At 40.1% G+C, this 144,179-nt stretch overlaps 1 protein-coding gene and 1 long non-coding RNA gene across 6 annotated transcripts; one reads left to right on the top strand and one right to left on the bottom strand.

Moving 5' to 3' along the window:
• Nucleotides 1-31,042: 31,042 nt before the first annotated feature.
• SGK1 (serum/glucocorticoid regulated kinase 1) lies at nt 31,043-141,955 on the bottom strand. Of its 4 annotated transcripts, XM_068550934.1 has the most exons (14): nt 141,465-141,955; nt 98,193-98,408; nt 61,621-61,696; nt 36,941-37,016; nt 36,132-36,207; nt 35,617-35,721; nt 35,431-35,514; nt 35,199-35,330; nt 34,817-34,929; nt 34,339-34,462; nt 33,469-33,564; nt 32,838-32,993; nt 32,644-32,733; nt 31,043-32,258 (listed from the first exon to the last, which is right to left on the bottom strand). In XM_068550934.1, the coding sequence occupies exons 1-14, from the start codon at nt 141,531-141,533 to the stop codon at nt 32,091-32,093; spliced, it is 1,581 nt and encodes a 526-aa protein (XP_068407035.1). In that variant the 5' UTR covers nt 141,534-141,955; the 3' UTR covers nt 31,043-32,090. The 4 variants fall into 4 exon arrangements, with proteins under 4 accessions (XP_068407035.1, XP_068407038.1, XP_068407036.1 ...); XM_068550937.1 differs by lacking the exons at nt 61,621-61,696; nt 98,193-98,408; nt 141,465-141,955 and adding an exon at nt 39,871-40,054; XM_068550935.1 differs by lacking the exons at nt 61,621-61,696; nt 98,193-98,408; nt 141,465-141,955 and adding an exon at nt 38,088-38,334.
• On the top strand, nt 40,329-65,048 carry LOC137769205 (uncharacterized). Of its 2 annotated transcripts, none has more exons than XR_011074929.1 (4): nt 40,329-40,597; nt 45,557-45,656; nt 46,406-46,554; nt 64,943-65,048. It is a non-coding gene; the product is annotated as an uncharacterized lncRNA (long non-coding RNA). The 2 variants fall into 2 exon arrangements; XR_011074928.1 differs by lacking the exon at nt 64,943-65,048 and adding an exon at nt 48,172-49,183.
• Nucleotides 141,956-144,179: the final 2,224 nt, after the last annotated feature.

Raw genomic sequence — 144,179 nt, 5'->3', positions numbered from 1 at the left:
TGGGGCAGGAAGCAACTGGCACCTGCTTCTGAAGGGACATGGCTGGGAGCTGCCCTGGGCTCCAGGGAGTCAGGCAGAGCCCAGGACCTCTGTCGTGGGCTTGGCGAGGGGGTCCTTCCCGGGGAGACCTGGCTGTGCTGCTGCTCTCAGGGCTTCCTGTCGCCTTCACTTCTCAACGCATCCTCACAACAAGCCCCCTGAGAACTGAGATACCCCAAATGTGCCTCTGTCTCTCGGGAACTGAGGAGTATAATTGACACCCCCTCCTAATTGCACCACCAGGAACTTCGTCTTGAGTGATGCTGGGAAGCTCTCCTGTCACCTGAGAGACTGGTGAACCTGCCTCACCTGAACAGCAGATCAGGAAAACAATGCCTGCTCCGACAGAGTCCTGTTTTTTCGACTTTCCTTTAGCAGTGGCTCTATTTGTGTAACACTGTATAGTTTCCACACATTCTCACACTCATTGTCGCGTTTGACTCTCATAATTTTTTTTTTTTTTGAGGCAGCAGAGCAATGAACGGGCTGCCCTTCTACTGCTGAGGTAGATTTGGAGACGTGCATAAGGTCAATGGCTAGTTCGAGATTACCCAAGATCAGGAAGCTGTTTATTATGGCAAACGTCGGATGACAGTGGAAAGCAGTAAGAACACTGGGCCAAACTGAATCGAAGGAGATACAAACCAAGGCAGGATGGGATGCACATACGGCACTTGAGGGTGGATGTAATCAGAGGTGTCCCAGGCCAATTCCACTCACGATCGTGACCAGCGTACATCTCAATTATCCACAGGTCTGAGGACTCCCGCAGTCCAACCTGTCTAGCATTTGTCCCATCTCCTTTCACTCTCAAAATTATCCCAATTTGAATGACAAATTATATGGTCCACTCATTATGAACCTGAAGTATTGTGAGTTTATAAATTGAGGAATATAAAAATGTACTGTTTCTGTATAAGAAGGATAGAAAAGCATATTTAGAAAAAAATATCTTTTGGAAAATTGTCAATGATTTAAGTTTCAAAATCAAAAGATTTGTTTTTTTTAAATAAATTTATTTATTTTATTTATTTTTATTTTTGGCTGCATTGTGTCTTTGTTGCTGTGCGCAGGCTTTCTCTAGTTGTGGCGAGCAGGGGCTACTCTTGGTTGTGGTGCACGGGCTTCTCACTGCAGTGGCTTCTCACTGCAGTGGCTTCTCTTGTTGCAGAGCACAGGCTCTAGGTGCGCGGGCTTCACTAGTTGTGGCTCACGGGCTTAGTTGCTCCGAGGCATGTGGGATCTTCCCAGACCAGGGTTTGAACCCGTGTCCCCTGCATTGGCAGGCGGATTCTTAACCACTGCGCCACCAAGGAAGCCCAAGATATAGTTCTTTTTTAAGTAGACTAGTGAATCAGTCAGAGCAACGACTTGAATATTTCAGTTCATGTTTCTTCAGACTGTGTCCACTGCATTTGTGGGATGGGGGTCAAAATTCTGGTCTGATTGGTCTTCGTATGAGATCGGAACTATACACATCTGCTTCTTGTTATTTGTAAAATATTTAATTGCAATGTCTCGAACACATTTTATATTCAGAAGGACAATTTTTCGGTAGGTTGAGATAAAAGTACTTAAAAGTGTGATTTCATAACAGCTTGAGTTATACTTAAAGGAGTGACTAAGATTGCCTGATTGTAGGAGCAGATGTCGATTATGGGCACCCATATTCACTTGTCCATTTTTACAGAAATACATATTTTCTTCATGTGTATGTCTCAGAATCGAAGACAATCACTTTGCCAAGGTGACTTGATTCTCCTACTTTGGAATCAAGTCAGTCCACATTTTTATCATCCTCGCTGTTAATATTTACAGCATCCCAATCATTCTTTCTGCTTCAGTCCAACCCTGAAGCCAATCCATTTTATACAACGCCGGAAGGTTAATTTTCCTAGAATACTAGTTTTATTATCACTTCTCTGCTCAAAAATATTCAGAGCTCCCCCGCCCTGTGTCATTAAAAGAAATTCCAGACTCACCCCTTTGAATGACTTTCTAAGTGTTCCATTAGTAGATCTCATCCTCTCTCTCCCAACACTCCTACGGCTCTACTATTGAGAGTTTTCGTTTTTGAATGTGATTATACACCAGCCTTATATTGCCATTTAATTTTTTTTTGGTGCTAAATCTCATTTTCTGAACAGAATTGAGAGGTCTGTGGTGACAACGTCCTGGTTTTTTTCCTTCTCAAGCACAGGCAGTTTACAACTGATCTGCTAGACTCTAAGCTTCTTGAGCACAGGAATTAATCACCTTGTCCACAGAATCTAGCAAAACATCTGATGCCAGTTTATGTTCAGTAAATTACTGAATTGAACGCGTTGGGGTAGGTACTTAGTACACAAGTTGAACAGTTCACCTTTTTGCCAGCAGATGTCGCTACACTTAAGGTGTTTAAGCCTTAGTTTAGCTATTAAACAGCTTGAACTATTTTCAAACAGTAAAGGCCTACCTTATATTATTATAGATTTCTAGAATTTCTTTTTCATTGCTTTTAGAAGTAGTTCTTTTTTTTTTTTTTTAAAGATGACCCTTATTTTTTATTTATTTATTTATTTATTTATTTATTTATGGCTGTGTTGGGTCTTCGTTTCTGTGCCAGGGCTTTCTCTAGTTGCGGCAAGCGGGGGCCACTCTTCATCGCGGTGCGCGGGCCTCTCACTATCGCGGCCTCTCTTGTTGCGGAGCACAGGGTCCAGACGCGCAGGCTCAGTAGCTGTGGCTCACGGGCCTAGTTGCTCCGCGGCATGTGGGATCCTCCCAGACCAGTGCTCGAACCCCTGTCCCCTGCATTGGCAGGCAGACTCTCAACCACTGCGCCACCAGGGATGATCTTTTTCCATGCATAGTTTTTGTTTGCTGGGCTCACAGACCATGATAATGGTCGTAACAATGCCTGGAATTTATAGAGTGCTTACTATGTGTCAGGTGCAGGGCTGAGCACTTCACTTGTATGACCTCATTAAAGACTCATGACATGTCTATGAAGTAGGAACTCTTATTACCCTCATTTTACTAAAGAGGAAACTGCAGGAGATTAAGCAGTTTAGTAAAAAATCTCATAGCTGCAAAGTGACAGAACCAGAATTCAAACCCAGGCATTTAGACAATTTAAGCTTTTCTTCTGTCATTGTATAGTTTTTGTAAACATAATTTTACTAAATTTTTAACCTGAGTGCCTATATGTTTGTTTACCACAAATAATATGTTTTAAAGCAGGGTGGGCTCATGCCCTTCAAGATTCTGATAAGCATCTCTTATGCTTATTAGATTGCTACATTTTTTAAATAACATGTATAATTCCTGTGTACAAGGGAGATACCCAGGAAAACTGACTAACTCTGCTACATTTTTTAACTAGAAAAAAAGGATGATTGCACTTTAAAGCTTTAAAACCCAAGCTTCTCTCTCAGCTCCAAACTGTACTCGAAGTCTCTGGTGATAAACACCATTATAATGATTAGCTTTGGTGAATTGAATGGGAGAAGCTCAAGGAGGCTTCAGGGGCACTGAAAACTTTGTATATCTTGATCTTGGTTATGGTTTCATGTGTGTGTGTATGTGTGTGTGTGTGTGTGTGTGTGTGCATTCACTAATCTGTACACCTATGAATTGTGCAATTCACTGCATGTAAGGACAACGGGAAATTCCCAACTAGCATCTGGCCTTAAGGAGTCTGGCCTTAAAGAGTAAATTGTGATGGTCCATTTCCCAAATAGGTGGCAAAGGAAACTGAATCACAGACACACATAACACCCCGGGACCTTTCAAACTATTTGGGGAGGTAAACCCCAAGAAAAAGCTAGATTTCTAACTAATTAAGCAGATGAGGGCTTAGAGTATCAAGATTTGCTCTAAGTGTTAATGTAAAGTGATCTCATTTGCAACAACTGGCTAAACAGAATGTCTCTGAGTCAGCTAAAATTAGAACCATGTTTGACCATAACTAGCTCAGCTATAAATCTAGCTCAGCACATTTCTGATTTTTAAAAAAGCATTACTAAAATGATTCATCAGCCAAATGCTTTCACAAGAATGAACAACTGATTAAGAGAAATAGCTTGGTTGGTTTGTGCTTCTTCAATTTACAGGTTTCTAAAAATTGCCGTTTCTGTCGAATACCTCATTTCTCTCCTTGACTTTTCTCTTTCATATGTACTTCATGTTACTGTGTGTCTGATAGTTTATTAAAGATCAAATTTAAAGCCAAGGAACCAGTCAATAACATACTACAAAGGCCTAGATGCCTAATCTCTGATATAAGGTTTCCGCATCTTCCAATAACTTACATTTGTGTTTAGAGCTGCCAGGGATTTTTTTTTTTTTTAATGTGTAGAGAGACAGAACAACTGGTCTACCCCAGGTCCCTCAGTGTAGTCATCCAAATAGTAATAATGATGATAATAATAATAACAGCAGCAGCAGCAGCATTAGCAGGAAATTCTGTAATAGCTATCATTTGAGGAGGAAAGAGTTGCTTTGGCATACAGTTGCCCCTCTGTATCAGTGGGTTCTGCATCTGTGCATCAGAAGTATTTTTTAAAAATCTCAGAAAGTTCCCAAAAGCAAAATTTGAGTCTGCCACATGCTGGCAACTATTTACATAGCATTTATATTGTATTAGGTATTTATAAGTAATCTGGAGATGATTTAAAGTATATGGTAGGATGCACATAGGTTATATGCAAATACTATGTCATTTTATATAAGGGACTTGAGCATCCATGGATTTTAGTATTCGGAGGTTGGGAGAGGTCCTGGAACCAATCCCTCACAGCTACTAAGGGGTGATGGTACCTTGTTTCTGTTTGGGAGGACAATTTCTGAACCTAAATATTTCTGAGCTCCCATCGTGGATCAGCTATGCACTTATTAGTTATATGCCCTTGGGCAAGTTATTTAATTTCCCTGAGCCTAAATTTTTTTTTTTTTATCTAAAAAATGGAGAAAACAATATCCATCAAAGTTTTTGTGAATTGGAAATGTCTTACCGCTGTAGGTGTGTCTAATATGTAGAAGGCAACACACAGCTATGTTTTCTTTCTCTTGTTCCAGGAGAAGACGGTCCTGACACCTCTTTCTATAAAGGCAACATTCTACTCTGCCCAGCCCTCACACGGTAGTGCTGCTTGCAGACTGCTGTACACTCAGCTGAGAAACAAACAGGTTTAGCTCTGCATGAGGTCCCTGCCTGCAAGCCAGTAGGTCAGTTTGGTCTCCTTGTAATGTGTATGTGCAGCAGGGTGGATACATTTCTAAAATATTTCATTGTACCAGACCTTATTATTTTACAAATTAATTGGAAAATGAAAATATGAAAGTCCAGAGATCATTTTATAAACAAAGAAGGGTAGGTCTTATAAACAATATATTTGGAACAAAGATGTAAATCCTTAGTCGTGCCAAAAGCTGTGCATCTCTAATTTTGATGAGATATTCATTGACCTATTGTAATTCATTTATAAATGAAAAGAAAATTAAATGACATTTATATGCTGAAGCTGCATCATTGTGTCTAAAGGGGAGGTATGAGTAAGATTTCTATAAAATGTTTAGGTTTCGGGGGAACAGACTTGTATGAAATTAAAAGACTGGTTATAATGATTTCACTCACCATATATTTAATTACGGAGTCAAGGGTTCTTCAGTTTCACCTTAGGTCCATTTTAAAGATAGAATCCCTCAATAAATAAATTGAAAACCTCTACTGAGAATTAAATATGTATAAAGTACCCAGCAATATTTCACAAAAGGAGGCCAACACCATTTTAGGAGCCATCTTGGTAGCAGAATATTCAACTTCAGTCTCTTGTTGCTCCTCTCCTGCAGACAGAGGCTGCATCCTTTCCTGGCTGGTAGAACAGCAACAATGTCCTAAAAGGGAAACCTAAGAAGATTTACACGAATTATGTGGACTCCTCAAAATACAAACAGCTAAATCCCCTTAACACAGTTATCACGTCATGGGAAATTTGTTTCCTACTTTGTTATTGTGATAACACTGAAAACTTGTCCAAAGAGAACGAAGAAAAGTTCTCAGAAGCAGCAAGTAGAGGGAGGACGGTGCAAACCCCACCGGTCTGTTATAGAAGGCAGCTCTGGAAATGTTAAATTGTCTCTTGAGGAATCCCATGGGGAACAGGTACTCAGGAAGCACTGGAAGAATTGAATTTAATTGAACTCCCTCTGAGGTGAAGAGGCCAATTTAAACTAAGAGTAGTGAGACTTCCCTGGTGGCACAGTGGTTAAGAATCTGCCTGCCAATGCAGGGGTCACAGGTTCGATCCCTGGTCTGGGAAGATCCCACATACCGCGGAGCAACTAAGCCCATGTGTCATAACTACTGAAGCCCGCGAAGCTAGATCCTGTGCTCAGCAACAAGAGAAGCCACTGGAATGAAAGGCCCTCGCACCGGGACGAAGAGTAGCCCCTGCTCTCTGCAACTAGAGGAAGCCCGCGCGCAGCAACAAAGACCCAACGTGGCCAAAAAATAAATAAATAAAATAAAGTAAGAGTGGTAATTTTAGCTCAAAGTCCTTGCAACCGTTCTCACATGGTGGCACAATATTATCTTCAGCATCCCCTGAGAGCCAGGCACATTTCCCACCCCATGGAGCCATTTCCTTTATCTTGCCATGGCCCCATTAGATCTTTCTTCTCTCCATTCTTCCTTCTTTCCTGGTCTAAACACAGAAATAGAGACCCTTTCCCATTCCCTCACAGAAAAAGTGGTTGCTGATCTAAATAAATGTTTCCAAGGTATCTTCTATGAAAGGTCTTCTCCCCCAAAGTGCTGTTCTTTTTTCCCAAATGACCCAGCACTCCCAGGTACCCTCCTCAGGCATATATCCTTGCCTCCTGGAGCAAATTTATCAAAGAACTGCACACCTTCCCCACATTCAGATCCAATGAGTTCACAGCTTTTGCATGTTCCAGTTATTTTCATTCAAATCCTTCTCCCTCCAAGCATTTAAAAAAAACTTATCAGCAAGTTGTTTAAAAATATTTGTGATTCTGTCCCATTTAGAGTTCCCCTGAAAAGAAAAGGATCTCCATTATGAAAGAGAAAAACATTCATTCTACTTTTGCATCAGAAACCGGCCAGCAGGGTTACCAACCCAAGAGCTCACAATTGATCATTGGCAAAACTCAAATTCATGCCAAATCCTTCCAAATGGAACATTCAGTTACTGGAGACTGGTGGTGACGTTTCCATTCTAATTTCTTTTCATACTTATGGCATAGCCTCAAATCATTTCATATTCTTGATTGGATTTTTTTTTTTTTTGGCCGTTGAAGACTATGAGGACATTATGTTGGGGGTGGAGAGCTGCCAGGCCACAGCTGTGCTCTGAGATGCATGCACCACACTGGAGAAGCCAGATGTCCTAGCACTGGGGGGGAGCTTGGGCATATCCCGGTTGGCCATAAAATGGCCTCTCTGTGAGGAGGAAAAGGGCAACCAAAATGTAACAGACTGTCTCTCTCTCTTATAAGCAGTGAGTTACTGACCTTCACCAGTGAATCATGGAAAAGAATGTCTTACATTTGTCAGACACTCCATAAACCATCAGAACTGTGCTCTCTGAAATAGGTGGCTCCACAAGAACATTTAAGTAGTGGGACACAAAAGCCGAATTCTGGAAAACAGGCTAGGGATGGTACTTAGAAATGCTTGGACAGGAATGGAGCTTGAGAAATGCTGGGAACAGAGCAGTGTGGAAGGAGATAAAGTTACCTCCATGAGAAAACAAAAATATTTATGATAAAGACATCAGGAAGCAAGATTCTGAAAAACCCACAGAGATACAAATAGAATGAACTCTGGATTGCCTGGACCACCTGGGGATATTCTTATTACTATCTTAGAAGGTCCACGTGTCCAAAAAAGATGCAAGAATTAATTAATATAATTAAGGTAATTCAAAATGCCAGAGATCATTTGGAGCTGTAATTAAACTTGAATGCAGCTTTTCTCACACAACTGAAAATGAATATATACATACATAAATAAGTAAACCAAAATTAAAATAGGCAAACCCACAATGGCACACAACTCTTATTCTTCCTTTTCTCTATTTGAGCAATTTGGTCCAAATCCATCAGATGAGGTCGAGCAAGGCAAGTGTCCACACAAGTTAGGATGACCATGTGTGAAGCGTGTCCATGTGAAGAAGTAGCATCTTGGTGTAGGTGCTGGAGCCATTGTAGAGCCAGTTGGAACCAGGGTAGACAGGTGTCACTGTAGGAGGGTAGCCCAGCTCAGGGCGTCAGAGCTTGAGAAAGGTGAGTAGGGCATCCATGCAGGGGAGGGGGCAGCAGGAGCAGCAGGATGTAGGTTACATACAGGGGAATTGATCACATGAATACGTACTTTAAGGATAAAGAGAGCAGGTTTCTCATTATTAGAGCAAGGAGTTACAATCATGGGAGGGAGAAAACCAGAATGAATTGAATTGGAATTAGAAATATTGGTGTAACTTTATTCTTTAATCTAGACAGATAAGAGAGATACAGAGCTAGAGACAGAGACAGAGAGGGAGACAGGGAGAGAGACAAGCAGAGAGTGGGGGCAAAGAGAGAGAGAGAGAGAGAGAGGGTACCTGGCTCTGTCCACTGAGAGGTCCTGGGAGCAGTGATAGCCCAGGACCAAGCAAAGCAATGAGCACACTTAGCACCCAAGATTGGTCTCTAAATACCATTTTCCACTAAAAGGAACCAGAACTTTTTTGGATAAATGGCTGATTTCAGGGCTAGAATCACATCCCTTTTGCCAAAAAGTAAAGAAATGTTCAAATCATATGGGGACATGACTAAAGTACCTTGAAACCAGATCAGAGAGGACCCCACATACCAAATTTGGGACAATGTGAGCACCAGAATAAATAATAATAACCTTAGAACCTATTAAATAAAATAAGAAATGAATGTATACTGAACTAAATGAAGGAATGAATCAATTGAAAGTTTGATGAAGAATGGTTTGTTTACACTGTCTCAACTCCCTCCTGCCACACACAGACACTCATACCAAATACTTATCAAGTATAGGGAATAAAGAGTAATTTTATAGTGGAGAAGTCTATCACACCCATCTTAACAAGTAGTCAAAGTAGTACTATGAGGACTAGTACAATTTGAAATTGTGTGTCATCTAACAGAATGCAATGAGAACCCATCATTTTCGTGATATTCCTGCCAAAGATATGTAGTTTGAATGAGATCATTAGGAAACATCAACAAACTTACATTGAGGGTCATTCTACTAAACAACTGGGCTGAAATCTAATATGTCAAGGTCATGAAAATCGAGGAAAAGATGAGGAACTGTTCCAGATTGAAGGATACTAAAGACATGTGACAACTAAATGCAAGACATGATTCTGAACTGGATCCTTTTGCTAGAAAGGACACCGGACAAATGGCAAAACTTAACTGATGTCCAAGGATACATTAGATGACAGTAATGTATCAATATTAACTTCCTGATTTTGATGGTTGATTGTGATTATGTAAGAGAATAGCTTTGTTTGTAGGAAACAGATACTAAAGTATTTGGAGATTATGGGGCAACAATTAGTTGCTTACTCTGAAGTAATTCAGGAAAAAAATTTTTGTATTGAAATTTCTCTAATTTGAGATTCTTTCAAAAATGTTAAATAAAATAATGTAGAATGATACACACAACAGCAAATACAAAGAGAATTCTCCCATCTTATAGCTTTTTAAGGACTGTCCAGAGGACAAGCAGGAAAGCTTGATTGAAATGGGTTTGAGCCGATCTCACAGATCATCTACCTAGTTTTAAAGACTGGGGGTCAGGCTCTCCAGTGAAGACTGATTTGCTCATGATCTTACTTGCCTTGGGTTCCCTTCTCTGCAAAGTTTAGAACCTGACATATTTTCACCTCCTTACCTCATTCTATATCTCACAGATGACAATGGAACAGTCTCTCTTTCTTATATTTTGCCAAGTTATGGGACCTGCTTTGCCAAGGCTAGACTGTGATCAACCATTACTGTGGAGATAACTTTCCAATCTGAAAAAAGTCTCCACACACAATTTAAGATCCGTTATCCCCCAAGTAAGTAGATTTCCACTTTTTAAATAGCAAATGGAAATGAGTTAGAAAAGAATAAAAACCAGGCTGTAATTAATAGAGTGTCTTGGATAAGAAAGAGTCCAGAGTGTAGAAGAAGACCCCTAGAGACCAAATCCTAGCTCTGTCACTCCCTAGTTATGTGACCTGGGGCCACTTATTCACTCTTGCCATGTCTTAGTACTCTCATCTGCAAAAAGGTTTAAGATGAATACTCTCCTAATCAATTTATAAAGGTAAAGCACTTTAAAAAGTAACTGGTAGATAGTAATTCCTCAATAAGTATTAACTTTTATTAGTATTATCTATTAAAATTTAAAATATTTATACCTTATCATTTAGCTTCACTTCAGAGAAACAAAGCAACACCCCTACACAAGGATGTCCACTACAGCAATGTGTGTGACAGAGAAAATGAAACTGCTTAAATATCCATAAGTCAAAGATTAGCTAAAACTTCATGACATATTCTACCATAATTTTTATACTAGAATTTAATAAGAGTAATGTCTTCATGTCATATTGTGGAGTGAAAAACCAAGTTGGTAACACAATATGATATTTAGGTGGAATATACACTAAATAATGCTATATATTTTTGTGGGTCTATGTAAATATATGTAAAGCTTAAAAAAAATTATGTGGATGCACAAGAAATTGTTAACCATTTGTTACCTTTAGGGGAAAGGAGCTAGATTAAAACTATGATCAAAGACAATTTAGCGGGCTTCCCTGGTGGCGCAGTGGTTGAGGGGACACGGGTTCGAGCCCTGGTCTGGGAAGATCCCACATGCCGCGGAGCAACTGGGCCCGTGAGCCACAACTACTGAGCCTGCGCGTCTGGAGCCTGTGCTCCACAACAAGAGAGGCCGCGATAGTGAGAGGCCCGCGCACCGCGATGAAGAATGGCCCCCACTTGCCGCAACTAGAGAAAGCCCTCGCACAGAAACGAGGGCCCAACACAGCCAAAAATAAATTAAAAAAAAAAAAAAAAAAAAAGACAATTTAGCTTTACCTGTAATCTTAATTTTCTACAAGGAGAATACGTTTGTACATTATCTACATAACTAAAGGTTGGTAGTAAAAATCATGTTACAGTATTTTTGTGTTACAGATCTGAGTCTTTTAAGCACATGATCAATTTTTGATTAGTGTCATAAAAGGAAGGAAACAAAATACTTGGATCTAAAATACAGAGTTGGAGAGGAAATTCAACATGTTTTCCTCTGGGAAGGTGATACACATTATTTGTTTGTTGGCTTTGTCTGCGGTCAATTTCCAGCTCTGTGTTTTACAGAGACTAAGAAGAAAAGTTGTCTTCACTTCCTAGATCTCTAGTCTGGCTGGGAAGGGACACTAGTCCCGGGGTAGGGGTGGGGAGGTGGGGAGGTGGGTCAGGTGTGTAAAATGTGCTGTGGAACCCCTGTAGGCTTTAGCTGAAAGGTGACAATTTCTTTCTTTGCTCTTTTTTGTTGTTGCTTCTGTTACAACCTGGAGAGCTGGACTAGTTAAAGTTTTATTCCCCCCGGGGGTGGCTCTGTTGAATGACCTTTGGAAGTGACTAGGTTTGGATTTCTCAGAGAGACTTTTCCACCTCTGTGCACTTTGTCTCTGTGAGTACTACATATTTTAGGATGGGGCGCAAACGTGTGGCAGTGAAGGATTAAAGCTCAGACCTAGTCATGTTTATAGGGAACTCCCACCAGCTGCCCTTCTGCAGGTTCTGCACCAGCAACAGAAGTTCATTTGTAGCAAGGAAGAGGGGGTAATCTTGCCGGTAAAATGGAGATGGGAGTCAGCAGCAATGGCCTCAGATCCAGGCTGGAGAGATTCTTTGTGCTTTAGCTCTAGAATATTTAACCTCTCACCTTTCCCACTTGTAAAATATGAATGATAATAGCACCAACGCATGTAACCCAATGCCCAGTTTACAAAGCACTTCTAACTCTTGGATAAAAAACCACTTAGAAAATGCCTCTGCATTACTCACTGGGATAATGGACCAGGAATACGCTTCCCTTGAAAAGTTAAACTAATAACATTTTTACTGGTTATTTGATCTCAATATTTGTGCCAAATGCAATGGATATAATACAATCTCTTATGTTGCTTACGTTTTCATTACTGAGCCACGGAAAGTTCAAAATCAAACCACTGCTATTTTTGGAGATGGAGAAAAGAACATAAAGCAAATGTTCCTATATCCATGATAAAACTAAAAGCTTTGACTTCAAAGAAAATACAATGCTTATATCCATTTAGTCAAATGCCTTAACATTAAGATTGATTTAAAGGGCATGAAGTTCAGGAGCTGGCAAAAATTGGAGACAACAAGGATGCCAGATTTTTCTGATGGGCTCCAAGGAGAAAATGGGATGGAAGAAGCCAAAAGCCAAAGGCTTCCGTGTGAATCAGACATAATCCATCCACAGTAGGTCTCAGAAAAGCCGAGCTTGAGGGACAATAGCCAGTCTCTTCAGTGGGTCTGCTAGCTCTGCCCCTCCCTGACCCTAAGGAATGATGCTAGATTCTTGGGAGTTTCTTCCTGGAAAATTAGCTCCAGGTTTGGATCTGGAAGTTGGTTCTCATCAGCTAAGGGTTACTCACAATTCATTCTAATTTTTCTATCTAGAATTTGGATGCAATTCAGTGCAATTGGTCTGTAATTTCAGGCAAGCACAAGGGCTGGCAGGAACCACCTCCAGAAAGAATGTTATGAAGTTGCCACGTACTCACATGCTGGTAAATGGGGTGGACTTGATCTCCATCTGAGTCTAGTAACTGCGCTGCATCCGCGTAAGCGCAGATTTGCATCTGGAATGACTTATTTTCTCCTAACTGGGTGATCCTCGGTTTGGGTAACTTTTACCCTAGCAACCCTGATGTAGGTGCTAGTAGTAAGTGGATTCTGGGCGATCTGGATGGCACAGAAGTGATTTTACCCTCAATGACTGCTTTAAATTTCCCCTGACAAGTGAGGATCTAATTTATTTATTGAATATTTTAACTATCACTTCTAAGGAAGGATTTTGTGTTCAGCCGTCCCCCACACTAACCCACGACCCACACTGCTGGGGAAATCTTCTGTGTGATGAGACACGTGCCCTCTCAAGTGTGAGTTTGGGTGGGGTGGGGAAAGGAGTGAGGAAGACTGGGGGAATGTCTATTTCCAGGCTGTGTCCCAGGCTGATCTGGCAGTTGCTGTGATACTGGTTTAAAATAAATGTTATGAGCCTTTTCCCAGAGAATTCTTTAACTCTAATTTCCCTGAGGATTCTTCTGTGAAACATCAGTGGCTGAAATGAACGTAACTCTTGTCAAGCCTCTAAGAGAATGGGATTTGGTCTCCTTGTTCTGGCAGGAAGTAGCCTCTCTAAGCAAGTAAACTATAGACGTGGCATCTCTATATCATTATTACTTAAAATAGTCAACTGAATGGCTTTTTCATTTTTTTGTTATAATCTGATTCTAGGACTCTTTCTTAGTTATTTCAAAGAACTGCAAGAAAACTTGTGTTTAAGTAATAAAGTTTAGGCAGAAATTTTTAATGGAAGATAAAATAATAGGTTATGTCTGTAGAGCACTCTGATACACTTCCAAATGGTTTTATTTTATTCTTAACATTCCTGAAAGACTATCTGAAGTGTGAGATATTTAGAAATAGAAGGAAATGTGGGAGTTACCTGTCCAAGTCTCTACCTGATGAAGGAATTTCCAGTACAGCTTGCCCACTGCCCCCTCCCCCAAATAGTTACAGACTTTGACGGTTAATTTTATGTGTCAGATCGTCTGGATTCAAGAATGCCCAGATAGCTGGCAAAACACAATTTCTGAAGGTGTTTTTGGAAGAGATCAGCATTTGAATTGGTAGACTGGATAAAGAAGATGGTCTTCACCATTGTGAGTGGGCATCACCCAATCTATTGAGGGTCTGAAGAGAACAAAAAGAAGGAGGAAGAGTGAATGTGCTCTATTTGCTTAAGCTGGGACATCCATCTTCTGCCTTCTGACTTTGGTGCTCCTGGACTTTGGACTCAGACTGAATTATGTCAACGGTTTTCCTGGTTGTCCAGATTGCAAATGGCAGATGGTGGGACTTCTCAGCCTCCATAATCACGTGAGCCAATTCCCACAATAAATCTACTCTTATGTATGTGTGTGTGTGTGTGTGTGTGTGTGTGTGTGTGTGTGTGTGTGTGTGTATACATCAATAGGGTATATATCTATATATATATACCCTGTTGATTCTGTTTCTCTGGGGAACCCTAATACATGGAGCCATTCCATAGTAAGTATCAGGATCTCACTGCCTCCTCAGCTTGCGTCAAAGTCAGCCTCCCTTTGATTTCCACCCAGGTCTAGTTCTGTCCTGCCACACAGCACAGCAAGATAAGGCTAATTCCTCCTCTGCACAAAATATTTGTGGATAGCTATCATGCTGTCCATCTGCATATCCCCCTTCACTCCCCTCTCAAGGCAAATACCACCCCAAACCCCTCCTTTCCCAGCTGGACAGTCGCTGTATTTGCTTCTGGAATCTGGTTTTGGTACTTTTTCCATCGTGCTCATTTCCATCTGAATGTTTTTTTTTGAAATATCTTGCCAGAAACAAAACTTTCTCCTCCTGGTATTGTTTTATTTGTAAAAAAAATGAACCGTTTTTCTTTTGGACACAATATTTCTGTTAATCAGCATAAGAGCACATTTGATTTTTGGAAGCTTCATTTGCAAGTAACATATCGAGAATGCAGTCAATTAAATAGTCAAATACTCACATGTCATTTGCAAGTAACATATCGAGAATGCAGTCAATTAAATAGTCAAATACTCACATGTACTGTCAAGTCCAACTTTTTGACTTTATAGCTGGGAAGTTGATTCTTTGGACTTTTATCTGAAACTTTATATGTATTTTTTTATCATCTTTCATCTTGTGTGATTCTTTCAATAATCTTTTTGAATTCTAACTCTGTCATGTATAATGTTATAGCTCCTTTTTCTAGTCTCAAGTTTGAATTTCGGGGTATTGACTTTTTTGGTTCATTCGTTTGTTTTTTTGTTTGTTTGTTTTGACAAATTGACCAGTTGGCATTGATTCAAGTATTATCATCCCTGCTTTTCTAACACAGAGATGTTTTTTAAATGTCTGGAAAGTATTACACAAGTGAATGACTCATTCACTCATTCAACAAACATTTACTGAGCACTTACTATGTGCCAGGCATGATGCTAGGGATTTAATAGAGATCAGATGGATAAAGTCTCTGCCCTTGGGAGCTTGCATTCTACAAAGAGACATAAATAAATAATTGCATAGCATGGTATGATTTGCACACCCTTTTTTTTTTTTTTTTGCCACGCCCCGCGGCATGTGGGATCTCAGTTCCCTGACCAGGGATCAAACCCGCGCCCCCGGAATTGGAAGGCAGAGTCTTAACCACTGGACTGTGGGGGTAGTCCCAGAGTGTGGTATGATAAAGGAAGTAAACTTGATAGGGAGACAATAATTTCTAGGCGAGCTGCTTTAGACAGAATAGAGGGAACACATCTTCACCAAAACATAGAGCAGGTGAGGCAGCCTTTCAGGAAAAGAGAAGCGCAAGTGGAAAGTCCTGAGACAGGTAAAACCTTCACCAGTATGTCCAGGGGTGAGATGCATGATCTGGTTTGGTCTCTGTCTATCTGGTTCTGACCCTGACCTTCACCCCCAGCCCAGGACTTGGTGGGTTTGCTCGTGGCTTTACATATCAGAGCACAGTGAGAAGTTGTTTCCCCGGAGCGCAGCACTGAGTGGAGAACCCCAGCTGTTCAGCAACCCTCACCTGGAAAATGTGGGATGCTTCTCTAATGGACCATTTCACGGGACATTTTCATTTGAAAGAGCACATGGAATCTGAAGTCACAGGCTGAGCAGGCACAGAAACAATGCAAAGGTGTCCCTTTTGGAAAGTCTCAGGGGCTGTTGGAGCTCAGTGTGTGTGTGTCTGTCGGTGCCAATGCTTGTGCACTGCTCTGACTGTACGGGATATGTGGGATCTAGCAGGCATAGTCCTTCCACTAAACTTCTTACCTGCTTTCAATCTTCTAATGTCACAGAGTTAAGCCAACTCAGCTGCAAAGTCATCTGGAAAATTAGTATCGTGGTCTCGTGACACCAGGCTCTTGCCCAGATTAGCTTTGGCCTCCAATTTTCCTTCTTCCCGTATCATATTCAATGATGAGAACATGGGCCAAGGAAGAACCACCCTGTGGGCCCTTCTCAAAGGTCCATGATGCAGAGGAAAAAATTACAAAAATGTGGTCAGAGCTTCAGAAAAAAAAGAAATATTAATAAAAGCTCAGTAAACATGGGTTTTTTCCAAGCAGACAATAGAAAGTAATGTGCACTTATTTTAACGGCACTATTTTGATTCTAGTAATGTTCTGAGAAGGATCTTAACCTCCCTAACCTCCCTTAACCATTTTCCTCTGTAAAAATGAAGAGACTGACATGAGCAGCTTTCAATTTCCAGATGCCACATAAAGGTCCATGATGGCTGGTTGACTGGAGAAAATATATTGAGGTCAGAGTGAAGCATGTTCTGTTTTAATCGGTCACTCTTCTGACTGGGAAGCGATGGAAATATCAGACCCTCTGGGGTCAGCAAGACCTGACTTGAATCCTGTCTTTGCTGTTCTCTAGCTCTATAGAAACATTATTTGTCCTTGCTAGCCCTAGGTCCCTTCCATAACTCAGGGATAAGTACTTACCTGATGAAATAAGATAATGTATCTACAGTGCTTAATATATAGGTAGGTTTCAACAGATGTTAACTCTTTAATCTTTCCCTCCCTTCAGAGATACTTTGAGTTGTGTCCAGGAATGTGCACGCACTCAATAGGACAGAAAACTCTCTTCTAACTGGAACAACATTTGATACATTTCCTCTGCTCAATTGTAAGACAGGGGAAGGACCTGAAAACCTGTCTGCAAGGCAAGGCTTCCAACAATGTTGAGAAGACTTTTCTGTTCATATTGTTTAGATATCCAGAAGTCCATTTTTTTTTATGGTGTCTAAAGAGACACAACCCAGAGAATTAAGAGTCATGGGTTCTAGTTCCATTTCTCCTTTTAACTAGTTATGAGACCTAAGCTAACCAAGTGTTTTGCTTCCTCCTTCATTTCACCAACTGAATTTGAACATCTGTCTTAGCCCAACTCTTGGGGCTATTAAATAAGAATTTCGAGATAGCCACTAGATGTCTTTGAATTGTGAGTAGCTTGTAACTTCATTCAAAGATAACAATGTTATATACTGCGTTCTTTAAACTACTAATTTCTGCTTGTTTTTGAGCCACATTTACTTTTTTTCTTATTGTTGTAAGCTTTATGTACTGGTTTTGGGGCCAGTGAAATATGAGTGATGCATTAAAAACGTGCGGCCTTTAATTACGTGGTACTTTAGGCAAAGTATTCATCACCTATTATGTACCATGTACTGTGATAGTCATGGTTTTCCCCTGTCAAGGTAGGTATTATTACCATTTTTATTTTACAGAAAAGAAAAAGTGAATAATCATTTGCTGAAGGTCACAAGAATAGTAAGAGACCACAAGATTTATTTGGTGTTTCTGACTCCAAATTTCACTGTTTCACATTATTATCCTATAACACGGAGGACACACTTCATCCTGCCGATTGTCAGGGCTAATTTAAACAAAAGATCTTCAAGGTCTTCCACTATAAACCCAACACCCCCCAAACACCCAGATATACATGAGGACAAGTTAGATTCTTGATGTTTAGTAAAAAAAATTAAAACCACAATGAAACAAATATTCTCATTCCCTGAGCTAAGTAAAGCAATAACATTTGTATTGTGAATGAAAAATGTTGCCTGCCATATCAGTAAACAAAGGATGTTGCAGTCATTAAGCCACTACAGCCGTCCCTCCACCCCTGTCTTCGTCCCCCCCTCCGCAGTGAGCCCTGGGGGAACTCAGGATGGAGACAAACTGGAAACAAATGGGCTGCCCACTGCCAAGCTCTCCGCCACTGCAGTCACTCCCAAAGGTGCACCCTCAGGGGACTCAGAATGGGAAAGAACAGGATACTGGCCCTAGGTAGCTAAGGTGCATATCAAAGGAGTGATTTCAATGAGCCTGGACACTTGCATCTTCCCAAACATAGAAAAGTGCTAAATTCATTAACTTGAGGTATTTTGTTTTCTTTAATTAACAGTAATCATTAGAAGTTCCGACTACCTGGTCTTTGTCATAAAAACTCCTATATATCCTGGCTTCTCCCCGATCTCTTCGGAGCAGGCCCTCAGAGCTATCTGAGAGGCTGCGTACAGGGCTTAAGTCCTCAGTTTTGTCCACCAAAGAAAACATAATTCTCAACTTTTAGGTTGTACTTTTTTTTCAGTTGATAGTGTGGTTACTTAATTACTGTGTAGCTCTCTGACTAGATTGCAAACTCCCCGAAGGCAGGGACTGCATTCCTTTTTGTTTGTCATTGTATCCATAGCACTAAGCACAGTGTCCGACACTGAAAAGAACTCAATAGATTATTTTTTTATTAAAGCAATGCTATGTGTATGAATGAGCAAACTATTAACAAGAAAAGTTTCAGGTGTGAACTCAGCAATTTTTTTTTTTTTTTAATTTATTTATGGCTGTGTTGGGTCTTCGTTTCTGTGTGAGGGCTTTCTCTAGTTGTGGCAAGCGGGGGCCACTCTTCATCGCGGTGCACGGGCCTCTCACTGTCACGGCCTCTCCCGTTGCGGAGCACAGGCTCCAGACGCGCAGGCTCAGTAGTTGTGGCTCACGGGCCTAGTTGCTCCACAGCATGTGGGATCTTCCCAGATCAGGGCTCGAACCCGTGTTCCCTGCATTGGCAGGCAGATTCTCAACCACTGCGCCACCAGGGAAGCCCGGAACTCAGCAATTTTAAGTACAACTTACGGGCAAATCAAGCAGGAAACAGATGGCTCCAATACCCCCAACTTGTCCTCCTGTGTTAAAACCCAGACTGTTTATCAGACAGACACTTGGGTTGCAATTCTGGCGAGGACAGCTATACAGGGCAAAGCATTCTGAGTAAAATGAGTTTATGACCTGAAATTTGGCTTTTTAAAAATATTGACTTATCAAAATAAAATTCACTGGCAAAATGTCATGTAAACAATTTTTATAAATAAAAAATCGGAGAGAAATATACTGTGAGCAAAATGCCTCAGTAACAGACATGTAACGAAGGTAATATTTACCCTCTGAAACAGGGAAGACACATGAAAATATCAAGCAAAGCATTATTGTGTCCACTAGGTGGCGCTGCAGACCGATGTTGATGTTATTTCACACATTGTTAAAGGGTGTCAGGAAACTTTAAAAGTTAGGATGGGACTTCCCTGGTGGCGCAGTGGTTGAGAATCTGCCTGCGAATGCAGGGAACACGGGTTCGAGCCCTGGTCCGGGAGGATCCCACATGCCGCGGAGCGGCTGGGCCCGTGAGCCACAGCTACTGAGCCTGCGCGTCTGGAGCCTGTGCTCCGCAACAGGAGAGGCCGCGATAGTGAGAGGCCCGCGCACCGCGATGAAGAGTGGCCCCCGCTCGCCGCAACTGGAGGAAGCCCTGGCACAGAAACGAAGACCCAACACAGCCAAAATAAAAATAAATAAATAAAAAAAAATTAAAAAAAAAAAAAAAAAAAAAAAAAAAAAAAAAAAAACTGTTGGCTTACAAAAATATATGTCAAAAAAAAAAAAAAAAAAAAAAAAAAAAAGTTAGGATGGTAGTTCCTCATATGTAAAAGCTCCTTCTTTCATTTGATTCTCACAACAGCTCTATGAGGAATGTAGCATATGTATTACCATCCCTTAAACACAGACTTTAGACACCATTAAACATAAGAAACCGCCTTTCAGGAGATTTGTAACACATTTTAACGGAGATTTTCACTTTAAAATGGCCCATTCACATTTGAGCTGCATATTCCAAAGTTATTTATTGGTGACCTTTGGTTCCTTTCTCCAGTTTCAAGTGTTCATCTCATAAAAAGACAATCTCTACGGAAGGAAGACCGAAATGCTGGGCTATACATTCCTGGGGGTGAGGGTTCGGCTCACCTCTCAGTAGAGATGCCAGGATGCTCACAAGACATCCTGAAGTCTCTGGTGTCAGAGCCGTGGGCGTCTATTCATTTAAACTTCTCAGAGCCTCAATTTTAACATATGTAAGAAGGGAATAGAAATATTTTACCATTTACCTTATTAGTGTAATAAGATAAATGAGTTAATATGTGATAGTGGGAAGTGTTCTGTAAATGTAAGTTACCCTTACTTTCTCTGGAAGCTTACTCCGCATTCATTAAACTTCTTCCCATCCTTTAATCCTGCTCAAACCATGATTCTCATACAGAAGACTCTCTCAGCCTCTCGAACCAAAGGTGGCAATTTGATGTGCCTGATCATTAATTAGCTCATCAATGACTTGCTATATTTTTTTGATATTTTCTTCTATTACTTTTACAGTTTTATCTTTCATATTTAGGTCTTTTTCAATCCATTTGATTTTTTTTTTTTTTGATGTTTATTTTTAAATGTCATGTGACGTAGAGATCCAACTTATTTTTCTTCAAATAATGAGCTAAATTTCCTAACATCATTTGGTAAATATTCTGGTTTCTCCATTGATTTGTGGTGTCACTAATCTCATATTCTATATACCATCTCTCTGTCCCATTTGTCCTTTTGTCTGTCCATATGCCAATAGCATGTTGTTTTAATACTGTTTCAGGTCTTTGTAATATGTTTTAAGATCTGGTAGATCTGGTTTTCCATCTCTGCTCACCATTTGCTATTATAGTGGATCAATTATTTCGTGTAAATTTTACATGAAATATTAGTGAATCTTACTCTTTCATATACATTTCACAATTAATTTTTCAATTCAGCCCAAAAAATCCTTTTAGATTTACATTGGAAATCTACTGAAACCTATAGATAAATTTTGGGAGAATCAATATCTTTGCAAAATTATGACATGCAGTCCACTAACATAACATACCTTAATTGAGCTAATTTTTTTCTCTACAAAATCCTTGTGCATTCTGTGTTGGGTTCATTAATTCCCAGGTACTTTATAAATTTTGCTGTATCTGTAAACAAAATCTTTTTTTTTTTTTTTTTTTTTCTGTTCTGTTGTCTAACTTTTTTTGCTGGGTAGTAGATACTGGATGAGGCCATCTTGATGAACTCCCAATTAGGTTTTATAGTTTGTTTATCTTTTTGGTATTTCTGTGTATATAATTACAGCATCTGCATCAATGATAATTTTGTCTTTTCATTTTAAAAAAAAAATTTTTTTTTTTAATGCTATTCTTGTCTGCTTACATTCTTTTTATTTATGTATGTATATATGTATGTATGTATGGCTGTGTTGGGTCTTCGTTTCTGTGCGAGGGATTTCTCCAGTTGCGGCAAGTGGGGGCCACTCTTCATCGCGGTGTGCGGGCCTCTCACTATCGTGGCCTCTCTTGTTGCGGAGCACAGGCTCCAGATGCGCAGGCTCAGTAATTGTGGCTCACGGGCCGAGTTGCTCCGCGCCATGTGGGATCTTCCCAGACCAGGGATCGAACCCGCGTCCCCTGCATTGGCAGGCAGATTCTCAACCACTGCACCACCAGGGAAGCCCTGTCTTTTCATTTTTGATGCTTGTATTTCTTATTTCTTTTTCTATTTTTGTTTTTGTTTGTCTGTTTTGCATGGCTGGGACCGCTAAAGCTATGTGGAATATGTTGAATAGTGACAAGGACTCATGTTATCAGAATCTCTCTTTCCCTCTCTCTCTCACCTCTCTCTTTCTCCCTCTATTTCTCTATCTCTATCTCTATTTATCTTTCTATCTCTCTCTCCATTGTGTGATTTTCATTTAAACAAAGCTTAAAGAATACTGAAGTAAAGATTTGCATATACTTTATTTAGTAATATCTTTTATACCTTATACTTTAGCTTGCTTGTTCACATATATGATGTCATCATGTTAAGGATTAGCAAGATGGAGAACAATTCTTGCTCTCTGCATTTGGGGATTTAATTCCTGCAAAAAGCTTCCTGCTTTTAAATGGGAAGAATTTTCAAAGGCAATGCAAATAAACATGTGCATTGCCATGTGTTAAAAAACTGACTTCTACTAGGTAGCAGTATTCTCAGTAGGATAATCTGTTAGAAAAATCTTGACAGACTCCTAGAGGCCTCAAGTCTTAACATTAACGACTGTGTAAATTGGTATAGTTCAAAGCATCATGTTTTCTAGGAAGCATCAGACACTATCACTTCCTGGTCAGCAAAGCCTATTCTTCTACATTGTCTCTCTTGTTGGAACTTTGCATTGGTCTGTGAGGAAAGCAGAACAGTTACCAGTATCCCCGTTTTATGGAAAAGGAGACTTACCAACATGGCAGAGGTTGAGTCTGAACCCAAATCTTCTGGTTTATATCCAGATACACTCCCAACAACCCTAGGTTTCTTTCATGGATTTGACTGTACTGCTATTAGCAATGATAAAAAAATAAAGAACAAAACTTTTGTGCCACTCACCCTTTCTCTCTTTAAAGAAAAGGTTGACATGGGGTGATGTCAGGCTATTGCAGCACTATGCCACTCTGGTTTTATTGGTGAGTAATGTAGTATAATTCTCCCTTATTTTATGGTGCATGTGTATTAAAGAAGCCTAAAATAATTTAATTTGAAGAGTTTAATAATCCTTTGGGATAATTAGAAACACCTTAAACTCCATGAAACCAGAATGTGGGAACATTTATTCAACCTACTCTTCACAGTTTGCCTGCAGCTGGAAGGGTGGGTGTGCCTGCGAATCTGAGGGCACGTGACTGTTCTCCATGCTTCCAAAGATGCACAGCAGGAGGAGCCGATGGGAAGCTATGTTTTAAGTTATGAAGCTTATGGACAGAAGGTCTGCGTGGTCCTAGCTCCTCGCTCCCCAGGCAAGTACCAACAGCACCATTATTTACTGTCTTGTTAAATTAACATACATTTTTCTTCATCCTGACACATTACCTCAGATCTTCTACAGTACAAAAGAAGTGCTTTTAGTCCCAATTTGGGAAAAAAGAAACCAAGGCTCAGAGAAACCGGGTTTCAAGAATCAGAGGTTTTCGGGACTTCCCTGGTGGAACAGTGGTTAAGAATCCACCTGCCAATGCAGGGGACATGGGTTTGAGCCCTGGTCCGGGAAGATCCCACATGCCAGAGAGCAACTAAGCCCATGCGCCACAACTACCGAGCCTGTGCTCTAGAGCCCTCGAGCCACAACTACTGAGCCCACATGCCTAGAGCCCATGCTCCACAACAAGAGAAGCCACCGCAATGAGAAGCCTGCACGCTGTGACAAAGAGTAACCCCCGCTCGCTGCAACTAGAGGAAGCCTGTGCACAGCAACAAAGACCCGATGAAGCCAAAAATAAATTAAAAAAAAAAAAAAAAAGACACATACACATGCAAAAAATGATACACACACACACAAAAGAATCAGAGGTTTTCCTAATTTATTAGGCTGCCTTTCTTAACATATCTTATCTTGGCTGCATGTTCTTTGGAACTCTGGATGGCTTGGCCAAGCTTTTTCCTTGTTCTTTTATAGAAGACAGAAAATTCTTCAGATTATTATAAACAATGTGTGAGCAAATGAGTGGTCTGCTCTAAAGGGGGCCCCTTCAATGTTCCTGGATGATACACCAGGGAGTCTGCCCACTTCCTTTCCAAAACTGGTGATGGAATTCTGACGGACATTGGGGCCACCAGGTGTGTGCATATGATTAGAAGCTGGGCACAGTCTCTGATGGATTTTGTGTCATTTAATGCCAAACCAGCGTCCCTGTAAGCCCATTCCTTCCCCACTGTTGTATAGTTGGGAGAAGCAGAGCTTTCAATCCCCAGTGTTTGGCGTTTTGTTTTTTGTTGTGTTGCTCCTAGATAATGAATTGACAAGAATGCAAAAGAGAGGGCAAGCCATTGCATTTTACATAATTGCATGTGAGATTAGACTATAACACTTGCAGATGTTTCTGACCATAGACTCATTTCACTTGGCCAACACAGTGGTTTCTGATTTTGATTTTAATTTCAATGCTTTTAAGAGAAAACGCATGGTCCATGGCTCCTATTGTCTTCATCTAATACGATTTACAGCCTTGGCTCCCGAAGGCACTGAGTTTATGACCCCTGGAGCTAGTAGTGATTCCTCCGGCCCCTGACATTTTTACGATTTTACGATACTGGAAAGGACAGGATAGTTGATAGGGAGAATGACTTAAAGGAATATAGATAGGGATGGTTGGAAGGGAAAGTATTATCCCCTAATCAGGTCACTTTTGTGAGAATATTCAGGTATGCCCTAGGCATGAAACAGCTGTTTAGTGACTGGAAAATCAAGGCGGTTCCTAGCTGTGTTAGAAAGAGTGCAGCCAGAATGAAGTTGCTGAGTTGTTAGGTTCTAAAGCCTGTGGACAAGGCAAAAATCATACATAGTTGCAAAGGGCAACCTTGAAAGTCAAGTCTCCTGTCTCTGTGAGCCTACAGCTTTGTTTGTTCTGCAACATGAAACCAGATTGGTTTGTCTTCATTTCCCGATGAAAAAGTTGACATGCAGTATAAGGGTTGTGTTACACCAAAAATTTTTAAGCACTAGACTCACACAAATGAGATTTTGAACTTTTTAAAAATGTAAACAATTAAGACAACTTAAAAAAAATCAACCAGCCAACAAGACACCTCCTGTGCTCCCTCCTTTCAAATTCTGTGTTATTAGAAACCTTTATGCTTGTATGTGCCTATCAAATTTCTAAAAGGATACACCAAAAAAGCTTACTGTTGGTTATCTCCTGCAAGGGAAAATTGGGATGGGAATAACTGAGCAGCAAGGCAATCGTGAAATTATTACTCATTTTGACCCACCATGTTTTTATTTATTTATTTAACCAAGAGCGTGTTACCCATTTATAAATAAAAGAAAAATCTAAGGAAGCACACACATTCTTTCCTCCTCCCTGATTATTTATTCTTTTATTTGCTGTAATTTTAAGAGTTGTCACATATGTTTGAAAAATTATATTTTCTCTAAACTTATCTCAAATTGTCCATTATTATTAGGTAGCATATAATTTAATTCAAGCATCAGATCATTCTGTATGTCTCTTTTTCATGATCTTTCAGAGGAAAATATAATCATTGTTTGCAATTCGGACCCCAAATCGTTTCCAGCTTAACCCTAAACTATCTAATTAAATGAACTTTAATTAATTATTGCCAAAACAAATAGATCTGTGCTGACCTTTGCTGGCAACACTGCAACACACTTGGAATCAAATGGTTTAGGTCTGGCTAGGGAAGGTGATGACTTTGGCCTCTGGAATACTAGGTCTGGAGTCTATGACTAAGCCAAAGAGGCAGTAAAATAAGGTCGAGCAGAACTGTGTTAAAATCATCCAGATGTCATGAACAAGTTGACAGTCACTCATCTGTTTTCCATACGTGTCTGTAAAGTGACACTACGTCTTTATGATCCTTGTTCTGCTGTTGACCAGAGCGATCATGCGTATATATTTTCCTTTGAACAGTCTGTACCTTCTATATTGTTGTTACAACATCGTCACCATGCCTGCTGTGGTACAGTAAGTGGAGAACAGACCACACAGAAGAGAGGAAACTAAGAACCCTGGCCATCAGAGTCCATGGTTTCCAAGCTATCCAAATACATGAACATATCTGTCTGAACATAATGTTATAGGTAAACACTAAATAAACCTCCAGAATTGCTCTGAATCTTGCTGCTAGAGTCCTTCATAGAAGAGGTGTGGAAAGCAGAGAAAACATATATATATATATTAAACACGTTCTTATAGAGCAAGTATGCAGTGGCCAAAGCAGACTAGGAAAGATCACACGTTAAGCCACAAGTGAAGTCTAAGCAATAATAATTTGTTAGTTTTGGTGAGTGGCTAACAATTTTCATGCGATGTGAAAAAGCATTTAACCGATTTCTCAAATTGAGCTTAATTAATTTGGATGAATGTGTTTTTCTTAATAGAAATGTTATGATTCACAGCAGGTTAAGTTTAACATCATTTATGCTCCCAACACAAGGCTTGAGGCATATGGAGTAGGATTTGGGGAGCTTTTTGATGGACGAGGTGAGAAATGTCTTAACAGGGTGCGGTAGAGATTGAGTACAATGTGTCACATCTCGCCTTGCCAAGTACACTGATTGGTTATCTATCAGCTGATTGTTGTGCTTTGGGGATATTGAAGAAACTCACGGGTGGCTTTTGTCCTAAATGCTATTGTTGCAGCTGTGACAAGCACTTCAGTAGGTGGAGTCAACTACATTAAAGAAATAAACTACACTGATTCATCCTTCTCTCCATTCCCAGCAACTCATGAAGCTCCACTGATTCATGAAGCGCCATCTCTATCCTTTCATCGCCACCACCAAAGGGATGATTGTCAGAAGTCTCCTAAGTGGCTTCCTTATTATTGTTATTTTTTAAATTCCAAAGCTCTCCCCACACTCACAACTCTTGCCAAGAGTCACCAGAACATGCCTTTTGATCACGCCTTTTCCTCATGGAAAACCTCCAGATGCTTCATTTTACTACCTAATGAAATCTAAACGTCTCCACGAAACTTCCAAGAACATCAGTCACAAGGTCCATCTCCTTATTCAAAATGACTTCTCACTGCTCTTTTTTTTTTAAGATATTTATTTATTTATTTTTGGCTGCGTCGGGTCTTAGTTGTGGCATGTGAGGTCTTTCGTTGCGACGCGCAGGCTTCTCTCTCTAGTTGTGGCACACGGGCTCCAGAGCACGTGGGCTCTGTAGTTGAGGCGAGCGGGCTTAGTTGCTCAGCGGCACGTGGGATCTTAGTTACCTGACCAGGAACCGAACCCACTTCCCCTGCATTGGAAGGCGGATTCCTAACCACTGGACAACCAGGGAAGTCCCTCACTGCTCTTTAATATCTTTTTTTCCCCTATAATCTGCTAAAGAGGAGGGGAAATTGAGAAAGGTAAGACAGGTAAAGAGTGGGGAAAGAAGAAATTAATTAGCATTTTTAAATTCCAGTTCCTTCTGACCTTGTCTCACATATAATTGAGAAAAAATAGACAGTGGATGCATTTCCCCCCTTAAAGAAACTGAAGTTAGGAGAGGTTTGCCCAAGTTACTACTTGCCCAATGCTAGAAAGCGGAGGGGTGGAGCTGGGATTCTGACCTAGGTCTGCCTGAGACCCTCCCTTTTTCCAATACCCCATCCATTGTGCTTAGGCAGGCTGCCCCCTCGCTCCCCACCTCTACCAGCCAGACCTGGAAGGCCCTACTTTCTGCCTCACTTTCAAGATCCAGTTCCCAAGACAGTCTACCTGAGCCCTCCAGACCTCCCTAAGCCTCTCTGTCCTAAACTGCCCGAAAACTTAGTCCCTTTCCTTGACCCCCAAATTGGATAAGAAGTCCCTCCTCTGTGTTCCCATAACATCCTGTTTCTATCATACCATGTATTTCTAAGTAAACGTTTTTACTGATATATAACAAACATATAGAAAATTCACATATCATAAGTATTTAGCTTGATGAAATATCAAAAAGCAAAATCGCATCTGAAACCACCAAGAACGAGAAATTACCAGCACCCAGAAGACCACCCCCCTCACTTGCCCTCTTGATCATTATCTCCATCCTCCCCTCCCCAAAGACAATCAGATCCTGACTTTTAAATGGCTTTGTTTTGTTGGTCTGCTTTCAAATTTTATATAAATCAAATCATACAGAGTGGTTTCTATGTTTGTGAGATTTACTCCCTGTTGTTGCATGTAGCATATAGCATTTTCATTATAGTATGGTATTCCATTATATTTACTCATTTATTCATTATATTTATGCATTTTGCTGTTGGTGGGCATTTTGAATTGTTCCCATTTTGGGGCTAATATAAATAGTCCTACTGTGAATATTATTGCAAAATTTTTATTGAATATATGTGCACTCTTTGGGGTGCATATACCATCGAGTGAAACTACGGGGTCATATGTTATAAATATGTCCATCTTTATTTAGTAGAAAATGCCAAACAGTTTTCCAAAATGGTTGTACTGATTTACACTCCCACCACTGCAATGTGTATTTCCAGCTGCATCTCATCTTCAACAACTGATAATGTCTACATTATAATTGCAAATTCTTTCTCCCTCCCCACCCCCCTTTCTCTTTCTCTCTCTTTGCCTAGCACAACACCTAGAAGGTATCTTTGTAAAGGTCTGGAGAAATAATAAGTGAATGACTAACAAGCACACAATTGTTTGCTTCTATATTCTTGTTATCACCTTTTAGGTGACAACATTTTGCAGAGTATGTAGTGGTTACAAACATAGGCTTTGGAGCCAGACTGTCACGATTTGACTTCTAACCTAACCACGTCCCAGCAAATTACCTTTTTGTGCTAGTTTCTTCATTTTTGACATCACAGGGCTATTCTGAAGATTAAATAAATTTTGTATAAAGTACTTAGAAGAACGTCTGGCATACAGTATGAGCTCTATAGTATAAACTATTATTACTGTTATCTAACCCTTAGGGTCTGCATCCCATTAGACTCCCTAGAAATGAATTGGTTGGTGAGAATCTTTGTCATCCCCTCTGTGAAGCCTGCTCTAGGTAGCCAACCCCACAGAGAGCTTCTGGACTTCTGAGGTTCCCTTTACCCTTCATTCATCAACTGCCTTATACCATGGGTAGGTACCATGTCTCCCCAAGTATATGGCAAATTCCCTAAGCATGGTACTTGACTTATATTCATGGTAGCAGTGGTTTCAAAGTCCCATTTTAACTTGTGGGAATCTTAGCCGAATGTTCCCCCAAACCCATATTTGACCAGCTCCACCACTGAAAAACTATGGAGAAGTGAATTGTCCCTTTTACCAACCATAACGCTCAAATGTAGTTTCAAATGCTGACAGGGATGTGCCCCACAGCCCTAGATAAAAGACACCTCAGCACATATGCTATTTGACCTCATAGTGTTTAGTAAATATTTGCCTTTTTTTTTTTTTCAGTTGACCCCTTTTTCTTTCTGGACTTCCCTGTTCTTGCCCTGTTCCCTTCCCACCCACTTGTGTTTGATTTAATCTCCTCCTGTTTGTGTGACACTTGGGACTCCTCTGGCTCTTAGCAACTCTCCAGCAATGCAAATCAGATCTTACATAGTGACTGACTGAAGCCATAAACCAAATTTCTACCCTTAAACAATTAAAAAGCTTTGTAATCCATGATTAACCCCTCTGAGTTATCTATAATTAGATGGGAGAGTCGCTGGCTGCAAGACTTATGTTCAGATAAAAAAAGTGATTTAAGTACTTACTGTTCAAAGAGGAACTCTTAACTGTTATTGATCATGAGAATGAGGGGGAGATATGCAGAAAGGCTTTTTGTCAGGGCTAGCATCAGTCATTACTAGGACTTTAGATTTTCTTTGTCACCAGTTGTCGATTTTGGCATTTGGGTTTGGTAAGGGGTTTACTATGCAGCTAATGTCTGTAGGGCAGAGCCGTAACTCAAATGCAGAGCTTGATCTGGGGTTCCCCTTCAGCAAGAAGTCATTGACTCAAGAGAGACAGACTAAGTGATCTCCAACACCTGTTCAACCCTTACAAGCCTTCTGGGAGAGGTGAGATATAAGAGCCATGATAAAAGGGAAAATGATCATTACTTTCCCTGGGGAAATCCCTGTGCAAACTAAGAGGTCAAGGTAGAGGGTGTGCAGTAGGCTTAGAGCAGCAGCAAGGCCAACTATTGGAGAATCCCGTGTATGCTAGGAAATTTGTGGAAGGCCTAGAAAAGTGAAAAAGTCCAAACAACTTGGACGCAAGATGATTATCTCCTAATATCAAGCCCCTTTCCTTTCTCCCACAGGAAATATTCCAATGGGATGAGCTCTAGGAAAGGCCTCTGAACATCAGTCGGGTGGGCCCATGCAGTACTGGGTGCACACCAGCTTCAGTGGCTTCTGGTACAAACCAGGGATGTGCCTCTGCAGGGTCCTTCTCTGAGCTGACACTGGACTTGTTTCGGCTCTGGTTACTCTCACGAACCAGGAGTCCTGCCAGCTCAGCATTTTGGGAACATAGCCATTTATGACAAACATCTTCACCCTCTTCAGTGGCATTCTCATATACTTAGACTGTTATCTTGATTTCCATTTCGACAAACTGCTTTATTGAAAGTCTGTCTTTCCCACCAGGATCTGTAAGGGCAGAGATTTGTCAGCTTTGCTCATTGCTTTATCCCCAGCACTCAGAATAGAGCCTGGGCACAGGGAAGGCACCAAGTATTTGTTGAAAGAATTACCTGTTACTTCAGACAAGCCAAATGTCAGACAAACAGCCAACTTCACAGGCCAGGCCATAAATATAGGGAACATTACTTCATGGCTGTCCTTGAGAGAGTTAAATTGACAAGGATTTGTTTGGATGGATTTATGGGTAATGACTGACGTCATAAAATGCTGCTGAGAAGCCCAAAAATAGAAACTGGCTTTAGAGAATCCCCTGGCGGTCCAGTGGTTAGGACTCTGTGTGCTTCCACTGCAGGGGGCATGGGTTCTCCCTGGTCTGGGAACTAAGATCCTGCAAGTCATGCAATGCAGTCTCCCACCAAGGAAAAAAGTAATAATTGGCTTTAAGGCTACCCTATTCTCTCCTAGAGTCAGAAGTTGATGCTATTGGAGGCATCAAGCCACTGAGTTGTAAATTACAGCAGCATTTCCCTGGTTTTAAATTTTAAACAGATCTACTATTGCCCCCTTCACTGAAATTTACAAAATAACACACATGACACAATTTCTGCAAATATTTTTCAAGGTTTTATTGCAAACCAAAGTTGGCTTATCACACACAAAAAAAGGTGTGTGGTAGGGAGGGGGGAAAGGACTGTACATTATTATAACCATGTTAATTACAGTACATTAAAATGGTGGTTTACATTACAAACAAGCCTGTAAGTTTAAATATACTAGTGTTATAACCCAATGTACAGACTTTCTTTATACAATACACATAATTATCAGGAATGCAAAAAAGAAACAAAAAAAACAGAAACATAAATAATGCCCATTTTACAGGTGATATTTTAAACAATGAAAACACCAGGCTCTGACTGACAACTGGGGCATTGGTCCATAAAAACCTTTTCTAAAAATAGAAATATTTGTAGCAGCAATGCTTCTTTAAGCATCTGGATACAAGTCATTGCAAGACCATTTTCGATAAATTTTAGTTATTAACTATATCTCACACACAAAAAAAACAGCCTACACATAAATTTATCTTCCAAATATGGAAGAAACAAACAATGTCCCACGTTGTAGTGTCCTGCAAGTGTCACATTGATGCTTATAACTGAGTCCTTCTGTGAGCAAGCATACCACACTCATACGGCTGATCACACAGGAAGTCCACAAGGAAAAACAGAACGGAAACACACGGCAACAGGAAGAACTTTGGAGCTAACACGATCTCATCAGAAAAGGCACGTTTCATAAGATTCGTTACATCACGGCCCGGGACAGACCTTCAGAAGCTCCTTCTCAGAACAAGCGTCCTCCTTCGAATGAGACCACTGCACCTGTCTGGGGCGGCCCTCTACTGCTCACTTCAGAGATAGCACCACATTGGAAGGAAGAATAAGGAAAACCCCACGAGCTCACCGGGGAGGATGTGCTCTTCGAAAAGCTTCCAGCGAACAGTGTGCAATAAGATTGGCAAGATGTGCAAGCTTCCAGGGATGTGCAAATTCTCTTCTAAGATGTCCTGTCAGCTGGCAGCTGCTCTGCCAAAAGGCTAACTGAAACATTTCAAAAACGCCCGTAAAAATCTTCCGCAACCAACCCTAAGACCATTCAGAGGAAGGAGTCCACGGGAGGTGCGTAGGAAAAGCCCAGGAAGGCCTCGGCCGCTTCCTTGACGCTGGCTGTGAGGAGGATGCTGTCGGGCGACCGACCGATGGAGTTGGGGACCGGCTCTTCAGTAAACTCGGGATCAAAGTGCCGCAGGTCGCTGGGCCCACTCTGACGCAGGAAGGGAAGAAAGCAGACGCCATGTCAAGAATTCACAGTGGAGGCAAGAAAGGGAAATGCTCAGGCAGGCACCATATGGCAACTTCCACCATCATCAACCATTTCCAGCACAAAACCCAAAGGCCACACGAAGTTTAAACTATGAGGATAATGTTTACTTTCTGTCTTTTGCTACTGCAATTTATAAAATGTGTTGAAAAATAATGTGAGCTTTGTTGGGACAACAGTTCTACTTTTTTCTGTGGGTAAAATAATGGCTTACGAATGCCAAGTTATTCCTTGAGGGCCCTTCTTCCCCTTCCACCACTACCAACAGCAACTCTAACTTAAAGAAATGCCCTTTGGACCTGTGCACACTCACGAGAGAGATACTCACCACATTTGGGTTAAAAGGGGGAGTAATCTTCTTATTAATGAGATCATCCCAGTTAATTAGGGAGAAGAAGATGTGATTCTTAATCTCCATCTATTGAGAAAGAAGCACGAATTTAGAAGAGTGAAATTCAAGAAGGGCAGTGAGGTCTAGTGCTCTACTCATACAGCCCAGGAGGAGAGGAAAAAATGACTCACAAAGTCATCCTTGGCACCAAGCCTCTTTGTCCTGTCCTTCTGCAGGAGGCCCTCCAGGACGTGTCTTGCAGAATTTGTAATATTTGGCTTCAGCTGGAGGGGTTTGTTCAGAATGTTGTCGTACATCTCAGCTGTGTTTCGGCTATAAAAGGGAGGCTGAAAGAAGCAGGAAGATTACTTACTACTTAATTGGAAGTTTTGGAGAGCATCCATTACCAAGAAAGACTTAAACGTAATATATGAAGCTGGTTTTGACAAAGTCTATCACTTGATAGGTTTTCTTTACCCTGGATTTTTAAGTGTCTATATTTTGCCACCCTTATCAGGGGGTAGATGTTAATAAGCCATGTTTTTCACTCTCACATAGGTTAAGTGTGGTCACACCTAGTAAAATGTGAACTTACAGAAGAAAAAATCCACCAGGTAACGGTTTACCCTAAAATACCTATAGCTTAACCAATATGCCTCTCTCATCCGCATTTGATAAGCTTATTGATAGAGGGCAAGACGTGATGATCAGGTCTGCAATGGGGCTTGTGTGCCCAGATAAGTCTTAAGTTTTACGACTACATTCTAGGGAGAAGTGTATCAACCCAGGGCAATACTCCATGATTTTCAATGGGCTACTCACCAGGCCATACAGCATCTCATATAAGACGGCCCCCAGACACCACCAGTCCACGGTCCTATCATAAGGCTGCTTATGAAGCACCTCAGGTGCAAGATACTGAAAGACAGACCGGGAAAAGAGAGTTTAGAGCCCCTGAAACTAGGCAATCCCAAGACCAGGCATGCACTTTGAAAGGGCTGAGAGACCCTGGGTCCACTTGGAGGAAGGATATATTTCTTTAAACTACTTCCTGATAAAACTGCTGGCTTGGGACTTCCCTGGTGGCGCAGTGGTTGAGAATCCACCTGCCAATGCAGGGGACACGGGTTCGAGCCCTGGTCCGGGAAGATCCCACATGCCGCGGAGCAACTAAGCCCGTGAGCCACAATCACTGAGCCTGCGCGTCTGGAGCCTGTGCTCCGCAACAAGAGAGGCCGCGATAGTGAGAGGCCCGCGCACCGCGACGAAGAGTGGCCCCCGCTCGCCGCAACTGGAGAAAGCCCTCGCACAGAAACGAAGACCCAACACAGCCAAAAATAAATAAATAAATAAATAAAAATTTTAAAAAAACAAAAAACTGCTGGCTTTGAGGCTGACTGGCCACTTACATGTCCTGATACTCTGAAAGCTATTGGGCCCTCCTAAGATATCTTACTTAGGGGTTTAGAAACCTTTTATAGCGTGGATCTTACAAACAGCTCACTTTAATTAAAGCAACGTGAGGCCTTGGAATTTCTCATGCCTCCGACAGCCAGTGTATTTTACTTGCACTGAACTGGACTAAAACATCTCCGAAAACAGCTTACGCTTTTCAGTAGTTAAAAGTGTCACTGCAGTGATCCCTTCCTGGAGGAAGGGGTGGACCAGGCATCCAATCAAGAGTTCGCCTACCTCCGGTGTGCCGCAGAAGGTAGACGTCGTGCCATTGTGTTCAATGTTCTCCTTGCAGAGTCCGAAGTCAGTAAGGACAATGTGTCCCTGTGAATCCAGCAAGATATTCTCTGGTTTTAAGTCTCTGTAAAAAAAAAAAAAAAAAAGAATAGAAAAGTAGTCGTATAAGTTAATTTCACCGCATTAGCAATCCTCCGTAAAGATCATTACTAGGGCTACTAGGAGCACTTTACATTCACTGTAGTTGTGTTAGTGAATCTAAAAGGGAGTCCTTGTTCTGTTCACCTATTCTGGATGAGGCACAGTCCTCATTGGCTAGTTCCCTTGTGGCAGGGAGTCAAAAGATGGGTCACATGCTGGGGACCTGGTTTTAGGTGACCAAGTTGTGCCCAAACACAAATTATTTTAAGGCCCTGTCAAAGGCCGGGCTATGTCTCCTTTACACAAGGAAGGGAGCTTTCAGAGGTCTTGGGCTCACCTATAAACGATGTTCAGGGAGTGCAGGTAACCCAAGGCACTGGCTATTTCAGCAGCATAGAACCGAGCCCGTGGTTCCAGGAAGCATCGCTCCCTCTGGAGATGGTAGAACAACTGTAGGAGATAGAGCAGAATTAGCCTGGGTTGCCAAAAACCCAGGACAATGCATTGAATCTGTCTTGACATATATAGCTAAAGAGGACAATTGCAGGAAGTGGCCCTAAATAGTTTATAAACTATCTGAAAGCTGGCAGGTTAAAGGAAATACTAAATCTGGTAACTTTTCCCCCACTAATTATCTTTTTAAAAACTTTCCTCTCAAATTAAAACAAAGCAGGCTATGCATGGACAGCCAGGGGTCGGCTCCCATCCCCTCTGCTCACCTCTCCACCGTTAATGTAGTCTAGGACAAAGTACAGTTTATCAGCCGTCTGGAAAGAGAAGTGAAGGCCCACCAGGAAAGGGTGTTTCACGTTCTTCAGGAGGACATTCCGCTCCGACATAATATGTTTTTCCTAGAAAAAGGACAATGAAGATTTAGTGGCAAATTTTAACGTGGGGCCAAGATCACAAGGTAATGTCTACTGAATGTCTATCTCCAAGGCCATCTCATACCTCCTTCTTTTTCAGGATCGCTTTCTTTTGTAAAACTTTGACTGCATAGAATGCTTCTTCGGCTTTGTGTCTTGCCAGGAGAACCTGAAATTTAAATTCAAAATCATTTTCCTGTTCACATCCAGGGAGATGTAAAATGAGCATATGAAAGACTATAAATAATGAGAGCTTCAGATACGAAATTACCTTTCCAAAACTGCCCTTCCCGATCACTTTCAAGAAGTGAAAGTCAGATGGTTTAGCATGAGGATTGGATGATGGGCCCAGGTTAATTTGCTGAGAAGGACTTGGCTGGAAAATAAAAGGTTTTCTTTTAATATCCTTGCTTCAAAGGAAGATAGCGATTAATAAAGTACAGGCAATGCAAAAGGTGGTACATCTGCAAATGACAGGGGCAGGTGCTCAGACATCTATAAACACATTCCAAACTACTTTTCATCCATACATGCGAATATTTCAAATGAGAGTATGGAAATTGTATATAATCGTGTTGTTCTTAAGCAGATAACTTTTATGAAATATGTCTTTTAAAATACTCCACTGACTCATACTTAAGTGCTTACGTCACTTGTTTGCCATGAACCAACGAGGCATTCCTGCCTTGATACTAACTGCTACTTTATAATTCATCAACATAGGCAAACTAACTGACTCATTTATAAGATTCCTCCACTGATGCATCACGAATAGAGAACACTTACTGGAGGAGAAGGGTTGGCATTCATGAGCTCAGGCTCCTGAGGCTGGGAGATTTTCAAAATGGACTGCACTTCAGGGCTGCAGAGAAGAAAGGAACAACGTTGAACATCCTGACTCGCCACACGAGGGCAGACCAACACCAATAGTGAATTTCTGGCTCAACCTTTCCAGAGAATTCAGTGTTTAAAAACACCCAAATCAATTACTCAGTGAGAGAAAATAATAGCCAAAATGATAAACCCAGTTAAACACAGAGGGTTGTTCTTCAAGGAGAGAGGGGGTGAATTAGGCAAACATGAAAATTTTATCGGGACTACCCTGGTGGCGCAGTGGTTAAGAATCCCCCTGCTACCGTAGGGCACACGGGTTCGAGCCCTGGTCCGGGAAGATCCCCCATGCCGCGGAGCATCTAAGCCCTGCGCCACAACTACTGAAGCCCGCGCGCCTAGAGCCCTTGTGCTCCGCAACAAGAGAAGCCGCCGCAACGAGAAGCCCACGCACCGCAACAAAGAGTACCCCCCGCGCACCACAACTAGGCATGGGCACAGCAAGGAAGACCCAACGCAGCCAGAAATAAACAAATGTATAAAAAAGAAAATCTTATCTTGCATTTCCAGAACAAGCCAAATCAGCAAATTCATTGTAATGCTTTAAATGTTTGAAATAATTAGAACTTAAAGAGAAAAGGGATCCCCAGCCTCGGTAAGTCGTAGGCTTCCTGATCAATATATTGATGAGGATGTCTTTACCGCTGGTAAATGGAAACTTCCCTACTTATCTTTATTTCCCCACGTCGCCCCACCAAACTTACTGTTTGCATGCATAGGAGTTATTGGCAATCTTCTGAATAAAGTCGTTCAGGCCCATCCTTCTCTGTTTCATGAAAGCTGCGAATTAGAGGAGAAACGTTTATACGGCTTTGTAACATCCGACGCCACGCACACCAGTCTGATCCGGGACCTTCAAAACTTTCCACCTGGCGTAACCTAGAAGTCCAGTCGTGTTCCTACACTCACCGATGAGAATTGCCACCATGCCCCTCATCCTGGAGTAAGTGAGGGTGTCCCTAGCAGCCTCGGTTTTCACCGTCATCACCACACAGAGGGAAGCACGAGGAATCGTCAGACACGGGAGACCCGCTCAGCCAACGCTGCGCTCCGGCCGCGCCGCCGGCTTTATATACGTTCTGCCGCCGCGAGGGCGGGACCCACAAGACATGGAGGAGGCGGCGCTGCCCGGCCCCGTCGCGACCCCGCCCCCGGCTGCCGCGCGACTTGCCCGGCGGCAAAGCGGCCGGCGGCGGGCGGTTCCGCCCCCGGCGAGAGGGGCCAGCCCGGAGCGGGGGCGGGGGGCGCGGGGGGCGCGGGGACCGCCCCGGCAGGGCCCGGCGCAGGGCTGTTGTCGGCCTCGCTCGGCTCCCGGGCCGGAGAGGGGGGAAACCGCCGGCGGAGGGGGTGGGGAGGGAGGGAGCGGCCGGGGTAATTTTCCACCTTTCTCATTTATTCCGTCCTGCGAGGAAATCAGAGTCGCGGCACATCAGGAAATCAGAGCGCTTTCTGCCGGGTGCGAGGCGATCGGGGTGGCTCTGTGCCCGCTCTGCCTTCTCAAACTCTCAGCTCGGATTCACTCCCGGCCCTGGCGCCGACCCCGACCCTCTCCCCTAATCCGCAAGGCAGCCTCCGCAGCCCTCGCCGGGCGGCCGCGCACCACCAGCTGAGGTTATCTCTCGGGCGCAGGGCGGCAGCGCCGGGGGAGGGCGGCCCCGCACGCCCTTATCTCCGGCCCCAGCGTGGGGCCAGAGCGCCCGGCGCGTCCCCGGGTTCCCGCCGCCCTCCTACCCCTTCCCCATATCTCCATCCTTGGTACTACCCCAAATACCCAGCCCCTCTCGCCCAATCCGAGCAACTAGTGGAGGAGTTGGTGAGACAAGCCCCCCGCGTGCCGGCAGCGGCGCTTACCCAGTCCGGTCAGCAAGAAGGACTCGCTCCTTTTCTGCGCCTCGGCCCTCTTTTTGTGGCGGGGCCGGAGCAGGGACTCGAGCCTGGCCCTGGCCAGCGCGCCCTGCATCTCCCCCATGGGCAGCGGCGGCCGGGCGCGCAGCGGGCAAGGGCGACCAGAGAACACTGACGTTTCCTTGAAGGAGCCGCCGTGACTCAGGCCGGGCAAGATTTCCTGCCCCGAGTCCCAAAACAAACAAATGGCCCTTGTGCACGGCCGACCCGCTTCCGAAAACGCCTTTTTTGTGCTTTTGGCCCAAGCCAAGCAAGGCTGAAAAATCCCAGAACTTGGAAGAGGAGGAAGGAAGGAAAGAAAGAGGGAAGGGGGAGGGAGAGAGGTCAGGAATGTGGAGGGGAGGGGGCGGAAATAAAATTCGTCTCTGCACTAAAGGAAAAAAAAAAAAAATCTGCATTTCACTTTTTTTTTTTCCCTAAAGTAATCTTTGGGAACATTCTGTCCTTTCCGCATGTAATTTTTCCCCTTGCCTTTTTAATCCCCGCCATGCCAAAAACACGTGAGGAGGTGGCAAGTTAGGGGACAGACCTGGCGTGACCCTGGGGCGGTGCGGAGTCGGCATCCCAGGCATGGACGACACCCGAGGTTCCCTCTCCCGCTCCCCGACCTGAAAACTCCGCAAGGTCGCATCCCATTGTCTTCAAATCTCTTAGTTTGTGCTCGTCTTCCCTACCCCTCCTCCGGTTTAATTCAGGGCTGACCCCGCAGTCTTCTAACAGGTTTACCACCTCGCTCTTTCCCTCAAGTCCCAGATAACTTGTGACTCGTTAACTCCTGAAAGATTAGCCGGGAGCCTCCTCCGCTCCAGAAAGTAAGGGAGGGAGGGAGGGAAGCTCTGCAGAGCAGCGGAGCGGTGCCTTCCAGTAACCCCGCCGCTGGGAGATGCCCGGGAGCTGCAGTCTGACCGCCGGTGGGAGAACTCGCGCCAGCGCCGGCGGGGAAGCCACGAGCACACCCACTGGGCCAGGAGCGGGGAGAGGGCTGCAAGTTACTAAGTTTGCAGGGCCGGGTACCTGGCGCTTGTCAGGGATGTCTGCCGTGCCTGCCCTGCCATGACCCCTTGCTGCCAGCGGCCCTGCCATTTAAGGTTGCCTACTGGATCTGACACACTCCGAGCTACTAACTGTCAAACCAAGAATACATGTGAAGCGGTTTTTCTTTGGTGCTGGGCAGGAATTTGTTTCGCAAACCAACCACCTTATTTGCCTTAACGTGATCTGTAGCCTGAACTGCTTTACAGCAGCCTCAAACTGGCAGAAGAGAACACACATCCTCTGTGCTGGAGACTGGCTGGGAAAGTTTGCTCAGCACCCACTCTTTAAAAAGCACTTACTATTCCCTGAAACTGACACTCCAACCCAAAGCAAGGTTTAGGAAACTCCAAATCACAGTAACTGGCCCATTTCTGCTTCCTCTTTCATGGATTCTTCATATAACATGACTTTGTTATTGCCAGTACCCCCGTATCCCACGCTCCACTTCAACTAGCCTAGGCCAGCCCTGCTCCCACCCGGTTCCTTCCCCTTTTGAGAGAGCAAAATTTTTGAAGAATGACCAGAAACACCAAACTGCACCAAGATTTCTGCCTGTTTGTTTTTTAAACATTAGATTAAGAAACCTCCAGCGACTCACCTCCTGTGCCCTCCCCATGCCAAGTAACCCCAAATCCTCTGAAGCATTTTTGTTTTACCCATTTCATCCAAATTATCTTAATAAAAGCAGACAAACCTTTCAAAGGGGATTTTATAGCCTCCTCTTTCATTCTTCAGGTTGCCTAGGATATGAAGCTTGGGGATTCCTTTCTGGAGGCTGGAGGTAGAGCTTAGTTATGGCTGGGGTAGCCTCCCTGCTATGTGCCTGATAGGGCTGGAAGCTGAGATGACAAGGGAGCACGAGTCAGAGGCGGCTGTCCCAGCTCTGTTATGAACCCCACTTTATATAAAGGCAATTTACATACAGGAAGGGAGCAAGCTGCAAAGTTCAACACTGGGCCATTTATTCCCTTCGTTGCAACATCATCTAGAAAATTACAGTCATCAGTGCCCTGGGTTTATTACACCCCCAGCAAGACACACAAGAAATGTAACTTGACTGATTATCATCACAAATCAGTCCAGAAAAAATTCAAAACACATGCACAGAGTTCATTTTCTCAAAGAGGCTCTGCTCGCATTCCAGGAGGAACGTGGAATTTAAGTTAGAGGGCTCTAAGTGGAACAGAGAAGAGGCACAACCATATGATTTGTGGTTGGGACAGAAAAGTATCGTCTGCTGTGCTCCCTCCTCCCCCTACACCAATGTGCAGCCGTTGGAGACGGATGGTCTGCTAAACTTATCATTTAACGGAGAGAATCAAGTTGTTGAGACTGGCTTTTCTTCCAACCGGATACCTGATGGGTGGAGCAGGAGACCCCTGTTCTGTCCCAGCAACCTACTAAGACTTCCGAACAGGAAGGTGACACACGGCGGCGGGTGTATGGGGTGGGGGGAGGTACGCGGGGGAACTGTGTGTGACGCGCGCCTAACTCTTCACAGGCTTTAGGTTGTCCTGTGGCTGCTATTCAAACGCTTGATCTGTTCTTCCTTCCTGTCGCCAGCCTCTTTCTTTGGTTCAGAGAGTGCTCCTACCGGGAGAAATCCGGCCCCTTCCCTCCTACACCCTGGTGGCCAAGTGGCCCGAGTTACGTCACCAGTATCTGCTTGTAAATACGAGCTAGAGGGCGCTCGCGTTCTCCGGGAGAACTACTCCCGAATGTATGATTTTTCCCCCACTTCTCTCCTGGGGTTTAATCAGTTCCAGATAATTCCTCTACAATACCTTGTGCGGGCAAAGAAAATAGATAGACGGCTTGATATGAGATACGCTAATTAGTTCCCCACTCCCCCAAGCCAATCGTCTCATTTATTCCTCATACTGGGAAAACGCAATCAAACTCTCAAATGGGAATTATTCACCAAGATGTAATGTTTGCACTGAAACAAAACAGTTTCCAATGTATGTGTATTTTAATACGAAAATTATTTTAGCTTTTCTACTTAGTGATTAAATAAAATGTTTCCTTAATGATGAACTATAAATACTACCACCTGAAAGCTTTACTAAGATATGATTCTTTCCGTTTAATTTTAAAGGCGCAGAAAACAAATTCCTGGTACTTCTCAACATATTAGAGAAAATATTTTGAAAAATATAAGGACTTAACTTTTTTTTTTACTGTTAAAATGTTTTCATGTCAATATAAAATGAGATCAGGGTTTGACAAGCAAGTTTCAGAATATTAACATCGATTTCTAAAATGATTTATCTTCTTTTCAGAAGCCTAAATATGAAAGCATATAAATCTTAGGGATTTAAAAAAAAATCATGGTATTTTTTCCCCCATTTTAATACATCTGCGATTGACAAACATGCAAAATAATTAAGTTCCCCTCTTGGGCTACTTTTTTAATGTGTCAGCTGTGTTAGTCTTCATTCCTTAGATAAAATGTCTTCCATTGATAACAGGGCAATATGATTATTTTGCATTGCTCAAACTGTCATAAATTCTATAACAATCCTGTGCTGCACCGTTTAGGTTGCCATACTTATTGTTTTATTGGTTAATGCACAGAAAATCTTTTCCCTGGAGCACCTCCAAAGAAAGTACATAGAAATGCCAGAAAACATAATTATTACTCTAGAGGGCAACAAAATGGATCAGTTTTTGTTGAAGGTTGTCACCAAGTGCATGTTTTTTTTTTACAGTATTCATCAAATAGAAAATGATGATGATAAATGAGCTAATTCAGGATAGCTGTTATAGATCAGTAACTAGCAATGGTGGTTAAATGTCTATTTATAGAACACAGGTTCTATAGTGACTATTACCTTCCCTATTCATAATTGTCAAAATTGACATGCATAAAGGAGTTAGGAATGTGATACAGCAGATAACTAAGAGAACACATTATCTAGAATAATAGTGTTGAGTTATTAAAACCCACAAAACTACATGCTTTATTTACACAGGGCTTATTTTTTTCCCAAGGCAGTGGTGTTGAATAAGCAAGACTATACACTGTAAGAATCTTGGAATAGGGTTTTGTTAAATAATCTACATGTAGCTGTCTACTCGGCAGACCTTATGTTGTTTTCTCTAACAGCATTTTTTCATTATTAAGGATTAAGCAATTATTGTTATTTTTCTTCTGAGTTGGGCAGATGATAGGCAAAATTGTGAGGTAACACAACTTACTTTTAGGACCAGATTTATCTCCTTCAAGTAACCTTTCTTTGTCACTGAAGTTGACTCCTATGCCTCTCCCACTTCCCACCCATGGCAGTGGCATACTCTCTGGTCCCCTAACTCTGAAATATTGCCTCCCATCCTCCTTCCCACTAATGCTAACTGCCCCAAAGCCCTGCTGTTAGCTAATCATCGCAGGAGATGTTGAACTGATAAAACCTTCATTCCTTCCCTCCTTCCTTCCTGCCCCACTCCCTCCCCTCCCTTCCATTTATTCATTCGTGCAAGTATTTAACAAGTATTTATCAAGTAAGTACAAATATTAAGATCAAAGGACACAAGTATGAGTAATCCGGTTATCTGACTTCACAGAAGCACTCATTCTAAGTAGGGAAACACACACGTGAATTATGGTACAACACGATGAGTGTTAAAACAAAGGTCTGAGCAATCTGCCATAGAACAACAGAGAGGGGAATTTTCTACTGGGGAGAGGCAGCAGACTTGGAATTTTTTTTTTTTTAATATTTATTTTTTTATTTGGTTGCCCTGGGTCTTAGTTGCGACCGGCGGTCTCCTTAGTTGTGGCATGCGTGTGGGATCTAGTTCCATGACCAGGGATCGAACCTGGGCCCCCTGTGTTGGGAGTGCATAGTCTTATCCACTGGACCACCAGGGAAGTCCCCAGACTTGGAATTGTTGAGGAAAGTCTCCACACACAAAAGATATTTGGCCTGATCCTGGAAAGACCAGCTAGGTACAAAAGAGGGAAAGTCATTCTAGGCAGAGGAAATAGTATGAGCACCAAATTTTAAGGTGCTATGTAGTATCTCTGGAATAATTTGGATATATGGTCCTTACTCAGACCTTACACACAAGCAAATGTACATGGCTCTCTTGCTGCTACTGCTGAAGTGGATAACAGCACTTTCAAGTGAAATAAAAAAGATCTTAGGGACTTCCCTGGTGGTCCAGTGGCTAAGACTCTGTGATCCCAATGCAGGGGGCCTGGGTTTGATCCCTGGTCAGGGAACTAGATCCCACGTGCCTCAATTAAGAAGTTAGCATGCCACAACTAAAGATCCCGCATGCCACAACTAAGACCCGACACAAATAAATAAATAAATATTTTTAAAAAAAATCTTAGCTGACACAAATCTGCCTCTCCTCTCTTCCTCTCACTGCCCACCACCCCAATAAATATGGAATTAATAATGTCTTAGAAAACATACCCGTTTGAAGGACTGCTGATTATTAGCCTGCATAGGCACCTCTGTGTCTGATACAGCTCTAGGCACGGTGGAACTCATTCATTCATTCATCCACAGATTCGTCTAGAACTATGCATCAGACATTGCACTAGATGCAGGAGATACAGTGGTAAACATGATCTCACCTGGTGAGAGGCAGGTGGGGAATTACCTACAAAGGTAGACTGAGCCCTATTGTGAAGAGATCTAAAAACCACCAAGGAAAATCCCTTTTAAGAAGGAAAACATTCCAATGTGTTTTGAAAAGTTAATTCAAACCAAATGTGATTGATCACTCAGCTATGATTCCTTCAAAGGATATTTGCATTTTTTTTTTTTTTACACTACCCCTACCTCATTGAAAATGAACAAGTTTACACACACAAACACATAAGGAAATGTTGGAAGTTGGAATGGGGAAATTTATGTAGTTGGAAGATGGATAAAAGTTTGGACAAGCATAGTTTTAATCCAGCATAGGGATTAGCAATCTGTCAGAGGTGATAACACCATGTTCTATGCCCATCCCTTCTGGAAAGTCAGGCCACAGGGCAGTTGGTGGTAGGATGCGGACATGGTTTTGTAGTAAATTTTTAATTTTAATCAGGAAATAAATTAAAGAAGGGAGGCCAGAGGCAGCTCTTGACATGGGAGGAATGGGAATCTAGAACAAACCAACGGGTCTATGTTGGGTTGAAAACTCACCTTATCCCCATCTTTATAATGCTGTCAATGTCTGATGTAGCATAATCCAATGAACAAGAAATAAAAATAAAAAATGACTGTCAATTAGAATACAGTATGAAGGGTAAGGAATAGCACATATCTGACAGCTTTATATTTGGCTCTCAGGATTGACCTGGAAAATGACATCCAAGGTATTTTCTGTATGATTATGAAAAATAATTCAAGAATAAATTGGACAATTTTTGAAATCAAAATTCAATATTATCTGTGACTTTCTAAATTCAAGAGGACTATGGCCTTACTGAAAGCTTTATATTTTATTATTATTATTACTTCGGGTTTTTTTGGAGCAGAGAAAGGTTTATTGCAAGGTCATGCAAGGAGACGAGGTAGCTCATGCCCTGAAAAGCCTCGAACTCCTCGAAGGGTTTCAGCAAAGCATTTTTAAAAGCCAGGTGGGAGGCACGTGTCGCAGGGTAGGAGATCGTGCACAGTTTTCTGATTGGCTGATGATGAGGGAACAGGGTTAACTTTATCATTCCTTTCTGAGAGCCTTATATATTATTGACATAGCTTTAATAGCTTTATTATTGGGCATTTATTGATAGGCATTTGCATTTTAAAAGGCCTTGGTTGATTTAAAAAATTAATTTGTAATGATAAAATGTCAGGTGTTGTCGCAAGGATCAGGTCAGAGGGCTTTGGGCTTTACTCCCTTTTCTCTGCCCAGGATGAACCCTCATACGCACCTACTTTCCCTATGTGCCTCGCAGCCCAGCTCAGAATTCAGGCAGCACAGGGCTTGGAATTTCTTTGCAGGCCGAATTCTTCTTGGGACACACGTATTAAAGTTGTAATAGACATGAAAACAATATAAAGGGCTCTCTTTCACCCCAACTTTATTTACAAAGTGCCGATAGTAAATAAGGAGCCTGGATTTCCGGCGGACATCTTTTGGCAGACTAAAGTGAAACCCGAAAGCTTTCATTTACTCAGGGTAAATAAATCTCTCCCCAGTCGACTCCATTTCTAACCCTGTAATTAATTTAGCAAAAAGCAACAGAAGCTCAGGCCACCCTTACGGACTGTTTCCTGTAAAGCCTGCCTACAAATTGCAGCAACGAAATAAGATAAATGTCATAGTAACTAGTAGTGGGAAAACCAGGAGGGACGGGTGGCTGGCAAAAGGTTGAATGGCATCATTTTTATGTAAAGCAACTTTTAAAAAAATTTTTATGTCACCTCCCACAGCAAGCTCGGCAGTGACAGTAATGTGCTGAGGATAGAGATCTTTGCAGTACACTTAAGTCAGCTACAACTGAGGCTCATTACCTGTGAGAACTTGGACAAGGTATTCTCTAAATCTTTATCTCTTAATCTGTATAATGGGGATACTAATACTTAATGTAAATTGCGAAAAGTAATTGAAATTAAGAATTTAAAGTGCTGACTCAAGTTGGAATCTCACATAGAAAATATGACATATCTTAAAAAAAAAAAAAAGAAAAAAGAAAATATAATGTGTCTATGTTCCTTAACCCACTCCACACATATCACAGCCACAAACAGAACACATCATGTAATGCAAAGGGCTCCAACAAATCAAAATAATAACGGTTATGTGCTGTGTTTAAAGAGCAGAAACAGTGTGGGCCACTTAATCTGCTGGGTCAAGGTCAGACTAGTTGGATGGGAATTCCTTTAAAGGCCTGAAAAGGTGATCCTCTTCGTGTTTCAAACTCCCCCCTCCTCTCTTGGTCTCCACACAGACAATGGTCCAGAACAGGCAATAAAGAACTAAATGCCATGATAACAGAATAAGTGCTTGTTTACCAAGTGTTTGAAGTAAAAGTTAAATTTAAGGTGAAAAAGCAGAAAGTAAGCCAAAAGCTAAACCAGAGGAGTTTTTAATTGCTCAAGGTGAATGGGAAATAATAGAATGTAAATATGGGCCTGTTGAGAGGGTAGAATCATTGAAAGCAGGTCAGAGAAAGCCAGCAGCACAGAAGATGCTTGTTCTAGGTCGTTTAGCTTATCCTTCAGTTACAGAAAGAGGTACAAGCACCAACTGATGGTGGCCTATTATTTTTAATCCTTCAGGCCTCCACAGAGCACCTTTTTTGTGCCAGACACCGTGCTAAGTCCTGGGTCTAACAAGGATGCCCAAGATGGACAGCGTTGCTAAACTCAGGGAGGGCAAAGTCTGAATTTATTTTGTTAAATTGAACAGCGCTTTCCCAAAAGCAAAGGTAAGCTTACAGATATTTCTACTTTTCCTAAGGCCCTGCTATGCCTTAATGCCATTAAAATACAGACTTGGGCATGTTGAACCCTTTAGATTATTCATTTCTCAAGTGAATGTGCTAGAAGTTCTCTTGCAGCTCTAATATTGATTGTACAGTTCTGTGATATCTGGGAAAAGATAAATCTGAAAAGGAACTTCTGAAGGCCCAGAAGCCCCTCATGTGACTTCCTATAACAATGCTCTACATTCAGCTAATCCTTTGCATGCCTCTCCCCTCCCTCCATTGTCAGGGACTTTGTGCTACTATTTTAAATCTCAGGTGACTCCCTGGACCTTGAGTTCCCTGAAGACCAGATAACACAAACAATTCAGGTTTCTCTCCTGCCTAACAGGCTCCAATCAAACATCACTTACACAGTGTCACTTATTCTGTTTCCGTTATTTGCATATTAGTTTTATTAGCTGACTTTTTGAGTGCTTGTTGTTTGTCTCCCCCAACTAAAAAGTAGTCTCTGTGAGCCAGGGATAGTACCTATCTTATTCTCCAGAGTATCCCTGGTGCCCCAAAGAGTACCTGATCCATAGAAAATGCTTAATAAATGAAATGGTTTAATAATATGCCCCTTATATATTGTTGGGCATAAGATTTGTTCTCAACCAAATTTAGGTTTTTTTCCCTTCACCAAATAATCAAGGGTATATGTTTCCCCAGCAGTCACTTGACACCTCACTGTAAAACGCAAGACAAAATCAAACCAAACAACCCCCCACTCAGGCTTAACTATTATATTACATATTATATTATGCTACTCAGTTGCTTCAGAAAATTGAGGGACTGGATTTTATACATGAGGTACATGAAGATTTTGAAATCAAGGCTTTGGGCCCTATGGGATCATTAAACAAGCATATTGAATAACCATTTTTCAAGAGAACTAAAGTAGATGCCCTTTTCTACAGACAACATTCAATGGATAATTTGTCAAGTTCAGAGAATCAAACCATCGGGAGGGTAGCCATCTAGGTTTTCATCTGCCCAGGCTGGGAAAATGTCAATTTAGCCTCTTGTTCCAAGGACCACAGATGAATCTTGCAACGAGTCAGAAAAATGTATCCTCCTTTTTCTTTCCTTACATTGCCCCTCAAATTCTCCTTTGCTCCAAAATTCTTTGCTGTCTATAAAGATAGAATTTACAAATGAGAGTCGCATTAGGTTTCATGATACTTTACTTCTGTTTTCATCTAAAAGCCTTCTGATCTGTTCCCATTATGAACCTCCCCAGGTGTTTTAGGGGCTGTACTGATCATATTCATGAGCCTTGGCAGTTGACTAAGAACTGTTCTTTAAAGAAAGAGATAACAAGCATAGGCCAGTCAGAGAGGCAGCGTGGTGCTCTCAGGGTCTCTTCCTGGCCTCCTATGATTGCCCTGCATAATCTCTAAAAGTAGAGGTACCCTCGGTAGATGATGGTAGCAAAATGTCACACTGTATCTGCAGATATGTTGGAATAAAGGGAGGGAAAACCCTCTTCATTAATGATACCGCATGAATTTGGTGTATAGAAAAGAATGCCATCATAACCCGTTTGACTTTTGTCATTCAATCAACTTTCTCCAACAGCTCCAGAACCTCACTTCCAGCCTGAGAACATGGAGGATAACACAGGCACCTCACAGAATCCTTTCTTTCTATCTTGTAATCATATATATAAAGTTTTTCCATAACTTTCATATTGCCAGAAAACCTGAATGAACGTTTAGTCCAAAACCCTTCTACACTATATCTTTTTAAAATATCCTTCTCTACACAATGATAAAGTCTTGATAAAAGCGCCCGTAGTGTGCAGTGCCACCCTGGACAAAGGAGATTTAAAGCCATAGCAGAGTGACCACTAGGTTGTCAGAAGTGGCAAGAGCCACTTGCCGTGCGCAAGTGGTGCAAAGGCTTAGTACCAAGTCGGTGGGTAAATTGCAATGTCATACCTCTGTGATTATATGCAAGTACACGTGTATTAGTTCGCCAGAGAAAGAGAACCAATAGTATATGGGCAGAGAGAGAGAGAGAGAGGGAGAGAGAGAGATTGATTTTCAGTAATTAGCTCACAAGATTATGGAGGCTGTCAAGTCCAAAATCTGCAGATCTGCAGGGTGGGTCAGCAGGCTGAAGACTCAGGCAATAGCAGTGGCTCTAGTTCAAGCCCAAAGGCTCTCTGCTGGCTGCAGAATTCCTTCTTGCTTGGGGGGAGGTCAGTTTTTGTTCTATTAAGGCTTTCAGCTGATTGGATGAGACCCACCAGCATTCTGGATGACAATCTGATTTACTCAAAGCCCGCTGATTTAAATGTTAATCTCACACAAGAAACACTCTCACAGAAACACCTAGAAGTGTTTGACCACATATCTGGAAACTATGGCCCAGTCAAATTGATACATAAAATTAACTATCACAAGACCAGCCCTTGTCAATTTGGACCCAAATGCATCTCCTTAAATCTCACTTAATCTCCATAAAAGGACAATGACAAGGTCATACTTCCACCTAAAATGATACAACTATCCTGCTTACAACCAAAAACCTACTAATCCTTTCCCTAGAAGAGGGTGCAAAGTCCTTGCAGGATGCCTACTGTTCTTCTTGCCCATGAATTATTATTATATATATTAATTTAATTTATTTTATTATATATATTATTATATAAATAAATAAAATAATATTATTTTATTATATATTAATTTTATTATTATATATTATATATAATAATAATAATAATTATTATTATTATTATTATTATAATCCCATGCCTCCTTCCAAGCAAAATGAGCAACCAGGTGCACTGCTCTTAAGTTCTGCACACGGAGAGGATTTTCCTTCACTGCTGGCCTCCAGCTATGTCCCAGAAAGGGGGTATCATATTGCAGCTGTCCACTTCTGTGATCATATCAGAGAACTCAGTGATTACATCAGTAACTCTGTGGTGTCATCCATCACATGAGGGTATGACACACAGCTTCATCTCACACAGAGATATGAAAATGCAAGAACCCACAGACTTGATACTAAGCACTTGCATTTTTATTTCCTGAGGATTCTACATCTTCATTTGCTTTTTTCTTAGTGCTTGGTAGATTTGGGAATGTTTCATTATTTTTAAGACATTCCTGGCTGGCTTTAATATTTGGGTTCTGTCATTTTCTAGTCCTCTCACTCTCTTTTTAGCTAATAATTTACAACCTATTCTTAGTAACCCCATGAAAGTTAGGCACTGCATCAGTTTCCCAAGCAAAACTTCAAAGAAAGATTACTGTGAAGCACTAACTACACTATCTGATATCCACTTAATGTATTTGAAAATATTGTGTAAAAGTACGGAAGGCATTGTCTTGACACTAGACAATTTTTGTGTGAAATTCAGAGGGTCACCTAAAGCACATTTCATATTTCACACAGTGGCACCACAACTTGGCAACAATAGGAAGTAGCCAAATACCCCAGATGTCAGGATATGACACCTTAGGACTTGTGATGCCTAAAAAAGCCCTGACTTCTTAATATGCTACTTTGGGAGGTGTCCATTATGCCTCTGTAATTGGCTATTCTTAGAATTGCAGGAGCTATGGCAGCAATCCCACTTCCCCACAGCTTTTCTTGAAGTTTGAAAGCTCATTCCCAACAGTGAAGACCGCCAATAACCTCACTGGTCTCGTCACCTCTAGCAACAACACCTTCAGCTGAGCAGGGATTTTAGGAATCTGTGCACATGTTTATATTTTTCTAGTAACTTGAGACATTGAAAAGCAGGATTATTTTGTGCAATTGTCTTTCCTCACTTCCTAACATACGCCTTGCTCTAATCGATGTTCCATAAATATTGGGTGTATTCGATGAATAGATCTCTTTGCTGGGCCCACTGTAATTTCTCCTACTTATTTTTATTTCTCAGCTTAAAACCCTAAGATGAACATTAAAAGCTTCGATCTTTTGCTCAGATGACACATTTCAGTGGGAGATGTTTATTCTAGACTAGTTAATAGGAGTAAATTTATTTTTGTTTTTATTATTATTTCCTTGATCAGAACTTCTATGATTAGCCATTAGAGCGTAATTTTCTAAAAGCATATGGTCATCCCATCAGTCATTTTTCATAGTACTATTTGTTTCTGAGTTGGGATTATAGAATCCTTTTTAACAAGATTAGTTGTCTCACACACACACACACACACACACACACACACGAACTGATGGTTTGGTCAGAAGTTTCAGATATATTAACTACCTCTGTTATTTATTTTTCTATTTTGTTTCATAATCACCATTTCACAAAAAATATAAATGACCGCTAAAAGAATAAAAATAAACTTTTTTTAAGACCACAAGAAAATTACAGAGAAGAAACTAAACAGATGTGAGCAAAAGATAGGAATCATGAATAATACCTCCCTTTCTATGCTATATAAATATGGTCACTTAGAGAAGTTACTATAATGTTATTTGTTTATAAAACTCTATGTTTCAAATTGCCTTGTAGTCTATCCTCATTTAGAGCAAACGAATATTCCAAAGAAATAAGAGTATTACTATCGTTAGTTATCTACAATGATTCTATTTCACAATTCACAAACTATTGCTTAAGAATCTATAGCCTTAGTATACAAACATAGATCATCATGAGAGACCTATCTGAAATTCATTCTTCAAATCATGTTGTTTATATATCTTTTTATGTACCAACATAAATCCAGTTTGGCAAGTTCTATTTAACAAGTCTTGAGTTTACTTTTAAAAAGCAAAAGCATTTTCTGTTTTCTCTTTACCACCTTGTAAATACTGTACTTTTATATCTACAAGCTGCTCTCGTAAGCATCACCGATGGCCCACTGCCTTCTGACTTTTCCTTTTATAATAGGAACAAATAACCAAAGAGCAGAAAGGAGCCCAATGTACATAGTTTCTGTCTAAGCCCCACTTGCCACTCTTCTCTGCATCCTTCTTTCTGTCTCTTTCCACTTTCCATATTCTTTTCTTAGGACTGTCATTATTTAAGATCATCAGTTTCTGTAAGGTTGACAGGGACTTTGTAAGATTCCCCCAAGACAAGACTGCTATTCCTTTTCCATCTCTTTTCTTAAAACAGTATAGAGGGTTAGACGTAATATTACACACATTGTGTATATATATACATTATATATAATACACATTATATACCACATTAATATTATTAAAATATTAAAATTTTAATATTTGAAAAATACTAGAAAGTACATTTATATAAAAACGTCAGAGAGGAACAAATACACCAGCCATAGCTAAAGTACTTGCAGGAATAATAGTAAAAGTTTCTAACACAAGTAGTCTTGTCAGAACATGGTGCTGCTGGATCTAACATTGTCTTTCCTATAAGAGCCAATTATTTTTCCTCACAGAGCAATTCTTTCTGATTTTCACAGCCTGCTTTCTGATCATTTATTTCACAACGAGACTGGGTGAGGGCATGTGTTTGGACCATTGTAGACCCATTGCCATTTCCAAAAATAACCCAACCACTACTCACTTTAGTTCTACTGTATTCTTGTGTCATGTGTGCAAAGGACAGGAGAGGTCACAGCCAGCACACTAAAAGCTCCTTTTCTCTTTGTTTTAAAGTTTGAAACTATTGTATATATATGAAAGTTGGAGTTTTTATTTGAACAGCACTGACGGCCTCATTTCATGCTGTTCATATCATTGTGAACAGATTCTATTGATGTTAAAAGGATCTTAGGGACTGTGAACGTCCCTACAGTATTCCTGATAAACATTTATTGAGCTTTCACTTTAATTTTTCACTGGACTCACCTCTTCTTCCACGGCTATCTCTACCATTGTCAACCAGCATCAATCAGTAAAGTTCTTTCTTAGACTATGTTCAAATATCCTCATGAACGTTTTATAAGGAATGGCTCTCCTGCATGTTCTAAAGCCAGGCACTTCAGTGATGCTAAGGACATACCGATAAGCAGAAATGAACATGTTCCTCTGTGTAACTTCCACAGTTTAGGGCATCTATTATAATAGCCAACACTGAATGATTATACTAAGTGGCAGACACTATGTTTTAGTGCTTTTCATGCAATTTCTCAATTAATCCTCATAATGACTCTATGCAAAACTGTTACAATACCCTTATACATTCTTAAGATCTGAGGCTTAAAGAGATAAACATTGGTTGTGTGATGCCACTTAGCTAGTAATGGCAAAACCAGAATGCACAAGGACCTACTGTATAGCAGAGGGAACTATACTCAATATTATGTCATAATCTATAAGGGAAAAGAATCTGAAAAATAATGTATATATATAAAACTGAATTGCTGTGCTATATACCTGAAACTTACATATTGTAAGTTACATATCGTAAATCAACTATACTTCAATAAAAAAAAATTTTAAAAACCCAACAGAATGCAAGTGTAGGTTTTTCTGATACCAAAAGCTTTGCTTTTAACCATTAAAATAATCTGCCTCTCTATCTGTTTTAAAAACCAATCCTTCACATATCTGTAGGCATCGATCATGATTTTAACTTGTATTTACACTATTTTATTCAAAGTTCACCTGTGTCTGTCCAGTTTGTCTACCTAAGCTTTCCAGGGAGAAAACTGTTGCTTCCTTGTCGGTAGAACCTAGCAGAGTGCAGGGCAGAAAGAGATACATTATATCTAATTTCTGTAAAACAAACCTTGTATCTACCTTAATTTCCTCCTCTTCCCAACTGCCTCACCCAATGGCAAGATCACAAGTCAGTTGGAATCTCCTCCTTGATTTACTGCTATTTCCCCAAACACTTGTGTCCACATTCAAGCTACTTTCTTACAAAGCTCCCCTCTTACCTTTTTGAAGCGGAAGAAAGAGAACCAGAAGAGTTTCGAGGAGATTTGACTTTTCAGCTCTGTGTTTTAGAATTTATGACTAAATATTTAGCTCTGGGCAAACCACTTAACTTCCTTTAAGTGTCCTCAGGGTTAACACCCATTTAGTTAATCCCTCAGGGCTTGATTGGAAAGATCAGATGAGATTAGGTATGGGTGAACAATTTGAAAACTCAAGTGTGTTATGTAATTTAATACCTATAAGAACAGTGCAGCTGAACTATTAATGTAAAATTTTCCTGTAAGTGCCAAAATTTTAATCAGTGGAAAGAGCTGATTGCCACGTGCTTCTGAGGAAAAAAGGTCAGAGTTCTCCGAGATACACTGTTCACTGAAGTCTATTCCAAAGGCCCCAGCCCACCCTAAACCATTTTTTTTTTCTAAATCCTTTTGCATTTTCTTTTTGTTGTCAATTTACACCTTCATAGAATAAAGGAGTTTCAGAGTAAGAAAGAATCTTAGAATCAATTGACCTCAATCAACTCTCACTTTACCAATGAGTTTGCTCGGGGCTCCCTGCCCTAATTTTTTTTTTTTTTTTTAATCTTAAAAAGTATTTATTGAGATCTCTCTGTAAGTGAATCAAGTGGGTGTAAAGCGGCATAAACACAGCATTGAAAATCAGCTAAACCCCATTATAAAAATAAATTACAAAAAAAACACAAAAAAACAAAGACAGTGAAAGAGAGAGAAATTCTTACAAAATTCGTTCAGGGGCTGTGATGCAACCTGGATTGACCATATCTAGACCCACAGCTGATTGAGACATAAGGGTGGACACTCTTGGGGCTGAGAGGTTGGGTGAGGTTGGGTGAGCAAATGCAGACCCTTTAAAGTAATACTGCGTGGTATCCATTCCATGGGTCCCAAATCTCCAGGTTCAAGGGAATCTTCCTACAGCTAAAACATGCATGGGAAACCCAGAGGATGGTACACCGTGTGATCGGGAAAGGTTTCTAAAACGCACCTCATCTATTCATCTCCTGGTGATTCACTGCTGCCTAAATTTTAATTCTATTCTCAACTCTGGGCATCCTGGATTCACACAAACCTCCCTCTCACTAGGCTCCAGCCCATCCATCCCACCCCTCCCTTCCTAATCCCTCACTCTCCATCCTGCACCCACCCCTCTCTGTGGGCCATTTCATCCCAGGCAAAGCCTGTTTTCATGTCATTGGCCCATTCTCCTTATTACATACAATTTTAAAGTTGTAAATAATTTTTCTTCAAATTTTGTAAACTACGTTTATATTTGACCAGATAAAATATTTCTGATATTAAGGCAAAGATCTAAAACCCTTTTTTCAAATGATACAAATGAACTTCTAGAAATAGACCCACAGACATAAAAAACAAACTTATGGGGCTTCCCTGGTGATGCAGTGGTTAAGAATTCGCCTGCCAGTGCCGGGGACACGGGTTCGAGTCCTGGTCAGGGAAATAAGATCCCGAATGCCAATCAGCGAGGCCAAAAAAAAAGAATGCTGGGGAATCAGAAAAATAAAATTGTGAAAAAACTGCTAGTTTAGCTTTGAGTCAAACAGCAGAAATAACGAGTAATTTTGGTCATAATCAAGAGGAAGAGAAAGTTGTGAGTTTAACAAAGGGAGAAACAGACTTTGCTCCAACTGTAGAACTTAATTGACACAATGCGAGGGAGAGGGAGGGGGCTTCTCTGTGCTGAGTTGGATGAGTCTATAGTCACATATTTACACATTCACACACTAGGCAGCAGGACCATCATGAGGATCGGATCTGATAATGTTTTGCTATCAAACTTAAATGCTAGATGCGCGTGACTCTAAGTAACTTTAAACAGAAAAGTTTTGAAATGACATTTTGCTACTCACTGGAATAAACAACCTGTCCTTGAACTGGGAACCCTCTAAGCCATTGTAAATGGTTAAAGTCATGCAAAACTAAGTGCGTTTCTGCTTTACAGACCATTGCTTAAGAATGCAATATTTTATCTAAATGAATAGGCAATGTCTAAGGTTCTTTCCAGTTTGAGGGTTTTATGTCCAGCCATATGTTTATTTTCAGGAAGCTTATCAGTGCTGTGTATGGGGACCCAGATAACAGAAGACAGTGAATGATGAGCTTCTTGGTTCAGAGAGAAGAAAAAAACAAAACAAGTTATGGGTTCAGAAAAGTATGAAATAGTAAGAGTAATGACAAAATAAAATGTATTCTTCTTTCAACCCATAGATTGTAGACCTTATATATGGCAGGGGGATGAGGGTTCAGGTTTGTATAAATGACATAATTCTTTCTCCAAGTAAAAAGAGCTGTCATAAATTGACCACTAACTATATGCTAGACAGAGTTCTAAGTACCTTTACCTGAATTAGCCCTCACAAAACTATGATCTATTATAATATTCCATTTTTGCATGTGAAAGAAATGGAAGCACAGAAAGGTGAAATCATTCCTGCAAAGTCACACAGGTAATAAGCATTGAACTTGGTGGCAAACTCAGGCAGGCGGCCTTACTCAAGAGCTCATAGCACTAATCACTGCAGAAAGTAAAGTGTTGAGCAGTTTCCAGCAGCTCCATGCGTGGCTCACTGGGAAGCATGGCCAGATGGTCTGCTGGTCAGCACTGATGTGAGTCCAGTTGGCTGAAAGAGATGCGGTTCAGAAAACTGAAGATGATTGTGGCTTCCTGATCTAAGATGGAGGGAGTAAATACCAAGTTTGATTCTGAAAGATTTGAACGGCAGAAGTAGGGGAAGTCAGAAACATCCAGGAGCGCAGAATTCTTATGATTGTGCCCCTGTTCTTTCCAAAGCCTACCTCCATCTCTGCTCCCATGGGTGGCATTATGTGATATTTGGAGTTTCTCACTGTGGGTAAGGTGGCTTTCATTACTGAGATAGCTACCTTTTTTAGTTAAGACCTGAGTAATGAGGTCAGTCTACTTAAGAGATCTTCTTGTATCCACAGATTTTTACCAAATGGTTTATCTCTAATAACAAGAGGCAAAGTCTACACTGGCCAACAAGTATCAGATGGCAAGCTTCTGTGTAAGCAGATTATGTTTTAACTTTTCTCACATTTTTTTTTTTTTTGCAGGGTGAGGGGGTTAGATAATTCCATATCTTGAGGAATGAAGCAACAGTTTTCTGGATATTAAATATGAGAGTGTTTTGCTTTTTAAGAAAAAGATCTAGAAGTTATATTTTCTCCACTTTGAAAGATCTATGGAATGAAGTCCTCCCTCTCCTTATATTAACGCAATGATCTAATTTTATGTATTCTCTGAAACACTGAAATATTTCTGTAGTCCATATGTTTTCAAACTATGCATCTTTTCATTTCTACATTTGGTACAAAAATTACTGCTCCCACATAAATATGAATATACCTCTTTATATTGATTTCTACATCCCCAGAAATTTGGGCTGAATTTTAAAATGTGATGAATCATTAAAAAATATAAAGAAATAATGATAATCCTGAAAATATAAGGGAAAATTTAGTTTTCCTTCTGGAAAAAATTTGCACAATAATGAATCTTCCTCCTTAATTTTTGCTTGAAAGAAATCTAGACATTTTGAACATCCCAAGGGTAGAATTGCATTTTGTTAAAAGGTGAGTTTAAGTGAGAGCCCAGGGAGAACATCAAGGAGCTACATTTTCCTACCTAGCAAAACAGGTGCCCAGTTAAAATCATGGCCCTTGCAAAAGAAACCTTATTGTTTAACTGCTTCATTATCTGACTTCCTCTAAGTAAAGACCATTATCTGTGTTGCCAATAATAGTACTTGGAAAAACACACATTCTGAAAGTGTGAGGAAACTCATCTTACCTTGAAATTCTCATTTAAGAGGATGTTACAGGCTACTGAAGGACCAGCAATTGAAAAACAAAGATGTGCCAAAACAAACAAATCAGGTTTTAAGGCCTAAAAACAAAGATAATAGGAAAGAACCTAAACTTGTGCAGCCTGTTTGCTTATTGTCAGAACAAATGCTGGGAATGCACAAGAGAGTCAAGTCCAATGAAAAAAAGTGTGGGTGGGAGGATTATGGCTGGTTAATTTTCCATTTCTTTCCTATGATGAACATATGCTACTTTCATATTATGTTTTTAAAAAAAGCTTTTAAAAAATTACTTTTGGGAGGGAGACGCAAGAGGGAAGAGATATGGGAACATATGTATATGTATAACTGATTCACTTTGTTATAAAGCAGAAACTAACACACCATTGTAAAGCAATTATACTCCAATAAAGATGGTAAAAAAAATAAAAATTACTTTTGTTTCTCCAACTACCATATCTGCATATGACAACTGAGCACGCCAGCCCCATCCTCTGGTAGTCACGCAAAAAAGATAATGGGTATGAAAATCTAGGCAATCCCACCAGGGTGGAATTTCAGGGTGAGCTAACCCTCAGTAATTCCCTACTTCAAAACAAAAGATTTTTAAATTTAACTTCTATTTCTATCAAGCAATCTTGACTTGTTACCTCCAATATTGAACTCTACTTAAACTGTGTATCGAGACTATACATTAGATTAAATAAGTACAATACTCTCTGATGATGGCTGGCTTTGAATGGAAATAATCCATTCACTGAAATATATTTGCTGGAGGAAATGATGGAACCATTTTAACACAATTATTTCAGGAACTGGGAAAAGTTACCCTAATAAAATTCATACTATGACTAGAATATTGTATTCGTAAACAATCCATTTGCAGGCTTATAAATTTACATGTTGCAGAAGGCTGTGGAGTTGCTTTAGCTTGTGTTTACACTTAACAGAATTGAAGGCATCTAGGAGAAGTTTTAGTTGGGGTGCTGATGTCCTGATGAAGAAAGGGCACGCTGCAGTGTAGAAACTACAGCAGAAACAATTGCATCCCTCAGATTCAAATTCTAAGAAAACTACTAATAGACTAGAAGAGTGTTTAACTTCCTGAACCGCAGAGTTCTACATCTTAAAGAACATTGATTCTATTCTAGATACATCATAGTCAAACTGATAAAAACCAAAGATTAAAAAAAAAAATTAAAGCAACCAATGAAAGACAGCACATTACATTCAGGGTAACAATAGTTTAAATCATCACTGACTTCTCATCGGAAACTATAGAGACAAGAAGACCATTGACCAGCATCTCTAAAGCAATAAAAGAAAAAAAAAATCATCAACTTAGAATTTTATATCTAGAAAAAAATATCCTTCAAGAATTAAATAAAAATATTTTCATGTATAAAGCCATATCATAAAGATAAAAGAAAGCTGAGAAATTCTCAGTGCCAGAGAATCACTGCATTATAAGAAACACTAAAAGAAGTTTTTCCAGGCTAAAAGGAAATGATTTCTGGGGAAAATTGGATCTTCAAGAAGAAATGAAGAACATCAGAAATGGTAAACATCTCAGAAAGTACAAAGGACGGTTTTCCTTTAAATACATTATACCATTGGTTTAATCTCATATGTAGAAGTGATATATATTACAACCATAATGTAAAGCATGGGAGGAGTAGTGGGATAAGTAGACCTATACTGTTTGAAGTTTTCTATAATGGTCTGTGAAAACTTAGTTATTAATTGTAATCCTTAGAGCCACCACTAAGCCAATAGATAAATTAATATTGAATTCTAAAACATACTCAAATAATTCTAGAGAAGTCATAAAAGGAAGAACAGCAAACGAAGAGAAGGGTCACGAGGAAAACAAATACCAAGATGGTATAGTTATATCTAACAATTACATTAAGTGTATTTTGTCTAGACATTCCAAGCAAAAGCAGAGATTGTCAGATAGTCTTTAAAAGGAAAACCTAACTATATGAGGTCTATATGACAAGCACTTTAAGTATAAGACACAGATAGGTTGAAAGTAAATGGATAGAAAAGATATATCACGTGAAGAGTAGGTGTCAGAAGGCTGGCTAAGTTATATTAATATCAGAAAGAAAAAAAAAAAAGACTTCAAATGAAGACTTTTACCAGAGATAAAGAGGAACACAATTCATCAAGAACTTACAACAATTATAAGAGTGTATGTGCTTAATATGAGAGCTTCAAAATATATAAAGTAAAAATTTACTGAATTTTAAAAAGCAAAAGATAATTCTACCACCATAGGTGGAGATTTTAATACCCATGTCTCAGTCATTGACTGAACAACTACCTCTCCCCACCAAAGCACTAAACATAGACCTTAGTCTAGGAATTGATTATTGGAGAGGATCTTTATTAAGTGAGCTGCTACTACAGAAGGGATACTATCTTTGTAACCCCATTGAAGATACAATAAAAATTTTTAAAAAGTTTGTAAGATGAGTAGAGCCAGAGCATTCCTTTTACTATTTCTATACACGTTCTGCAGTAGTTTTTCTTGTAACATAATTTCTCCAGCTCCAAAAAGTACCTAAGCAGCATTTTCTGGATCTGGCCTGTACAGATTCCCTTCTAATTCCATTCTCTTTGCATAACTTTAAGAATCATTTATTTATTTATTTATTTTTAAACATCTTTATTGGAGTATAATCACTTTACAATGGTGTGTTAGTTTCTGCTGTATAACAGAGTGAATCAGCTATACATATACATACATCCCCATATCTCCTCCCTCTTGCGTCTCCCTAGAAATACAAATCAAAGCTACATTGAGGTATCACCTCACACCGGTCAGAATGGCCATCAACAAAAAATTTACAAGCAATAAATGCTGGAGAAGGTATGGAGAAAAGGGAACTCTCTTGCACTGTTGGTGGGAATGTAAATTGATACAGCCACTATGGAGAACAGTATGGAAGTTCCTTAAAAAACTAAAAAAAACTCATTTTTTAATTGTTATGTTTTGTTCTACATGGCTCCTTCACAGCATACGTGCTGTAGATCTTAATAGTAGTATTAGCCGGCGGACAGCTTGTTTATTTTGTGGCTGTGCTACTAATGGACCACAATGATGGCATAAATAGGCCAATTCACTTTCATGTTTCTTCATCTTTCTTCAAAAGAGATAAAACAAGACAGAACAATTTTTTTGACAGATGAAATTGATAATAAGTTTACGGTAAGCCTGGTCTTTGAAAAAAAGGCAGCAGAGTGCTTTTCTCTCTCCAACCCCTCCTGCCTCTGCTAATAGGCATAGTCTCTGACTCTCTTTTATAAAGAAAAGATTAAAGCACCAATTTAGCTCCTGCTGCTTCTCAGAGGAGAGCTGCTTCTTCCTAGGAAGAGCGATACAGAACTGAGCACACAGGTTCTCCATCCCCCTCCCAGTCCTGACGTTCTCTGCTCATGAGCTTTGGATGTCAGCTACCCTCTTCCAGCATCTGATCTCATCTCTCACGTGTGCCCCTCTATTTCATAGGGTTGGCCCAAACACTAAATTAGGTTTTTGTGAACACACTGAGATCTGTACAAATATACAAACCGTGAGGCCTAATACAAATATTAGGTATCACCACAATTCTCCACTTAATTAGACCCTATTTAATTAGAGAAGGTGAAAGCTCTAGAATCACCCTCTTAATTATTTTGTTTCTTTTACTGAACCTTCTCTTCTCAGTTCTAGTGTCTTTACTTGGTGTCATTAGGCCTCATGGTTCAATGTGTTTGTGAAAAAGAATGAAAAGATGTTATGTCTTCAGTTTCCTATAAAAACATACCTACCCTTGGTCCGAGTGTAATTTTTAATTACACACATGAAGCATATTCTCCGATCTCAGAAAGTAGCACTCCTCTGATTCTGATTAGATTTCTACTTCGGGATTGATAGTGCAAGTCATACTTGCCCTCCACTGAGTATTTGGAATATGACTCACCTTAGGGTATTTAATCCCTTCCTTCCCTTGGAAGAGACACTTGGATCAGTATATTTGCCCACCTTATCTTATTTCTCTGTCCTCCACTCCAGGAAATAGACTCATTGCTTTGTTCCCCCAACACTTGAATATACTTCACAATTTGTCAAGCTGTACTTAATGGTATACATGCTTTAGAAATTGAAAAAGAAGATAAAATAAAGGGACTTATAAAAAAGTGACTGTGAAGTGCATTCAAGTGTTGGACTACGTGTAAAGAAACAAACAAGCAAAACCAAAAATTTCCCCTAAACCTTGCCTTTGTGTGGGGCTTTACCGCCGCATGCTTTCTATATATCACAGGGCCAGAATGTATTTTTCCAATAATACCTGAGTCATCATTAGTCCAGAAGGTTCTTGGGTCAGGCTTGGACAGGATGTTGGCATGATTACATGGCTCTTTCACCTTGAAAACAAAAGGAGAAAAGAAATGATGTGAAAAGATGGCTTCACTGTTTCAGTTGTTTCAGGCCTACAGTTCTACAGAAAAGATTCCAAGGCTGAAACTAGAACATAAAGTGCATCTGTGACCTGATTAGGGTGATCAACCATGCCTGCTTTGTCCAGGACTATGCTGGTTCTGTCACTGAAAGCCCCATATCCTGGGAAACCCTTCAGTCCTGGGCAAACTGGGATGGATGGTGACCCTACGCCTGATGTGGTTTCACTGCCAGGGCTCATGGGGGCTGGAGTTCAGCCTCTTACTTGCTCCCTCATTCTGTGCCTTTTGCATAACACAAACTACACAGCTGGATGCAGAGGCCCTGCATGATTAGCAAGCGTTTTCATGTAAGAATATCCATCACATAAAAAGCATTTTGGGGGGGCTTCCCTGGTGGTGCAGTGGTTGAGAATCTGCCTGCCAAGGCAGGGGACATGGGTTCGAGCCCTGGTCTGGGAGGATCCCACATGCCGCGGAGCAACTGGGCCCGTGAGCCACAATTACTGAGCCTGCACGTCTGGAGCCTGTGCTCCACAACAAGAGAGGCCGCAATAGTGAAAGGCCCGCGCACCGCGATGAAGAGTGGCCCCCGCTTGCCACAACTAGAGAAAGCCCTCGCACAGAAACGAAGACCCAACACAGCCATAAATAAATAAATAAATAAATTTAAATTAAAAAAAAAAAGCATATTGGGGAATTCCCTGGTGGTCCAGTGGTTAGGAATCTGCACTTCCACTGCAGGTGGCATGGGTTCCATCTCTGGTCAGGGAACTAAGTCAGGTAACTAAGATCCATCACGCTGTGTGGCGTGGGCAAAAAAATAAAAATAATAAAATAAAAAGCATTTTGGACTTCTACGTAGCCGAGATGGTACTTTTAGTATATATGCTTGGGAAAACACATAATTCAGTTGCACTTTAATATGAATTCTTATTTTATAATTATAACAGAATCTTTATTTTTAAATAGTAGCACATGCATATATGCAATATGTATTACTTATTCAACCTAAAGACTCTGCCTGGTGCACATCACATCCAACTAATAGAATCCTTCAATAAGTACCAGGGAACGGTAATGATCCTTTTTTTTTTTTGCAATTTTCTATAATTGTGATGTGTGACTTTCAAACATATATTCAATTGGGGAAATATAAATCTTAGTGTTCAAATGGATGTTCCATTTATATGTATTTTGTAGTGTGATAATTTGATTACTGTGAAAATTCTCTAGTATTTTACTATTTAATGGATAAATTCCTTCCATTGCAGCAATAGTCAAAGTACTCAAAATACTCAAAGTCTTCCTTCCATTGCAGCAAGAATGTCACTAAGTACATTGTTTAGTTCTGTTGACATTTTCTTTCCATAACAAATCTCTACTGATGAAGGAAGCAGTGTGTCCATTTACAATCTGGCACAAGCTCTTTCTCTTGTCCTGAACTAATACCAAGGAACGTGTAGAAATCAAGATCTCAAAGGGTTCTTTGCACCCCTATGTTCATTGCAGCATGATTCACAATAGCCAAGAGGTAGAAACAACCTAAATGCTTATGGACAGATGAATGGATAAAGAAAATGTAGTATAAACATACAATGAAATATTATTCTGACTTAGAAGGAAATCCTGTCATATGCAACCACACAAATGAAGCTTGAAGACATTATGCTAAGTGAAATAAGCCAGACACAGAAGAACAAATACTGCATACTACTACTTATAAGAGGCATCTAAATTAGTGAAACATGTAAAAGCAGAAAGCAGAGTGGTGGTTGGCAGGAGCTGGGGGAAAGGGAAATGGGGAGTTGCCATACATTGAATACAGAGTTGCAGTCATGTAAGAAGATTGAGTTCTAGAGATCTGCCTAGCAACATGTGCCTATAGTTAACATTACTGTATTGCACACAAACATTTGTTAAGAAGTTAGATTTCATATTGTGTTCTTACCTCCCCTCCCCCAACAAGAACATCTAAGAATAGATCATCATCCTATGTCTGTTAGTATATCAGATACACACATGAAATATTTCACACATAAATATGTAAGTGGTCTACATTTTATTAATGGATTTCCTGGTAATGTAGTTTGTTTTAATTGATAGGAACCATCATTTTAGGAGTCAAACTGTGATAAAAAAATATCATTAAAATATAAATCTCCAGGAGAAAAAAAAAAAAAAGAAGGTGTAGACCAGCCCCATTCCGTGAATACCATTTTGAGTGGCAAAGCAAAAACACCCCTCAAATTTCACTAAGCAGGCCCAGTCTAAATTCCTTCAAAGGAATTACCTCTTCCACTAAGTATTACTCCCTTTGTTAGAAAATTCTTTGCAAGTTGAACAGAAGTTTGGATCCTTGAAATTTTCCTCACTGGTTCTAGCTCGCTCCTGAGTTACATAGAAGAGATCTACTTTCTCTTTAATAAAATAATACCTAGAATATTAGAAAGTAGCTGTTATGTCTCACCTCAGTCTTCCATTCCCAGGTTAGCTGGCCCTCTTCCCTTCCACTGTTCCTCATGAAATGGTTTTAAGTCTCTTTATTGAGATCACTGTACCCCAGAAGACATCCTCTCTGACCTGTGAGCTAATCACCTAGGAGCTTCCAGGTCAGGGCCAGATAATAGCCCCTGAAATAAGGAATCGGTTTTGAGGAACAACTAGGGAAGGACTACAAACATTATTTCCAGATGTGAGTAATTAAAATGTTTCTAAGAACCTATAAATCTAACAGAGTGAAAGTAAAAAATTCATTGTTATTTATCCACACTTTTTTATTTGGAAAGTCCTAGTTGATTTTATAACTATGGACCCATTTGGGAAATTTGCCATGTATGAGCATTCTTCCTGCATTCAGCTCTAATTATCTTGTGTTTTTGTGGCATTTGTGTCAAATAAACATCATTCCTCCAAATCTCACTTACTTATGAATAATTCTTTATCACTATTTGTTGGAAAAATCTTCTACATTGTTGAAGTTGTTCCTGTTAAATTCAGAGTCATCAAGAATGACTTCTTGCTCATTGTGTTATTATCATGGAAGTATTATTATCATGCTGTTTTTTTCATGATTCCCAAGCACCAAAGTACCCATGGCAAGTTATCTATAGAGCTCATGGATATATTTTTAGCACAAATTTATGCAAATTCATTCATAATTATATATACTGCAACTGTTTGTAAGCAATGCCCTAAAACTCACTCCCACAGTTTCAGGTACTTCACAGAAGTAAGAAAAGTCTATATCAGATGTCAGTCCTGCTGAGTCGTCACAAGACCCTTCACAAGTGGCTTCACAAGACCCTTCACAAGACCCTTCACGAAATCCACAGTGAGCTCTTTGGTTTTTTCCTTCTTTCCCATCTCAGATTCCATGATGTTCAAAAGTAAGCAAGAACACTTTAGAGAAATGAAATTTTGCTTCTCAAATTGCTCTAGTAAGGCTTTAGAAATATCCCTTGGACACTATCACGGGATGTAAAACCATCCTGCAAACATTAATTTTGAATTCAGTTCTGTGTATCTGGGAGGAAGAAAAGGCTTCCTTGATTTTTTTCTCTTGAATGGGTTTATTACATCCAAAATGTATTTATTAAGCATTTGTTTAAGATGCTACCCTGGTTTTTATAAGGACACAAAGGAAAATTGATCATTTGGACTTTATATTGTGATTTGGGAACAGCACATAGACATCCACAAAGCCATAATGCAGCCTGATACTAAGTACCTCCAGGGACTTCCCTGGTGGCGCAGTGGTTAAGAATCCACCTGCCAACGCAGGGGACTACGGGTTCGAGCCCTGGTCTGGGAAGATCCCACGTGCTGCAGAGCAACTAAGCCCGTGTGCCACAACTACTGAGCCTGTGTGCCACAACTACTGAAGCCTGCACGCCTAGAGCCCGTGCTCTGCAACAAGAGAAGCCACTGCAATGAGAAGTGTACCGCAACAAAGAGTAGCCCCTGCTTACTGCAACTAGAGAAAGCCCATGTGCAGCAACAAAGACCCAAAGAATAAATAAATAAATAAATAAAAATAAATTAAAAAAAAAAAGTACCTCCAAACCCAATGTGAAGAAAGGGTATGGTTATTAATTTTGGTCAGGGTTTAAAGGAAGAATCAATAGTGTAGGCAAAGCTGTTAAGCAAGGCTTCACGGAAGAGGCAGGATTTGACAGGTTTTCAAAATACTGGCAGGATTTCCCTGGTGGTCCAGTGGTTAAGACTCTGCGCTTCCACTGCAGGGGGCGTGGGTTCCATCCTTGGTCGGGGAACTAAGATCCCTTATGCTGCGTGGCGCGCAGCCAAAGAAAAAAAATACTGGCAACACTTGGATTGGTGAGCAGCCAGTAGAAAAGTATCCAAAGTGGGTGGAACAATACAAATAAAGGTGTGGGAGCAAAACCTAGCAAGGTGTATTTAAGCAACTGTTGGTTGAACAATTTCATGGGAGTAGAAGGCTCCTGGGAGAAATGATTGGAAACTAGGTGGAAGCCGGATAGTGGATGGCTTTGAAAGTCAATGAGTGCTTCACTGTGAGGAAATTCAAGAGCCCTGGCAGTTTGTGTGAGAGGCCAGAGTCAGAAAAGACCCAAACGGAGGAGATTAGGAGGCTGCTGTACCCTCAGAAGGTAGTGGATGAGAGGAGGATGGGCGTGGGAACCGTGACTGCGGGAAGGAAGGGATGGAGGTGAAGCGCAGCTGGAATGATTTGGGAAGACTTGATAAATGGTAGAACATGAGGGAAGATGGAGGAGTCCAAAATACTTCAGAACTTTGGAACTTGGTGTGTGGTCCCAGCAGTCCACAGTTGCTGGCAGCTAAAGGGACGATTCTGTATTGTGTTTAAGCTAGCATGGCGGGCTTTCCAAGCACATGTGGTCCCCTGTTCATGTGCTAGGTCTTCAGTCCTCCTAGGAGCACTTGCTCATCTCTAACCTGCTCGGACCAGATCCCCTTTGGGTGCCTAGTGGTGAGGTTTCACTTACACAGTCATGTGCAGGTAGGCTTGTCTGGCCTCCACCTTCGGGCTACAACCTTCCACCGCACACAGGGCAGGATGAGAATCCACCCACACTATTTCACTAGAGCAAACATCCCACAGTCTGCGGATCTAGTATCACTAACCTCCACCCTCATGAAGATGATGGTTTGGACAAGGACAGCAGAAGTCTGATCAAGAGCTTAGTCGAGGAATCCCATCAGAGATCACAAGTCTTATCATGCAGGTCTCCACAAGCTACTGACTCATCCTCATTCAGTTGCTTAAGGATAATTACATCCATATAACATGGAGCATAGGGACTATTCTTGGCCCCTGAAGATACAGTGATTCTAAGCAACTAGACAACTGTTCTTCCTTTTGTGGCTTTAATTCACTTGTGTCCTTACTGGGATTTTATATTTTTCAGTTTAGCCCTTGTGACTGTGAATTGCTAAAGGCAATTTACCACCCCACCCATTTTGTTTATTTATGTCTCCTGCCTGGCCCAGCAAGTGTTTCAGTTTCATAAAGTCAAGATATCCAGGTTAAACCTCTGTTAAATTAGATGTTTTCTATATGCTACACCAGTGTTAGAGTTCAGAGGATCAGCGACTTGGGGGGCTGGAAGACACTGTTTCTCCCCTTCTTGCTTACTTTATGGGCGAGGAAACTGAGGACTAGAGAGTAATGTAGCTTAAGTTAGTGATTATAGAGTCCAAGTCTCCACTGTTACATTTCAAGATGTCAGTTGAGAGCTGATATTGGTTTCTTAAAACTTGGGTTTATCCTCAATTTTGAAAGTAATTTAATTATACATTTCATGCAGTAAATATTAGTGGATAGCCTATGGTATAGTAGGTACAGTACTAGGAGCCACATGCATAGATGGGAAGCAGATGGATGTGTCCCTGACCCCATGGAACTTATTTTCTAACGCTGGTGATTGAGATGAGCATGATGGAGGCAACAAATAGGGTGACATGAGTAGGGAGTGGGGCAATATATGGTCATTTTAGATGCTTTAAAGTAGTCCACCTTCTTACATATTTCTTCAATAATATTGCCAAATCAACAATACACATCTGCATTTGTAAGTTAAAACACAAAGCAAAGCAGGCACATGGAGTTGGTTTGACTGGAATCCAGGTCAAACCTTTATAAATTCTATACCAAAGCATACAGTTAAATTCTTAAGTAAAAATTATTTGGGGTCATGGAGTTTGTAGATTGTGCCTGGCTCAGAAAAGGCAATCAATGCATGTTTACTGACTATGTCATTGATTTGGTAGGACTCAAAAGATGTTAAAGTGGCCAAAGTGAATATATCATAGAATCACAGTATTTTGTGGGTAGAACAGATTTAACAAATGACTTAGTTCAGCTCCTTATTTAATGGATGGGAAAATGGATTCTGAAGGAGGAGGTAAAGTGACCTACAGAAGGAGATACAGAAGTTATTTATATTGTTTATAATACATCCACCGTGGTTAAGAGAAACTTCCTTGCATTTATTGTTTATTTTAGATCAAAGTTGATAGAAATAATAAGATATAGCTGCATGGGCTTTGGAGTCAGACAGACGTGGAATAAAATATGGCAGCCCCACACTTGACTATGCATGTGACCCTGGGCAAGTTACATAATCTCTCTTAGGCTCAGTCTCCTTACTGGAAAAACTGGCAAAGTTACAGTTAGATTTAAGGTTAGATTTAGCTTCTTCTAGGGTTCAGTCATTGGTAGGAGTTATTATTATCCATGATTATATAGTCATACATGTTAACAGGAGTATCATGACTTAGAATGGAGGCTGGAAGAGAGAATCTTTTGGTAGAAAAAGTTTACTGTGTTAACTGAATTATCTATGTGCAAATAATATTGGCAAAAGTAAAAAGACTTCTTTCTAGGCATTGTGCTTGCTGAGCACTCAGACTGGAACTTTCTTTGCTTGGACATCTGCATAACTTTCATCTCTTTCAGATATCTGCTCACACGTCAGCTCCTCAGGGAAGCCTTTCCCAACCCCCTGTTTAAAATGGAAACTTCTTTCCCCTTCCTGCTTTATATTTCTCTATGGCACTTAACACCATCTCATATATAATTGTGTTCTTATATAATTATATAATTGTGTTCATATATAATTGTGTTTTTTTTAATGGTCTCTTGTAAATTTCATGAGTCCTAAAGGGGTGCATGGCACATAGTAGGCATTCAACAAACACTTGCTGTATGATTGAATTATTAATCTCTCAACAATTAAAAATGAAGACTATAAATCCCACTCAACTTAAGCTATTTGAGTGAAAGGGATAGTCATTATGGCAAAATGTAGTGGTTTAAAACATGTGTCTTTATTTCCTCTAGTGTGTTAACCCTTCTAAATTCCTGGTGTTGGGGGCCTGAAGTGATTTAGAGTGGGGTCAGCTCAGAGTAGCTGATGCTTCTGTAAATGATTTGGAGTGAAAGAAACTTCTCCCCAGCCCAGCAGTAAGGCTGGGACCTGACCTGATACTTAGCTCCTGACATTATCATTCAAACCATTTTTTTTCTTTGCATAAAGATGTAGAAAATTGTTTCGGCTATACTCTGCTATTAAGTATATTTATTGGAAAAATTATTAATGATTGGCTTTTCATTTTTCAGGTTATTGTCTGACTAACACACCATGTGGCTGGGAAAAGATAATCTTCAAAACTCTTTGCATAGATTCAGACTTCATTCAATAAATCATTTGGATTTGTCCATGACTGATCCATGTCTAGTCCATGATTAGATTTTTCTTTCCTTCATCTAAGACACGTTGCTCTCCACTGGTTTTCAATCATGACAACACACTACAATGAGGAACTTAAAAAATACATACCAGTGTCTGGGCCCAACACAAGAAGAGAAGAGATTGGGGAGTCAGTATATTTTCAAGCTCCCCAGGAATCTCTAACATGCTTAAACCAACTTCTGCCACACAGAAGTAACAGGGATTAAGTGGTATTTATCTACCGCGTACAGGGAAGAGACTAAATATTGCTATTTCAGGGTCACTGTACCGTCTAAAGGTAATATAAAGAATGATTCCCAGGCCTAAGTTAAATGATGAACAAACATCCACTCCTAGGCTTTCTGGGCAAAAGAGAAATGTTTTGAATCTCTCATTGCAAATGACAGTATATTTCTTAGTATTTTTCTCCTTGAGCTTACCTCCAAAAAGGTATTTGACAGGAGGAGAAAAAAAAGTAGAAATCTGGATCTAGATTTTGTGTGAGGTTCTAGGAGAAATATTTCCACTGCTTACCTATACAGAAGCTATATCAGATTCAAGGCCAATACAATTATAATTTGCTCTGTGCTATAATTCTTAATGTTTAATTTTATTTTAATAAAAAAGTCTGATATTCAATTTTCCAGTAACACTTTAACCATAGAGTCTAAATTGTCCAATGCCATTGCCAACAAATGCATGGTTTATTTTTCCCTTTGTGAATGGAACTAGACATCTCCATTTAAGTACCCGCTGTTTTTCTCATGCAGGAAGCTAACTGTACAGTATTTAATGGTCTACAGGTCTAAAAATATTTCTTATATGCCTTGGCTTGCACAGAGTGCTTCTGCAAAAACAGTTAATAATCTGGCCATCCCAAGAGTCCAGAATGTTGAGTTAATTTTCTACAGAGGTTCACAGATGTGCTGGAAGACTCACGCATAGCAAATCCGGCCAACAGTTTTTTAGCTCTCATTTGACCTTTCTTGTATCTGATATGAAACATATGTTAAAAACAATACATGACAATTATGAAATGCATTTTTTGCATAAGCAAAACCACCGTGCATACATCTTTTGCAAAGTTTTGAATGGCAGAGATTAAGGTTTTCATTGCGAAACTGTGTTAGCATTTAGCCAAGTTAATCATACATCTTGACAATGATTCTTTATCCAACATCTTTTTGGTATTCAGTGGGTAGGTCATTAGGCCCATGGAGAAATAAGTGGGAGAATGTCCAGGGAATGAAAAACATCTATATAACTTGTGGAGAAGTGGATAGTTTTATTAAGTACTAAACTTCAACGTTAAGGGGTGCAGGTTCTGATCCCAGCCAGATCACTTGAGCTCTTAACTTCTGGGAAGTAAGCAGAATAACAATGTGAGTTTGTGCGTATTCCAAGAAGATCCTGCATGAGTTGTTTCCCTTTGCAGGTATTTTCCATATGCAGCTTTACTTTTGCCTTTTCTTTCTTTTTATTTTATTTTTTGGCCGCGCCGTATGGCACGTGGGATCTTAATTCCCTGACCAGGGATCAAACCCGCACCCCCTGCATTGGAAGCGTGGAGCCTTAACCTCTGGACCACCAGGGAAGTCTTTTGCCTTTTCTTTCTGTATATATTTTCTTTCCTATTTATTTTTCAGTGGGTTCTAGGAAATCCTTACGTGAATTTTGTATTTTCTCATTCCTTATAGAGATCCTGTAATATATATGAAATATAATTGTGGATCCAGAGTTTGGCCAAGGATCAAATAGACATCCCAGATAGTTAAAAGCAGGAGACTACTATTGAGGAAGAAATGGTGCTACCCTTAGCTGTCTTAAAAAGGAAGTAAAGGTCACTGCAATCTGGTATTGAAGTTTTCCTAGACTTAGAATATCATGCATTTCAAGTCACACTATATTTTAGCATAATAATTACTAAACATTTTTAATGGAATGTTACAATGGGCCAGGCACATTAATTATCTCATTGCTCAGTTTATCCTCAGAACAACCTCTGGGTACTCTGGTTGTCTCCTTTTGGGGGAGAAAGGAAGTATGGACAAGTTAACCTTTAAAATCTTATCCAGGGGGGTGACATCAGCCAAATGTTAGAGTACGCCCCCTCCAAGCTCCTGTACCCTGACAGAAACATCAAAAAGCAAGCAAAAATTGTCAACTAAATTTGTTAAAACTCTGGAAAACAGTCAAAGGTTTACAGTAGCCAAGTGAAGGCAGAATAAAAGAGGGGAAGGGGAAATCTAAAAATTGTAGGAAAGCTTTGCAATGTTCTTAGTTGTCTGTACCCCACCCCTCCCCCCCTCCCCAGCTTAGTGACAATCTTGAAGAGCCAGCCCTCCGCCTATCCCCCCAACCTGCATTCTTAGTTCCTGGTCCCAGAGGGTATGTCCCTGAGTGTATGTCCCTTTGAGTCTGTCTGTGAGCTACCTAAGTACTGAAGCAAGGAGATCATCTCTCACCCAGGCCAGAAAAGCAGCGGGCACTGCTGGAAAACCTTGTAAGGAGATAAATAAGCTGCAGCCTTCTAGGGCAAAAGACTACAATTAAACCCAAACAGGAAACACATTATGTTTTATGTGCTTCGCATTAACTAACTCACCTTATGCTCACAACATCCCTCTGAGGAAGGTACTATGATCATTATCCCCATTTTACAGATGAGGAAACTGAGGTACCTTGGAAAAAGTAAATGCAGCTAGCTAGCAAGCCCAGGATTTTAATCTCTATACAACACTGCCTCCAAATACAAACATACTTGAAGTCAAATGACTTAGATTATAACTATTATACATGAGTATATTAATAAAATCTTATTTGAAATTTATTCTTTTGAATGTTAGGGCGTATATCTGCCTTTTAAACCTGTTTGAAAGAGAAGAATAAATGGAATTCATTCTCAATAACATCAGTGTTCACTTTCTTCAAAGATGGTGTAAAATATATTACTATTTAAATTATTAGTTTGTTGTGGGGAAATAAAGATGATTAAATAGGATACCTTTTCACAAAGTAATGCTAAAAAATTAATTAAGGACAATTCTTCATTTCCAGGAAATAGAAGTTAAAAAAAGGAAAAGAGAGGAAGCAAAAAAAAAAGGCACAAAAAGTATACTTCCTGAATAAAACAAAGTTTTTCTATTGCTTATTACTTATAATTTAGATCTTCCTAGACTATAAACTTTGTAGAAAAAGGACTCTGTTCTGAATTATTCACCAGTCAATTTCCAGTGCCTTAGCATAGTAGCATACTAGCTAGCATTAACCTCAGTAGTCAATCAATAGATACTTGGTATATAAATGAATGGTAAACCATGATTTTACTTTTATCTGTATCTTACTACTCAATTCTGCTCAAAACAGAAGTGTGTCCTAGGCAAACAGATATAGATGATTGCTTTTGTTACTTTGTTTTCTATGTATCCCAAGGTCTCCCATGGGGAGTTCCAAATACTCTTTACAAAGAGAATGAAAATTCAGGTCTTGTACTTGCTGTGGTTGGTTGCTACAAATCACTGGGGTCACACAAGAGAGATACTGGGGGGTAGATTTATGGCAAGGCTTTGTCTCAAGTATACTGTGCTTGTTAGTTACTTCTACTCGGTCCCCAAACCTCCCTTGCTCTTTCCATTGAGTATATTAACCCAACAAGAGTAAACCTGTAGCATTCAAGAGTATACAGGAAAATGAATCTGAACAGTCTAATACATCAACATCTGCTAACGTCACTCCATCCTGTTACATTTGTTCTATAACCACAAAAGTACCAATTCCATTTATATTGGTCAAATATGCTTAGTTTTTTAAAGGAGATAGAAGAATATCTTTTCTGAGCATTCATGGAAGTAATCCATTTCTTCACTAAATTGATTATTAAGGGGAAAGATTATTCCTGATTATCTGTCCCCAATCCCACACCCCAGTAATCACCACCAATAGTTTCTCATGGATCTTCCAGAAAAGGCCCATGCACATAGACACAAATATATATATGCAGTGATTTCCTCTGTGTGTGTGTGTGTGTGCGTGTGTGTGTGTACGTGCATGCTTACACATACATCTCTGAACTTTGCTCTCTGTAGAGAAGAGCAAGAATGGGGCCTCAGGGTCAGAAATGGGTAAATCAGGTAAAAAGAAAAGGAAAAGTCTTGCTTAGAGTCTTTGTAATTTCTTTCCTGAACTCAACACTTCTTTTACCAATACCTTGTTCCCCAACTTAAGCCACTAAAAAGTCTGTATGCAAAAAGGTATTTAGTTCAGGGCATGAGAGTTTGATGTGATAATTAACAGGATCTGAGCTGCTGAATAAGGCTGGAGGAAAGCAGTTCAGAACACAACAGTTTATGTAACTCTCCTCAGGATGGGTTAGACTTTAGCCTTCGATGTTATGGAAAATCTGCCTCAAGGATTTTACTTAGGTAGGTTATAACTGAAGACCATGCACTGGTTTACACTCCTCAAATAATTCAAGCTACTCATTGGAAACCTTAGTGGAAAATGCCTGCTCATCTATTTTCAATAATATGTATTTGACTCTTCCCCATATAAAAAGACAAGGCTAGCAATGATGGTATTTGGTTAGAATATTCATGTTTGAAAAGAAAATTATATTCATAATAATATACAGAACTAATTTTTTTAACGGCAATATTCAATGCTGGCAAAGGTTTAGGAAACCTGGTATTCTCATAGGTTGTTCATTGTATTTTAATTTTCAAAACATTTTCTGAAAGCTATTGTAATGTATTTTAAGACCTTTAAGATTCTCAATACTTTTAGGGGCTTCCCTGGTGGTGCAGTGGTTAAGAATCCGCCTGCCAGTGCCAGGGACACGGGTTCCAGCCCTAGTCCGGGAAGATCCCACAGGCCGTGGAACAACTAAGCCCATGCACCACAACTACTGAAGCCCTCGCGCCTAGAGCCCATGCTCCGCAACAAGAGAAGCCACCGCAGTGAGAAGCCCGCGCACCGCAACGAAGAGTAGCCCCCGCTCGCTGCAGCTAGAGAAAGCACGCAGCAACGAAGACCCAACGCAGCCAAAAATAACTAAATAAATAAATAAAAGTTAAACAACAAAAAAAAGATTCTCAATACTTTTATTTATTTCATTTTAGGTAATTTATCCTAAATAAATAATTCATAAATCTATATGCATAAAGCTGAATTAACATTGTTCATAATTACAAAACACTGGAAGCAACCTAACATTTAATGGGGAAATGATTGAGTAAAGAAAGATAGCCACTATTCACATGGTGCCTCTGAAATGTTTTTGTTGGTATAGAGAAATGTTACTCATATTATGTTAAATAAAAGAAATCACAACATAAAATTGTATTTCAATTGTGTATAGAAGGACAAACAAGTCAATGCATGAAGGACAAACAAGTCAATGCATGAAGCAATGTTTGTTGTTTTACTGTAGTGGGATTATGGATGCTTTTCTTTTGTTTCTTATTTCTTTGCTTTTTAGTAATATTTTATATTATCTTCATAATTTAAAAATTATGTAACATCTATGTCTGTAATTCTATCTATCTATCTATCATCTGTCTATCTATCTTAATGCAAACAGAACTGCTTTGTCCATATCTAGGAAATGGAGTATAGGAATGAATGTCCTAATGATTGGAAAAAGCCCTGATATAAAGTGTTACTATAAAAACAACAAAACAAAATTATATTCATTTTGAGCTATAATCTCATGCTTCCTTCAGCACAGAATTATTGATGAACGTGAATGCATGTGTACCCTACCTCCAGTCTTCTCTTATAGTTTGGTGTTCTCGAGTTTCTCTGGACTTGTGCAAAGATAAGGCCCTCTAGCACCAATCCACGACAGGTTCATTTTGTGTCATCGGGAAAAGGGAGACAGGGAGTATCAAAGTTCCCCCGTGAAGATTTTCCTTTAAGTTCTAGGGCCTCAATCATTATTTCCATTGCCTACTTTCCCCATGGACCTGGTTCTCACCCAAGGTGAATGAAAATCCACATGCCAGGTCAGCACTTTATTGAACTTCCCAAAGACCCATACTGAATATGCCAGCGCCAGTCAAGGTTACCATTTCTGAAGGTCTGAAACTTCAGAGGGATTAATGAAATTAATGAACTACAATCTGCATACCTGAATCTACTGTAATCATTTTCAGCCTGATTTCCAAAAAAGGAAAACAATAAACCTGAGATTTAAATAAAATTCACGCAGAAATAGCTCAAAACATTCTTAAAGGCTCTAAATTTGTTCATAATCACACTGACGCCAAACTAAGTTGGCCTAGTACTAGTATGATGCAGCTAGTTTCTGATTTTTTTTTTTTTTTTACGCAGAAACTTACTGGAAAAACATAGAACTGATAGAACTGGAAAATTCATCCAAGATTAAATAGAGGAAAAATATCAGAAATAAAAATTAAATAGAGAAACTGTAAAGCTTTTTTAACTGTAGTTATAATTTCTATGGATGTTTCTTGGAGAAACTTTATGTATGTTATCAGTGTTGCATTAAAACACCTACTCCAGGGCTTCCCTGGTGGCGCAGTGGTTGAGAGTCTGCCTGCCAATGCAGGGGACACGGGTTCGAGCCCTGGTCTGGGAAGATCCCACATGCCGCAGAGCAACCAGGCCCGTGAGCCACAATTACTGAGCCTGCGCGTCTGGAGCCTGTGTTCCGCAACAAGAGAGGCCGCGATAGTGAGAGGTCCGCGCACCGAGATGAAGAGTGGCCCCCGCTTGCCACAACTAGAGAAAGCCCTCGCACAGAAACGAAGATCCAACACAACCATAAATAAATAAATCAAAAAAAAAAAAAAACAAAACACCTACTCTATATAGACACACTTATTTAAACCAATCAGTTGCATGAAAAAAAATCTAAATCTAGATTCAAAAAACTGTTTTGTATAATAAAACACTTAAAAAGACCAATATAAAAAGAAATAAATGTAGAATGGGAGTATGACGTGAAGGAGCTGTTAGATGGTCTCAACTTATTATTGCTCCGAAAGGTGAACTCCTGGAGTCTATGTTTGGAGACTTGATTGGAGAACTTGGAAACTGTTTAAAAAATAACCAGGAAAATGGCAAAATGATTCAAGTGTTGGAAAATAAGACCAGGAAGAAGAGTAAACAGGACAGTTATTCGTTTTCTTGAAGTCCAGATGGCAATTGAATACATTCTTTGAGTGTATGAAGAGCATTTTATAAAGAGGTGGTGGGCTATCTGCATTATGTGTAAAACAAAAGAAAACTGGCTGGGGTTGAAGTACAAAGGCTTCGTTTAAGCAGAATAAGAGTATTTCTATGTCGAAATGAGATGCAGGTTGGGGTTGTGCAATCTTCTCTAGAGCCATAAAAAATAATTATTGTATGGTATCTTCTTTGGGTGGCTCTTTCTGAAGGGGAGGGAGGTGCTCATGTCCCTTCTAGGCCTAAGATTCAGTTCCCTGGAGAGAATCTTCTTAAAGCCAGGGAGTTAATATACACTCTGAAAACAAATTAGCTGAACATGGTAAACAAAAGGGGAGAAAGCAACTAAGATGAAGATGAAAATGTAGCTTTTTTTTTAGAAAAAAGAAAAGGGATTATTTAAAAATGATGAAATTCATTATTAAAAGGTTTCAGAGGTTTTGACAGGAAGGAAGTAGGAAAAAATAACTGTTTTAAATAAGAACAAGATCAAGTGTTTCACCTAAATTATAAACTTAGTATTTCTTTTTTTTCAGCACATTACAGAGATTTATTTACAATAGCTTCTCCCAAATCGACTGGAGAGAATTTTGGACATCAGTGTGGGAAAATGTAATCAGTAAGGCTTAGGCTATTTTATATCTTTCTTTCTTTCTTTTTTTTTTTTATGTCTGAAACATTTATATTAACATATTTCCATACAAATAACCCAAAGAAAGTTTAGTATTAGTTGTTTTTTTTTGTTTGTTTGTTTTAAACTTAGTATTTCTAATCAACTCGTTTTTCCAAACACAGCATCAGGAAGCATAACTTCAAAACACTGAGCGTTTAGGTCAGCCTTGACTTGGAAGCCAGGGCTCAGTGTTAACATAGGGCTACAGGTATGAAAGGCTCCTTAGTCAGTCTTATTCGATCATTCCATTAGTCTCTGACTTTTCTGTATGGATTGTAATATACAGTGAAAGGGTTGTAGTACTGGCAGGTTTGTCCCAAAATAGATTGTGAGTCAGTTATGAAGGAGGGATTCCAGGAACTAGAATTTAAGAGTGAAGAAGTTAAAAAAAAAAATTTACATATGACTCAGTTCCAACATATTTTACATACTATTGGGTACTTTCTCCTCCTATAATAGCTTCTCTGCTTCATCCCCAGAGTTTGTTGTTTCTATCAATAGTCCTAGAAAAGTGATTTTTAAAAAATCATTAAGAAATGACTATTTTGGGGTAGCTTGCCAGCAACTCAAATATCTGAAATAGCCGTTTTCTAAATATTAAATGTTAAAGAAAGTTTTTTTTTTTTTTCTTTTTCTTCACGGGCTCTAGGCACACGGGTCTCAGTAGTTGTGGCACGCAGGCTCAGTAGTTGTGGCGCACGGGCTTAGTTGCTCCGCGGCGTGTGGGATCTTCCTGAACCAGGGCTTGAACCTGTGTCCCCTGCATTGGCAGGCGGATTCCCAACCACTGTGCCACCAGGGAAGTCCCATGAATATTAAAGTTTTTTGAGATAATTATAATAATTGCAGAATGGAATGGTTTGCTACTTTTTGAGTTCCAATTCACTCCTCAAAAATCAGGATATTAACTCCCAAATGCTAATGGAATTCAGGTAGATGCCATTGCTGATATTTTGTTTCCCTAACCCTCCTACAGCATTAGAGTTGAACAGAAAAGCACCCACAGCAAGCATCTCCAATGCTGCTGTATTATTTATAAATAAAAATAGAATAAACTTGCCATTGAGAATAGTATACTGTAGATAATTCACATAACTCACAAAATTTTGTACCTGTAAATGTGTGAATAGAAATCTTACACCCCAATATAAAGGTTCCCTCAGTTTATGTGACTTAATAATTATTTAGAGTATAATTGTTCTGGAATCTAAAAACATTTTAAAGGGATTATATGTATCTCTGGGAAAGGAGTGCCTTCCAGCTGGAAAGATAATCTTTCTTCCATTCTCCCAACTTTTGCATAGAAAAGTAAATAACCGACCTCCTGCCTAAGCACACCTGGATTATTTCTCATGAGAGGAACAAATGGGTTGATTTAAGAATTAGGAAAATGACCCTAAGGTCTAAGAGAGTCATTGACTTTAAATGTAAGAAGGATCTTGGGAATCTGGTTTAAATCCTTCATAAATGATAAGAATTAGGCATGAAAACTGCTTTTGAGAAGCCTATTAGCTTCAGGAGTGAGGTAAGTCCCCTTTCAGCATTAATGACACTAACTGCTATATAAAGAAAGAGGATTCTGGCAACCACTTCCCACATGGCAGAAATCCAGAATAGACCTGAAACCGAAGAAGTAAGAACGAAAGTCAAATGGACTGACGTAAAAACATTTTTTTAATTGGGACTAAAGAATATCAATTCTCTCATATGATTCCCAACATCAGTCAGGTTTTTTTTTTTTTTATTAATTCCTTCAAAACTTTCATGCATCGAAAGATGGTCCTGAGATACTAGCATGGAAATAATTAGTACTTTTAATTAGTACTACTGGGAAATAAGGCAGACCAGCCTTAATAAGGGTCTTCAATCTGGAGCACATTAAAGTAAAAACTTTTTCTAATATCAGAGTACATCCTACTGATGAACATACAAAATGAGTTATTTTGCAAATTGGAAAGAGCATAATTGAATTCAGAACATCAATGTACTAAGAACGGAGACGCCTTGGAACTCTGGGACCTGGGAATTAGATTGTCTCAGCTGTTCACTAATACATTTCTAGAACACACGATTCATACAGCAGGTTTTTTTTTTTTTTAACTACTTAAACTCTAAATATCTTTAAATACTGAATAATGCCTATTTTGAGGGTCAAAATGGAAAATGAAAATGATCACATATATTAGGAGCATGCCAAACAATGTATCTGAATACAGTCTAACAGCTGAATACATACTTGGCAAGAAGAGAGCTGGGGTCACATTACCGCAGATCAACGGTAGCAAGCACATCTGGAATCCTAATGATCCCAGGAGCTCTGGGGCCTTTGGGGGACAGCCATCTGGTGCAAAGGAAATCTAGACCAAGTGTCCCACCCAACAGAAAGAGCCTCATTGTGCTGCTGTGAAAAGCAGTGGGCCCTCCTCCCCTCTGATAACACACGAGCTTCTCAACCAGCGAGTAAGAGAAATATTTATGAACAGGGGGTTCACTAAGAGGCTTAGATCTAAAACTATGACAGCATGGCAGATAAGAAGTAGTCAGGGATATATTGGTGAAATAAATCTCTTTTTGAAAGGACATCAGCAGATTCTGTTACCTTTATCTAATCTTTCAGCCATTTCTTTTGATAATGTCTGTTTATGGGCTTCCTCAGGCCTCCATTCTTTATCTGTAAAATGAAGGTGTTGGGCTATATGAACTTTATGGCCCCTTCTAATCTCAACATCCCATCAGTTTGTGATTTCACAGAATATACTCCGGGCACAGAGAGAAAGGACTATGGAGGAATAAGGAATGACAGCAAACATGTGAAACTCGCTCTGGGAGACCATAGCTCCTGACCGTACCAGATCGTTGGGGAAGAAGGCGATACTCAAAGATGACCTCTCAAATGATGATAGATGTGTTTGGTTTTTGTTTTTTAATTTTTTAAAAAATAAATTTATTTATTTATTTTATTTATGTTTTGGCTGCATTGGGTCTTCTTTACTGCACGCAGGCTTTCTCTAGTTGCGGTGAGCGGGGGCTACTCTGTTGCGGTGAGCGGTCTTCTCATTGTGGTGGCTTCTCTTGTTGCGGAGCATGGGCTCTAGGCATGCAGGCTTCAGTAGTTGTGGCACGCGGGCTCAGTAGTTATGGCTCACGGGCTCTAGAGCACAGGCTCAGTAGTTGTGGTGCACGGGCTTAGTTGCTCTGCGGCATGTGGGATCTTCCTGGACTAGGGCTTGAACCTGTGTCCCCTGCATTGGCAGACGGATTCTTAACCACTGTGCCACCAGGGAAGTCCCGATAGATGTGTTTTATAATCCTGTCAGTGTCGTCTTTGCTCTAAACTGCCTACAAACTATGCCCAGCTTGTTGGGTCGTCCCCACATTTAACACACTGTAGGAATCTCTGGTAGATGGAGAGAGGACTTGCCACTTCAGCAGATAAAGATGAGGTCTCCGTGATGAAGAGCAGGCGTACAAGGGAAATGATTGGAGGGCATGGAGGAGAAGGGCAAGCAGTGAAAGTGAGGGAGGAGATGGGGGGCAGAGAGCCTTAGTCAAGAGGGAACTGCAGAGTATAAAAACTTGGAGAAGGAACAGCTTAGGGTAATCATAAGATCCAACAAATGGCCATGCCTGTAGGATGACGTGGAATGGCAATACAGAGGTCTGATGAAAGAGTTTGAATAGCTATAAAGCGGGAAACTAGACTGACAACAGTCCCATATGGTAGATCAGCGAAGTATGGCTCTGAATCCTGGTTCTGCCACTTAATGTTCTGTGTAAACTTGGACTTGTTAAATAATGTCATGATCCTCATCAGTGAATTGAAAGTGATGATATCTCTTACTTATAGTGCTTGTGGACATTAAATGAGATAATACATGTCAAGGGTTAAAGATACTTATTGGCGCACAGTAGACATTCAAAAATAATCTATTACTTGTCATTATTACTACTACTATTGTTATTATTAGCTGAATTGTGAGTGTGAATATTGGATTTGCCCAGAATGACTGCTTGTGAAAGAGTAGAGAAAATTATGACATCAACCACCAAAGTGATTAAAGAATAGGAAGAAGTGTCTTGGAGGTTAGTAGAAGGTGCCAGTAAAGACTGTGGTTGAGCAAAGGTAGTGAAGTTCTCAGAGGCTATGTTAGAGCCAAGCTCTTGACCTCCAGGTAAAGGAGGCTGGAAAAGAGGCCATTTCTACTCGAGGGTGCAGGAGAAGCAGTGCCATCTTCAATAGAAAGCCAAGTCTCAACTAAGGCAGTGGTCTCCTAAAGATGTTTCTTTATAGGAAAATTTTGGGTCCAATGCATCTGGGTAATGCTCAGGCTCTTCCCTGTTGGGGATTCACAGGGCACATTACCCTAACGGAGGCACTGAGAAATCTAACCTGGCTTTTTCAAAACACAATTGGTGACAAACCCTGTTTAATGTAGGGCCCATATTGCCATCTTGCATAACAAAGTGAGAGGGCAGAGGGAGGGTTTTGAGGAAAAGTTGAATGATTTAATGGCGTTTACTGACAACAGTCCCAGAGGATGCTGTAGAAAGGGAAAGTGAGGGGGTTAATGGCGTTGCTGAGTGAGAAAAACAGCAGACCAGAGATGAGGGGGATGAAAACTGTGACGGGGATTGAATGTGCTAGGGTGCTTGCTGTGAGGCGGGGACTCAGGCATCACTGAGTTGAAGGAGGAGAGCAGCTAGAGGACCGTGGTCGCAGGAGGATGGATTGCTGATCCAGATGTCTCTCCGACTCAGTGTTGAAATGGAACTTTGAAATAAGGGATAAGAGTGAAGGAGATAGGTGGTCTGGGCCAGTGGTGGAGCTATTTTGAACATGTGAAATTTACCCAATGTTGCTTTATAACCCTTCCAACATTTAGAATGTTTTTTCTCTTCGAAACAGTAATCTGTCCTTGAGTATGAACTAGATTACACAGTGACAGGCTGAATAAGTATTTCAACTAGTGATAAAAAAATCGTTAAAAAGATTCTCAAATCTTCCAAGTAAAAAAAATACTTAAAAGCATTGTTATCAATACATTTCCCTATTTAGCTTTTGCCTTCTGTTATAGGAAATGTAGAATCAATAAGAATGGATGAATATGATAAGAATAAAGAATATATGCCATCTTTAATATACTAATGATTAAATTTTAGTTCTAAATTGCCTGAATGGAGGCAAATTAAAAGTAAATTACAGAAGTATAATTGAGGCAATTATCATATACCAAGTTATGGTCTTGCTATTTTCATTCTAATTTATAGTTTTAAAGTGCCATCATTGATAGAACTAAATTGCTAGTGGTTTTCTAATCTGTATTATTCATTAACCTTGCACGAAGGAATTCTACTGTCTGGCTTGTTCTCAGAAAGCTTAAGATGCTGCTCATTAATTTATAGATAATTATTATTTATGTTGTAAAAATCCTATTGCATTTTTTTCTTTATAGGTGAAGAAAAATTGTCTTGATGAGATTAAAATTGAGAAAACTCTAAACAACAATAAAAAAAACTCTAGGAGTTCTGGTTTTATTTATGTTTTAGGCCCTAATAGTTTAATCTTCCAGGCAGCAATTATTTCCTAGAATTAAAGATAAAGACACACCTGCTTGGGATGATCTTGAGATTATATAGAGAATCTGACTTTCCAGAAGGACCTGCAGTTCAATGGGAAAAAAGTGTCAGTGGAATTATTTTTCTGTGAGAACATTTCAGGTCGCAGTGTGGGTTGAGCAAATAATCTGTGTGGTTTTGTCCATAATAGGTATTCAGGAGAGAGCTAGCCTTCAGAATTGGGGGTAGGAATACTAAAAATTTTGCCCTAGAGAAAAGCAAACTCGAATATTTTTCCTCCAGTTTTCCCACTAGTTTCATTCAAGAGATTTGGAAATGAGACTAGAAATAAGTTGACAGAATACCTTGACTGGTCAAAAGCTCACTTGTTTTAAAAAAGCGACACTGACACAAGCTTGTTTAATAATGTACTTGTTTGGCAACTTTCACTTCCTATTTTAATTCTCTTTTTGCTGAACGAAAAGACATGGGACACAAGCTTGTGATTAATAAGTGTAGTATCCTATGGACACAAATTACAAAGTAAATAGAAGTAGCATATTGGGCTCGTGACACTAGTTCAGAATCACCAGATGACTCTCACTGTTAGATCTGTTTGACTTCTTTTAGGCTTGGGGAACTAGGAAGAGGTTTGAGGGAAGATGGAGGCAGAGAGAAATGTAGTCAATGTCTATATGTTTTCTCCTTGCAACCGTATAGCAACCCTGTTTAGTTTGTATTATTATCCATTTTGTAGGTGGGGAAACTCAAGGATACAGCTGGTAAGTGTCAGTGCTGGGCTTTGAATTGAAATCTGACACCAAAACCATGCTTGATACATACATGGGTCAGAGATAATTATTATTATTATTTTTAGTATTGGTCACTATCAATAGCATGCCCATAGACATGGTGGGCTGACCAGAGTGCTCAGGGCATCTTATTCTTATTGCTTCTTCTACACCCCAGCCCTCGAACACCCCCCCTCGTTCCCTACCCCTACCCCCTTACAGTCTCCCCCAGTACAGTCACTCATGACAGGGAAAATCATTAACTGTCTTGAGAGTATTTTTGTACTGTAGAACTGAAGAAGGGGAAGGAAGTAACGTGTTCCAGAGCAGAGGGGAAAATCCCTCTTTTGATGAGACATCCTGTGTGGCAACTGCGAAGCTTGGATTTCCCCAAAGTGAGGTTAGGGTGGCACGCTGCTGCTTGTCACATGGCCTCAGCTCAAAGTAACATCTGCTGTGGCCTTTTGTAAAATTTACCTATGTATGGCCCATGCAAAGCCACAGACATGGAACCCAAAATGGCATTCACCCCTGAGAAGCTCCACAGAAAGAAATAGCAGGTTTCTTATGAATTAAGTGTATGGTGTATGCCACCAGGAGGAAATGAACCCTCTGAGCTTAGACTTGCACATCCTCTCAACACTGAAATATTAATTTTCATGGCTGAGGTTAATAAGACTACGGTTATTTGTGTTTGGATACGAATGTAACTTGACTGATTGGGAAAGCAGGTGCTGGGTTGATGCACCATCCCCGAGACCCATGAGTCATGTCACTGATTTACAAGCTGTCCTTACCATGAAAATGAAAGCCAGAGCCAACTTTATGTCATACAATTTGTGCCAGTGACTGAAATGATAGATAATTTCAACCTATGCATTTGCGAAACAGTCTATGCCATTTGTGCTTTAAACATCTTTTGTACTTCGTATTTCTGACTTGTCGAAATAAATATTATCATCCATAATAACCATTACCAATCCATTCTGAGACTTCACGAAAGTACATACAGCTTTTAGACTTAATCCATGAAATAAAGCCTCATGACTCCTCCTTGTATCTTTGATAAACAGCTGAGTGCTCACAGCTGTTATGATTTCAGTTATGAAGAAAATTGGAACTTTCTCATCCTTCAGTGGCTAAAAAATCACTGAAAACCTCCCCAATTCTTCAAATGCTGTTATTTTCTTCTCCTTGTGTGTATTGCAAACCATGGATCTGATTAGTGTAGCTGATTAGGGCATTGTGCTAAAAGACCAAGGCCCCTTGTTTAAGCCCAGGGAAGGTCAATCAGATTAACCCTCCAAGTCTACTGAAAATTTGTTCTATTAGTCTTCTGTGAGATTAGGCAAGAGAGTATGAACAGATCAGTACAAATCCAGTTTTTAATGCTAGGAACCACACTCAACGTTGATACAAGGTCAGTGGTATCATCTTCCCATACAAAGACTGATGACCCTGGTGCAGACGCATTTTACAAACATCCACTCTCCTTGGCCTTTTACAGCTTTTTGCTTACTCATGTACAATCAGCCCCAACAGAGAGAACTCCTTGACTCTGATCTGCGTAGGCTCTGCCTCTGCAAGACACAGTTGGATTCCTCAAGTCAAACACAAAATGGCGTAGAGCATGTGATCACACGCATCCTCTCCTTCTGTCTCCTTCTCCCTCCAACTACAATCCTCTCTGAAACTTTTCAATTCTCCCACATCTTAATTTTACCTTTTTTTCAGTCACTAAATAACAACAAAGTTGGCAAATGGCAAAGTTTGTTCATGGTTTCAGACTCTTCTTTTTCATCTTCCCTCCCAACCCCCCATTTTAATAATGAGGGAATTTTTAGTATTTGGTTAATGTTACCCTTTTCCAAATCTGGAATCCTTGTTTTTCTTTGCGAAACGAGAATCAAGCTTATTGTATTAAATCTCAAGCATATTTACCCTCAGCAGGGTCAGAGCCATAAACCTTAATCCAAAGCCATAAATCTCCAATGGAAGAATTTCTGGAATTTGACTCTCTCCTATCCATTCTTTATGCCTAATGATAACACTGTTGTGATGGAAACATTTCAATGGATCTTTGTTTCCTGAGGATAGTTATAAATTATTTTAAATGCCTTGTGAAAAGCCGTAATGATCTAAACTCTTTGTGTCCCAGTTCAGCTTCATTTCCCTTGCTCCAAATTTACTTTCTCATTTGAGTTCTCCAGGCTTTTGGTTATTTGTCCCATCTGCCTGTGTTTCTCCTTCCTCACCTTTCCTTACCTCACTAATTTACGCATCCTTCACTTTTTTTTTTTTAAATTGAAGTGTAGATGATTTACAATGTTGTGTTAGTTTCAGGTGTACTGCAAAGTGATTCAGTTTTATATATATATATATATATATATATATATATACACACATATATATGTTTGTATGTATATATATATATATACACATTCTTCTTCAGATTCTTTTCCATTATAGATTATTACAAGATATTGAATATAGTTCCCTGTGCTATATAGTAGGTCTTTTTTTATCTCTTTTATATTTAGTAGTGTGGTATCTGTTAATCCCAAATTCCTAATTTGTTCTCCTCCACCTTTCCCCTTTGGTAACCATAAGTTTGTTTTCTATGTCTGTGAGTCTATTTCTGTTTTGTAAATAAGTTTATTTGTATTATTTTCTTAGATTCCACATATAAGTGATATCATATGATATTTGTCTTTCTCTGTCTGACTTACTTAACTTAGTATGATAATCTCTAGGTCCATCCATGTTGCTGCAGATGGCACTATTTCATTCTTTTTTATGGCTGAGTAGTATGTATGACTGGTATATATATATATATGTGAGTGTGTGTGTGTGTGTGTATGGTGTGCGTTTGTGTTTGTATATATGTGTATATATGTGTGTGTGTATGATGTGTGTGTGTATATGTGTGTGTGTGTGTGTGTGTATATATATATATATACAGGTATACCACATTTTCTTTATCCATTCCTCTGTCAATGGACATTTAGGTTACTTCCATGTGTTGGCTATTGTAAATAATGCTGCTCTGAACACTGGGGTACATCATCCTTCACTATTTAGTTTAGATTTCTATTCTGCTGAAGCCTTCATCGACCCTCAGTAGTGGGCTATGGGACCCTCTTAAGTACTTTCCCCTTTGGTAGCATGTATCACTGTATTATAACTGCCTGGTTAATTATCAGTATTTTCCCTTCTCCTGGAAGCACTGCATGAGCTACTACTTACTGCCTGGCCTGTAATAGAAATTCTCAATAAACACTAGTTGAGAGAACCAACCAATCGTGGCTCGGAGGGGATTCCACATTCTGATGTCCCTCTTAGCATTTTGCATATGTGGTCACTACAGGACAGGTCTGCCTTCGTGCTAATATCAGATTACTTGCTTTAAAAATAAGCCAGTGCTGCTGATACTGCAATGCTAAGCCAAGAAGAGAACTGTAATGGTCATTTCGCTCTTTTCTTTTTCTTTTGGTACGACCAAGTTAATGCATTTAGCATTTTCTAATCTACAAAGATCTATAACCCCTGCTCCCTGTGTTACTTAACTAGGGAGCCACCTGTCTGCTACTTATCTAACCCAGCCAGAGGTGTTGAATTCTTGAATTTTTCCCTCAAGTAGAAATCTAGATGAATCTCTTGAAAGGTCATTTTAAAATCAACTCAAAAGGAAAACCACCTAGCAGCACAAGAGAGAAAAGTGAATTGAGGATCGAATTGTGTATTTATAGTTATCAAGGCTGATGGACATTGGAAAAGTACACTAAAATTATAGATAGCAAGCTGTAAAGTTTGGCTTGACTTCAAAGGGATTTTTAATACGCCCTTATGCCAATGTCTGCTACTCAAGGTCAATAAGAAAAGTTTAATCTTCTTATGGAACACAGCTGAGTCACATAATATCAGTGTACTTCTACTGGTTGTGATGATTCTCTAAAGAGATGATGTCACCAAATTGAGCTTTACTAGAATCTTGCCTAGAAATAGATTGATTTATTTATGGGCTCACAAAGACAAGTGAAAATAGAATGTCTTATTTATCATGAACACCACGGACAAATGTGTGTCTTCGCACATCTAGGTGTTTATCCAAGTCTCTCTGTGTAAGCAGAATGAACCAGAAGCAATTTACTTTGTGTGAATAGGAAATATCAAGATGATATTAATCATTTTTATTTCCTTTGTCTTTAGAATGTTTATAAGAAGAGTCTTTTCAAGTCCCCAAAAGTTAAGTTTAGAGTTAAGTTATACCGTTTTAAGAAATTATCATTGTCTTTCTCAAAATTCTTCACATTTTTGTTTAACTTGTTCTTTATAATTTACACTATAGGGATGCTTCTTGGTAGATTAAATTCTATTATTTCAAAAAACAATCCAAGAAAAAAATATAATCGTAAACTTTGAGGAAAAAAAGAGAGATAATGACCAAAAATATCAAATGGCATACAATTAAACTTGCTTTATCACTTAAATTCTGTTCTTGCTTGTAGACTTTTAGTAGTTTGTAAAAAACCTTCTTATGAAATTTTTAAAGTCTCAAAACTACTAAGAAGGGGTATTATTATAGTGGAAACTAGCCATATGGTTTCTGGGAAGGATTATACTAAAAGGAATAAGTTTAATTAGAAGCAGGATAGATTTGGTTACATACAACAAGAGCCAACGAAATATGCTCCAACCCAAGGGTAAGTGTAACCACTGGCTAGAGATTTCTAGAGAGGACAGGGAGTAACTTTCCTGGAATATTTTATGTCCTAAATAGCCTGGATGGATTCCCTTATCCCTTTCCAGACTTATCTCCTGGGAAGGAGGCATACTGGTGTGATGGACCTCATAGGAGAGCTTAGGTAATCAAAATGAAGTGAGCTCTGGATGCAAGCATAAACTTGTTTTATTCCAAAGTCTGACTCTCACATGTAAGTCCTGTGACTTAAATCATGTCTTTAAATACAGCAGAAGTGTGTGCCAGGTTGTGGAGCAAGCAACCCTTCGGTCAGTGCCTGGTGGTGAGGGGGTGACCTGGACACCATGCTACCTCCTCCTGTGCCCTGACCCTGGCAGAATGCCCCTCCAGATTCCTGGCCCTCGTCTCTGGAAGAGAAGGGCAGCACCAAGTGGATGGAGATGGCTTCCTGGCTCTAAGAGCCCTGGAAACACAGATGTACTCCTGGAAGAGGAGGAACCGGTGTCCTGGGTATCAAGCTGTCTGGCCAGACACAAAATGTGCCTGTGGCACAGACAGAAAGCCATAATCACCCAGGGCCTAGCATTCTTTCACGTGCAGCCCTTCTGTTGCACTAGGGCTTTGCTCTGTGCCTTTTTGGGTGCAAGAGTGTGTGCTTATTTTAGCTTTAAACGTAGATATCCTCTCTCTAGTAGTACAAAAAGCAGACCTGGTTCATTTCTGTGGCTATAATAACCAAGACGTAGAGTGGGAAAAAAATCTGCCACAGACAGGCTTGAAAGAAGTTGAAAGAGAATGTCAACTACATAGAAATAATTCATTTAAATTGACAAAAATAAATGCAAAATTCTGACAAATAAAGAGGCAAGGATAGAACAAAACAATTCTCATGAAGACTTACAAGTAATGACTTAAAAAACAGAAAATTTTCTTAAATTTGTTGGTAATCAAAGAGATGCATATCACATCACTGAAGTGTCATTTCATTAAATGAACAAAAATTAAAACATACCACTACCTTCAAGGGATAAAGGGCTAGTGGAGTAGGTTTATTCACGTAGTGCTGGTGCCATTTTTATTTATTTGATTCTTTCTAAATTGGTCTTGAAAGTATTTTGACAAGAAACATAATTATTTTTAAACTCTACTCCATTACTGGGAATTCATACTAAGGTTCAATTTATTCTAAGGTTATTCAAATTGAGAGGGAAAAAATCATTTGCAGCCTTATGAAAAAGAGAAAAAAAATTAAGAAAATGAAAGGGCTAACGGTAGGTCTATGGTTACATTAAACGACATCAATTTGATGCAATGTTAACCATAATAAATATGAAATTTATGTTACAACATATGAATGTTTCCAATAAATGTTAAGTGGAAAAAAGGCAGCTTCACTATCATATATACACTATGACAACAATCATGGACAAACTAGGTACACAGGGGGGAAACTGAAAGAGAACACAAAAAAATAAAAACAGTTGGCATACAAAGAAAATGGAATTATTTTTAAACATCTCAATAATGCTGTTATGATAATTCTTACATAATTTTTGAAAATCATGGGGAAATGTCAGAAAGGAGATAGATTTATAGTAAAAGACATATGAAATCTAAAAATGGAAATTTCATCTAACTGGTAGCTCTTAGCAAGAGCTACGGGATAACAAGGTAATCTTTCCTTTGGTTCTTAGCCAAAGAGAAATGCTTGAGTTGTAAGTCACTTAGGACACTTCAAATTATTGTAGAACAAAGGGAAAAACATTGAAATCCTCCAAGAGGAACCAATAGAGCTTCTTCTATTTTCTTACCCCTGCCTTTTTTTTTTTTATGCTGCCTTTCTAGGAAAAACTATGCCAAGTTTTTTGGGGAAAGAAACTAATTTTTTTCCAATTCGGCCTCAGTCTTAGAATAATAATATTCAGATAAATATTGGCAATAGTGAGTATTGGGGTTTTCATTCTCCTAAGAGGGCAACTAAGTCATTTTTAAAAATTTTATTTATGTTTGGCTGCGTTTTGGGTTCTTCTTGCTGTGTGCGGGCTTTCTCTAGTTGTGGCGAGGGAGGGCTACTCTTCATTTTGGTGCGCGGGCTTCTCACTGCGGTGGCTTCTCTTGATGCAGAGCACGGGCTCTAGGCACGTGGGCTTCAGTAGTTGTGCTGCACGGGCTTAGTTGCTCCGAGGCATGTGGGATCTTCCCGGGAACCCGTGTCCCCTGCATTGGCAGGCGGATGTTTACCCACTGCGCCACAAGGCAAGTCCCCGACTAAGTCATTTTTAATGTTTCCCAAGACGTATTTCTTTCCAGGTAGTATTCTTTGTTGTTGCTGTTATTATTATTATTAGGAAAGTTTGGAAATGTGATGAATGTTTTGCTTAAGACTAATTTACTTCCTTTAAAGTCTTTTCAGCTTTTATTACCCTTCAGTGTATTTGCCAACTAATAATATTTCAAGTGCTGTTTATGGGTTTTTTTCTTTAGGAGTTTCCACACACGCTCTGTCATTTGATCCCCATCGTCTCATCAGCTGGGTAAGGTACGAAGCGCTGTTTTATTCTTCAGGGTTTGCAGGTCAGCCTCTGGAGATCACGTAGCATGTGGATGTTCACATGACCCACCAGTGGTAGAGCTGGACTTTGAACCCAGGTTTTCTGGTTCTGGACAGAATTTCATCCACTTGGTCACATCCTAAGTATAGGGTATTTTCTTTTCCCTGCCTTAGTTGTCTAATTTTTTGTTTCATGTGATAAATGCCTTCTCAAAGATGAAATAGCTTAAAATTTGGTGCAGAACAAGGACTATTGTGGATGATAAGCTTAGAAATCACCCGACATCCCCCAGAGACCATGATACATCATACTAAGAGCAGAAAACTGGGGAAGAAGGCAATTGGAAAGACTATTATTTTATTCCCTATAAGCCTTCATAAAAACTCATTTTTACTATGTAAATTGAAAGAAACCAGAAGTCTATAAAGCCATCTGGTTGATTTAAATCTTTTATAGCCTTTTCTTAAGAAAGATCAGAAAAACTCAAGATGATGTGAAAGTAAATCAGGATGGAAACCGTCCCTCAGCTCTCACCATCTTACTACCAAGCTTCCTGGGCTTCAAAGGGACAGCTCAACAGTTTTGAGAAGAAATATAAAGGTAACGGTGCACCTGCTTGAGCCATGATAGCCTAACAGATGGAGGGAAGGCATCCCAGATGCTGAACAAGCCACATGGGGCAGATGCTCTCCCAGAACTGTGTCAAGTAAGCTTAATTAAAAGTGCCTTCTATTATTGTCTGTGGTGATTTGCTGAGGAAGAAGAAGAGGCAGTGACCTTATATTTAATCATGTCAAAGGCTCAACAGTAATTCTTGGGTTAGTAATGTGGTTAATAATTTCTTCAAGTTGGCAGCTCTTTCCAGGGGACTGACTTCACCAGGCCTTAAAATCCACGTGCAGTGCCCTGGCTTCATTTGTTGGCCGCTGACTAAGCACCTTTTGAGCTGTCTTCAATTGAAACACAGACAGAGGAGTCTGAGGATGTCCTCACTCAGCCAAATCTAACCCGTATGAGAGGGCAAAGTTAATGAGAATCAGTCATGAGCCTTTGGCACGCAGCGCCTCTGAAACGTTAAGTGATTTATAACCAGCATGGGCTGCAGAGTTTTCTTAGTCTCTCCTTTTCATGTTAAAAAAAAAAAAAATTGCATCAACAAAATTTCCATTTCAGCTAATAAAGGCAAAGAGAAAAACAAAGAGCACATTAATTTTTAGCATGTAGGCAAGGTCCAGGGAGGATATAGGAAAATGAACATGTTAGATTTAAAAACTGGGGGGAACTGAGAGAATGAATGGATGTGCATACCAACAAACACCACACAGGACAGGGTAAAATGATTGACAGACAGAAGGATCAGCAAGGCACTTTGGGAGCACAAGCATTGTGTGTTTTCATTTTCCTCTAGGTGCCTTTCTTTGTAGTGTAGTGATGGGATAGTCTCATGGTGTGAAACCATCTTTGTGATGGTGCCTGACTTTTAACCAATGAGATTGAGTTATAACTTCCTTTCTACAAGTGAGTTTCCTGGTGGGCATAATATTTTCCCCAAACTCACAGGTAATACTTCAATAAGGTCTTGAGAGGTTCAACCGATATAGACAAAGCTAAAGTCCTTCTTGATTACTCTCCCACACCTCATCATCTCTCCATTTGAATCACAGGAAAGTTGTAATCACTATTTCAGTTTGATGTATATACTTCCAGATCTTTTTGTTTGCATTTACACAGGCACACACATATACTCATAGATACACACACACATACACATACACAGACATGAAAAGAGAAATACCGAATTAAAAAAATAAAAATGTGATGATGCTGTACATATATTCATCTTCGATCTGCTTTTCTAACTGAATATCACTGTACCTGTCCCCATTGTCAGCATAAGCAAGTACATATCTAAAGTAGAGGTAGAGACATAGATTTGCTAAGTTAAAAGGCATGAGTTTTAAAAATTTTTAATAAGGGAACACTGCCAAAAAAATCCTTCCACCAGTAGTGTTTTGGCCTATACTTTTACCATGACATTATCAATCTTTTCAACCATTGACAATCTGATGGATTAAAAACAAATGGATTTCATTGTTTCAGTTTGCATTTTCCTGGTGGTGCGGTAGACACTTAAAATAGTATTTACTTTTCTTTTTTTATTTCCTCTGTAAGCCCAGAGCTATAGGAAGAACGTATGTGAATTCCAGGTGGATGGATTGGCTGAGGATGGTGGTTGGCTCTCATATTGTTTTTAGTTTCTAATTTTATCAAATTGTAATTAGCTAGTATGGCCTGTGTGATTCCTGTTTTTTGGGATTTGATGAGATATGCTTCATGATCTAATTCTTGGTCAGTTTTTGTAACTGTTCCATGTGTGCTTAAAATAAAGTATATTCTTTATTATATACAAATCAGATTTGGTTAATTGTTTTATTAAAATCCTCTAATGGGACTTCCCTGGTGACGCAGTGGTTAAGAAGCTGTCTGTCAATGCAAGGGACACAGGTTTGAGCCCTGGCCCGGGAACATCCCACATGCTGCAGAGCAGCTAAGCCCGTGCAGCACAACTACTGAGCCTGAGCTCTAGAGCCCGCAAGCCACAACTACTGAGCCCATGTGCCATAACTACTGAAGCCTGTACACCTAGAGCCTGTGCTCCACAACAAGAGAAGCCATGACCATGAGAAGCCTGCGTACCACAACGAAGAGTAGCCCCCGCTCACCACAACTAGAGAAAGCCCTCACACAGCAACAAAGACCCAACACAGCCAAAAATAAATAAATAAATAAATTTATTAATTAATTGATTAATTTTAAAAAATAAATAAAATAAAATCCTCTCTCCTCACACATTGTCAGTCTTCTTGAACTGGCAATTCCTGGGAGAAGTATGACAAAAATGTTCTTCTGTGACATGAATTTTCAATTTTTCTTTGTATTTCTATTATTTGTTGCTTTAACTATTTCCATGTTATGTTGCTAAGCTCATAAAGGTTGGTGAATGTTTTATCTTCTTAGCAGCTATCTTTCATCAATGTGAAATATTCCTCTTTGTTCCTTTCAAATTCTTTGCCTTACATTGTATTTTTTCTCACATTTATATTCTTAACACTGCTTTCCTTTTATTAAGTCTTGCCTGGAACATCTTTATTTTCCAACTTACTGGATTATTTTGAATAGATAAGCTTGCAGTGTCCCCCTCTGTTTGATCTGTCTTTGATGTGATCATTTTGGACTGTAGTTTTCTCATCAACTTCATAATCCTACCTGCCTTCTGTTTTTCAGAGAGTCTTAATTATTCCTTATCCATACAATGACATACCTTGTTTTCTAACACTACTATAAATTAAAATGTGTATGTGTTTTCTATTATTTAAGGCAAGAAGAAGAGATGACGTTAAATGTTCAGGCTGCCATCTTGATCCGATCCTATGCTTTCCCTCACACCAAATTTCCTTCCCCACTGCCACTCCAAAACATTCCTTTCCTGTCCTTCCAGCTAGGTCTATCTGGATATTGGAGGTGCTGTGAGAGATATGCTGCAGAACAGGGTTTGAATATGTTTAATCAACATGCACCCATCGAAAAACTAATACGGTTTTCCATCTCTTTAGGAACTAAAAGTTGACTTCAACTTGAGTTCCACTGGCATGCATTATTCAGTAACAGCTTACACAGCTCTATGTTATCCTCTTCCCATCTCATTCCCAGAAAGGTCTGTTTAATAAACAGTCCCTTTTTAGACAGCACTACTAATAACATCACAATATTGCTATTCTTCTGGATGATTTATTAGCAATATGTATATCCCAGTTTCTTCCATAGGAGAAACATGTTTAAAAGCTACTAACCAGACAATTGGCAAGGCATGGCACAAACTAACTACACTATACCTCTTAGCAAATTTTTGGCCATTAAAAGTAGCATTTAGACTGTACTATTTTTAAAGTCAGGAAAAGAAAAAACTCTCACAATTATTCATAAAGGACTTGTGCTTTGTTTGCTTTCTTATTTTATTTGAAACATTCTCACCTCATTTTCTATGCTTTATCTTTATACATCAAATAGAGAGTTTTTTCTCATTTATAGGTCATCAAATTCCAACCACAGGATTTCAGACTAAAAAGGGCTTTAGAGTTAATTAGGTTAGGCCCATCACATGATGTTGAAGAGCTTTTGTGACATCCTCAAGTTCATATATTGACCTTGGGACAGAGCTGGCACCAGAATGTGGGTTGCCTGACTCCAGACACTACACATAAATTTACATTTACAAAAGATTTTTAAAATCCCATCTCATCTGCAAAGTACCAAAAAACTCCTAGGAAGAAACTCGATGGCATGAATAATCTCAGTTTTCATAGGAGGGAATATTGAGCAGGAAGGATGAATTAATGACTTGCTTAAAATAATCCACATCAAGAGTTGTCAGGGGGACAACTTGAGGTCTTCACCACGAGGCCTGGTCTGCATCTAACAGCCTCTCCATCTACTTAGCACACAACTCCACTTCCTAAAAGGACAGAGGTGCCTTCTCAAGGAACTATTTCATGGTTTAATCCTTTAAGGATACAAAGTATAGATTCATTTTTATTTTTTGGCCGTGCCACGCAGCATGCGGGATCTTACTTCCCCAACCAGGGATTGAAGCCGTGCTCCTTGCAGTGGAAGCGTGGAGTCTTAACTACTAGACCACCAGGGAAGTTTCTAGATTCATTTTTAAATTGTTAAAATATAAGCGTCTTTTTGGTTTGTGGTGACCTTAAAAAAACCCAGCTAATTCAGAACCAGGTAATCCATTGTAAATTGGAGACTGATTCACCTATAATCCTGGATAAAGTAAAAGGATGAATCACGATGTTGCTTTAAATTCCTTCCAGCTCTTTGTTTATTGTTTCCTCTTGAGTGGAATTCCATTTATTCATTAATCTAGCTCTGTTCCCAACAGCTTGGCATATAGTAGGCCCTCCAGTAAATATTTAGGACTAGGCATTTGTGCTCTGTATAGGATTTGCAGAGCCCTCTCTCTGCCTCTGAGTCATGAATAGTTCTTTAGACTCTGAGTTGGCAAATTCTTTTAGACTTTTAAGAGTCCAAGAGTCTGCAAACTATGACTGGTGGACCAGCCACGTGTTTTTATAAATATAAGTTTTATTCAAACACAGTCAGGCCCATTCATTTGTATGTTATCTGTGGCTGCTTTCCCTACAAGGGCAGAGCTAAATCGAAGTGACAGAGACCGTATGGACTGCAAAGCCTAAAATATTTTCTATTTGGCCTTTTACAGAAAAAGTTTTCCAATCCTTGCATTTAAAATCTATTTATTACCTTTTATGACTAATGTGGGCTTGAGCCAGTGTCTAGCTAAACAACAAATGCCCTATGACAAATGTTCATAGATCAGCAAACTGCTAACCTAGTCATGGAAGTCTAGTTTAGTTACAGGCTTAGTTAATATGTACATCAGCAAACATAAGTAATGATGACTTATATTTGCATGGCACTTTATAGATTATGAAATATTTTATGTATATCTCACTTGATATTTCCAATAACCCTAGAAAGTAGGCAGCAGGTATTACTTTTTCATGAGGTAACAGTTTCTGAGACATTGCATATCTCAGGGTTAATAGGTATTCAGATTCAAGTGTTTTTATCTTTTAGCAGCTAAAATGATTCCTGTATCTCTGGAAAATGCTGATTTAAAAAAAAAAAGAAGGAGAAGTTATTAACATTTATCATCTTATGATGCACTGATTTGAAATAATATATTGGAAGATCACTTGCAATTAATTGTACTTTGTAATAACATGTCCTGTCTTCTTACTGTTGTATTTTTATGTCAATAAATTGGTAATAAAAATAATATAAACATGTAATCTGATGGTTTAAAAAGTCAAAATAAATAAGCCTAATTGAGTTATAAGTTAAAAATACAACCTTAAATTTTTGAAATGTTAGAACCTACAAGATAAGTCAGTTATCTGGCTTTCTTGAATTAGCAAAATTAAAAAACAAACAAACAAAAAAATCCCCAAAACTCTTGGAGTAACAGAGAAAAATGTCAGGAAAAATATAAGTATATATGAAAAATATGAGTATATATGGGAAAATAGTGAAAACTTGACATAGTTCTCTGTTATGGGTCAAATCAAGCTGAGATAAATATTTCAGTGGTGGCTACAAATTTAGATGACTGTTATGATATCTTTCTTACATCATACAAGAATTGATTTCTGTGTGATCAAACAACTCAGAGGTGGGGCTTCCCTGGTGGCGCAGTGGTTGAGAATCTGCCTGCCAATGCAGGGGATACGGGTTCGAGCCCTGGTCTGGGAGGATCCCACATGCCACGGAGCAACTGGGCCCGTGAGCCACAATTACTGAGCCTGCGCGTCTGGAGTCTGTGCTCCACAACAAGAGAGGCCGCGACAGTGAGAGGCCCGCGCACCGCGATGAAGAGTGGCCCCTGCTTGCCACAACTAGAGAAAGCCCTCGCACAGAAACGAAGACCCAACACAGCCATAAATAAAAATAAAAATTTAAAATAGCGCTTGGCAAAACAAAGAGAGGGAAGAAAAATATAGTTTAAAAAAAAAAAAAAAAAACAACTCAGGAGGAATTTCTAGTTGACCAAAACATTGCTGCCTTGGAACAGCATAAAAACACTAGGACAACACAGTATATGATTCTACCTGCATGGCATCTGCAAAAGGCAAAACTATGGAGACAGTAAAATATCTGTGGTTGCCGGGGGTTGGGGGAAGAGAGGGATGAATAGGTGAAACACCGAGGGTTTTTAGGACAGTGAAACTATTCTGTATGAGATTATAAAGATGGATACATGTCATTATACGTTTGTCCAAACCCATAGAATATACAACACCAAGAGTGAACCGTTATGTAAACTATGAACTTTGGGTGATGATGTGTCAATGTAGACTCATCAATTGTAAGGAATGTTCCACTCTGGTGGGGATGTTGATAGTGGGAGAGACTATGCGTATCTAGGGGTAGGGAATGTATAGGAATTTCTATATTTTCTTCTCAATTTTGCTGTGATCTGAAAATCGCTCTAAGAAGTAAAGTCTATTTGAAAAATAATTAGTACAATGGGCTAACAGAGGCCACAATTCTATGTCCTTCTCAGAAGCTTTATAAATGTGCATTAAAAAAAATAAATTTTGGGGGCGTACCATGGCATGGATACAAGAAAAGCAAAGGCCTAGAATCCTTTCAGAAGAATGGATCCAGAGCAAACTTACTTCGCACCCGGATTGAGTTTCCCATGAGCTTGACTCGTTCTCCTGAGGGAGAACCCCTCTTTGGAAAGCTTGGTCTCCCAGGCACGTCTGACACAACGAAGGCTCGAAGTCTGGCTCCCCTGGTGGCATGTACACCACTGAGGGGCCCGTGTACTTCAGGCTGGGACTCTGATGCTTGTCCACGCTGACCATCGGACTCTTGATCCATCTTCGTACCTACAGTGAGCAGAAGAAAAGAAAAAATGCGTTTTACCTCCTTTGATGTCTAATGAGGCTTTGATGGGAAAGTTGGTGGGATGGACACTCATGAAAGGAGTCTCACAACTTCTCTACCTATCAAATCTTAACATAACCTGAATTGGTCAGTGCTGGCCACTCATTTTCCGGCAGCTCGTGTTTTTTGGCTGGTCATTTCATTTCGCTGAGTCTGTCTCCCCATCTGTAAGACTGGGGTAGTAATATTTCTTCCCAGGTTGTTATGCAGATTTTAAAGTATTTTAAAATGTCCAAGTGTTTTGCCTGGCACATAATATTGAGTAGATGGTGCTTATTTTACTTCAACTCTTACTATTATGATTATGCTGACAGAATGATAGTTCACGAATGTCTAAGGTGAATTGTAATCAGATAAAACACTAATGCCATAGCTTAGGATCTAACTGCTGCTAAATGAATTAACATATATTTCACTACTGTAAAAACTTGGTTATAAAAGAAGTTGCTCCTGGCTAAGAAATTATCTCACTTTGTTTTTTTTTTTTCCTTAAAGTTTTAAAACTCACCACTTGTCTTGCTTGCATGTAGAATTCTTGTAAAGTAGAAAAAAATGTAAAGGTATTCTAACATTAAAAGGATAACATTTATATAGCACTTTCAATATGAAGGGCACTGTTCTAAGTGTTTAACATGCAACGTTTTTTTTGTTTACTCCTCAGAACAGTCTTACATGATAGGCACTATTACTAATCCCATTTTGCGGATGAGAAGACAGAGGCACAGAGAAATAAAGCAAGTTTCCCCAAGGCACAATACTGGTGTCAAGCAAAGGCAGGACGCAGGCACTTTGAATCCAGTGTCTACTGCTTTACAAGCATGCAGTTTTAGCAAGTGTTGGAGTGCTTTATGACTTGTCATCAAATGCTTGAAATTCATCCTGATTTAATATGTCTTTTCCATGCTCTTTGAAACTCCTGAGGATTCTTTTTATAGTTAACCAGTTGCTGAAATTAGTGTATACTGAAAGGATGAAAAAATAAAATCACAGTACTGAATTTTAGTTAGTAATGCTGACAATTAGATTTTTAAAAAATATACTGAGAATAAACTAAAATTGCAATAGCATAAGAATGTTTAAGCAATTTGATGGAATATTATGCCATCACTAAAAATAAATATTGTGAAGACTCTGTAGCAACATGGAAAATGTTTAGAATGTAATTATACGAAAAAAAGCCAAATACAGAATTGCTCAATCACTATAATTGCAAATGTAAAAATATATGTACTATCTATAGACAAAGCAAGAAAGTAACAGGCAAAATAGAAACTTGCATTTCTTGTTAGGATCATGGATGTCTTAGTTCTCCCTCTTTTTACAGTGTCCTGTGCTTTAATTTTTTTAAAGAATAATTTAAAGTTTATAAGAATCTTAAGCAATTAAAATCATCATATTTCTTTCTTTGGTTGCATATGTGTCTTTTACTTGCTTTATGTATAGGTACTCTTTTTAACGTCATTTAAAATAATCTTTTTGCGTTTACTATTCTAATGTTAACATTTGGGAGGGTTCCATCAGTATTTCTTGCACGCTGGGGCCCCATAAGCATGTTAGTAGCTGCATTCAAAGTGTCTATTTGGGGCTTCCCTGGTGGCGCAGTGGTTGAGATTCCGCCTGCCAATGCAAGGGACCCGGGTTCGAGCCCTGGTCCGGGAGGATCCCACATGCCGCAGAGCAACTAAGCCCGTGCTTGACAACCACTGAGCCTGCGCTCTAAAGCCCGCCAGTCACAACTACTGAGCCTGCGTGCCTGGAGCCTGCGTATCTGGAGCCGGCGCTTCGCAGCAAGAGAAGCCACCGCGATGAGAAAGAAGCCTGGGCACCGCAACGAAGAGTAGCCCCCCGCTCACCACAGCTAGAGAAAGCCCGCGCGCAGCAACAAAGGCCCAACTCAACCAAAAATAAATTAATTAATTAATTAAAAGAATCACATAAGGAATTGTCATTTTATTTGATATCAGCTAAGAATTCCCAAAATAGTTCAGATGACTTTGAGCATAGGCTGTCAAACAATGCATAGATGCTTTTATAGAATTTGAGAGTTGAAAGAGACCCAAAGATGTTAGTAATTTGCCCAAAGTCACAATGTAAATTATTATGTGGGAAAAACTACACCTCTTAGTTTAAGCAAATCAGTCAACTAGTTTCTACTAGGGTATAAGCTGGCAAACTCAGTGTCTTCAGAGGCTGGCAAGAACAGGAAATGTGTAAAGCCCTATGATCAGGATATAAAAATAGGGAGTGGTAGAGATTGTGGCAAACTAGGAGTGCATGTTTGCCAAGAGATTTTAAATTTAAATGAAAAAATGAACAAACAAACACATAAACCCCCCAAGCAAACAATGCTGGCCAAATAAAACCCTAGTCAAACATACCCTACACCTTCAAGAGTCACTGCTTGACCCTTGAAGCTATTCTAGCAAGTAGAATAAGTATGAAGTAGAATTCTATGAAGTAGAAATAAAATGATTTGCTATCTTCTAACTTAAAAAAAAATCCAATGCTTTCAACATTTTAACTTTCATTCATGCATTCATCACTTATTATCGAAGACCAGTTACGTGTCAGGCGTAATCTAGGCATTGAGAATTCAGTTTACAAGTCAGATCCCCCAAAACCTGCCCTCGTGGAGCTTGACTTATGACTAAGGGAATAAATTATTTATTTATGTATGTATTTAAATAAATAATAAGCGGGGAAGTAAAGCAGGGATGAGTGATCAGTCTCAGTGGGGGTGGGAAGGTTCAATTTTAATTTTATGAGATTTCGGGAGAAAGATTGAAGCTGCAAATATGAGTTGAAGACTTGAAACAAATAGCCATATTCTACTGAAGTCTTCCAGGGAAAAAAACCCAATGACTTGCCAAGATCTACTTGTGAAGTATGTGTCATATTTCTGGGGATTTGGTTATTAGAATCTATTATATTTCACGTAAACTTACTGAATAACATGACTTACTCAAGTCTTCTAAGAGTGAGTGTTTTGTGTTTTGTGCCTTCACACCTCCCACTGGGGGCTGGGAGTGGGTGGGGTGACATTTCATTAGAAAGGTCCCTGATTCCAAATAACCTTCAACGAATTAACCCATTCTGATCCTTACAGACATGGGACTAGGATCCTCCCTCTCTTTCCACAGAAAACGTGGCGAGGGAAATTTAGAAATATTCCATTTCTCCAGAAGCATCAGGGAGAAAGGTGTTATAAAAATAGATATAGTAATACATTTTGTGCAAGGACTGTGGCTGGCATTCATCGCCTGCTTTGGCTTGAACTGCTGTATCTCCTCCGGCTAAGTCCTCTTACTGGCTTCAGTCTGTCCCTTGCCCCCCTACTCCTTTGCACATTTCACTGCTTTGGAGCCTTCCAAGTGGTTTTTATTGGCCTGATTCAGGACAGGGTTGACGATGTGTACTTGAACTTGAGAGAGTGGCTGGACAGGGCGTGAGTACAAGGGCTCTCCCTCTGGCCTTGGACTCCGGCAAGGTGCCCTCCAAAGCTGCTGAGTGCAGGACCACTCCCTTGGCCCTGAGGGAATTCAAGCTACAACCGGCCTATTGTGGGAGTTGCTGACAGCGAGTGGCTTTGGGAGCCCCTCAGAGACCTGTCACAATGGCTCTCGGAAAACCGTAGCAGCTGCGTGTGTGAGAAAGATGAATGCCCGGATACAGGCTGCTGCCCTGGCTCCTGGGCCACCTGGGCCGGGTTTTATTCAAAGCCACACACCCGTTTGTGGAGACCATTGTAAACAAACACGGACTGGGGCGAGGCATCTTCCTCGACCCGAATAAATCAAAAGCTCCCTCACTTGGGCTTTCTAGAAGCCTGTTCTCCAAACTGCATCAGACTTTTAAAGAAGGAATTACTTCTCCAGCCACAGGTCAAAGAGTAAGGCCTTTCTTTTAACCTCACAGCTACTCTTACTGAACGGTGTGTATGCAAAATATTAAGCCAATCTCTTTGCTAAATCAGTCTGCCCTGGTTTTATTAGTTTCTCTATTTGAATAGATATGAAAAAAATCTCCAAAAGCAATAATCCCGCAGACTAGAAAATCACCAGATGTGATTAAAAAGATTGGCCAGCTTCTAGGGATTTTCCACTAGTGGTTTTCTTTTCCTATTAAATAATAGGAAACATATATTACTCCTAATCTAATACGTTTAAGCTGATAACGATGTCCACTGATACAGAAAAATTATAGAGGGTTCAGGTACTTATCTGTGAATTCACAAGGCAGCACCTGCTGGTCTCATCACTCCTTTTGTTTTCTGGGACTGAAGAGCTGTGTTCCCTTAAAATCCAAGCGAAAGTGATGTTGGACACAACTTTGGCAATTTCCAGGGGGCCGTTTTTTATTATACAAAACTGACTTTGTTTATATGCTGCCACCATAACTTTCAATTCAGATATAGTCAAGCAAGTTTTCTAGTAAAGTGATTTGAATAATTCAATTGATCATAAAGAGAGACCTCCACACCTATTCCTTTTTCCAGAGGGGTGCCTGCCAGCAGGCTGGTTATGACATTAACATAATTCAGGAGAAGGTTCCTGGAAGCAAGTTCCTCTCACCTTGGTGCCCGGGGCTGCGTCATAGCACGGTTCCTAAAATGTAACAGTGCTATGATACAAGGTCAGTGATATTAATCTGATTTCTTCACTTTAGCTATTCGTGGTCATCATCTAACTTTCTTTTCTCTGAACATCTGCAGTGTGTATTGCTTATATAAAACCGTGGGACTTTGATGCTCACCGGCTGTTATGCTATGTCATCTCTCCAACTGGAACATAAGGGCGAGGACAGCATCTTAGGTTTTTTTTTTAATTCCCCGGAGGCTAGCATTAGGCCTTACAAATAGTAGGCAATAAAAATAGGAATTGCTTGATTATTTTTGACAATAACTATATTTATTCATTTATAGATCTTTTTTTTTTTGGCTGCGTTGGGTCTTTGTTGCTGCATGCAAGCTTTCTCTAGTTGCGGCGAGTGGGGCTACTCTTCCTTGTGGTGCACGGGCTTCTCATTGCGGTGGCTTCTCTTGTTGTGGAGCACGGGCTCTAGGTGCGCGGGCTTCAGTAGTTGTGGCACACTGGCTCAGTAGTTGTGGCTCGCGGGCTCTAGAGCACAGGCTCAGTAGTTGTGGTGCACGGGCTTAGTTGCTCCATGGCATGGGGATCTTCCTGGACCAGGGATCGAACCCGTGTCCCCTGCATTGGCAGGCGGATTCTTAACCACTGCACCACCAGGGAAGCCCTCATTTATAGATCTTAACACACTTGGCTGTCATTCTCTATCAAGGTAATAAATATGTTCTGCATAACGATTTCTTTCACACAGCAATAGCTCCTCAGAGCAGACACCCTGAGAAGACAGAGTGGCTTTTGGAATTCCCCATCCTTTCATGCCACTGCCCTTGGGATTTCCCAGTCCTTTCTTCTCAGCATTGGCCAAGGTAATTGCATCCTGTTCTAGGTTCTCAGGGTCTAACCCTGTGTTTCCCCAGGCCTCGTCTGGGGGATGGGGTGGTGAGGAGGGCTAGGGGGAAGAGGCAGGAATGAGAGGGTCCACATATCTTCATCCTTTTCTATGCTGCTACCTGCACCCTCAGCTGCATCTCCTGTTACAGCTGCCAATCCTCCCTGTTTTACCAGCATGAGGCAGTGAGGATTCAACACCAGACCCGGTCCTTGTACTTCAGTGCTGTAAATCCCCTTCTTCTTCCTCCTCGTTTAGGTACCCGCCTCACCCCATCCCACCCCACAAAGCTTTAAACAGAAAAAGATCAGAATTCACTGACATAAGTCTTTCTTTGGAAATGGAAGTAGAGTTTTTCTCAGTCCCTTAAGTTCTGGGACTGAGGCTTTTAGCTTGAATTCATCTTTCCTGGATCTAGAAAATTTAAAAAAAAAGAAAATGAAAAAAGAGGAACAGCCCTTGGCAGGATGGGAACGGTGAGGACAACAGAAAAAGTTATGCTTAAAACCAAACATGTTCAATTTAATGGATTGTCTGGCATTCTGGAATCGTACCTTTGGCTTTTTTAGTGTTTAAATGGCCCTTTAAAAAAAAAATGAAAGGCTTCTTTTGTGCTGGGCACAAAGTAGGTATCAGTAAATATTTGTTGAGTGAATGGATGAATAAAATAATGGTGACAGTAAAAAAAAAAAAAAAAAAGAAAGAAGAAAGAGGAAGTAGGAGAGAATTCTTTCAGGTAATGTCTCTTAGGGGGCAGTATGTACTACTTGCTTTTGGAATTGAAAAATAAGGTTCAGGGAAAATGGCAAGGCTGGGCTGATCCCCGGGAAAGAACCTGGCTGGCCCGTCCACAGCTAATCCACCCACACACGCTTTGGAAGCTTCCTCTTCTGGCTCCTCCAATAATCCCCTGTTCCAGGAGCTTTAACTTCTTCTCTCTTGGCTACTGTCCCCTGGCGTATTCAACACATTGAAATATCTGAAATATCTCTAAAAAGCCAGTAAACTAACTGAACACATAACACCCCCTTTTCACCCACAAATTTCCTGGTTCCAGAAACCCTCTTTCACCACCACCCCAGCCCTTTTCCTTCTTAGCTAAGCTTCATGAAAACATGATCTCCATTTCTTCACCTCACATTTACTCCTCAACCCATTGCAATTATCCATTAAACAAATATTATGGATCCCCTAATATTTTCTGGGACTAAAGGGAAGAACATGACAAAAAGAGTCTCACTCCACTGAAACATGTTTTTACTGAGATGTCAATAAACCTCATTTCCAAATCCAATGGACCCTTCTCACTACTTAACCTGGCTTGCATACTCTGCAGCATTTAAAGGTTTCAACAAAAGTTCGAAAAGTCTCTGCCTGGCATTATGCTGGGTGGTGAAGACACAAAGAAATAAAATTGCTTGAGTGACCTTTGAGTGAGATTGCTTGCATTTCAGAGGAGACTGCCCCACGAGCCTGCGGGTTTTCACATCATAGTAGGTGTTCATGTAGCAAATAGTTAAAAGCATAAGCTCTAGAACCACACTGCTTGGCTGCAAAACCTAGCATCACTGCTTAGGCAACTGACTGAGCCTTCCCAAAGCTGTTTCTACACTTGTAAAATAAAAGTAATGATAATACCAACCTCATCGGGGTTTTATGAGGCCTAAATGAGACAATGCAAGTAAACTCAGCACTTGGCCCTGGGTGAACACTTGGTTAATATTGGCTATTATAGTTATGGTTCCAAGCATGAGAGAGTTTTATACAAAGTGCCATGGCAGAAAAAGTGGGAGGTATTTGGCCCAGTTGGGAGAAATCAGGGAAGGCTTCCTGGAGGAAGTGATGGTTAAACTGAGGCTTAAATGTTGAGTTAAAGGAAGCCAGGTGAATCGAGATGGGAAAGACACTGCCAGCAGAGAGGATGACAGGAACCAAATTACAGAGGCAAAAATCTGCACGTGATGTATAGAAAATAAGCCCATAGAGGAGAAGCAAGAACTGAAGCTGGATAGAAAAGTTGGGTTGTGGGGTGATGAGTGGTCACTGAAGTGTTTAAAGCAGGAGAGTGGGATGGTCAGATGTGTCTTTAATGCAGTATGATGGATGGATTTAAGTTGATCAAGAACACAAGTAGCTAGATGAGTCAGGAGTCTTTGATTATAAAAGAAATGATAAGAGCCAAAAAAGAATAGCAGCAGTGGAGGTGGAAAGGAGGGATGAATCAGCAAATCTATCTATCCTGCAGCTCTCAAGTCTATATTCATTCGAGAATCACTGTTTTATTGTCTTTTATCTGGATTCTTAAAGCCAAGCCCTAAATGGCCTTGACCCTTTAATCCATTCTCACTGAAACCACGGCATCTTTCCAAATAGAAAAGCTGATCTTGTCCCAGCTTTAAACTCTTCAGTGGTTTCCCGTCAATGGCAGCAGTGGCTTTCAAATCTGTTGGGTAAGGATGAATGTGCTGTAAGAAAGGCCTGTGCAGGGAGTTCCCTGGTGGCCTAGTGGTTAGCATTCCAGGCTTTCACGGCCGTGGTCAGGGTTCAATCCCTGGCTGGGGAACTGAGGTCCCGCAAGCCAAACGGTGTGGCCAGGTAAAAAAAAAGTCCTGCACATATACTCATTTATGCACATTTGTAATGATACAGAGAGATATAACAGGAAAAATTGGTCTACCTCCAACTTTATTCTTTTTTCATGAAATGCACTGACATTTTCTATTTAATCTATTCCTTTAAAATGCTTATTACAACCCACTAATTTGATTTCATGACCCACTAATAGCTGACACACAAATTGAAGAACACTCGTCTAAATGGTAAAGTCTAGGGAAATTCCCTGGAGGTCCAGTGGTTAGGACTCTGTGCTGCCACTGCAGGGGGCCTGCGTTTGATCCCTGGTCAGGGAACTAAGATCCCGCATGCTCCGCGGCATGACCAAAAAAAAAAAAAAAAAAAAAAAAAACGTAAAATGGTAAAGTCTAAACTCCTTGGCCTGGGATACCAATTCCCCTAGGATCTGGATTCTCCATTCCCATTGTGCCCCTGGTGCATCCAGAGCCTCCACCATATTTAATTTTCAGTTGTCTTAAAGCCTGGTCTCCTAAGTCTTTGATTGTATACAAACTGTTCCCTCTGACCCACCTGTCAATCTGGGAACTTTTGCTAAGTGTCACACACTAGGGACAGTCTACCGTTGTCTGTCTTCTCACTACCCCTTGACCCATTAAGGTATTTATTTGTTCAAATGGGAACTCACATTCACTCTGATTTACTTGTCTATTTTCCCTATTAGAATTTGAATTTCACAAGGAGGAAGACATTATTTTCTCTCATTTATTCATTAAAGGGACATTTACAAAGTTTCTTTTGTGTGTTCTCTCTTCCTAGCCCGTCCTCTCCCCATTTCCTGTCTGCCTTGACTTTGAGCTGAAGATCCCAAGGAAAGAGGCTCACTATTATACCCACTGAGTGCAGCTCCCAGCATACAGTAAACGATAAAGAAATATTTGTTGATTGGCTTAAAGCCAGATATTATTCAAGGCACAGGGAATAAAAAATAAGAGGCAATTGTCCTTAAGAATCAACAAGGAAGTCAACAGTTGTAAAACAGTGTTAAAGCTAGTTTGAGTTCATCCTTGGGAACAACTAGGACAGGGCCGTGATGGGGGTGAGTTTTGGATAGAGAGAATAGCGTGATGGGCTTGGCTGGAGCCGCCCTTGGGGGTGAGCATGTATAGGGCAAGACAGAAAGCAAAAGAGGGAAGGGCGTCAGCTATCAAAGGGACTTGACCGCCTGAATGATGGAATGTTATCCTTCACTCCCAGGGAGGGAAAACTTAAGGGTTTTAAACTTTCCAGTGATTAGATTTGCCGTACTCTGGATGAATTAGAACACGTCCAGGGGAAAGGCAGCCTAGACTAGAGGAACAAGCACTGGGTAGAGACGGGGGTCTCGAGAAAGCACATCTTCTTTTTTTTAAATTTATTTATTTAATTTACTTATTTTTGGCTGCATTGGGTCTTTCTTGCTGCGCAAGGGCTTTCTCTAGCTGCGGCGAGCGAGGGCTACTCTTCGCTGCGGTTCACAGGCTTTTCAGTGCGGTGGCTTCTCTTGTTGCGGAGCACCGGCTCTACGTGCGCGGGCTTCAGTAGTTGTGGCACATGGTCTCAGTAGTTGTGGCGCACGGGCTTAGTTGCTCCGTGGCATGCAGGATCTTCCCAGACCAGGGCTCGAACCCGTGTCCACTGCATTGGCAGGTGGATTCTTAACCACTGCACCACCAGGGAAACCCAAGAAAGCACATCTCCTACATGCGTTTCTAAACCTAGGGGAGCTTTTTAAAAAATGAAGGTAAATCAGTTTTTTTAAAAAATTTTTAAATTTTACTTTCAAGCTCTGTGTGACTGGATGAAGGTCAGGGAAGACTGAATGAAGCATGAAAAGAGTGGGGCCTTGGAGGTTAGGGGGTCAGGTAGGATGGGCAGGAGGTTACTGGACAGACCCAGGAGCGGGCACTGGGAGGGCTTACCCTGAGTATAATGCAAGTGGAAGCTTAAGCGCCATTCTGCAGCCCCTGTTGGAGTGCTACCTTATCATCCTTCAAAGACCATCTCCTTCCCTTCTTCCTCCCTTCCCACCCCCACTGAATCTAATATAGTGTCAGAGGTTTATTATTTCATACAACTGCTAAATTCCTTAATAATCAAGGTATATTATGAATTTAATAGATTCTTATGGTTAAGGGTAGGGTCAGGTGTGGCACGTGAAAGGTTACTAAGCAGCAAGTATAATATTGCTTTTATGTTATTCTGGGGTGAAACAGTCAGTTTACAAGTGATTTGGGTTTTCTCACAATTTATAAAACATGTAAGACTTCCCTGGTGGTGCAGTGGTTAAGAATCCGCCTGCCAATGCAGGGGACACGGGTTCGATCCCTGGTCCGGGAAGATCCCACATGCCGCAGAGCAACTAAGCCCGTGCGCCACAACTGCTGAGCCTGCGCTCTAGAGTCCACGAGCCACAACTACTGAGCCCGTGTGCCACAACTACTGAAGCCCATGTGCCTAGAGCCCGTGCTCCACAACCAGAGAAGCCACCGCAGTGAGAAGCCTGTGCCCCACGATGAAGAGAAGAGTAGCCCCCGCTCACCGCCAACTAGAGAAAGCCCGCGCAGCAACGAAGACCCAACACAGCCAAAAATAAATAAATTAAATAAATAAATTTTAAAAAAACAAAACAAAACAAAACAAAAACCCATGTAAAATGTAAAAATGATTTTCTACAGAAATGAATGAACTGGCTTATGAGAACTGGATTCTTGTTCCAGCTGTGCAACCACCTTGAGCAAGTCACTTAACCTGTTTGAGCTTCACTGCCCTTATCTGTGAAATGAAGGGCTCGGTGCGGGTAAACCCCACAATCCCTTGCAGCCACATCACAGATTCAAGGCTATATCTTCACTGGGTTCTACTAAGATAATTTGGAACCCCTACTTCTACGGTGTGCTGTGTTCAGCACAGGTCTGCTGAATGAACAAATGATCAAATAACATTTACTTTACCCACTACATTTTCTCCTTGCTTACCAAGCCAGTTACATTCTTCCATAACCATGTATTACCTCCATTAGATAAACGGAAAAAACCCCACAAGGCTCTTAGAATAATCTTATGGTATTAAGGGCAGTTGTTAGAAAATCCATTTAAATTGCAATGATGCAGACTGATGAAAGTCTCATTATTTGAACAGTGTACATTTCTTAATTAAACTGAAAGTGCTAAATGAAAGGGACGATGATTTACATCCAAAATGGGGGCTTATTACTACTCCCTGTTGTTTTTGTTCCTTCCTCGGGTCTTCTTATCACAGAAGTTGCACAGCACAGTCAGTTTCAATTTTATGCAAAAACAATTTTCCTCCAGACGATGCTTGTGCTGTATTGGTAATGGTTTCTATTTCAGTATTCTATTTTTTCCCCCTCACTTCATGTTTTATAAAGAAAATGGTAAGATTTAATTGTTGCCTGAAAACAAGAAGGAAGTCAAAGCTAATAAATAGATATTTATTAAGTCGCTACTATGTCCAAGAATTTTGAGGTACTAAAAATGTGGGAGATGGCAGAAGGAATTCAGAATGAATTGCAGATGTTTGAAAATCCTATGGAAACTGCTGAAATCGGAAAACTCACTATGACCTCAGAACAATTGAGCCAGAGGAAAATTACCATTACTATGAATCTGTGTAAGTGGAGAAGGACAAAAAGATATTTTTCAGGACAGATGCACTTTTGGGATGTGAAAAAAAAAAACTAATAATAATATTAAAACTAAAGAATTAGAATCAGAGAAAGAGCTTAGCAAGCAACATTATCCCTGGTGATCCTACATCCTCCAGAAACGGTGCAATCTGCCAATGGATAGCAATACTGGGCAGCATGAGCTGACGCGTTAAAGGAAAAATGAGTAAATGAAAATGGAGTATATAATCCAGAAAGACATATTTAATGCAATACATTAATATGGTCCTCATTAAACCCCAAAAGGAAATAGCAAACCTTTCAGCTTTATGGGGAGGGCTTCATACATAACATTCAGGCAAAGGCAATTGTAAGACCTTATGCCTCTGGCTATGGTGATCGGTCCAAGAGTTGGCCTGCGACCCAAATCAGAACTAATCAGAATCCTTCTCTGCAATCTTTTCATACTGAAACTGGGAGGTAGAGTTTTCTTCTTTTTGTATTGCAGACCCTAGGGATGTGTCCCGAGGAAATACCAGCAGCCTCTCTCTTGTCATGTGGAAAAGGCTGAGATAACAATCTACCTAGTGAGAGGCAGAACTGAAAGGCAGAGACACATATCCAGATTCCAGAAAAAGTAAGCATTTTTTTAATGTGGACCATATTGGTGTAATTAGATGCAAGGAATACAGCTCTCCAGGAAAAGAAAGTTGCTTTTAGGTAGACATAATTCAAAATATTTCACCCGTTGAACAGCAGGGGCACAGAGCACAGACATTGTCTGTAGGACCCAGGCAGGATCGCTTAGGGCTCCTACTGTCCCAATTTCACGCCTCTGCTTATTAGATTGTGGAGAGTTCTTGAAGAGTCCTTTGGGACAGGCAGGAACAGCTAGGTTGGTTGGAGGGAGGGGACACTCAGAAAGTTCTGGACAGTGGCTATTTACTAACCCTTATAGAAATATTTCAACATTTCAAAATCAGTATGGCTTACCATGCATGTCAACTGAACATCAGCCCTTGTTTGGGAAAAGAGGAAATGGAATTGTGGTTATTCTCTGGAAATGACAGAGTAGACTGTGTGATGAAGGTTGTACGTAGCATAAAAACTGTCCAATTGCTTGAACTCAAATTGTTCTTACAGTTTGGATTTTATGGTCTTCTTTTACATCCCAAATTGATAATGACCAAAATTTCATTTCTTTCCAAAATCCAGCTGTCTCTGAGCCCTCCACCAAGTGCCAGAAGATAATAAAAAGTGTTAAAAATGTCTTTTGTCCATGTCCAAGGTTAAATAAGGTGAGTACTTACATTTCATAAAGAAATATAGGGCAAATATTCTGAGCATAAGGGAAACTAATCCTAACTAATCAAAAAAATAGGAAAGAATTTTCCAAAAACATGAAATAAAATTTAAAAAAATGGACTTTGGTGGGTACTTTGGCTAATAAATCCACTAAAACAAAACAAAACAAAAATTTAGAGTATATGAAAACAAGGCATTTGAATTCCAGGCCTGTCTCTAGTGAACTGAGTATTAAGGAAACACTGTTGATTGTAATACGAACTGCGGTCAGCAGACAACGAGCTCAATAGTTCATTTTCTTTCCTCAGTCCCATAGGGAACGTTCTTTAGGAACCCAAGAGTCACAGGTTAAGTGGTGATTAAACACCATCACAGCAGCCTACTCATTTCCCTTTCTCCTTTGCCCCCTTCCAATCTACCCTGCACTTCCCTACTAGAGCCATCTTCCCAAAACATAGTTTTGATTATATTACTTCCTTGCTTAGTATCTTCAATGACTTTTTATTTTCTGCTGAATAAGGGCCAAGCCACTTTGTTTAGCATTTACCTGGAATCTCTCCATGCTCTGGCCCTGACACTATTTACCATCCAATTCCCCATGATTCACCTGCTTTTGTGCCATACACCAGCCAAAACAGATTATTTGTTTTTTTCCTAACAAATCCTTCATGTTTTGATCATTGAGTTTCTGGATTCTTATGTGTTCTTGTCAATAGGAGTGACTTTTATTCTTCATCTCATCTCAGTTTTGCTGGGTCAAATCTTAGCCAAACTTGAAAACCTGGCTCTAAAAGCATCTTCATGAAAGCTTATTACAACTTCATGAAGTATCTTCCTCCTTGAACCCCCCATTTTTACTTCAAACTTCTCATGTGAATCCATCATATTGTATAGCACCGTGATTCATGCACTCTTTAAAGATTCCAGCTAGTATTTATTTTCATGGATAATTACCATGAGGTATATTCCCCTCCTGGGATTATAAGAAATATAGAAGAATTTTTTTGCCATAATGTCATGCTAGAAGGGTTAGGAGAAAATAACTTATCATGTGTATATGAAATTGGAGGACTTCATTTATACTCTGAGAATTCCCCTGAGGATTCAGTCTGTAAGACTAATTTCTTTGCCAATACTGTTGCTATTCCTTTTCCTAAGGGGCTGTATGAGACCTTGAGGGCTACTATAAAATTTCTAACATGTCCTTAGACCAATGATTTCCACTGATTTTGACATTTATTTGACTTGGATAGTGGTCAATGATTTACTTAAAATTTCATCACCAGGTGCTTTTCACCTTTCTATGCATGGGTATTAATTTTGCTTCTCTGATTCTATCAAGCTTTATATTTTTACTTATCACTTTCTTGAAAAATCACTGGTCTCATTATAGCCATTCCCCACCTGGTCATTTTCCCTTGGAAACATACAAGGGCCAACATGAGAAGGTTTGGGTTAGGAGTGCTTGACTCATTTTACAAGGAATCCTCAACTTTGTTCATCATTTTCCTCTCCTGGGTGAAGAATTTCTCCCAGTCTCATTCAATCTTCCAGTGGCCTTTCTCTGTAGAAGGGTACCTCTACCCTGTAGAGGATACTTCCTATTATCATTTTATTACTTATATCTTGTTCATGACTGTCTTGAGGGCACACAGAAATTCCTAAGTATTTGTAGATGAAGAGATGGGTAAAGGAATAAATAGATGCCTTATAGTGGCAATTTAACTTCTTAATTTGTGTCCTTTACTAGATGGTAAATTTTTTAAAGATAAAGTTTTCACGTTAGACATCTTTGTGTCACTTGTCACCCCAGGCAGTGTCTTGCATGGATCAAGTTCAGCAAATATTTGCTTTATTAGTTGCTAAGTAACTACCTGTCACCCATGGGGTCTGAATGAAGTAGCAGACCCAATCTTTGGAAATTTCATGGTCTTATTCTCTGTTCCAGCTTCCTTGACTCTAGACCATAACCATAATTTTAAGGTCCTGATCCAACTTTTTCATCCACCTATACATTCATAGTTTTAGCTTTTGTCTGTTTTGATGTTTATCTAACTATCTTAGTACTGTTAGAAGGTCTGATTTCAAGTGTTGTTTCTTGAACTTATTAGAGGTGTGATTTTGAGCAACTAAAACTCTGAGTATTTTCTCATCCATTAAGAGGTAATGATCATACTTATCTAAAAAGTGGTGCAAATTAGAAGACAAGCAGGTGGTAGTAGCAGGAAGGCATCTGAGCCCTCTGTGAGTATGTGAAATGAATATACATGTATAAGGATAATTAATTTTGTAATTATTCACAGTTAGCTTTCCAAAGATGAAACTGGCTCTCAGAAAAGACAGGAAGTCACTAGAGTTACTTCAGAGAAAGTTGCAGGCACTTGGCAAGTAGGGGCAGAGGGAAGTCAAGATGTTCATGACCTTGTTCAATGCTGACATACTATAACCCCACATATAACTTGTACTGAGAAAGTCACTCACATGTTAATAAAGTTTAAGTATGTACCTGAGCTTTCTTACACTTGAGCTATGACAGGTAAATTCACTATTTTCCTTCTAATTGTGGAATAAGAGAGACTGGCTTAAAAGCAGTTCAAGTAGAAAAAGTCCTAGGGATTTTAGTTCACACTAAACCTTATAAGAATCACCAAATCCATCTTCTGGACTATTGGAATGAAGCTATATCAGTAGAAACATTGAGACTAGAACAAGGGAGGTGATACACTGACCTCTAACCTGCTAAATCAAATCAGGAGTACTGGTTCTAGACTTGGTTTTCTGATTTTAATAGGGGTATTGACAAACTAGGGAACACCCAAATAAGAACAGGTAAAATGGGGAAGGAGATTGTGATGGTTAGTTATATGTATAAACTTGGCTAGGCTATAGTACCTGGTTATTAAATTAAACACTAATCTATGGTTTGCTGTAAAGGGATTTTGTGGATGTTATCAATATGTACAATCAATTGACTTTAACTAAAAGAGTTTATCTTTGATAATCTGGGTGGGCCTCATCCAATCAGCTGAAAGGCCTTAAGAGCAAAACAGATTTCCCTCAGAAAGAAGAAATTCTGCCTCAAGATTGCATCAACCTTCCAGCCTGCACTATACATTTCAAACTTGCTATTTCCACAATCGCATGAGCCAATTCATTGAAATAACTTTCTTCATCTATATCTCCTAACGGTCTGTTTCACTGGAGAGCCCTGATTCAGAGACCAAATAAAAAAGATGGAGATGAAAAACTTAGGAAGGCCATGACTACAGTTTCCCAGTATTTGAATAGCTATTGTGTGAAAGATGAACCAATGGATGGAGGTAACAGCAAGGCATATGTGGGCTTTCCATATAACAGAAGTTAAATGGGGCTTTCTCTTAAAGAAGGCAGCTGCCTGTCAGAGGGCACATCGAAGAAGAAATCTGACCAATCTTTTATTCTGTGAAATGAAGTGCCCAAATAATGCTTTTTTTTTTTTTTTTTTGGTTCTAAACATTAAATGAGTCCCTTTGTTACAGCTCTTTTATTACTCTTTGAAATTTTATTTGCTCTTATAACTATTCTTCCTGGACGGACTTTTCTGTGGTTCATTAAACAATATTTCTAATTTGTGGACCATTGTATTAAGCTCAAAGCTCCTAGCTGCATATTCATCCACTGAGTAAAGCTTCTCACATGGTTCTAATTTTGCAGAATATAAAACTGATGCTTTTCTGAAGTCGTCCAACCATTCTGTAACAGATCAGGACTTGGAGAAGGTTAGCAAGCTTGTAAAATTAACAGCAGGGTTTTTCTTACCAAACTAGGTGGCATCTCTCAGCCAAATGGCTTTAGCAACGTACAATTTTTCTGCGAGACTGTAGCCAGAAAAACAAATTCTATGCTAGATAAGCATAGAATCAAGAACTGAATTTTTTATAAAGGCTATTTTTTGCAATGCACAAATGACATTATAATGTTCTAATGCTTAGAACAAGGTCAAAGCTAGGAGGTGACTTAGAAATCAGCCAACACAGCCTGAAAAACACATATTTAAAGTGTGCCCTGTGCACCCAGCCCTGGTGCCATCATGCAAGCCATGCTCATGGAGGACTTTTCCCTTGAGCTTTACGTTCCCTGAGGTACACTTCATAGAACTGCTTGCTATAATTATTTTTTCTACTTTTCAGCAACTTTAGCTGAAATATGGAGCCAATATAAAATATAATTACAATATAATAATGATCCCTTACCACTGGAGATGAATATAATGGATTTCCTCATTTAAAATGAGACACCTTTTAACTATAATCATTAGTTCTTAGATGGAAATTATGCCTGTTTTAAGTCTCTGTGTCCAGTTACCTTGAAGGATATTGTATGTGTTCTGGTAGTGGTTAACATAATCTTGTTTCTGTTCTCTTTTATTTCATTAAATTATATACAATTATATTAATTCAATAGAATGTAGACTTGGAAATATTTTAAAAATGAATTTCTAAAAAGGGAAAGGTATTATTTTATATTGATCGGAAGAGAAATAATAAATCTTAGAATTGAATATATTTTTCACTACTATTTTTCAGTTCCTAAAATCTCCATAGTGCTCTTAATTATTTGCTCTCTCTCATTTTCCTGGAAATGAAGACATTTTTAACAGACATATTTAAAAATTTCCAGATCTGGCAGGTGATGAAAAAAATATTTTTATATTTTGACTTTATATTTGACCTTGACTAGAAGAAAAGTTCATTCACTTGGAGTTTGAAGTTATTCTAAAATTCATGTTCAATTGATATTAATTTTCTAGTTAACCTAGGTGTTCAGACCTTATTTCAGAATTCTACATATAGTAGTAGCCTGGTAAAGAAAGCATCATCTCAGAATAGTGATTAAATGACTAATTTAGGTTACCGCATAGAAGTAGGCAAGCAGAAAAATAACTGTTCCTTTCTTTCTTCCTCCCTTCCTTCCTCCCTTCCTTCCTTCCTTCCTTCCTTCCTTCCTTCCTTCCTTCCTTCCTTCCTTCCTTCCTCTCTCTCTCTCTATCTCTCTTTCTTTCTTTCTTTCTTTCTTTCCCTCCCTCTCTCTCTCTTTCTTTCTTTCTTTTGGTCATGCCACGCGGCTTGAGGGATCTTAGTTCACCGACCAGGGATGGAACCTGTGCCCCCTGCAATGGAAGCACGGCGTCCTAACCACTGGACTGCCAGGGAAAAAAGTTGGACTGCCAACTTTTTTCTAAAGTACATCAGAGTTACTTTTTGTAAGTTTCTTGTTTTCCTCTTAGAGACTAGATTTCTGAGAGAAAAAAAACTGATGGTCTTATTTCTTCTCCTCAGGTCACTAATTTGAACTGGGGTCACTTAGGTTGCCCCTAGATAAAACGGTGAGCAGGTGATTGTCCTAGGCACTCACGTAGATGTTGGTGACAGGGCCTGGGACTGCCTGAGGCTCCAGCCAAGCCGTCTGACTCCACCCCACTGCCCGGGGCTCAAGCTTCGCCCTCAACCCTGCCCCCCTTCCCCTATACAGCGCATGCATGGGGTCCCCCTTAGGAGAGCGGGCACTGAAAGAGGGCTCGTGGCCTTTTGTAAAAGAAGCCCCAGGTGGGCTCTGGGGAGTGGCCTAGAGGGGTGTGGCTTACCTGGGGCAGTGCTCTGGGGGGTGTGGGACTGGACTCCATACACTTTGTTGGGGGGTGGAAGGAGGGACAATGACACAAGGCCAGTGGCAGAGGCATTAGGTAAATGGGGCCCACCTAGGGGCAGGGCAGATGCCAGGGCTTCCTCCCACCTCATAGGCTACCCCCCAGTTTTCTCAACTTCCACAAGGCCAGAGGTTCTCAAATTTAAGCCTGCATCAGAATCACACGGAGGGCTAATTAAACCACAGTTCCCTGGACCCCATCTCCAGAGTTTCTGATTCAGTAGATTGAGGCTGAGGACCAGGATCTGCATTTCTATCAAGTTCCCAGGAGAAGCTGATGCTGCCGTTACGGGGATCCCACTTTGAAAACCACAGCTCCAGGATTTCCCAGGTCCCTGCTTTTGCCCTCCTCCTTCAAATCAAGGAGGAGTTTTTGCAGCCCAGGTATCCTTTCTTTCCTCACCATGAAAACCCATCTTATCTCTTTGCCACAAGGCCAAGTTGTCAGTATTTTCTAAATGTTTACTAATCTGATTAGCTCATTTGAATGTGTCCTAGCCCTCAGGAGCCTTTGGGTGCAAATGAGGTCAGTTTAAAGGTAATGGCCAAATTATGTGTCTTAGTCTCCCCTCAGAGCGTCCTCAGAAGAAAATCCAGGTGTGTGTGTGTGTTCTTTAACCTCATCTGGGCCTCCAGTTGTGCTTGTGTTGTCTTGGCTCTGCACAGACAGCTTTGTTGGTGACTGCCTCGCATTCCTGTGATGCCTCAGCCCCTGTGTGTCGATGTGATGCTGGCATGAGAGTTCAAGGACGGGGGCAGGTGTTTATGGGGTGGAAAATGCCCCCCTGCCCAGTTCTCTGTCTCATTCGACCATCACCAGAGGCCCAAGTGGCATAATGTGTGCTCAGAGTTTCAAAGCCACTGGAGAACACGGCCCTTCAGCATCTAGTCTTGACATCCCTTCCCCACCACTACTCAAACCCGTCCCTTGATGTGGGCAGGGAAACAGATACTATACAAGTCTTTCAAACTTCACCTTCTCCATTCTCAAGGGCCTGTATGCCACAACTACTCTTCTGTCCCTGTATAGTGCCTTCTTCTTCCAAAAACTAAAAGCACACATGCATGTCATTTAGTATAAAGAGATATTGGGCACCCAATTCTATAGATCAATCCCGATTTCCAATTTAGGGTTCATCTGAGACATTGTGCTATATTATCAATGCAAATTCATTCCTTTATATGTTTGAACATTTTTGAAGGCCATAAGACTGTCACACTGGCTATCAAATACACTAAAATCCAAATGATTGACTGAGAGGTTGTTTTTGTTTGTTTTCATTGAATTTTTGCTGCCATGTATTATAATGACTATTTACAATATGATGATTTATAAGTGATATAATATCTGAGGTTACAGAATCTGAGTTTGATGTTTCTTCCCCATTCTAGATTTGTAAATGTTCAGCATTCAGTAAAATAAGAACTCTACTACAGGTACAATGATGTCAAATTTCTACCAAGGATTCTGTCAATAATGCCCCAATACACTAAAAGCAGCTTTCTCTTATTGAAGGACTATTGTGTCCCAGGCACTGTGCAATTGTCACCTCTTATGCATAATATCCCACAAGGCCAACATCATCACTAATTTATAGATAAAAAATACTGAGGCTCAGAGAAGTCACTTGACTTGCCTAAAGTCACACAGCAAGTAAGATGCAGAATCCAGGTCTGACTTTTTTCAGAGTCCTATCTACTACCTCCTGCTGCTTCTCCACAGAATGTGCTGGACCACAACAACAAATATACAAACACATTTTTATCCTAGCACTTGTGGTATACAGTATGTTTGGCATAATTAAATTATTTCCAGCAAAAGTTCTTTGAGCTTACCCAAATTTACTGAGAAATAAACAGAAACAACATTCACATAAATACATATAACACATGGTATATTAGAGAGCGTTTACTAGTTTACTAGCGTTTACTAGCTCGGCCACACTCTCTGCTCCTTCTGAGGAAAACCCAATAATGGGACTTTGTCATATTGGCCACAATTGATTGAACCAAAACTAGTCTAAAATGAAACATTTTAGCCAGGCATAAAACATAATATCCTTGCAATCGGTTTTTCAAGTTGGCTAAGAGGTGTTCCGAAATATTTTATGAAGAGAAATATGTTTGGTTCATCCTCAAAGGTCCCTTAACAAAGAGGAGAATGTGTATGCAGGGTTGCCATGGGGGAGCCTCCATGAACCTAAACCTGAAAATTGCTCTAAACCTGAAACTGGCCAAAACAAAAGAATCCATAAAATTACAGATGTGGTACTGGGAAGTCCTACTTTTTTTTCTTATACCAGAAATACTTGGTATCTTAACAATTTTTTCTTTCTGTTATGTTTTCTATGCCCTTAATAATTTTCCTTGGTCTATGTCTCATCATTAAAGAAGACCAAGTCAGCCTTAGAAAATCATAGGCAGGAAACCACATTTTATTCCATCACCCCTAAATCATCATTCACAATACTCAGTGTCAGTATAGCTATAGCAACAGATGTTAAAATACGCATAGTAACTACAAAGGCTCTTTTAACGTCAGTTTAATTTAAACCTTAACCGCAGGTTTTTTCCACAGATACAGCGAGAAACCACAAGGATCCTCTTGTCTTAATGCTCCTTCCACACACTGCAATAAAAGTTCTTGTTTTGGAAACAGAGAAACCCTCTGAATCAGCTGTCATGGCCCACTGTGTTTGCCATGGTCACACCACATGTGTTCTGTACATTAACCTTCTCAGGGCTAAGGGGCAAACCTGTCCCCCTCCCCACCCATTATTCTCACTGTGGAGTTGTGGCTATACTTCTCAAATGGAAAGTAGGTAGTGTACTAAAATTGCAAAGTACTTTTAAAAAATACTTTAGAGAATGGCAATGAATTTAAAACAATATTTACTATGGACAAGCTAGTGTGTTGCTTAGTTAGGGAGATAAACAGATGCATAATTGAATAAACACTCACTATTCAGGAAGTCTATAGTCCGGAAGAGTGCTGCTCACTAGAAATATAATGTGAACCACAAAAGTAATTTAAAATGTTCCAGGGACTTCAGTCCTGGTGGTGCAGTGGTTAAGAATCCGCCTGCCAATGTGGAGGATATGGGTTCGATCCCTGGTCCAGGAAGATCGCACATGCCACAGAGCAACTAAGCCCGTACGCCACAACTACTGAGTCCGGGTGCCGCAACTGCTGAAGCCCGTGCTCCTAGAGCCCGTGCTCCGCAACAAGAGAAGCCACCACAATGAGAAGCCCACACACCACAATGAAAAGTAGCCCCCACTCACTGCAACTAGAGAAAGCCTGCACGCAACAATGAAGACCCAAGGCAGCCAAAAAAAAAAAAAAAAAAAAAAAACATGTTCCGGGACTTCCCTGGTGGTCCAGTGGTTGAGAATCCTCCTTCTAATGCAGGGGACGCAGGTTCGATCCCTGGTCAGGGAACTAAGATCCCACATGCCACAGGGCAACTAAGCCCGCATGCTGTAGCTACTAAGCCCACGTGCCACAACTAGAGGCCCCTTGTGCCGCAACTACTGAGCCCATGTGCTCTGGAGCTTGCGCGCCACAACTAGAGAGAAGCCCGTGGGCCGCAACAAAAGATCCTGTGTGCCGCAATTAAGACCAGATGCAGCCAAATAAATAAATTAAAAAAATTAAAATTAAAATGTTCCTCTAGCTACATTAAATAAAGCAAAAAGAAAGAGGAAATTCATTTTAATCATATAATTATTTAACCCAATATATCCAAATATTATCATTTCAAAATGTAGTCAACATGAAACTATCAATGAGTTTATATAGTTATAAGCTATCAATATATATATATATATATTTTTTTTTTCTTAAAAGCCTTGAACCTCTGGTATGTAGGTTAACTTACAACACATCTCAATTCAGACTAGGCACATTTCAGGTGTTCGATAACCGCCTGTAGCTGGCAGCTACCATATCAGACCTTATAGGTCTAGTACTTGGAAGAGATAAAGACATAAATGACTACAATACAAGCTCATTTGTTTTAGGGAGAGGAGGAACTTTTCCATGGAGGAGATGGCTTTTGAAATTGGTGTTCTAGATAATGCTTGTGAGTTGGAGAGATGAAGAGTGTAGTTCACACTTTAGAAATTGTAGAAGCACCAACTTGGGGGAGGAAAATTGCAGGGAATTACAGCTCAGTTCAATCAATGGAGTTTCTCCTTGTGCTCAGAATAATGACACAACTCCTTAAGGAGGTCTATGAGGTTCTATTGAGTTTTTTTACTTTACACTCCAAACTTATCCCCTACTTTCAGGCTCTCTGCTCCAGCTGCACAGGCTATATGCCTCTTCTCATGAATTCCCTACTTCTTCCCACCTAGGTCTTTACATAAGCATTGCCCTGCCTGGAACTTTCTGGCTCATGATTGCTTCTAGCACCTAGAGGAGTGCTCAGATAGTCAGTCCTCAGTAAAGACATTTGAATGAACAGATGAACAATTGCAGGGAACATGAAGGAGAAGAAGAAGAGGAAGAAGAAGAAGAAGGGGAAGAAAAGAAAGAAGAAGAAGGGAAGGGGAGGGGGAGGAGGAAGAGAAAGAGGAAGCGGAAGAAGGAGAAGAAAAAGAAGAAGGGGGAGGAGGGAAAAAGGGAAAGGGGGAGAGGCAGGAGGTGGAGGGGAGAAGGATAAGAAGGGAAAGTGGGAAAGGTCTGATGGTGACATGTTGCTGAGGACCTTGAGCTTAAGGGTTTGAAATGAATTCTGGAGAAGCCAGGTCCACACCTGTCCCTTGCATATTAAATATTTATCTGCAGCTTAGTCATGTGCGGGACAGTTTGGGATGAGGAGAGCTAGGCAATGGAGAGCCCTGTTAGGAGCCTTTGGAAGGAGTCCAGATGAGAATTCATCGGGTCCTATGCTGTAGGAGAGTGGTGGGTGTGTGTATAGTTACAAATTACACCAAGAGAGCAAATCGTTTCTCGCAAATTGTATTCTTAGAGGGGAAAAGAGCTTCTGCCATTTTACAGATGAGGAAAGCAAGACTCAGATAAGTTAAATTACTTCCTTTTAATGAAACCTGGGAGTTCATTACTCTGCACAAATGAACTTCATTCTGAAGATAAAGTCCAGGAGTAGATTACATGTTATAGGAGAAGGGATCATTTTACAAATATTAAATTAAACAGATTATAGATAGAGGAGAAAAGCGTGAAAAGGATTCAAAATGCATCTGAATTATGAAAGAAATTATTTTTAAAAGTTTTGGACACTAGGGACTTCCCTGGTGGTGGCACAGTGGTTAAGAATCCACCTGCCAACGCAGAGGACACGGGTTGGAGCCCTAGTCTGGGAAGATCCCACATGCCGCAGAGCAACTAAGCCCGTGTGCCATGACTACTGGGCCTGCGCTCTAGAGCCTGTGAGCCACAACTACTGAGCCCACGTGCCTCAACTATCGAAGGCCGTGCACCTAGAGCCTGTGCTCTGCAACAACAGAAGCCACCGCAATGAGAAGTCCGTGCACCGCAACGAAGAGTAGCCCCCGCTCGCTGCAGCTAGAGAAAGCCCGCACGCAGCAACAAAGACCCAATGCAGCCAAAAATAAATAAATACATAAATTTATTTTTAAAAAGTATTAAAAAAAAAGGTTTGGACACTAGAGATTACTGACCTTAAAACCCTGAAGCTGATAACGTATTCAGTCAAGGGCTCTGATTTAGCAATTACTTAAATACTTCCATTTTCTAAGGATGTTAGAAGTGCTACTAATACATCTTCACAATGATCAAAATGTCAAAGGGTTCCCATTTGAAAGAATTAAAAAAGACCCAAAGAGGGAAATTAATGGCAGCACCATGGTCATGGAAGCTTGTTCTCTAAGTCACGTGTCATCTCATAATTAGATAACTTGCTTGTTTCTAGGCTGTGTTCTCAGCTAAACTCCATGTTTTTTTGTCTGAGTGTCTCAGAAGACAGTGAGAAGAGGGAAAGAATACTTTTAATATTTAATGAAATCAGCTTTGACAATCTATACTTTAGGATCTAGACAATATAAGATGACTCATAATTTGCCGATTTCCAATAAGCTGTAAAAGTCTCACTATTTCATTGAGAAAGATTCGTAAATTTTTAAAATCTTAAACGGTTACAACTAACTAAGAACACATTACAAAAGAGTAGTAAACTGAATATTTCATAAGGCTTTGCTGGTCGAGGTGTCCCTAAATGGCAGAACATTTAGGTTAAAGGCAAACAAGAGTATTAGAAGGTCTGTGTTTATTTATTTGTCAAACTACCTTAAAAAAAAAAAAAAATCAGCTAGGCTGTATGGTTGATACTGCAAAGCCCAAAGCATCTTGATTAGATAGAAGTTTCACTTTATAACTGGTTGTTTTGATATTTTGTAAATCAAACTTTAATATCAAACCTTTAAACCTCAAAATTTGATAATATTTACTTAAATAAAAGCCTGTATTTTAATAAAAAAAGAACAGAAGTCAGACCGCTTACAGAAAGATTACAATTAGACTTGGACTCCCCACTGATTATCTTTGTGAGTAAGAAAAGTAAATAGTATAAAACCAAACTCACGGAAACATGGATATTAAGGTGATTTATGAGGACATGAGAGACATAATTATCTTATTTTCAAAAACGAATCATATTCACCTCCTCAAATGGTCTCAGTTCTTTGATGACGCACGGCAGAGAAGTGCTTATGTCAAACCGAAAAGTGGAGGGGGAAAGATAAATGGTAGGTCCAAATAACAATTTGAGATGCCAGTATTCTTCCTGAGGATTTCACTCACTGACTGTATGCTTTTCCCAGAAGGTGCTAGAGGAATGAAAGGCATCCAGTTCTTGGGAATTAAGCAACACATATTACAAAAGCTCTGCTTTTATACCCACTGATGATCACATGGAAGATTTAGGTCTTTCTGAATCTTCTTCCAAACAGGTGGTTTTTGTGCCTGTAGCTCAGGTCTTGAGCAAAACAAGCAAGAAATCCTGTGGCCGTGAGGCCTATCCCAGCCTCTTACCTCTCAGCCCTTCCTGTTCCCCTCTTCCCATCTTTACTTTTCTCCAGCACATTTCCCACCTAGTATAGTGTGTTTTACTTTTGAAAAATAGTGATGAAATATACATAACATAAAATTTACCATTTTAACCATTTCTCAGTGTGCAGTTCAGTTCATTCACATTGTTGTGGTATCAGCACCATCCATCTCCAGACCAGTCTTCCTAAACTGAAATGCTGTACCTGTTAAATAGTAACTCTTCATCCCCCTCTGCCCCTCTGCCCCTGGCAACCACCATTCTACTCTCTGTCTCTATGAATTTGACTACTCTAGGTACCTTACACCAGAGGAATCACACAGTATTGTTCTTTTGTGACTGGAGTGTTTTACTTCCTAAATTTTGCTTATTGACTAGCTCACTTCATGAGCATGTAAGCATCTAGGTCAGGAATTTATTTCTGTATTATTCTCTGCTTCATTTCCAGTGCCTAGAAAGTCCCTGGGACCTAGGAAATTCAGAATAAATGTTTGTATGAATGAATGGCTCAGGATGGCATGTCGCTAAAATGGGGCAAGAATCAGTTGAACAGAGGACCACTGAGCACTTCTACGTTTTGAGCATGGTGGATATAACAGGGATAAAGCCACTGGTCTGGCCTCAAAGAGTTCGTGTGTGTGTTAGAGTCAATTGGTTGAAAGATAATCGTACCATAGTGAAATCAGCCCATAACTGAGCAAAGTTCACTGCTAACGAAGCAGACAGGAAGTTCTCCCAATCTTGGAGCATCAGGGAAAGGACTTTCAAGGGCTACCTTTAAATCCCGCCCTCAGGAATGAGTGAGTGTTGGCCAGGTCGAGTGTGGAGTTCAAGGTCAAAAGAACATTCTAGGGAAGGGGAATGACAACGACAGGGGATCTTGCCTTTTTTGAGGCTTTCACCCTTCTGACAGTCTGGTGAAACCTAGAGGTCCCTTCCTAGAATAAGGTGTTTTTTTTTTTTTTTATAAATTTATTTATTATATTTATTTATTTTTGGGTGTGTTGGGTCTTCGTTGCTGCGTGGGCTTTCTCTAGTTGCCGCGAGTGGGGTCTACTCTTCGCTGCGGTGCACGGGCTTCTTATTGCAGTGGCTTCTCTTGTTGCAGAGCACGGGCTCTAGGCACATGGGCTTCAGTAGTTGCAGCACACGGGCCCAGTAGTTGTGGCGCACGGACTTAGTTGCGCCAAGGCGTGTGGGATCTTCCCGGACCAGGGCTCGAACCCGTGTCCCCTGCATTGGCAGGCGGATTCTTAACCCTGTGCCACCAGGGAAGTCCCTAGAATAAGTTTTTAATGAATAAAGTAAAAACCATAGGATTACAAAGGCAATCAATTGTATTAAACTATAGTTAGCAAAATTTTAAAAAATATTTCAGTACTATATAAATACTCAATACTACATGTGATTCTTGATGTATTAGGTAACAAGGTTTAGATGAGAACTGATAACTACTGTAAACTTCTCGGTAATGATAATCATACATGATATATTTAGTATCTTCAAAAATTGTCATGTGATATGAAAATATCTGTGATTTCTGTTAGTGATAAAATTACAGATCCTGGTAATAGTACTGTCATTTGTTGGTTTCATTCATAACTGGAGGAAATACTAAAGTTCAGTTCGAATTTGGTGAAAATAAACTTGTAAGTCTTTCCATCCAAGTTTCTGGATTCCATCCATAGACATCTCTCTCCCTGCAAGGGGTCTGTAAACCCCAGCTGATGAGCCCCAGGACTGACGGCAGGATGGTGTAGATGCAAAAAATTAAGTTACTCAACTTGCTTGGAGACCGGAATTCAGTGGATAAAGAAGGGGAAGGAGAAAGGGAAAGACATGAGGGGTGAGAGGATTAAGCAAGGGACCCATTTAGTAAGTTTTATATGCAACAAAAAGGAATTAGGAATTTATTTTGAGAGCTATGATGAACCATTGAAATGTTTTAAGCACAGGTATATCAAGCTCTAACCTGTGGTCTAGAAAATTCTTCTAGACTGAAGTTTGGAGGGTGCCGTGGGGCAAGACTGACAGCAGGAGGCCACTTTGGCAGTGGTGGCGGTTCTCCAGGGAAGGGTGGAGGTGGCCTGAGCTAGGGAAACGGCAGTGCAGACTCTCAATAAGTAAGGGAAGTGGGAGCAGAAAGCTATTTAGAAGATAGTATTGACAAAAGTGGATTCCCTCCTACTCCTAGACCAAAGAATCTGACAATGCTAGCGTGAAAATAAAGAACTCTATTTCCATTTTCTGAAGTTCCTGCAGTAACAGACGATGAGTATAAGATACCCAGGGAAAACCACAACAGTTGCTAGAGAAGTGATGTGATGTAATGGAAAGAGACTCTCAAATGTCACCAACTGATGTGGGCCTTCTTATCTGTGTGACCATGGGGAAGTTACATAACCTCTCTGATGCCCAGTATCCTTGTTGGTAAAAAAAGGCTAAGGACTCCTGCATTCCTGAGTTGTGAGACACAGGGAGAAAGAAATCATTGAACATCTTCTAAATTAAGTGCTATGAAAATGCTACTTGTGTTCGTATATTATAATCAATCAGAAAAGGGTAATTATTATAAGTCAGTGTTTACTAAGAGTTGAAGAGGCATTTGAAGAAAGCAACCCGTACAATTCCTAGCAGCTGGTTAAGTGTCATGGATCACGTGGAACTACAGATGACTCTGGAAAAAATGTGTAGAATTTAGCAAAGAGTAGGGTAAGGGTGAGGGGTGGGCAAAAGAAGGACTTTTCAGGTGGAAGAAGGGCAAGAATGACAAGATGGAGGCCCAGTTCCTGAGATAATAAAGGTGACGAGTTATGCCAGCGAGTGTAGCGTATAAGGTATAAAGGATGCTGAATGTGTCCAGAATATGGAGGACTTTGAAAACTATCCAAAGTGGTCAGTTGACACTACAGTAAAACTCATAAAAAATATGGTCCCTAACATTATTTTAAGCTTCTGTTTCATAAACCACTTAACAAAGATTTCCAATATGGAAAAAAGATTTCCAATTTGGAAATACTCAATGTTTGGATATGTCTGTTTATTCTAGTTTCAGAGGAAGACTCAGGCCACTTCCTTCCGACAGGGTTTTGGAGCCTCTGGTAGCTTTTCTAATCCCTATGACTTTCTTTTGCCCTGAGGTAGGTGGGGATGAATAATGTAATTTAAGCTAAAGCAGATCAGCATCCGCTATTCTCAAGAGGGTCCAAATACCTCAGTTCTTCACAAAATAAAGTGCTTCTTTAATTCAAAAAACTAAAGTAAATCAAGAAAAGGAGAAAACTAAACCACAACAGGGGATATCTGAGAGGGTAAAAGAGTTTACTGCCACAAAGAAGGAGCCCAGCTTTTAATGTCAAGTTTGCCACTTCTCTGTAAGACTCTGGGGAAGTTCTATTCTCTTTCACTGCCTTTTTTCCTCAAGAAAACCTCACTACTATAATCTGACTAAAGTGCTGTGATTTCTTCAGGGGACAGTCAAGGAGGTGTAAGGCGGGGAAGAGTAGATTTAGAAACGAGAGTAAAGACTTTATTAAAGAATTCATAAGATGGGGTGGTGGGCGTGGCTTGCACCAAGGCCCTGGAGATAAAGAGAGGGGGATTAAAAACAAAATCTGTTCTAGAGGTAAACTCAGTATGATGTGCTGATGAATTTATTGCATTGATGTTGGAAGAAAAGAAAGAGGAATAATGTTTAGGTTTCTGGCTCTAATGAATTAGTCGATGGTAATTTCAGTTCCTGAGCTGGGGAAAATTGGGGAAGGAGTAAAATTAGATAGGAAGGAAAATCAAGAGTTTAATTTTTGGACATGATTAATTCATGGTGTCTGTGAGACATTTGAATGGGAATATTAAGTAGGCAAGTGGGAATAGGAATCGGACGTTTAGAGAACTGATCATTTCTTTTTTAATTAATTAATTTATTTTTGGCTGTGTTGGGTCTTCGTTGCTGTGCGCGAGCTTTCTCTAGTTATGGCGAGTCGGGGCTACTCTTCTTTGTGGTGCGTGGGCTTCTCATTGTGGTGGCTTCTCTTGTTGCGGAGCACGGGCTCTAGGCACGCGGGCTTCAGTAGTTGTGGCGCACAGGCTTAGTTGCTCTGCGGCATGTGGAACCTTCCCGGACCAGGGCTTGAACCCATGTCCCCTGCATTGGCAGGCTGATTCTTAACCACTCTGCCACCAGGGAAGTCCCGAGAACTGATAAATTTAAGAAAGACATATGGATTGTATTTGAAGCACAGGAATGAATAAATTTGTGCGCTGCAAGAGGAGGAAGGGGAGAGGAGGGAGGGTGCATGGGAAAGTGAGAAAGATAGAGAACCAGAGGGAGAGAGAAAAGAGAAAGAGACGGTGAGACAGGGAGACAGGCGAGTTAGCCAACCACTCAGCCTGAGCCACTCCCATATACCCCTAGGATGGAGAGGAGGAGCCTGAAAGGAGACTAAGAAATAGCCCAGAGGTAGGAGAAGAGCCTGGCCAGTGCTGTGTCACAGGACTTTTCACGGGAGAGTGGTCCACCTGGAGGCATGCCAAGAAAGGGAAAGTTGAGATGATGCGTAAGTGTCCACACGACAAGAGAAATACCAAAAAACTTGATCTTAGAGTTCAGAGGGATGAAAATCCATTGCAGTATAAGCTTTTGAGCCTTTAACAAGAAATATTTTCATGAAAGGGGGCCAAAAAAGAATTTTAAAGGTCATCTGAGTGTTCATGAGTTACAGGGCGTTCTGATTTAGAATTTCAAGCTCATCTCAAGTCTTGGCTGGCAATGCAAGACAGATTAGAAAGGAAAACCTGGCATTAAATTCAGATCGAATGTCATTAATAACTGATTACATGTTGGACCTACGGGTTTGGGTATCTGTTCTTTCCTCGGTGCTTTGTGCACATATAGCTAAGGAAGCAGAGTAATTTGGTGTCATTTGATTTAATGAGATCTTGGGTAAATGAAATATCATTTTGGTAATGAAGCTGGACCTCTGCAGTTGCTCTAGGGAGAAGTATCTATAGAAGATAAATTAATTATGTTCACTAATTCCTAAGCCTCTGGAAGCATCTAAATAACTCAATAAAAGTGTGAGTTTACTGACCATGCAGATGTCTTTTGAGAAATGACCTTTAAGCAATAAAATCCATAAGCAAAGAGGTTTGAGAGCAGCGTGTCTACAAGTAGGCCCATGAGTAAAATCACAACATACACCATAACAAAAAATGTAGAAAAGTAGGCTAGAAAGGTAGGTCATAATTTTGAGGTCTGTCTTGATAATATCTAACATGCTTTGAGCTCTAAGTATGTACCAGGTACTGGGGCTAAATGCTTTACACACGTTATGTCATTTAATCCTCCCAACAGTTCTAAGAGCTAAGTGTTGTCATTAAACCCATTTTACGGATAAGTCAATAGGCTTAGAAATTTCCATAGCTTGTCCAATGTTACAAAGCTGGTAAGAATGTAGGTAAGAATCCTATTGGCTTTGTCTGATCCCTATTAGGAGTCCTTAACAGCTTTCTCCTATAACGGTTTGGGTGTTTCTTCTACTTTTTAGTGTAACTGAAAATGTTTTGACTTTAAAAATTTAGAGATAAAATCAGTAAAATTGGACACAATTTGGAAAATTATGCCATGTCACAGTGGCACAAATAGGAACATTCAGTGGTTAGCAAAAGTAAATTGTCACTCTTCCCATTGAGAGGTGGAGTTTATGTCTCTATCTCTCCAATCTGAGCTGGTCCAGTGACTTTTTTAATGAATCAAATGCAGTGGAAATGACACTGTAGGACTTCCAAGGCTGGGCCTTACGAGACTGGCAGATTCCACTTCTCTCTTGGAGCCCATCCTCTTAGAAGCCAGCGGCCCTCTAAGAAGTCTGACTGTCTTAAGCCCCTGATGCTTAAGGAAGGCTAAGTTACATGGAGAGAGAAAGAGGCCAACAGAGGAGCAATGAGGCACTAGACACGAGAGTGAAGCTTTCTTGGACTTTCCGGCCCAACCTAGCCACCAGCTGAACGCAGCCAAGGAATGACCCAGCCAGCATCATGGAGCAGAGCCGTCCTAATAAGTCAATGTGAATTCCTAATCATAGAATCATAAGCAAAAAAAAAAAAGGGGGGAGGTTGTTTTGATCACTAATTTTGGGGTACTTTTTTGGGGGTATTTTGTTATGCAACAGTAAACAACATAAATTTAGTACGGTTTGATATGATTTGGAAAAATATGCTCTACTTTGGTGGGACAGAGAGTAAACATTCCTATAGTTTTACTTTGAGTCCCAGTGGCTTACATAGGACAGCCGAGATAATGAACCTACAGTTTAAACGTTAGCTCTGTTGTCCAGTGGTTAATTTCAGTAGGTCTGAGGCAAGCAGCATTTTCAAGAAGAAAAGCTAGCAGAAAAGCACTTCATAGTCTAGAACTACATTTCTTCTGTGCGTGCTGTGTATCACCATAGTGATGCATTTGTGTAATCTTTAGCCACTTTTAATATTTGGAACTTGTCCCTGATAAGTCCTTTTTGCTTTTTTATTTATATTATATACCATCTATCTTACTTTTAAGACCATCTGAGGCAGATTACAATGAGATACATATAACAAAGAGAGTTAAAATACAAACACAAGCTCAAAACCAAATTCAGCAACTGAGAAGTCATTTCTAAAGATTTGTCTAATTTGTTCAACTGAAATTTACCTTTAAATTTAGCTTTGAGTTTCCTGGCAACTGAGGCAAACCTGTGGGATTATATCATGCTGAGTGTGATTTCTTTCAGAGAAGAAAAATCTTTAGCCTACTGCTAAATTATAAGGACAATTTATTATGTGGATCTCTTCACAGGGAACAGTAAATGATAGAAAAGAAAACAGCTTCCAAAGAGATGTCATTTAGAATACAAATGTGTCTCAGACACGGAGTCTTCACATATGCCTCCGTTTAAAACAAAGCAGAATAAAATGTAAGGGACTTTTCACTTCAATGTGGGTTTTAAGATTAACTCCTCTCTCCTCTCCCCCATAATCAGAATTTCATAATATCCTATCATTTTATTTGTTTCAATAGGATGTATTGATAACCCTCCAGGTGCCAAACCATGAGGGTATAACTGGAAGCAAAAGAGAGAGAAGGTCCCTGCCCTCATAGAGGTCATAGTCTAGGAGGATATTAATTAATGTAAAGGACATTCATTAAATAGCTACACCAATATGTGATTACAGATTTACAGGTGTCATGAAAAAAAAGTACAAGGTGCTATAAAGAGTATATATATAACAGGGAGATGTGATCCAAGTTCTTGGGGATGGGGTAAGACGTAGAGACTAAAGGAAAATATAATTTCTTTTTTTTTTTAATTGAAGTATAGTTGGTTTACAATGTTGTGTTAGCTTTAGATGTACAGCAAAGTGATTCAGTTTATAGACACACACACACACACACACACAAACACACACATATTATTTTTCAGATTCCTTTTCCTTAGAGATTATTACAAGATATTGAGTACAGTTCCCTGTGCTATATAGTAGGTCCTTGTTAAAGGAAAATATAATTTCTTATATCTGCATTCCTACCATAATGCCTAACACATATAGGTGCTCAATTCATGTTGGCTGTTGATGATGATACTATAAAAACAAAAAAAAGGAGGCTTTTCAACACATACTGAACCTATTGTTTGAAAGATAATGACTTTAGGAAAAAAGGCATTGTAGAAATTTTCTGATTTTTGGAAAAGAATAAAATACATAATACAAGAGATAACTGTCAAGATACCAGATAAAAAAATTCCATCTAATTGAGATTAGGTCGAAGGGTTACTCTCAAATGCCTGATTTAATGTGTTCATTTTGTCCTGGAAGACTAATTATTAGCAATGGCCTCACCATCTTATTAGTGGCAAGGTGAGAAGGTGCAGGCCCTTTTATGTAGAAGCTGACTAATAGACAAATAAATTAGATATGACTGCTTTGCCAAAGCTGATAAGCAAGGCCCTGTATACAGTAAGTGCCAGGTCCTGGTTCTTACTATGTAACATTTAATCTTTGAGGCTAAGTGGTTGGAAGAGAGAGCAATTATATTGATGTTCTTTGGAGAAATTCATTTACAGATCGTTATTACTTAGTTGTAAGCTTTTTGTTTGTTTGTTTGTTTTTGCCTTTTAAATTTTTTAATGAACCTCTTTTTTTAGAATAGTTTTAGATTTACAGAAAAACTGAGGCGATGGTATGGAGAGCTCCCATATACTTGTACCCAATTTCCCCTATTATTAACATCTTACATTAGTATAGTACATTCGTTACAATTAATGAACCGATATTGATACATCATTAGTTGTAAGTTTTTGATGCTGTATTAGACATCTTATCAGCCATATAACTCCTAAAGCTTTATTACATAACATTTAGCAGCACTTTTTTCCCAGTTACTATTCCCACTTCCAACACATCACCACCGGTTTTTTTTGGCTGCATTGGGTCTTTGCGGTGCGCAGGCTTCTCATTGCGGTGGCTTCTCTTGTTGCAGAGCACGGGCTCTAGGTGCACGGGCTTCAGTAGTTGCAGCACGTGGGCTCAGTAGTTGTGGCACATAGGCTTAGTTGCTCCGTGACATGTGGGATCTTCCCGGACCAGGGATCGAACCCGTGTCGTCTGCATTGGCAAGCGGATTCTTAACCACTGCACCACCAGGGAAGTCCTCACCATCTTTTTAAAAACATATTCTTGTGTGCCAAACCTCTCTGTCTCACCTGATACTCTCCAGTGTTATAGATTTTCTGCAATATTTTGCTTGCTAGAATTTACAAATAATTTTAACAAAGTAAAAAATTATACCTTAGAGCCCATCCTATTGGGATGTTCCTCCATTTCAGATATAACTGAAGTTTCAATGATAAGGAAAAACTTCTGTTATGGGTTGAACTGTGTCCCCCCCAAATTATTATACTGAAGTCCTAACCATAGAGCCTCAGAATGTGAACTTATTTGGAGATAAAGTCTTAACAGAAGTAACCAAGTTAAAATAAGGTGGTCCCTAGTTCAACTTACTAGTGTCCTTATAAGAAAGGAAAATTTGGACAGATACATATGGAGGGAAGACATACAGAGAAGATGGCCATCTACAAGCCCAGAAGAGAGGCGTGTATCAGAGCCCTCAGGAGGAACCAACTCTGCTGACCCCTTCTTCTGAAGCTTCAAGCTTCCAGAACTGTGAGGCAATACATTTCTATTGTTTAAGCCACTCAGTTCATGGAACTTTGTTACGGCAGCCTTAAGAAACTAATGCAAACTCTATTTCCCCATGAAAATCAAAGATAGTTTCTGGAAGCTATTTTTACTTCTCACCAAGAGATGAATTAGAAATTTTATAATCTACCTCCACGAATTAAGTGCCATAGATGTCTTTGATATCTCTTAACTCCTTAAGCTTTATAATCCCATTAAACATATTCTTCAGTAAACTACTAATATATTCATTCAGCTTTTCTGGTTAATCACAGTAAAACTGATGTACAAGATATGGGTGTTCATATATCAAGCCCTCCAACTTGTTACAAGGATATTAAAAAAATTATTTGCATCTAGCATCATAAAAATGCCAAACTAGTCATCAAAATAGAACGCAGTTTAGAGTTCAGTGCTCAAATCTAATTTCTACCAAGCCTGACCAAACAAAAGCATCATTTCACTACCTGCGTTAAAGTATTTTAATTCATTAAGGCCTTGGGTTCTAGTTCTATTGAAAGCAGTGGAAAACACACCAAGATTTTCTTAAATTCTTAATCTCTCTCTTTATCAATACCCTCTCTGTTTAACTGAGTTTTGTTATTACAATCACACCATCTCCCCAAGCCCTTTTAATTGTTTTTATTGATCCATTAAACATATATTGATATATGTTATATATACATAACATATATTGTTGATAGATGTTATATATATAACATTTTTATTGTTATATATATTTTATTGTTATATATTGTTCATTTTTAATGTCTTTACTTTTACACAACCTCTCCACTGTTTTGCTGCTTAGCTTTCCTTGAATCTTTTTAACTACTCTAGAAGCTATATACTCACAGTTTTCTTTCTTACACTTTTTTTTTTCTACAATATAACCCAAATTATCACAGATCTAGAAAGATTCAGGGTTCAAAGGAAATTCAGTCAATTTTCAGAAAGAGCATTCTATAGAAAAGATGACGTTTGTGACTAAAAACATTGAAAATACATATTTTTACTTGTCAATTAACTTTGATTGTTTTTCCTTCTTGCTATGTTTTAATGTTGATCTTACAAAGATTTGAGTCTTAAAGTGTTTTAACTATTTTGGGGCCTTTTTCACCTTGCAATTTCTAGAAACTAAGACCTTGGAGCTGTCAGGATCTTCCTTACTGGCCCATTTCACTCTAACAGCCTCGGAGATGGCGAGATATTCCTGAAGGCATTGGGTTAGAAGAACACGGGTTCTCTGTTCTCCATGCAAGATGAATCTAGGGCTATTTCATGTCAGGCTTTTCTCTCTTTGGCCTTGATGTGTGCTTATCCTCCAGAGACAGAAGAGAAAGAGAGGGAGATGGGTGGAGGGAGGAAAAAAAAAAGAGAAAAGAAGAAGAAAAAGAAAAGGAGGAAGAAGAGGAAGAGTGAAGAGTAAAAGAAAAGAACCTTAGGACCAGTCATTCCCCAAACAAATGGCATTTTGAGTGAATGCCCTGACCTAGGAGGAAAAAAGAGACCAAGGTGACCCCAATGCTATAAAAATAGCGCAGCGGACTCTTCCCAGAAAAATTTCACAGCAGGCTCTGGAAGGCAATTAGAGTAATATTTTGGCATCTTGAACCACCAAGGGGAAGAGTCTCCTACCATCCTAGTTACAGCCCTGATTTTCATTTCCCTTTGTTGTAAATACTTACGAAATCATTTTAGAAAGCTGCGAAGAAATAGGTGTGAGAGAAAACAAACTCTAATAGCAATTCTTTCTGCGAACGCCAGAGCCGCTGCAGAAGGAAGCTGAGGCAGCACCCAGCTCGTTTGGCTGTCTGCTCTCCCCATTGTCCTCCTCCTGCCTCCTTCTCCTCTTTCTCCCACACAGAAGCTTTTAAAATTTGCCAGCTCACTGTGCAGGCTGCCAGAGGAACCTGGGCAATTGCTGGGTCCGCCTGCCCTTAGACCAAGGACCTGGGGAGGTGGTTGCAACTGCCCTTCTTTCTTTTTTTAAAAAATTAATTAATTTTATTTTTATTTTTAGTTGCATTGGGTCTTCGTTGCTGCGCGCGGGCTTTCTCTAGTTGCAGTGAGCAGGGTCTACTTTTTGTTGTGGTGCGCGAGCTTCAGTAGTTGTGGCACACGGGCTCAGTAGTTGTGGTGCACGGGCTTAGTAGCTCCGCGGCATGTGGGACCTTCCCGGACCAGGGCTTGAACCCGTGTCCCCTGCATTGGCAGGCGGGTTCTTAACCACTGCGCCACCAGGGAAGTCCTTCATGGGCTTTCTTGAGAGCTGCTGGGGTGACAAACACCTGATACTCCTTGCCTGCGTTCTATGGTATTGAAGAGTAATCCCCCAGCACAGCCAAACCTAGCCAGTCCCTGCTCCAGTCCAAACCCTCTAAGACTCACTGGTCAAAGCAGAAAAGCCCTCTTGAGTTCAAACTTTTCTTCACACTCAGTAGCTCCTAAGATCACATTGAAAAATGAGGAAAAACTATAACTGGGAAAATATTTTAAGGATTCTAGGTGGGAGAATACGTAATGCATAATGTATAGTGTTGAAGTCAGTGATTTATATTAATATAAAATCAAAAGAGATTAGTGAATCATGACTACGTCTGTCTTGTTTGTCCTGACAGGAAAAGCATTACAGAAAAGAAGTTATGGTGTGGTCATTGATCATTAAATGATCTGAGTTCAAGTTTCCCTGCCAGCTGCTAAGGGTAGTGACAACATGTCTTTGAATCAGATTTAAGTTATTTTTCAAGGTCTTCATTTATATAGAATTCATATTCGAACACAGAGAGAACTAAAATACATTAGATCCCTAAGCCATTCAACTATCTCAAGACAGAAGAAAGTGGAGGAGGAGGAAAAGGCAATGAATTAGGGACCAGTTAATATAAGGATTCATTTATTCATTTTATTCATACATTCATTTAACAAATATGGTTTGACTGGTAGGGGATATAGTGAACAAGGTAATGGGTTCTCTGTCCTTAAGGACCTTCCTGCCCTGTGGGAGATCCAGGTGGGCCCTAAGATTACAGTGCACTGTGCTGTCGAGTGCACACAGGAGGGACTCAAAGGGCTCAGATTTTAGCTACTTCTGAAGACAGCACAGTAGAAGCCATTGGAATCTCCACCATGGTTCCAGGAAGTATGATCAAATATATCTTGGAGAAATCTGACGCAGACTTCTGATTCCTATGGCCCTGAGGAGTCGTGTGGGAAATGTAATTCTCCACAGCTATGACCACCGCCCCCCCACCCCGCCTCCCCACAAAGTAATCCTCTCCGGATCATCTTCACAGGTGATCCAGTGGGAAGAGCTAACCCTGAAGCGGTGTTAGCCTCAGGGCCATTCACTCCAGTGGGGCAAATGGAAATACTGGTGGTGCTAAAGCCGACTGCCTGAGTTTGGATTCTGGCTACACCTCTTCCTAGCACCATGACCTTGGACCAGTTACTTAACTTCTCTGACTCAGTTTCCTTGGCTGTGAAATGGGCATAATGGAGTGACTGTGCCGATTACGTGAGTAAAGTGCTGCACTAGTAAGGCCTGACCCTTAGTAAACACTCAATAAACTCTAGCCTCCTGAGAAGACATAAAGGGCTTCACATAAGAAAAAGACCTTTGTTATCATTCCAATTCAGTTGCTTTAAGCAGACATAATAGAACAGTAAAGGGAAATAAGATGTAAAGGGATGCAGTGTATGGATCAGTGGTGGAGAATAACCACTTCAGTCATGTTAATTTCATCTCTCAGCTCTGCTAGAGGAAACGTCATAACCAGGCTGAAACCCTTTGCTTTGTTCCCCATCATTTTTAGAGAAAGGAGGAAGCTAGGGCCATCAGACCTCTTCATGTCTCTTCTGACCATGCTGGATTGTTTGACGTCACAGACAGGATGTACAGCAGTGAAGGATACAGACTCTGCAGCCAGATGCTTTGACCCAAACCCTAACTCTGCCACGAACTACCTGTATGATGTAAGACTACTTCCTCCTCCTCGGTCCACCTCACCTTCTTCATCTGTGATATTGGGATAACAATAATATCTCCCTTAGTGGGATAACAATAATATCTCCCTTAGTGGGATAACAATAATATCTCCCTTAGACTTTTCATGTTTGAGAAATTAAATATGTAGTATACGAAAGCCTCTTAGAACAGTGGTCAGCGATATTAGTGCTGTATAAATGATAGTTATTATAAAATGTGTCATTAGTAAAGAGCAATGCAAGGGATTGCTCAAAAGCATAAAAGTATCATATACTGAGTCAAGACAAGTTTGACAAGAATTGTGTCCTGTCAAAGTCGGTGGTCATGAGGCAGTTAGCTCTAGGAAGACAAGAGCTGGATTTTGTCCCTGCTCTATTTGCTAAAAAAAAAGAAAAGAATGAATAAGGCATAAAGCACTGAACTACTTTGAGAGCATAATAAAGAGGAAAGCACACTTGATTTGGAAGTGAAAACCTTACCTGTGAGGGGTGGTTTGCCTCATTTTAATTTGAGTAAGTGATTCACCTGCCAAGCACTCAGTTTCTACATCTTTAAAATAGGGAGGTCAATGAAAGAATTTCCAAGGTGCATTCCAAATCCAAAATTCCATACTGGTTAGTTATCCTTTGAAATGTTACAAAAGATGTATAGAAGTCTTTTTACATACCTAGCATATTTCCAAAACGGATTATCAAGTTTGAAGATAACGTCATTTGTTGGTGTTTTCTGAGTCATAATGCAAGAATCTGAACCATGAACAAATCTTTAAATCCATGAAAATGGATTATCTTTAGCATACATGTTAACTTTTAAAGCTCTTGGATTGTAACAATAAAACTGATAAGGACATTTTTGCATTCATCTTAAACAAATTTTTCAGAGATTCTAAGAATAAAACATAATCCATTGGCATCTAATGTTAATTTATCATTAACACATAGAGAATGAAAGCAGAACTCTTACTGAGGTTAGCTTAGCAAGTCTCAACTAAAGCTGATTTAGTTGAGCTTTTAAGACATGAGCGTGGAAAGCATCAATCCAAAGGATTTGGGGAAACTAGCACCGGGAATGCCTTTCTTCAGATTGTGTTCCTTGAAGCTGGGTTCCCCAGAGCTGCCTCAGTCATGACTGAGGGTTGGAAAGGAGCTTCAAGAGACATCAGCTGAGGACTGGCTGCCTTCATAGGTTTTATAAATTGGGTAATGGCATAAAGATTTCATTTGGGGAAAGAAAAGATTCTGTTATGGAAAAAAAAAAGGTGGGAGCATAATTTTGTTTGTTTGTTTGTTTTTAAATATTTATTTATTTATTTTGGCTGTGTCATGTCTTAATTTGTGGCACGAGGGATCTTCATTGCCACCTGCGAGATCTTTGTTGAGGTATGTGGGATCTTTTTTTTTTTTAGTTGCAGCATGTGGGATCTAGTTCCCTGACCACGGATTGAACTCAGCGGGCCGCCTATAATGGGAGCGCAGAGTCTTAACCACTGGACCACCAGGGAGGGAAGTCCCTAGGAGCATGATTTGAATTAGAAAGTATGGATTAAGAACATGGGCTTTGGGTCAAAGAAAGTTTGAATTTTGGCTCTGCTACTTTTTAGCTAAGTGATCTTGGGCCGTTTGTTTAATCTCTTTTAAGCCATACTTTGCACATTTAATAAGCTTTCTTACTTCATAGGGTGACTATGAGGGTTTAAAGAGCTAACACATGTAAAGCGCTTGACCCATAACTTCGAGAACACAGTAAGCACTCAATAAATGGTGCTACACTTACTATCCTAAATGAATGATAGGGTGGATCATTCTGCCTTCCCCTTTTGTGACCTTCTTACGCTCTTCTTGAAATGTCTCAGAGGCATAGAAAACACTATTTAAGCTTTCTGCCATCAAAATTTGGGTCCAAACCTCCATGTTTTAAGTAAGCCCTAAAAAACCTATGGCTTTTTTCCCAAGATCTATTCATGGTTTAATGTGGGCACAAAGGTTCAATTTGTAAGACTGTCTAAGTAGGTTAAAAATAAAATGTGCAGAAATGTGTGGAACTTCAACAATAGAATATAAGAAAAATGGATTATTCTTAGCTGGGAACAAAGGCATTCTAGTATATAAATGTATATGCAGATGCATAGAAAAGATCTGGAATGGATAGACACTAACACAGTAACAACAGTTACCTCTGGAGAAGGGAGGAGGAGGGATTTACCTGGATATTATCTTAGTGTTTTACACATTTATTTACATATTAGCTGTGTAAATAAAGATCCCAAACAAACAAACGAAAAGCAAAACCTAAAGCAAAGTCATGGTACAAACTGAAAAGAACTTTCAGAAAAGAGAACATATGGACAAGAATCAAGGACTTTATTATTAGGGCCATCCATGACTTGACACAAAGTCATATTCTGCTTAGTTCTATCCTTGAAGAGTAAGGACAGCAGGAGGGGGGATTTCTGATCCTATCTCCAGCAAGTGATAGACCCAGGTTCAAAGGCAGATGAAGCTGCCAGCCAGATATCTTGGTGTAAAGTTCTTTCTGCAAGTACTCAGATTAGACATCAGTACCCTGGTTAGTTCTTTGTCAAATCCAAGGTCTACAGAGGCACCAACTGAAGGCTATTGGTAAATCATGCTCTTAAGCAAAAAAGAAACTAGACAGTAAATTAATATTGTTATTAGTACATTTCAATAGCAAAGAAAATAAGAGAAAACCTAAAAAAATCAACTTGAGTCTCCTCTAGTGGGAGACCTTGCCTGCTGCTGGGGCTCCAGGAGCAGCGGCCAGGGCAGCATGGGTTTTGCTTTGGTTTTAATGCATATGTTTTGGCCCTTGGACTTTAGGGAAGATTTTGCTTTACTGATGAGAATTCAGTCACAGGCGTGTGGGAACCTGTGTTAGCCCTCTGGCCTGGCCTGACACGCTGTTCCCAGCCCTGCCTTCCCAGCTTGCCCACTTGGTGGGTAGTCCAGCCCAGTGTATAATTCACTGTGTGCTGCTGCTGGTTTAAGTGAAGGGCTAATGTTTCAGGAGCAGCACAGAAAAGACCTGAATGAAGGGACAGAAGAATGAATGAAGAGAGCCATTTTGATGGAATTGCCCCAGGGTATTAAATAAGCTGGGCAGCTGGGGACTGAGGGAAGCTTCTGTTGCTAAAGAAACTCTCCATAAGAGCGTCGGTCATCAGTTGCTTAACAATCATTCATTTCTTACCTCCCACTTGTGTATAAATTTGCAGATTTACACAGACCACCAGTGGGACCATTACAATGAACTGAGTTTATTGTGAAACACACAAAAAAGAACCTCCCCCCCTTTATTTATTTAATTTTTTGCTCATTTACAAGCAATGTAACATTAACTCTCTGAATAGAACAAGGAATTTAAGAAATAAAAGTATACAGCAGCATAACCCCATATTATCACTTGAATTCAGACTGCCCACAAAAAAGAAAGGTAGTTGTACCAAGTAAAATTGAGGCATCCTTGAAATAGAGGATTTAAAATGCTAGATTCCATCATTTCTGTAAAAGGTCATTCTAGTCCTTTGCTATTTTTACCATAGATAGAGACTCAGCAAGTTATTGGCTGGACGGATTTGGAAAGCTAGAAGCTGCTGCTTCTGAGGCAGGAAGACGATAATGCAGCACTTGACACTGAGTGAATGAAAGGTGTGAGAAAACTTGAAGCCTTCAAAGCTAACAGAAAGCAAGAGTGCGCTACTGAATTAGTCCCTGACTAAATTGCTAGCCATAACTCTACCCAGGCCGATTCTCTTTGAAACTGCTTGTAATCTTGTGGCTTTGATTGAGAAATTCCCATTCCCAGCTCTAAACCTTCCTTAAGACATCTCAGCCCAACCCCCTCCTCCCAAAGCAACTCTTCCGGGCCCCCACCCACAAATTTGTGTCAAGGCAGGTATATTTCCTAGCTGGACCACTGCTACCAGACACGCGGCATCCATTCAGGGCTCTGCAACCGAACCTTAGGCTTACCTCAGGCAAGCAATCAAAGGCATTTCAGACAAGAGCAGAAAACAAAAGAAACAGACAAAACCTGTCCTTACCCGCTTCTTAAAAAATTGGAAGGCTGAGCATTTCTTGACTGGGAATCCATTCATGTCTTTGTTTACCATTTTCCACAGTGGGGAGTTCACAGTTACAGATCCAGGTGGCACCTTCCTGGTCAGTGCATCTGGTTCCCGGTGTGCCTCCTGGAGATAGTTAACGAAGACCGAGCGGGATGGAGAATCTCGCAGGGCTCAGGTTTTCACTCACACATTCTGCAGCACTGGCTACTGCAGCAACCTCTCCCCGCTCTCAGTTGTCACCGGCAGTGGCTCTTCTCTTTCCATCATTGCTCCGAAACGCAGGCATCACCGCTACAGGACCCCGGGATGCAGCGGATCCCGGGGAGAGGCTCCTGCTGCCGCGGAGCCGGAGAAGGGCAACCCCTGCGCGGCCCCAGCTACCTGGCCGCTCTGCGGCGGGTGCACTGGGCGAGTCGCTCTGCTCCAGGTGATGCGCTTCTGGAGGCTGCTGGAGAGGAGAGCTGTTTTTGATTGTGCAAGTTCCAGTGGGAGCTGTAGTTAAGCAGCTGAGAGAAGGAGTAAGAAAGACCAGAAGCCAGAGGGAGGGAGGGAGAGCCGCGCCACAAAAGCAGAGGGAGAGAGAAAGCAGGGCTGGAAGACGCAGCAATTCACGAATATCTGAGCAGCGGATGGAGAGAAGGCACCAGCGCAGGAAGCCCTGAAAAGCAGTTGACTCCCCTTGGGAGGGTTACTTTAATAGCTTTTTTCTTTTCTTTTTGTTGTTAGGACCATTTAAATCAAACTTTCATATAAAATGCAGAACGTTTTTATTTTATGCTCACTGAAAGTCTGTTCATATGTATTCCTGGGAAAAAAAGGCTCTCAATGGAAACGTAATCAAATTTATTCCTGATGTGTCCAAATGTGGAGAAAAATGAAATAAAGTGCAAGTGTACACATAACAATGGATGATCTCTCATTATGTAGGACCTTTCTAGTGTCCTCTTCCTACTTGTCATAATACAGTGGGCAACCGTGAACGTAATTGTGTGCGTGTGTGTTTTCCACTAAAGGAGTCTGCTTAAAAAGAACACAATGGGCATATATCCAAAGTGTTTTATGCAAAAAATACAAAGAGCATTACCCAAAAGTTTAACTGAATCCATCTGACAGAGAGGAAGGACTCACAGTGAATAACCTATACCCCATCAAGTGAAAAACTATCCCCCCCCCACTATACTTTTTACTCATGTTATTCTTTGCACATTACATTCATTTTAAAAAGCCATGTAATTTGTGTGTGGCTTATTTTTCCATTTTTACTTTTTCATGTTGATATTTTATGAGGATTTTAAACAGTTGATAGCTAAATAGAGCAAAGAAAATAATCTTGGCATCTGTCAACTGGGCACTGCTACGACATCAGTGTGTGGCTTTCTGCCCATCACCTGACCTCACACGCCCCTCAGACGGTGTCTCATCCATGAAATGGAGGCAATCACTCGGTCATTCACTCACTCCTTCATTTATTTAGTCATTCACTGGTTTGCCGTGTCATTCTACGTATCCATTAAATCAGATCCCAAAGCAGCAAGTGTCCCCAGGAGGTAGGGCCTTTTCAATGTCACCACGAAGGAATATAATTAATAAATAAAGGAAAGGCACAAAGTCTACTTGATAAAACAAATGGCCAGATCATTAAAAACAATATAGCTAACATTGTTAACATATTTATATGACAGTCTATGGCAAGAGGAGAAACATACAGGTTCACTGGGGAAGAGATGCACTGATTTCATTGAATTGGAATATAAATCTTTATAGCTGGATCAGGTTTTTTGGGGCATAACCTTGAAATCTTGTTAGTTAAATGCTTTGAGATTTCCAAAAGAAAATGCAGCACAACCAAATGACGGCATGATGACTGAGAAAAAATAAACTATTCATTTTGGAGAGATACGTTAAGCTATCCGAGATGCAAGGGTATATATTATTTAATCTCCAATATCGATAGCTTTTTGTGGTTCTTCTGAAGAGTTCATTAAAATTCTGGTAGTTCGAAGAAAATTTCCTTGTTTTTTTTTTTTTTGGCTGTGCCGGGCGGCTCGCGAGATCTCAGTTCCCTAACCAGGGGTTGAACCAGGGCCACAGCAGTGAAAGCCCAGAATCCTAACCACTAGGCCACCAGGGAACTCCCCAAAGAGAAATTTTCAAAAAAATATAATTGAATTTTCTTTTTAAAATTTTATTTATTTATTTTTGGCTGCATTGGGTCTTGGCTGCATTGGGTCTTTGCTGCTGTGCGCAGGCTTTCTCTAGTTGCGGTGAGCAGGGGCTACTCTTCGTTGCGGTGCACGGGCTTCTCATTGCGGTGGCCTCTCTTGTTGCAGAGCACGGGCTCTAGAAGCATGGGCTTCAGTGGTTGTGGCACACGGCCTCAGTAGTTGTGGTGCATGGGCTTAGTTGCTCCGCGGCATGTGGGATCTTCCCAGATCAGGGCTCGGACCCGTGTCCCCTGCATTGGCGGGTGGATTCTTAACCATTGCCCAACCAGGGAAGTCCCCAACACAGCTTTTTTATTAAAAAAAACTCTCATGTTAAAAAGAATCCTTTGATCCTCTATTTGCGTTTTTGTAGTATATTTACTTTTCCTCCCAAGAATAATGTTTAAACTATAAGGCAAAGAATAAAATAAAGTAAATAGGTAGGACCGACTACCAATATATAAATGACATGGAAAGAGGTTATACC

The sequence above is a fragment of the Eschrichtius robustus genome, chromosome 9 (genome assembly GCF_028021215.1).
Source record: "Eschrichtius robustus isolate mEscRob2 chromosome 9, mEscRob2.pri, whole genome shotgun sequence".
NCBI classification, from domain to species: Eukaryota; Metazoa; Chordata; class Mammalia; order Artiodactyla; family Eschrichtiidae; genus Eschrichtius; species Eschrichtius robustus.
Note: the sequence above shows the minus strand (reverse complement) of the source record. Positions and strands in the feature narration are given on the sequence as shown.

What these genes read in the sequence shown, in the direction of transcription:
- SGK1 (XM_068550934.1), bottom strand. Translation starts at nt 141,533, where the DNA reads ATGGTAAACAAAGACATGAATGGATTCCCAGTCAAGAAATGCTCAGCC. An exon ending in ACTACATTAACGGTGGAGAG is followed by an intron (nt 34,930 to 35,198) that starts GTGAGCAGAGGG and finishes TATCTCCTACAG; the next exon opens with TTGTTCTACCATCTCCAGAG. An exon ending in CCCCTTTTAACCCAAATGTG is followed by an intron (nt 32,259 to 32,643) that starts GTGAGTATCTCT and finishes TTCCTGCGTCAG; the next exon opens with AGTGGGCCCAGCGACCTGCG.